General features: G+C 39.2%; 2 protein-coding genes, 1 non-coding gene and 1 pseudogene across 19 annotated transcripts in view; 1 reads left to right on the top strand and 3 right to left on the bottom strand.

Moving 5' to 3' along the window:
• Positions 1 to 33,842, bottom strand: part of RPGRIP1 (RPGR interacting protein 1) — a 42,667-nt gene extending 8,825 nt beyond the window's left edge. The window contains exons 1-20 of the mRNA XM_087815476.1: positions 33,745 to 33,842; positions 30,485 to 30,759; positions 29,154 to 29,253; positions 28,507 to 28,632; positions 26,372 to 26,477; positions 24,453 to 24,476; positions 23,195 to 23,341; positions 22,646 to 22,719; positions 20,747 to 20,892; positions 18,542 to 18,702; positions 17,945 to 18,088; positions 17,366 to 17,483; positions 14,619 to 15,068; positions 14,313 to 14,464; positions 13,532 to 13,874; positions 12,075 to 12,259; positions 11,567 to 11,770; positions 10,698 to 10,836; positions 9,061 to 9,158; positions 2,043 to 2,235 (exon numbers count right to left, since the gene is read on the bottom strand). Of these exons, the coding sequence (XP_087671602.1) occupies positions 2,043 to 2,235; positions 9,061 to 9,158; positions 10,698 to 10,836; positions 11,567 to 11,770; positions 12,075 to 12,259; positions 13,532 to 13,874; positions 14,313 to 14,464; positions 14,619 to 15,068; positions 17,366 to 17,483; positions 17,945 to 18,088; positions 18,542 to 18,702; positions 20,747 to 20,892; positions 22,646 to 22,719; positions 23,195 to 23,341; positions 24,453 to 24,476; positions 26,372 to 26,477; positions 28,507 to 28,632; positions 29,154 to 29,253; positions 30,485 to 30,759; positions 33,745 to 33,842 (3,283 nt within the window). The remainder of the gene's footprint in view (positions 1 to 2,042; positions 2,236 to 9,060; positions 9,159 to 10,697; positions 10,837 to 11,566; positions 11,771 to 12,074; positions 12,260 to 13,531; positions 13,875 to 14,312; positions 14,465 to 14,618; positions 15,069 to 17,365; positions 17,484 to 17,944; positions 18,089 to 18,541; positions 18,703 to 20,746; positions 20,893 to 22,645; positions 22,720 to 23,194; positions 23,342 to 24,452; positions 24,477 to 26,371; positions 26,478 to 28,506; positions 28,633 to 29,153; positions 29,254 to 30,484; positions 30,760 to 33,744) is intronic.
• Positions 10,220 to 10,368, bottom strand: LOC148094177 (small nucleolar RNA SNORA4). The gene has a single exon (XR_015716519.1). It is a non-coding gene; the product is annotated as a small nucleolar RNA SNORA4 (small nucleolar RNA).
• Positions 33,843 to 64,597: 30,755 nt separating the features above from the next.
• Positions 64,598 to 115,583, top strand: HNRNPC (heterogeneous nuclear ribonucleoprotein C). 17 transcript variants are annotated; one of them, XM_087822675.1, is made up of 12 exons: positions 64,598 to 64,747; positions 65,366 to 65,411; positions 69,089 to 69,253; positions 69,580 to 69,605; positions 70,212 to 70,309; positions 92,838 to 93,113; positions 96,742 to 96,856; positions 97,443 to 97,490; positions 113,562 to 113,749; positions 114,251 to 114,364; positions 114,555 to 114,736; positions 114,836 to 115,583. In XM_087822675.1, exons 6-12 carry the CDS (start codon positions 92,873 to 92,875, stop codon positions 114,917 to 114,919), a joined length of 972 nt encoding a protein of 323 aa, XP_087678801.1. In that variant the 5' UTR covers positions 64,598 to 64,747; positions 65,366 to 65,411; positions 69,089 to 69,253; positions 69,580 to 69,605; positions 70,212 to 70,309; positions 92,838 to 92,872; the 3' UTR covers positions 114,920 to 115,583. The 17 variants fall into 17 exon arrangements, with proteins under 17 accessions (XP_087678801.1, XP_016055072.1, XP_087678794.1 ...); XM_016199586.2 differs by lacking the exon at positions 69,089 to 69,253; XM_087822668.1 differs by lacking the exon at positions 70,212 to 70,309.
• LOC148094176 (protein mago nashi homolog pseudogene) lies at positions 111,322 to 111,669 on the bottom strand (annotated as a pseudogene).
• Positions 115,584 to 128,458: the final 12,875 nt, after the last annotated feature.

Genomic DNA, 128,458 nt, shown 5'->3' with positions numbered 1-128,458 from the left:
GGCTCAGCAGGGAGGCATCCTTCCTTTCGCCGGCAGCCGTTAGGACCAAGGAGTAACTGAGTAACTGAAAGGATGGCGGAAGGCAACGCAGGAGTCTGGACCTCTGATGGCATCATGGAGCCTCATCCCTGAACTGCCCACCTCTGAACACAAGTGAGAAATAAACTTCTATCTGGTATGTTATAAGGTGAGGATATACTTTTTAAAAAATAGTATAGAAAACAAGAAATAGCTCTTAGAAATTTAAGATATTCAGTCAGTGACTGGAAGATAAAATTAAGGAAATCTCCCAAAAATCTAAAGAAAGAAAATAGAAGTAGAATTATAGGAGGGAAATGATAAAATTAGAGGATCAATTTGGAAGACCCAAATTCTAAGACAATGAGCCCTGGCTGGTGTTCTCGGTGGTTAGTGGTTAGAGTGCTGGCCCGTGCACTGAAGTGTCTCAGGTTCGATTCCCAGTCACGGGCGCCTACCTGGGTTGCGGGTTTGAGCCCCGGCCCTGGCTGGGGCATGTGTGGAGGCCACCAATCGATGTGTCCCTCTCACACACACCCCCATCCCTCCCTTGGGAGAGGATTAACAAAAAAAATAGTTTTCTACTAAGAAAATGAGAAAATGTTAGAGATTAAATTATCAAAGAAATGCAATAATACCTCGCAGAACTAAAAGCTATTAATTTCCAGATTGAAAGAGCCCACAGAATGGCCAGAACAATTAAAGAAAGAATATGCACATTACTCTGAAATTTAAAACACTGGTAATAAAGAGAAAATGTTAAAATCTTCTGGGGAAGAAAGGGGTAGTTTTCATATACAGATTACACTCCTGGCCTGGATCTAGAGATCCATGGACCAACTGCTTTGAAATTCTGAATAAAAATGTTTTCAGCCCCGGCCATTGTGGCTCAGTGGGTTGGGCGTCAGCCGTGCATGGAAAAGGTCACCGGTTCGGGACTGGGGCTCTCTCCATAGTGGGAGCTGATCCATGTTTCACTCACATCAATGTTTCTCTCTTTCCCTCTCTCTCTAAAAATCAATTAGAAAATCTTTTTTAAAAAAAATGATTTCAATATAGATGTCTGTACTTGGTCTAATTATCAATTGAATATATAGGTAAAATAAAGAAATTTCAAGCACACCTGTTTCAAAATATTTACTTTTAAGGTACCCTTTCTTTAATAGCTACTGGAAAATATGATCGGTTAAAATAAAAAAGTAAATCAGACAGAGGATGACACAGAACACAAGAGACAGAAAATCTAGCATAGGAGAGAGTTAAATAAATTTCCGAATGGCAGCAGTGGCAATAGCTGAACTGCAGGCTAGACAGGAACAAGAGGATGAAGAGAATTCTTCAGGGGAAAAACAGATAAAATTATTTGACAGGTTTATTATTGGAATCTGGAAAGGCTGATGGTAGATGTGAAAAGAATTATAATAGGTATAAAAAAATAAAGCAAATGAAAAACTGAGGCAAGGGAAAAAAAAAAACAAGAAAGGAAATACAATCATGGTGTACTCATTGGCTCTGCAAGAATTAATATTTACGTATCTATAATAATAGATACAATTAAGATTGGATTAAATAAAAATTATGATCCAACTACATGGGAGGAAGAGAGCATGGGTGTGGTGTGAAAGAAATTTTATGTTCCAAGATAGAAAGTCAGCAGGTAATCTCTAAAGTTGGTGAATCAGGAAATTGCAATAGAAACATTACTCAGAAAGATGAAGTTAAATAACAAGAAATAACAGAAAAAGTGAAAAGTGATATGGTGGGCTGAGGGGTGACAGGAGGGGCAAGGTAGTGATTTTGGGGGAAGGGGTGGGCAAAGGACTGTTTATTTTTAATTCAAAACCTTCTTAAGCTTGTTTGATATTTTTAAACCACATGCATATACTTTTTTTTTTTGCATATACTATTTTGATAAATAAAAGAAAAAGGGTTAGCTCCACCCCATTAGAAGTCCGGAGCAGTGCTGACCCCTCGGTCTACACGTCTCCAGCCCCCCTCCCTGCCGGCCACAGCGGATGCCTCACCCTTGCTAAAGTGGAAGTGGATCTCTTCGCCTGCCCTCGGTTTCCTCAGGGATATTGGCGTTTCCGTCTCGGACAGGGGCAGATCATAGAACTTATATTCCACGTACACCTGCTTTATGTTCTCATCAGACATCACTTCAGCTTCTGAGAGGAAGGCCAGGCTGACAATTTCAATGCACATCTTCTCTGACTCCTGGCAAGAAAAAGACATTTATTTCCTATAGGTTAGTGATGCTCCAAGTATATAATCCACTTAATTAACACACTACTCTCTATCGATCACAGGCATACTACAGCCGAAGTATTACTGCTTGAGAAGCAATTTATAGGTAAAATTGGCACCAAGAGGCAACTTGACCGAATTGTCCCAGCTAACGTGTGGGGAATTTGTAATAAGAAGCCAGTCGTTCTATCCCCTAGTCCAGTGAATCACGTCTTCAGACAAGCCTTTCTCAGCCGTCTCCACACACAGAAAGAATCAAGAAACTTCCTGAGCAGATAGCTTTTCTTCAACTTTCTTGATGAAAACCAATCCAGCATTTTCCTGAGATTAGCCCCTAAGAAACCTATGGACTGATACTGGAGATTTAATAGCTGTTTAGCCACTACAGCAAAGAGCTGCCTGTCTGGGTTTGTTGTTGTTGTTGGTTTAGTGCTGGCTGGGGCTCCCTTATTATGATTACATCCCCGCTGCTGGGTGCATCTCACAGCTGAAGGCACTGCACCAGAGTTACGGTAAGGAGCATGATAGCCATTCGCCACATGTGGTTATTGAACACTTGAAATGTGACTAATCTGAATGGGGATTTGCTGTCACACAGGATTTTGAAGAATGCATGAAAAAAAAGAATGTAAGATACCTCAATATTTTTTTGTATTGATTTCATGTTGAAATAATACCTCGGATATTTAGGTTAAATAAAATATATTTTTTAATTTATATTTTTAAAATTTTTACTTGTTTCTTTTCACACTTTAATGTAGCCACCAGAAATATTTTAATTACATCTGTAACCCACATTATATTCTGTTGGAGAGCACGTCATAAACTGTAAGCTCCATGAGTTTTAGGACCTCAAGTCTGCTGCACTAACCTCTTTAGTGCGAGCATTTAGCATTCCCATTATTTGTTTCTTCTTCATGCGACCTAGATCTAAGTAATTTTCAAAATTACTTTTGACTCCTTCCCTTACAAACACTCTTATTTCATTAAAGCTAGGGGCTGACGCCCTGGCCAGGTGCTCAGTTGGTTAGAGCGTTGTCCCCATACGCCAAGGTTGCGGGTTCAATCCCTGGCCAGGGCGCATATGAAAATCCACCAATGAATGCGTAAGTAGTGGAACAACAAAGTGATGTTTCTCTCTCTCCCTTCCTCTCTCTCTCTCTCTAAAATCAATCAACAAAATTTTTTTTTTTTTTAAAGTTAGGAACTGAGAATATTGGGGGAATAGTGTTGGTAACACTATGAGAAAAAGACCACTATAGTGTGTGAGTACAAATTGGTATAATTGGGGGGATGATAATTTTATCATCCATGAAAATTTTAAGTGCACAATTCCTTTTAAAACCAGCAGTTCCACTCGTAGGAATCTATCCCACAAAAACATTTGCCAAATACACAAAGATACACGTGAATAAGGCTGTAACTGTGGCATTATCCCCCCCTTTTCCTCTTTTACTGTAGGTACCTGGTTGCACAGAAATGAAAGTGACAAGGTCTTGGTACAGTTGGTCTGTTTACAGATCAGAAGGCACATTTTGTAAACACTAGTTATGGTCATCAAATATTTGTTCCTCTCAAGGCTCATTTACAAAGTCTGGCTGTGGAATTTACTTTTTTTGCCCCCAGTTTTATGGAGGCATAATAATATATAACAGCCTGGCCGGGCGTGGCTCAGTGGTTGAGCGTCGGCCTAGGATCCAGGAGATCGGGGTTCGATTCCTGGTCGGGGCATGTGCCTGAGTTGCAGGTTCGATCCCCAGTCGGGGGCGTGCAGGAGGCAGCCGATCAATGACTCTCTCATCATTGATGTTTCTATCTCTCTCCCTCTCCCTTCCTCTCTCTGAAATCAATAAAGAAATATATTAAAAATAATAATAATAATATATAACATTCTCTTGGTTTTCTGTACCTCAAGTAAAGCAAACGCATTTCAGTGACAGGCCCTTGGCATATGCCATTCCCTCTGCCTGAGATGGTTTCCCCCCAGCTCTTCTTCCCTTCTCAGTCTTCAGAATTCAGTTCAAATGTCTCCTCCTCAGAGCGGCCTTTCCTCACCGTGGCTTTATCCAACTCAACCCCTCTCATTGCTATCGATTATTGTCACCCTATTTATTTTCTTCATAGTATTTAGAATCAGCAAGTATCTGGTTTATTTGTGCACTGATTTATATTTGTTTTCCCTCAGAATGTAAGATTCAAGAGGGAAGGGACCAGCCCTGGCCAGTGTGGCTCAGTTGGTTAGAGTGCCATCCTGTACACCAGAAGGAGGCGGGAGGCAACCAATTGATGGCTCTCTTTTGCATCGATGTCTCTCTCTCTCCTTTCCCTCTCTCAGATCAATTAAAAAAAAGAGGGAAGGGACCAGTTCCTCATCAATGTTTTATTCATCATTTTAGGTGCAGAGAGCCTGGCGAATACTAAGACAGGCGCCCGGCAATTACTTGTTGAAGGAGCACGCCACTCGCAGGGCTGCGGCGAGGACCTGGTGAGTTAATGGACATCCAGCACCGAGCACAGAGCTCAATCAGCGCTGCACACTGAGGTCTAAGCGAAAGGTCAGGTATTAATTTAATGGGGCACTGCTCAGCATTCAAGAGAAATTAAATAGAAAAACGAAATGTATCGACTTGGATAGACTACCAAACATTACTGACTGGAAAATGCACGTTTCAGAATAATACGCATAAAAAAAGAAAGTGGGGGAAACTGAGTGAAGGGCACATGGCACTGTCCTGTACATTTTTTGCAACTGTTTACATATCTATAATTATTTTAAAACAAAAAGTTAAAAAATATATATGCACAGTTTAATGTCATTTATTTGAAAGCAAAAAAGACAAATACAAAACAATATGAATGCTAAAGTTCTTCTTCTTAAGATCTGAAAAGATATTCCTCAAAATTCAAAACATTAGTTTCCTTGGGGGAGTGGAGGGAAGAGACAGCAGGGATTATAAGTAGTGGTCAAAAGAGATTTCGCTTTATCTGTAGTATTCTAGTTTTTTTTAAAAAAAAAAAGTATTCTTACCTTACTTGTGTAATTTAATAAAAAAATATTTTAATCTGTAAATAAACCTATAGCAAAGGACCAGAAACCTATAATTATATGCAGATTACATCAAGTTTATTCTGATAACAAAGGTGAGTTAGGAGGAAGATTAACATTTGAGCCAGTTACACATGAAGGCCTTATTCATTTTTATTAGGTAGAACCATATAAACACAATAGTCCACCTTTTTTTAATCTATAAAAATGATAATTTCATATGGTTTGTTGTGGACTAAATGTCTGTACCCCCCTCAGAAGTCATATATTAAAACCCTAGTCCTGCGCTGGCCGGCATGGCTCAGTAATGCCCACTCACCTAAGGGGTTTGGGTTTGATTCCCAGTTAAAGGCAGGTACCTGGGTTTCAGGTTCGATTCCCCTGCCCTGGTGGGAGCTCAAGAGGGAGGCAACCAATAGATGTGCCTCTCTCACCTCAGTGTTTCTCCCTCTCTCTTCTCTCTCTCTCTTCTCTCCCTCCTGCCTTCCACTCTCTCTAAAAATCAATGGAGCCTGGCCGGGCATGGCTCAGCGGTTGAACATCAACCTAGGATCCAGGCGATCTGGGTTCGATTCCCAGTCAGGGCACATGCCCTGTTGTGGGCTTGATCAATGACTCTCTCATCATTGTTGTTTCTATCTCTCTCTCCCTCTCCTTTCCTCTCTCTGAAATCAATAAAGATATATTAAAAAAAAAAAAAGTCAATGGGAAAAAATGTCCTCAGGTGAGGATTTAAAAAAACAACAAAACCACCCCTAATCCCAATGTGGTGGTATTTGGAGATGGAGCCTTTGGGAGGTAATTAGGTCATGAGGGTGGAGCCCTTATACATAGGATTAGTGCCCTTATGAGAAGAGGTCAGAGTTAGCTCACGCTGCCATGTGATGACACCATGACAAGCTGACAATCTGCAACCTGGAATAGGGTCCCTGCCAGAGTCTGACCACGCTGGCACCCTGATCTTGGACTTCCAGCCTTGAGAACTGCGTGAAATAAGTTGCTGTTGTTTATAAGCCACCCAGTCTCTGCTACTTCATTATAGCAGTCCAAATTGACTAAGATATGTTTCTGTATTTTAATTTGATCCAGAATCCTTTACATGAGCTAGTTCCATTATGTAATCTTATTGGGACTGAAGAGAAAAAAAAAGTATACAATTAGTAATATTAAATCACAGTAACCACTGTATATACTAACTCATTTGAACTTGCTGGCAGAAATCCTAAGAGCAGTTAGTTATGCAGCCAGCATTAATGACAGACAGACAGACAGTTCCCTTCAGCTTATTAGTTAAGGTGTGCTAGCTAATTTGGCTGGGGGGGAGGGGGGGCAGAGTTGCTAAAATTAATTAGCTAGCATATATAAGGGATCAGGACATCCTCCACACCTAAAATTAAGAGTATAAGAAAAAAGAATAAACTCTGAGGTTTTTTTATACCTACTACAACTAAAAGACTAACCTGAGGCCATAGAGCAAATGGAAATGATTGCTCCCTTCTCATTAGTAGCCGTTAAGAAGGGGAGAGAAAAGTTTTCTAAGGTCGACTCAGAGTGGAAGAGTGATCCCTGGGACTAAGAAAGGGACTTCATCTGGAGGAAACCACATTTGGAATGAGATAATTTCTTGGGGATTCTTAGAGAGAAGGTAAGTACAGGGGGCCTTTAGGAACCTTCTGCTGGTCCTGCACAAATCCTATGAACACAGGAACTGTCCTAATTCTGGACTCACAGAAAAGCTGTTTAAAATCCATATGTATTGGCATTGTTTCACTTTTTTAGAAGTATAAGGGAAAGGCATTTTGAAAGAGTCTTTTTAAAGTTGAACTGTTCAACCTATCCAATTAACCTGGCAGGCGGAAGAGAAATGACACCCCCGTTTCAATCCCCTCCCCTTGGGCCTAGTCCTGCTCTGTGAGGGTGACCACCAGATTATAAAAGCTTGACCTTGAGGACTAGAAAATTTCAGAGAGGATAGACTATTGCCATCATCATCATCATCACTATCATTTAGTGCTTAATTTGCCTCAGGCATTGTACTGAACTCTTACCACACACATTACCTTCTTTAAATCTTACCTCATCACTATCAGGTAGGCATACTTAATATTAGTGCTTTACAGATGAGGGAACAAAGCCTAATAGAGGTTAAATAACTCCGCCAACACTGCATAGATTGTAAGGAGCGGAGCCAGATCTGAACCACTGCGGCCTGAACCAAATCTCCATGCTCTTCAACGCCACGCTCTTTTGCCTCCTCTATTTCCCGGGCTGACCCCAGTCAGAAGAGGGACAGAGCTCAAGTATTGTACCTGGGCCTTCAACTCCTTCAATCTTTTATACCTAGCTGTTTTGAAATACAGTCATGATTGAGTACATATATGTCTGTGTTTTAAGTTTAATTTGATAATAATAACACTATCTTTTTGCTAAGTAGGCTCAGTTTTCATATGTAGCTCCTCAAGTAACATTTTTGGATACACAAAGACTTTCTAAAAGGAGATTTTATTCAGCAGCCTTTAATTTAGAGAAATATTTTTAATGCAATCTGTCTACCTCATAGTTCAAAAATTTGCTGCCCAGCTGGCTGCTTTGGGGTTGATCCGAGGTGGCGTGGCTTAGCAACCTTCACTGGGCCTCCAGCTCCTTCACTAACGAGCTCTATAAACTTGGACACATCAGTTAATCGCTTTCGCCTTTATGATCTCTAAGGTGTTACTGTCTAGCTCTAACATTCAGTGGCTCTGATGTGTCTTCTAAACATTTCTCAGACATTAATTACATAATATCTAAAAAAGATATGACAGATAAAAGTTCAATCAACGATAAACTTAACTACTCGCCATATTTACTTGTTTAAGTACCGCTTTTGAGCTGCTGCTCCCCACTCCAGTATCCTTCAGTTTCCCGCAAATCCTCAGGACAGGTTCTGACTTTCAAGTAGGAGTTTTCTGATCTCTACAAAATTTCCCTCTTCTGGATTCTTCCAAACCTTAGAGTTTATATCACATGATCTACCCACTTGATTCTAGGTCGCCTGTACTTTACTGTTTCTAATGAAGTTCACAGTCCTCAATTCAATTTTAATCTTTCATTCAGTCATTCATTCAACAAATATTTACCGAGCACCTACAAACATGCCAGGGAGCATTCCAGTGCCTTGAGAGAGTGATTGTTTTCTACCTCATTTATGACCCACAAGATTCTAATACAACGATTGTCGAATATACCTGTGGATATTTATTCATATATTTGTGTGAGTGTGTGTGTCCTCAATTAGTTCCAAAAGAGATTTGAAACTGAAATGTTTAATAAACAATTGTAATGACAGGTTTTAAAGGTTGGGTGGATAACTTCAGAAACTGAATGATCCCTCGGGGCCCTCCCAGGAAGAATCCCTTCCTCTCTTCCAGCTTCCACCTCCCCAGGGAAACCTGCTCTCTTTAGGGGGAGTTAAAGAAAGGGGCATCACCCAGGCTGGGGATGAATCGCAGGACACAGCGAAGGCAGGCAAGGCATCCAAACAGGAGAGAAGTGCCGAAGCAAGTCCTTGTTTACACCACATCGAGAAAATGGCCCTTTCACCATCAAGAGTTCTATTCATTCCCGATGGATATTTAACTAAATAACTTGAATTTCCCACCAGGTTCATTAAAACTAGATTTGAACTTCACATACATGGTCATTAAGCACACTAACTGTCATTATTTACAATATTGTCACACACTCAATAATCACCCCAGTGTACTTACTGCCTTAGGACATTTCTGAGATACGGGTGTCACTATGTCGTCACTGTCTGTAGTTTGTGCTTCACTGACTTCAGAAGCTTGTTCGTGGGGTTCTTCATCTGCTAAAGAAGATGCTGGAGTCACAGAATTGTCTCAGAGCACCCTGTCTAGCCCAAGAAAAGACCCAGTGCCTATATCCTCAATCTACTGTCTGGTCACTAGTTCTGGCTGAGTTTCGATGTTGGCTGAGTTAATTAAGAGTCAAATCTTCTTTTACAAAGATTCCCTTACTCTGAAGCTTGCCAAACATACAGGGTTCACTTGAAAAAATGGGGAAAAAAGGAAAGAAGGAAGGAAGGGAGGAAATTAGTTCGTTCATCCTTTGGTAAGAGCTGGAGAAAATGACCAAGCCAAGAAAAAGCAGAGCAATCAGGGTGTGGAAGATTGCATTTTCCAAAGACAGCCTCAAACAATATCTCCCATCCCACATGCTTTCTGCGCAATGTGACCTTGACACATTTTATTGGACATTTGAATTTCCTCTTTTTAGAGTGCCATTCAAATCTTTCGCTCATTTTCCTTTTCGGTTCTTTGTTTTTTTCTTATTGATTTGTAGGAGTTCTGTGTATTTTCTGAACTTGAGCCCTTTGATGGTTACATGTGTTACAAATGTCTTTTCCACTCTTGTAGATTGCCTATTTAACCTCTTACTTAACACAGTTCTTACTTATAAGGCAGTCAGCTTTATCAATGTTTTTCTTTATGATTAGTGCATTTTGTTTCTTATTAAAACTTTCCTGCCTGGCGGGCGTGGCTTGGCGGTTGAGCGTCGCCGGACCTAGGACCCAGGAATTGTCAGTTTGATTCCCGGTCAGGCCACGTGCCCAGGTTGCGGCCTCGATCCCCAGTAGGAGGCGTGCAGGAGGCAGCCGATCAATGACTCTCATCATTGATGTTTTTCTCTCTCCCCCTCTCCCTTCCTCTCTCTGAAATCAATAAAGATATATTTAAAACAAAACAAAACTTTCCTTATCCTAAATGATGAATAACTGTTATGAGTATTTGTGAACAAGTCTTCATGTGGAGAAGTGCTTTCTCTTGCATAGATACTTAAGAGGAGAATTGCTGGGTTGTAAACTACATGCTTAACTTTTTTTCTTTTTCTATTTTCTATGTAATGTATGTAGGCCACAAAATAGCGGTGAACTATATGTTTAGTGATACAGCTCACTGTGGAGTGTGTTCTTCTTTATTCTCCCAAATAGCCCAAGTTGGGAAAGGTTATTTAAAAAAACCAGCACACTGTAACGTAAAACTGAGCCTCGGTCCTTCAGTTCTAACTTCACACGAAAAGTTTGGCAATGGCCCGGCCAGGCGTGGCTCAGCGGTTGAGCGTCGACCTAGGATCCAGGCGATCAGGGTTCGATTCCCGGTCAGGGCACATGCCCGGGTTGCGGGCTCGATCAATGGCTCTCTCATCATTGATGTTTCTATCTCTCTCTCTCCCTCTCCTTTCCTCTCTCTGAAATCAATAGATATATTTAAAAAAAAAAAAAAAAGAAAGAAAAGTTTGTCAATGAAAATGAAGGAAGAAAGTAACTGTCTTGATAAAATAATTCAATGATTAATAGGAAAATCAGATTTTAAAAAGACAATACCATTTACAGGATGGAGGGCTTCGTTTTGTATCAGTGCTGAAGGGGATGATTTCATTTCCTCTTCCTTTTGCTGATCTTTTAAATCATCATCTATGGAGATGTTAAGCCCTGAGAACTTCCATTCAGTGTAGTTCACCTGCTAGAGAATATACACAACAAATGAAATTACATATGATATTATATAATTATTTAATAAAATTAATAATCACATAAAATTACACATTAATATATGTAACTAATACAATATAAATTATTATAACATAGTGTAACATATAATTGTGTAATCATATAATACATATTTATAATCTCATATATACATATTTTTAGGTGCTACATAGTAACTTTAACTCAGTTTCCTAGGAAGAAAAGGCAGTATTAAGCACATAGTAAGTGTTCAACAAGTACTTATTCTTTTTTAAAAAATATATTTTTTAAATTGATTTTTAGAGAGACAGAGGGAGAGAGAGATAGAGAAACATTGATGTGAGAGTGACACTGATCCATGCCCCTGACCGGGAATTAAACCTTTCGGTGCACGGGACAATGCCCAACCAACTGAGCACACCAGCCAGGGCAAAATTTATTCTTTAATTTATTGTGATTACAGTTGAGGTGGACTGGTTAAAACTGTAGTACTAAAGTTCTAAGCATAAATTCCAGATTACACAATCTGTTGAATTAAATTACATTAAAATGAACAGTCCAGAGATTTATTAAATTACTTGTGTTTGTGAAAACACATAGTAGCTACAAAAAGCCACGATTATTGCCTATCTTGTGTGTCTGCTTCTGTGTTTTCCCCTGAGAATAATGTATTTGGGGGATGCTACAACCAACCTTTTAGTTCTCCAGGGTTTCTAAGGCCTTACCTGTAGAGTAATTCCACTTAAGATGTTACGACTAAGATACTCCATTCTGTTCTTTCCTTGGATGCCTATTCTTTTGCCATGTTTTCTTCTTGAATAGCTTGCAACCTGGTGCTCCCTTTCCTTTCTTTCTCCCATCTGAGGAGGTTTCCTCTTAGTTGGATACAGGTCAGCTTCAATGGGAATCTCAGCAGATGCCACTTGGTCCTGAACAAAAGGATCAGAGAAAGCCTTGAAAGGTGATAGTTTAACAGCTGTGATTCTCAGGAAAGGAATTTGTAGGCTGACATTAGACTTTGTTTCTCTCCTGCCATAGAGCTGAGAGATGCCATCTCTCTCTTCTCCCCGCAATAAAACCCAGAGTTAGGCTCCATGAAAAAGCCTCATAGCACTATGAGGGGTGCTGACTAAGTCTGCAGAACACATGACATCCACGAAAGGAACTTTTCCCTTCCAATTTTAGTACTGTTTTCTTCAAATATGCTCCATAGGATTGGTGGACATCTGCTACCTGGGGAGGAAAGGAAGCCTTTTCCTCATCAGATGAGATCTCTAAATTGTCAGTGGCATCATTCTCCTCAGTCTGAGCTTCTGGTTTCAGGGAGCTCTCTGGAGGCAGATAACAAGACTTCCAATCCAGTTGTATCTGAACGGATCCATTGGGTTTCCCCTCAGGGTCAGTGAGGTTAAAATCACCTGAGAGACACACAGACATTAATAAGATCTGATCAGATGAAACAGGCAAGTGAGCATTTATCAGCACCTTGTCTATTCCCCCCATTTTTAAATTTTACCATATTCTGTTTGTAATTAACATTAATCAAATAATCATGATGATAATACACTCAGAAGTTAACATAGCATGATCTTGAATATTTATATTTCCATAGAATATTTACTTCTAATACTCCCTTAAAATATTTGTAGGGGAAGGTGCGTAGCTCCAGGTTTCAGGGAGGGATGGTCAAAGGATGTATGGCGAGGAATAGCTTGCTTGTCATCAGTCACCCAGTCAAAAAACAAGATCGCATTATTATTGCTATTACCAAATGCTTGCTATGCCTTAGGCACACCAAGAAAACCATTATCTACACTCAAGTGGTCCCTATTTCTAAAATAATAAAAGCCAAGAAAACATAAGCAAAATGGCTTCTCCCAAACGCCAGACTTCTGACTTGCAATGCTGATTAATTTAACAGATGACTCACATTGTCTCTCCTCTTTGGCAAAGGATGACTTGTGAGCAATAGCGTCAGTCTTATTTACTTACTTTTTTTAAAGCACTAGTGGTATTGGGAGGAGCAGGCCTCATACACCTCTCGGAACATTCAGATGCTTGTTAAACATGGTCGGTATGCTGGCTGTGCCCTTACCGCTTCCTAATGAGCACATGGGTACCCCTGCCTCACCCTTCCAGAGAGTTCACCCGTCCTGGGTGCACCCCACAACCTTGAGTATGAAAGTAAAGTAAGGTACTATGAAGTTAAGCTCCATATTGGGGCAGGAAATTTTCAAGAAATGTCCCTTCGTCGTGGTATGGCATGGAAATCTTGTTAATTTATGTCTAATGTTTAAAGGAAGTAAGAGAATTAAGGGGGGGTGTTAGGACACAGTTTATAACCTGATATCTAAGAAACAGGTGCTGAGAAACAATAGGCCGTAAGTAAAGGCAAATACTGGGAAGCACTACAGAACTGGAAACAGTTCATAGAGAGAGGTATGACTCCAGGTTGGTGGGTCTGCCCACTTGGGAATCTCGTTTTAGTTGTTGAAAAGAAGCAGATGGAGCCAGTGTTTCCGTGTCATTAGTGAGATTCTAAGCCTGCTTCGTGGCTCTTGACAATATTCTAAAACCCTTTCAGCAGGTTTTAAGAGAGACTGTTCCAAGCAAGTAATCAAAGAAAAGTAGAATTAGGATGGGGACACAAACTGGGCAGACCATAAAGATGCAGTAACTTGAACTCCCACCTTTAATGGATTTGTTTCGCGCAAGAGGCAGCAAGGGCACTTGGACTTTGCCAAGGTACGAGCCAGGCTCTGAGTCTTCATCATCGAAAACGTATATAGACTGGACCTCCCGTCTCAGATATTGATGCAGGTCAGAAGTCACAAGCACTGGAAATCGAGCCTGGTCTCTAAAGTAGGGATTGTTGCTGGCTGGAATGATGGCAGTGTCGTGGTCAGGAAAGGTGAAAAAGCGATACATGACGTACGGACTGGGTTGGGTCCCCAGCCATCGACTCTGGAGGCCACAGCATCTGGTGATTTCCACCCGCAGCTCGTTCTGATGCTTCCAAGTCTCTGATCTGGACTGGAGAGATGTTGGTCTTGGATGGAGGAAAAGGGCAACCTGAGAGAGTTGTAGGTGAAGCCTAGCACCCTTGATGTGCAAGAGCTATGACCTAGAGAACTGTCTCATCCTAACTAGGTCACAGAGAAGCCTAATGACTTTCACCTGCCTGCAAACTGGCGCTGGCAGATGGTTACCTGAGGGCCATGCTGGCACTCAGGCCTAGCTTAGAGAATGGAACAGAGAAGCTATTTGGTTCACAGCAGGGAGAGGTAGCTAGCTCCAAGGGCATGGTTTCATTTCAAATTCAGGCTTGACCAAGGGAAAAATCTGAACTAGTTGTGGTGTGACAGTTTTTCTCTTCCATTCACATTCGATGTGAGAATGGGAGAATGAGCTGCTCTCATGAGCTGCTTGGTGAGGCTCCTTTGAGATGCATGGACACATCCTGTTTCTCACCTCATCCTCCTGGGCTCTCCAGGCCCCAGGCACATTGGCTGACATGTAGGCCTGGGTTTTCTTTCCTTTATTGCTTGCCTGTAGGCTGGGTCTTATGGGGAAGTGCAGCCTCATCCAGTATTCTAGCACCCCAAAGTCCTCTCCGCCAGCTCCTGGGTAGCAGAAAGTATGAAAGGCATGGAGGATACAGATAACATGAAGATCAGGAATAAAGGCAGAGGAAATGGGAAAGCACCAGAAGAGCAAATATAGACTTTGGGAATTCTGCATTAGTCCCAGGAGCTGTGGGAAGCCAACAGCACTTACCAGTAAGTGTGGCAGAGCCATGGACTCTCTCTACAGTCTCCAGCACCCTGTCAAAGGAAATCCATCCAGCTGCAAGGGTGTGGTGGTCACTGGCTAAAGCCTGGTGAAGATCAAGCCGGGCTGAAGCCCCTTGAAGGTAGTGCAAGAAAAAGGAATCTGTCTCTACCACATACTGGGAGGTGAAGTCATAGAGTGGCTGTGGCCCCCCAGCTAGCGGGGTACAGTGGGTTTCAAAATCATAGAAGGAATAGGTGCAGAAAGTGGTAGGTTGAGTGTCTTCAGCCTGAGCCAGAGCGGCAGGTGTCAGGAAGGCCCGGTGGATGTGCAGCTCAAACAAATTCTCACTCTGATGCAGCAGAGAAGTGTCCACTTTACCATCATCTCTGTGGGCTGGCAGTGTTTTCAGACATGACATCTGTCGGGTACCATAAGCCACGTCTTTGAGCTGTTCTAGAGGGGAAAGAAAACTGCCCATCCATTAAAGAATAGGGAGCCCTTTCTTAGAACAAAGGAAGGTGGACAGAGGAGAAGAGAAATCATGGTGGAAGTCCAAGTTGTGATTATTTCAAGAAACCATGTGATTCACAAGGAAAAGCAGCAGAATGACAACCAGGAGCTTTGAATTCTGACAGCTAAATAATCCAATGTCTCCTTTAGAGATTAGGTTCAAAATGAGTGATTGGAAAGTAAACGCTAAGCTCAGGAAAACACTGGAGGCACAATTTCTTCTACGAATGATGTTTTGGCTTATAACAAGGTCTTGTGAATTATTGGTAATTCCATCAGAGAATTGCTAGAAACGGAAAATGTGAATATTTCCAAAAGTTGGGATATTGGCCAGGGAACGAATAGCAAATTATAGTCATGGTGTCTATTACGTCACATTGGGCCCCACCAAGCAATGATTCCCCTTCTCCAGCTAGATCAGTCACAAGAATCTTCATTTTGTTATAACTGAACTTCTCCCTGGCCAGTTTGCCTCAGCATTTAATGTTGGCCTGCAGACTGAAGGGTTCCGGGTTCGATTCCGGTCAAGGGCACATGCCTCAGTTATAGGCTCAATCCCTGGCCCCGACAGGGGCACGTGCAGGAAGCAACCAGTCGATGTGTTTCTCTCACATTGATCTTTCTCTTTCTCTCTCTCTCCCTCCTTCCTTTCCACTCTCTCTGAAAAGTAACAGAAAAAATATCCTCAGGTGAGGATTAAAAACAAAAATTTATTTCATCATAAGAAGGCAAAAAAATAAAAATCCACTTTAAGTTAAAGAATAATGACTTGAAAAGTGGACGAGAACCCTTATTGGAGAGAGGTTGAAAATATTGGCAATGGAATGCAAAGAAATGTAAGACAGTCTACCAAATCTGTGCATTACCTCCCACTCGGAAACTTTGATATCAGGGAGTATTTGAGTCTCCAGTGTGTCGATGGTGAAGTCCTATTTAAAGAGTTAAAGTAGTAGAATAAAAATATTTTGGTTACATTAGAACCTCTTCCTGCCCCAAATAAGTGGAATACAGAGATTGACATGGGTTTCTTAAATGATAGGATAGATAAAACTCAAAATAAATTTAAAATTTTGCATTACATGACACAAGGTTAACAATCTTAGCATACAAAAAAATTCTACAAATGAGTAAAATACTATGAAGAAATGATTAAGACCAGAAACGGGCAATTCTCAAAAGAAATAATGCGAATAACTGGTAAATATACAAAAAACTCTTTAGCCTTACCAGTAATGAAAGAACTATTAAGTTAAAGCAAATGAATCTTTAGAAGGAGATAAAGGTATTTGTCCTGCACTGTCCAGGGAGAAAACCCTGAATCTGAATGAAACACAGGAGAATTTCACTGCACAGGGGGATTTCCTTTGTTATGTAGCAGTAACCTTTTAACAGACTCACCCCGGCCTGATAATCATGCTCCAGAAAGTCCCACCTCCTTTCCCTCTAGTTCAGAGCTAAGTGTCCTGCTTACCGACTGTGCTTTCCAGAGACAGGGCTGCCCTGAACAGTGGTTTCAAATATTCTCATGGCATCAATGAAACAGCCATATCACAAAAATAACAAATGAACATTCTGGCTTGAATATCAGTCTTTGATGAATTTTGCTCGGTGTAAGTCGGGTCTCTCACCACCGAATGTAACAACACAGCCAGTATTCTTGACACGCAAGGCTGAGGCCAGATTCTAGTGATTTGGTAGTGATTGTACTAAATATAGGAAATACCACATTATGAAATTTGCAAAGTGTCCAGCCAGCTGCCCTGTTGTGCTGACATCCTCAAACTACAACAAAGAATTTAGAGACTTTTAAAGAGAAATCACATAAAAGGATGATGAGAGATAAGTGAGGACGTTCTCTTATCTCGCAAAACCTGCTGAGCAGGCCCAGGTTGAGGTCACAATCCTGAGCGAGGGAGTGTTTACGCCACCCCGAGGCCTGCGGTGATCTGCTCCCGTTCTCAAGATAGATTCAGCAGTTGCGGGGCCCTGTGGGAACTCTCCAGGGAAATCAGAGAAAGACGCTGACGTGGTGGAGCAAAAGAAGCCGCTAGCCACATATTAAAACAACGAAGACGGCAGGATAAAGAACAGGAGGGGTAAGCCATGCGCCAAGGACATGAGAAGTGGCCTCTAGGCGGGCGCACAGAGCAGCACAGACAGTAGCCATGCGACGGGTCCCAGGATGAAAACAAAATACTAAGACTTGCCGGATAGTGGAAGGCCATGGCTTCTCAATATACCTTCCAGTTGCTTGATACGATTGTTCTTGAGGTCTAGGAGTTTATTTAGCCTCTCCATTTTTTCTTTGTGATCTTTATTCTCGTTATTGGTTTTGGTCATCATTGCATCCAGCTCCTCCTGAAATAAAATAAGGTCTGAACTTTTCTATGTCAGTGGCCCGGGACTAAAGAACCTAAATACAAGCTGGTGGTTGCTGGGTAAAGGAGGCTCCACTATCTCCTTAGCGGGGCCAACGCGTCCACTAGAAAAAAACTTGGATTCCTCACAGACCCCTCCAGGACCAGCAGTGCTGTTAGTGCCACAGGGTAGGATTTTCCTGGGAATGGCGAAATTGAAACCCACAAGGTTCACACCTGCCATTTTCATTAGCTGGCCCCTTCACCGGCTTCTGTCGCCAAGGTGCCGGGGGGCCTGTGTGAGTCCTCAAGCTTTTCAAAGGATAGCACTTTCTGCGTTTGCACAGGACAGCATATCACCTCGCATCAGCCCTGGAAGCTCAGGTCTTGCTTCATTCCCAGTAAGTGGTTCCCATGAGCCTATTTTTATCTCTCCCCTTCCTGTTCCCTCTTTTCTTGCACCTGATAACACAGGTTGATTTTGCGCTGCAGAATAAGCATGTCTCTGGTCTTTTCTAGTTCCAGTATGGTCTCTGCATGCGATACTTGCAACTCACTTAACATCTGGGACAGTATCTTTTCTTCTTGGTTTTTTGGTTCACAGACCTATCGAGGGAAAAGCATAGGTAGAAGGGAGTATAAATATAATACAGTAAAAGCTATTCTCCATAAAGCGGTTGTTGGTAATAGTAAAGTAGCAGCAGCAGAATCTATTCCAAAATGTACGAGAGGACTTGTGCAAATTCACAAGTGCTCTCTCCCCTAGTTGCTCAGGCTCAGTAGCAGCAGTGAGAAGGTTATTCAGCCTCTAATGGCTGTTTACTCTTCAGCAGACCATCCCAAGTCCTCATCTGAGAAAGATTTTAAGTTTTTTGAACTGTAAAGGGTAGGGGGGACAATGTGTGGAGCTCATGGAGCTATCTCTATTCTCAGTCTTCTCATATGCTTCCATTACTGTCCTCAATCAGGACAAAATATTATTCAGTTAGTGTCGTAATCCCTTCATCCTTTCTAGGGACATTTTTTAGAGGGGGCTTGCTTGACTAAAGATGCACATACCTCTGTCTGAGCGGGCTCTTGGAATAGAGCTGGGTGCGTGTCTGGTTCAGCTTGCCTGTCAGGAGATTGGGAACTTGTGTCTTTATTTTGGAGGAGCTCTACTTCCTGCTTATGTTTCTGAAGCAGGTTGGTGACTTCAAGCTTCAGATCCTTGTTTTGAGCTGGGGGAAAAGTAATCAGAAAAGTTGAAACTTTTGTTAGTAACCCTGGTTAAAGATTGACCAAGTATAAATCAAATTTTCCCAGTAATGTTTAATTCATTTTATTAATTTGCCCTTGGAGATGCAATTCTCTCTTATTTCTACAAAGGAGTTCTAGCTTATTGGCCCAGTAAACTGAGTTGACCTTCAGACTCCAAAAACAAAACAAAAATACCTGCAGGACTGCCAAGTGGAAGGGAGAATAACAGCAAGGAACCGAACGGAGCCACCTCACGGACGGGGACAGTCCGCACTTTTTTGACAGCACCATCCAACGAGCATCTTAACAGCCTCTCTCCAACTCCACTCTGACTTCCATCTACTGATTCTCTGTGGCACCCACTCCACACCCACCCTAATAAGGAGCGAGGGTGGGCATCTGGGCATCTGTGTGTGTGTGTGGAGGGGTGTGTTTTAGGGAAGGAAGGCGAGCAGTGTTTAGTGTGATCATTCTATTATCATTCATTAAACAGGGGGCTAGATTAGGTTACTCTAAGGTCATTACAAGACTTCACTTGTACTTCATACGTACTACAAGGTCCTCGACATGTGCTCCTAGCTTAATCCTTTTATGGTTCCTGCCTCTATTTTTCTTTTTTAAGTTATTTCAATTATTTTTTATTTTTTTCAATTACAGTTTACATTTAATATTACTTTGTATTAGTTTCAGGTGTACAGCATAGTGTTTAGACAAACATATACTTTACAAAGTGTTCCCCCTGATATTTCTAGGACCCAACTAGCACCATATATAGTTATTACAATATTACTGGTTATAGTATTTCCTATGCTGTACTTTGCATCCCCACAACTGCCTCTATTTTTCTTGATGTCATATTTCTTTTCTTTCACTCTCCTATGTGAATATACTAAAGTATGATGAAACAGAAGTTTGATAAGACTAAATATCAAAGTCTAGGCAGCAAAAAGAAGTGAGGCAAAGGTCTTTTTATAGTATTTTTAAATCTTTGGGTCTTTTTTTCAAACTTTATATTTGTTTCACTCTTAGGATATTGTCTAATGATTAGTCAGTATAAACTAACATAGGTGTGCTGCAGTAACAAATATGTGCTACATCTCTGTGGCTTAACACAACAAAGTTAAAATCTGTGCTCAGGAAGTCCAGTATGGATCAAGAGGCTCTTTTCCATGTGAGTCTTGGGGATTAATCAGCTTTATTTATTTGGCTCTAATATTTTGACATGTGGCCTCCAATGCAGCTTATACCAAGTAAGCAACTGAAACAACTCAGCCAAAAGGACAGGCTGCTGGGCTGCCGCCCTGCCTGCCAATTCCCTCCTCAGCCAGGAAACGCAGAATATGCTGCTCTCGGCGTAGTGAGCCCCTAAAAACCTTTGGGATAACTATCTACTGTGATCCAAGAGTTAGGGTAGGGGAAATGGTAGTGGTAACCCAGAGCAGTAATTTGCTTCTCAATTTCAGGTATCAGATGCTTAAAAAAGGGCTCTCCATCACCTCTAAAATGATTAATAAGAATAAAAGGCAGAGAAACTTATTTTCAATACTTTCAATAAATAAAGTGAATGTTTAAAAACACAATAAAGAATTGCCTGGCTGGTGTGACTCAGTGGTTGAGCGTCGACCTATGAACCAGGAGATCACGGTTCAATTCTCGGTCAAGGCATATTCCCGGGTTGCAGCTCGATCCCCAGCAGGGGGCATGCAGGAGGCAGCTGATCAATGACTCTCATCATTGATGCTTCTGTCTCTCTCTCCCTCCCTCTCCCTTCCTCTGAAATCAATAAAAACATATTTTAAAAAAGGAACTGGCATCCTCTCAAATGGAAAGTCATTATGTAGAAAAAAGTGTAAGTATGAGGCAGGTGGTGTGCTTTCTGGATTGTAAACCTTATCTCACTGCCAGTGTTATTCTGGTTACCTGTGACCAAGTGAGGGGCTGGAGAAATGCTGGCCCAAATTCTCTTCTCCCTAACCAGATGGAGAGGATGCCTCATTTGAGACAGCTCTTCAAGATCGCACCTACCTGTCATTCTGGACAGCTGAAGTAAGACTTCTCTCTTCTCCTCCAGCTCAGCATCCAGCTGATCCTGCAACTGAGAGACTTTCTGCTGGAGCTGTTCTCCTACAAGCTCATTGCTCCAGTGAGGTGGATTACTACTGTCCAGCATGCTGAACACGGGAAGAAGAAAGGAGGGAGGGGGGCTTGTCAGATGGATACTCGAAGGTGTTTGATAAAATGACTTTATTACACAGTTTCAGCATCTCCTGGGCCTAGTTCATCACTCATTCCCCTACATGTTTTTTTCTGCCCCTGCTTTATCTGTAACTGTCATTTACCAACTGCCTTGGAACTTTGGGTCCTATTGAGTTCTTTAGCATCACTTCCGTTTAGGTCTCAAATAGCCCACTGAGCAAACAATCCAAGTCACACCTATTTCCCAAAGAACTTCCCCAGCATGATGGCTTTCTTTAGTAAGGAAACTGTGTACCAAGACATTCTCAGGCCTACTGGATTAGAAATGAGGAATGAAATATTCCTCTTTTGCTTATTCCATTCCTCTATCTACATCACCAATGGCTAGTTTAGAGAAAACTTGCCTTTGAACGAGATTGTCAGTGACTACACTGAAAGGCAGGAGCTAATAGTTTCAGTTTTTCAGTGGCTGTACCCTGCAAGCACCATGGATGTTGCTGTCAGGCAGACCCATTTTGAATGTAAAACACATGTGGGCAGCCCTTGATTGTTTACACAAGTGGAGTGATGTTAATAAACTATTATTTCTGCTTATGTCTTTTTTTCTCCTGTTTATCATTTTAATAAATGTAGTCTAAAAGCAACTTGCTTAGGCTAATAGTAAGAGTTCTTGGCACTTCCTGACCGTTCATCAGATGATGCTCCAAGAAGATAATGACGAAGGAAAGAGGCCAGTAGTGTCTGTAACAGGGAGTCTTGAAGTGGACACTACTTCATTTCCCTGAGTTGAAAAGCATCAGTTGTTCCTAGAATGCCCCCCTACAACTTCCCCAATCTCCCCTCTGCTGCTCTTCACTAAGTCAGAGGCACATTTCATTTTTTTAAAAATTCTAGGTATTTTAAAAAAAGTATGCCTTTACTGATTTCAGAGAGAGGAAGGGAGAGGGAGAGAAAGAGAGAGAAACATCAATGATGAGAGAGTCATTGATCAGCTGCCTCCTGCATGCCCCCTTCTCGGGATCGAGCCCGCAACCCGGGCATGTGCCCTGACCGGGAATTGAACTGCGATCTCCTGGGTCATAGGTCTCACAGGTTGATGCTCAACCACAGAGCCATGCCAGCCAGGCAAAAATTCTCGGTATTTTTAATTTCAAAGTTAATACATGAATATATGTGTGCTGTGAAAAATTAAAATAATGTGGAAGTATGTAGAATAAAAATGAAGGTGCCTCTTTGCCCTACTCCAATCCTTTTAGGTCAGAGTTAATATATTCTTTTGAAACTTGATTTTTCTTTTAATAATAGGTATACAGGTATACCTCATTTTTAATAGCTTCATCGTATTTTACTGTGGGAATGCAAAATTATTTAGTCAATCCCTATCAAAGAAAATTTGGGTGGTGTTAGTTATTTTTTACTATTATTAACAATGCAGTAATATTCTTATTATACTATGTCTTTGCATATATATAGTAAGATTTTTTTCATTTTGATTCCAAAAAATGGAATTGCTGGCACAAAAGATATACAAAGGTTTAACATTTTTATACATAGCGTCAAATTCCCTTCCAAAAAGACTGTATCGATTTATATTCTCACTAACAGTATTGAGTGCCAGTTTCCCCACATTCTCATCAACACTATGTATTATTTTTAAAATTGGGGAGGCACATTTCCATAATCATCTTTTATAAAAACAATGCTCTGGGACCCAAACTTGGTACTCACTTTTCTAAGAGTTTGTCGTAATTGTCATTCAGCAATTTTCGTTCTTTTTCCAAATCTTCAACTCTTTCCTGAAACTAAGAATGATGGTAGAGTGACTGAGATAAAATTTTAAAATCTACTACCTTACACAGATTTCCCTTTTCTGTTGCAGGGTGGAGCTTGGGTGGGAGGTTTTCTACATTCATCCCCCATGTCTCTGAGGGGCCACTCAACTAGAAAGACTTGAACCAATTAAAGGTAGAATAGAAGCTTTTCTTGGAATTAATGAAGATACTCTGAAGTAAATTATCATGGTGTCTGAGTTTCTACTGTTAGGGAAGCAGCAGAACACTATAAAAGAGCAAAGACTTTGGAGAACAGACATAAGTCTAAATCCCAGTTTTTCCCCTAATAGTATAATCTTGAGCAAATTATTTAACCACTTGGAGCCTCATGTTTCTCATTTGAAAAAATGAAATATCCATAGTGTTGCTAAGATACACTTTTTAACATCTCTAAAATTAGAACGTAACTTACAGTTAATGGTATCTTTCAATCATTACAATTTACCTCCTTCAGTGTTATCTGCAGAATGGACACGTCTTCCAGCTGGCTCTTCAAACTCACGGCCTTCTTGCTCTCCTCCTTCAGCTCTGCCCTCAGCTCGTTCACTTGGCCGAGGAGGGCATCATGGGCTGCGCTCAGGATTCCCTGATTCTGGGGCGGAAGGGAAGTTGCTCTGGGAATGGTCACACCTCTCACCAGGAGCACACTCAAGATACCAGCCACCCTAGCGCTCCCTAGTGGATGTCATGAAGAATGGCTTTGATTAAAGTGTGTTGTATTTGCACTGTCAATTGACGTCGTTTGTCACCCTAGCATTTCTCAGGAAATATTGCTTCCCTGTTAGTGAGGATTTCCCACTCTGAGAAACTGTAATTCATAATTGGAGCCTTAATTTTCCCAAGGTTCAAATTAAACCCTGGATCTACGTGAAGCGCCACCTTCCACGGTTGCCTTTACTTTCTTAGCTATTTGAATGGCTTTTATGATGATATACGGCTCCCTTGGCACACAGCGAAATGACTTGTTAACTCTAGAAGTTAACTGTGCATTTTCTGCACACCTTTGGCGAGGAGCCCTGCCTTAGTGACTCTTTTTAAAAAAATCCTCACCCAAGGATATTATTCCCACTGGTTTTCACAGAGAGTGGAAAGGAGAAAAAGAGAGAGAAACATCGACATGTGTCTCTCACATGGATTGGCTGCCTCCGGTATGTGCCCGGGGATCAAGCCTGCAACCGAGGTAAGTGCCCTTGGCTGGAATCGAACCTGGGACCTTTCGGTCTGTGGGCCAACACCTTAACCGCTGAGCAAAGCTGGCTAGGGCTGCCTTAGCGACTCTTAATCACATTCACCCAGCGTCACCTGCACCCCACTCACGGGGGAATAGAGCCAAATATTTAACAACACCAGAGAAGATTTGCAACAACTTTGTTACATCTCTCCATCTCACATGTGCTAGAAGAACACTCTTAGGAATTTCTGAGCCAATGCTACAATTCTCTCTAGCAATAGGTCGAAAAATACTATTCTAAATATTTCTCGACTCAGATCTCATATTTTAATTTTTATGAAAACGGTGCGATAAGTAGCTTCTGATAGTAGTAGTAGTATCATTTGTCTTAATAGAAATGCTATGACACAATCATTTTGATTTAGTTGGCTAAAGTTTGGTGTCCTGTTACTTGAAGGTGAAGCCAAATTTCTTTGGGTTTCATTACTCTGATTGATCAGAAACAGAGATTCAAGGAACCTTTATTAAGTACCTTCTGGAGCAGAGTTTCATATGCCTGAAAGAAAAAAGTATTATTCTAAGTATTATTCTATTGATATATCAACTTGATTTTTATTTTGATGTTTATAATACAAATGTTTAAATATTTATTTTAAAAACATTATTAAGAATTCCCATACATCAAGTCAATCTGAGTACCTGTTTACTGATTGCTCCTACCATTCCCCTGTGCTAGTTGCCAGGTAGTCTGTGAATGTAACAGACAGTGCCGTGTCTTTTAGAAAGGGGAAGGGGGAGGGGAAGGGGAAGGGGAAGGGGAAGGGGAAGGGGAAGGGGAAGGGTCATTTATTCACATTTGCCTTGCACTTGGTGAATTATCCAAGCAAAATGTTTATTTTCAAACTAGGCTCTTTCTGTTACTTAGCATGTGTCACAAGGTCTCTCTTCAGTTTTAGAAAAAGAAAAAACAATAATAACGGAACTAACAACACCTACTATTGGTTGAGCAGTTACTATGTGTTATGTTATTATGAGCTTCATTATAGGTTACATTATGATCATAATAATTGCTCCACATATATTATCTCATTTAATCCTTACAGCAAATCTGAGAGGTAGGTAGTATTTTCTAAACTTTAAAAGTCAGAAACCCAAAGCTCAGAGAGCTAAGTCGCTTGCTCAGACTCCAGAGTCTGTGCTATTGACCATCATATTTTACTACTAAGGGATTAAGAGAATGCAAACTTATTTTAGTATATGCATATGAAAGCATGACTAAAAGGTAAATTGCTAAAAAAAATAAATAAATTGTCAAACCCACATTTTAAAAATTGTGGATGATTAGTCACCATTTTAGCTCATCTCTACCACTACCACTGACATGGGTAAGGACATTAAATTTGGAATGTCTTTCTTCCTTTTTTCCTTTAATGCAATGAAAGAATAGATAGGTTTTTAAAAAATCTAATCCCACAAATACAGGTATCCCTCCTCTTTGAAAGTTCACATTCTCCACTTAGTTTTTATGAAAGAGCTACATCAGTACCAAAGAGGATTTTCACTCTGATGAAAAAAGGTGAAAAGCAAAAGTAGCATTCAGTGTTTGTTTTGCAATGAGCCTTGATGGAGGCAACATACACCCCGAGCACCGCAGCAGGAGTGGCACGGCCAGGCTCCTTCCTAGGACTGCACTCAGCATCTGAGCACCAAGCTGCCAGAGCCTGAACTGTGTCCGTGAGCAGCTGTACTTGATCTCAATTTATTTTGTGCATCCATTAGCAAGAGAGCTCGTAAGGGTGTCACACAGCATAAAACCGGACATAATTTCAACATTTTGATGGTAGTGAATAAAATACAGATATTGTGCTTGCATTGAACGTGCCCGCATCCACTATTTGTACTATTTACAGGCAGAGAGGAAGAATCTTTTTTTTTTTCTTCTGGTTTTTCTTTACTCTTTTTATTTTTATTTATTTTATTTTTTAAACATATCTCTATTGATTTCAGAGAGAGGAAAAGAGGGGGAGAGAGAGAGATAGAAACATCAATGATGAGAGAGTCATTGATCGACTGCCTAGCCCGCAACCTGGGCATGTGCCCTGACCAGGAATCGAACCCCGATCTGCTATTGGCTTCCTAACTTAATTACAGTCTGTTTGTGCCTCTTGGCTGGTACCTTAACCCCGACACAAATTAACCCCATTTAATTCCACCTTATCGGGCAGGGTTTGAGCCTTCTTCCTAATAGAGAGATAATGGGAAGTAGTGGAAAAAGAATGGACTCTGAGTTGCAAAGCTTGGATTTGAATATCACCTATAAGTTGTGTGGCCTTAGACAAGTAACTTAGTTTCTCTCAGTTGCAGTCTCCCATGTATAAAATGGAGACAACAATACTCAACTAATTGTCCCCCCACACACACAAAAAAGCACAGCTAATGATGGCAACTCACCTTTTGAACTTCTGTTAATTGTGCTTTGGTTGCTACCAATGTGGTATTCCTTTCATGTAAGAGCTTCTTAAGCCGAATCAGCTCTATGTTCTCTTTAATGGAAGCTCTAGAAAAAGAAGACAGCGCTAAAATATTCTGAGAATGGACAAAGTTAAGTACCTTTTCTTCCTGATTCTGCAAGAATAAGAATCTTTTCCTCTTGCTTCTTGCCTGCCTATCTCCCCAACAACACACCAGAAATAGGAAGTGTATCCACCCTCCCATAATAATCTCCTTTCTCCCATTTCCCCTCACAGCAGCTGAGATTTGAAAGACTACCAACATTAAATTCTGTGTTCTGAGAAAACATAACACGTATTTTTTAAAAGAGTTTTTATTGATTTTTAGAGAGCAAAGAAGGGAAAGGGAGAGAGAGAGAAAGACATCGATGTGAGAGCGAACTATCGATCAGCTGCCTCTTGCATACCACCCATCGGAGACCAAGCTCACAACCCAGTTATGTGCCCCGACTGGGAATCGAAATGGCAGCTTTTTGGTGCATGGGATGACGCCCAACCAACTGAGCTATACTGGCTAGGGCCAACATAGCAGCTATTTTTAAAATTATGGTGCTCACAGTTTCCCATAAACCTTGCAAAGACCTACTAAGTCTGAGCTCTGTTTCCTTAGAGAAACCAAAAAAGTGTGGCTATGGATGGGAGACACAAGGGAAGAGTATACTTTCTGAACCTAGGAGATCATGTTTTCTTTGTTGTTTGAAAAGTATTGGGAGGATCTGTGTTCACTAGACTCTATCTCAGGGATTCCCAGTCCTAGCTGCTAGTTAGAATCACCTGGAGAGATCTGTAAAATTATACTGCCTGTAGTACACCCCAAAATAACTAAAAGGGAAATAACTTGTTCCCTAAATGATGTGTTTTCCATTAAAGTTGAAAAGTTATCACCACACAAAAACCTGCACAGAGATGTTTACAGCAGTTTCATTCATAATTGCCAAAACTTGGAAGCAACCAAATTGTCCTTCAGAAAGCGAATGGATAAATAAATTGTGGTACATCCAGACATTGGAACGTTATTTGGTGCTAAAAAGAAATGAATGATCTATCAATGTCACCCCAATCAATTTAATAAAAATAATAATAATAAAGAAATGAACTATCAAGCAAGCCATGAAAAGACATGGAGGCAACTTCAATAGAAGCCAATCTGAAAAGGCTACTACTGCAGGTTTCCAACTATACAACATTCTGGAAAATGACAAAAATCATAGAGACAGTGAAAAGATCTGTGACATCAGGGGTAAGATGATAGGAAGGAAGGAAAAGGCAGAGCAAAGAGGATGTTTAGGGCAGTGAAACTACTCTGTATGATACTATAATAACATATGCATGTAATTATACATTTGTCCCATAGACGGTACAACACGAAGAGTGAACCCTAAGGCAAACTATGGGCTTCGGGTGATAGTGATACGTCCGCATAAGTTCATCCGTTATAACAAATGTACCGCTCTGGTGTGGATGTGGCCAGTGGGGAAGGCTGTGTGGAGGCCGCAGGGGGTTTATGGGAAATATTGGTACTTTCTGCTCAATCCTATTGTGAACCTAAAACTATTCTAAAAAATAAAGTCTATTTTTAAAAAGTTCTCCCGACCCGGCCGGGTGTGGCTCAGCAGTTGAGCGTCGACCTAGGAACCAGGTGATTGGGTTCGATTCCCGGTCAGGGCACATGCCTGGGTTGTGGGCTTGATCAATGACTTTCTCATCATTGATGCCTCTATCTCTCTCTCTCTCCCCCTCCTTCCCTCTCTCTGAAATAAATATATATTTAAAAAAAAAAAAAAAAAAAGTTCTCCTGGAACCGATGCACAGTAAGGGCTGACCACCCCTATCTGGTAATGAGGATGACGCAGTTTTCCTTCAATGAAGGGAAACAGCAAATCTTCTGTTATACATAAGCAGGCCCTTTAGGTTAATCCATTTAACTGACTTGGGACTCCAGGTCTACTTTTAAGATTGAATTTCATCTCAAGCATTCTCTTTTCTCTTTTCCTCTGAGATTGAGGAAAGGTACAAAATAAGAATCTCCTGCTTTTTCAGTTCACTACGGCTCAAGGCGTGGGAGGACACCCTTACCGAAGCTCTGCAGCCTTCTGAGCACACTCTGAAGAGCTCTGTTCAAAATCATCTTTGGACAATATTTTCTCAGGATACTTGGGTGATCCTCCCACTTGCATAGTGTTGTTGGTCATCTTGTGGGCACTGTTAGGCATGCATAAACCAATGAGTTTAGTCATAATTATGACTTTGCTGAAAGAAATGGTACTCTTAGAACTAGCAACATTAAACACTGAAAGAAGAAATAGAAACTTGTCACAGAGGTTGAGAACTGGGCTCACACATATATAAAAAGAAGTTAGAGGAGTTAGTAATCTTGGTATGTGTGGAAGATAATAGGACAAAATACAGCTTTTAAGTATCAAACAGACATGTAAATGAATTACAATTTAAGGGACAGGAATAAAAATATAAAGAGAAAAAGAAGGAATACCTTCAATTAAGCAAAGACCTTTATTTTCCTTTCCTTGGAAGAAAAGAGATGCTTATTTTCTATATTTTCCATTTTTAAGCAATGAAGTCAAAATTTGACCTAGGGTTGACCTTCATCGTCTCTTATTATGCTGGAAAGACTCAAAAATACCAACATTCACTTGTTCCCTAGATGACGTATTTTCCATTAAAGCTGAAATAGTAACCACGCAGGATAAATGAAAAGAACTCACAGTTCGCTGGGTTCACTGGGTATTTCTCCTCTGTTTTTTTCATTTGTTACATGCTCCTTGAATGTGGGAGGGGCCGTGTAGCTCAGCCTGCCTCTTGGCTCTGAAAGTTTAGACAAAGGGTGCAGACTCTGGCAACAGATTTCTCTAGAACACTAAGTTTTAGAACTTCAACACCAAGTGTTGGAAGTAGTAGAGAGCCTTGAGACTGGGGGAAATCTTTATATGACCACTGATTCCAGAGGACAGGTTCTCGGTCTTTTGCCCTTGCATAGATATGCAACTACAGATTTTTAAGTCAACAGGACTACAGACTCTCAAAGTAAGTGAGTATAAATGGGGAGAAGGTACAAGCTTGTCCAGGGCAGGGACTGTATATTTAACTTGAATGCATCTTTATTTCTAGTGCCTGGTATATAATTGGTACTCAATAACGCTTAAGTTAAACTGAACTGAAATTTAGATTATTTAGTTTTTCTACTTTTAACTGTTTTTATAATGACTTGATTGACTCAAGTAGGGAACTCGGAAATATAGAAGCATACTAAATAAAAATCTAACCGATTCCCCAAGGTAAAGGCACTCCATTTCCATGGATCTAAACCAGGGCTGAGTAGGCTAGGTGAAGGAAATTTACACACAAAATTTTACTTAATTCAATGTTGGGTTTCATAGTCAGAGACTCTAAGCCACTTGGAATACAAGAAGAGGAGCAATTGCAGCTCCTCACTCACAGCCTGACTTCTAGGCCTGGACTTCAGGAACGGGCTTTGGGAATCTCTGAACCTATGCAATTGTGTGCAAAGTTTTGTCTATGTGTTGTGCATTTTTATTGGGAGGAGGCCTGGCTTTGATCATGGTTTCAAAGGTATTCACTTCCCCCGAAAGGCTAAGATCCCCGGATTTAGAGGCACAGTCACTTGGCCCAGAGTCCCAAAGTCCCAGTAGAGGGACCTATCTTAAGGTCACTGCAGCTTACATCTGAGCAGGGCGTCAATGTTCTCTCTCTGTTTTCTAGGCCCCCTGCAGAAGTTGACCAGTAAGTTTCTGCTTCCGTTGTCTGATTCTCCTCTTAGCAGTATTTCAGGGTGAACTGAGAATTTTGAACCTGACATCCCACTCACGGGAAATTAAATTAAATTTTAAAACCACACACACACACACACACACACACACACACACACACACACACTCACTTTTTAGGGAGGTAGAAAGGAATGAGAACAAAAGAACAAAACGCGGTGGTGGGCTGAATAATGCAGTGAGACGGGAGACGTGGCTGGCACAGTAACCCGGCGCGGTGCCCTGGCCCTGCCCCGCCGCCCCGGCCTCACCCCTCCTGGGTTTCTCGGGCACTCGGGCGCCCGCGCTGTGCCGCGGCCTTCGTCCCACGTGGACCGCAGGCTGCGAGCGGCGGGCAACAGGGGGCCCGCCGCACTGGAGCTGCTGCTGCGGCCGGAGCATCAGGGGGCGCTGCTGCTTGGAGGGGCGCTGCCGCCACCCCGCGTCCGGCCGCCGCCTTCCTGGCTCCCAGAGCTGCCCCGGGGCTGCCGCCTCTGCCCTCAGGTCCCGGCCTGCAGCCGTCAGCCTCAGCAAGGCTGTCCTCATCCTACGGGCAAAACAGAGCTGGTGACAGGTGACTTCTTCTATGACAGTTATTGTCTACAGTTTATTTGGTGGCAAATACTCTGAATTAATCTCTGATATAAATTTATCTACTGTAGTCCATTACTTACACTTAATAATTTTATTTTCTTTTATTTTTATTTACTTTTAGTTTTTATTTTTAAATATATCTTTATTGATTTCAGAGAGAGGAAAGGAGAGGGAGAGAGAGAGATCGGCTGCCTCCTGCACGCCCCTGACGGGATGGAGCCCACAACCCGGGCATGTGGCCTGACCGGGAATCGAACCCCGATCGCCTGGATCCCAGGTCCACGCTCAACCGCTGAGGCACACCCGGCTGGGCAATAATTTTCTTTTCTAAAAAAATAAAATTATTTTTGGCCCCCAATACACTGTAACACTTGGAGGGCAGGGACATAGCTGTTCCATCTTTGTCCATTCTGTTGCAGTGATCACACACTCATCTTAGCAAAAAATGTTTGCACATTCCTCAATATACTTGTGTGTATATTTCTTTTTAAATTATATACACTTACTTCTGTACTAATAAATTATGGTCATTATAAAACATAAACAAAAATACTAATTTTTAAAGGGGAGATATTAAATATAAGTAAAAATTTTAATATTTACTTCTCCCATCCCAGTTGTCTGCACACCCCTGTATATGTGCCCAACTTTAAGGATTAGTCTTCTATAGTCCCTAGTACACACCTAACCTTGTCTATAGTGGATAGTCAACCACTATTTATTGTCTTCACCTAAAATCATGCTTTTTACTATTACCATTAGATTCCGTGGTCCCACTGCCTGCCAGTTCTGACATTTACTGACTATGTGGCCTTGGGCGTGTCATTAACCTTTAGTGCTCAGTTTCCTCATCTATGAATAGAGACAAAACTGTGCCTGCCTCATTAGATTGTTATGAAGATTAAATAAATTAATATATGTAAAGGATAGTGATAGTACATTGTAAGCACTATATGAGTTAGCTATTATTACTTATGTTTATATCCAGATAAAGAAATCAAAGCATAAAATAGCTAGGTAACTTGCTGGAAGCCAAAGAGGGGGGATAGAATCTAATTTAGTCACTTAATATCTATAATCTCAACTACTTTTTGGTTATCAACCAAGAAACAAGATTTTTTTGACCCCTGCAACCTTCTGACTCCAGATTCTTGAGTTCTCCACAATATAAAAGAATCTCCAGCTCTGAAGAGCCCTGGCTTACAGTGGGAGCCTGCAATCCTGTAGATTCTAAATGAAGCTCCAAACCACACTCGGGCACTATCAATGAGAAAGCAAAAAGCTGCTCTCGACATTGGGGAATTGGCCTGACATAGCTAGTCCTCCGTGATGAGGTTGGCCTGGTGCTCTCGGCTAGGCCATATTATTGTCTTGTTGGACATAATCTCACAGAGTAAACATCAGACAAAGCCATTTGAGACCAAGATAGAATGATACAAAAGAAGTCCACTGCATAATCTTGTCTAAACAGAGACAAAAAGCAAGGTCACTGTGCCACCACAAAATAACACATATCCTTCTCTCCTGGCTAATATGAGTGACTGCTGTTTCTTTACCTATTACAGACATAGCCTCACTCTAGTGTACCCTCCCTATAGATAAGATTTTCAAAATATCCAAAAGTAGAAGTATTCCTGCTTTCTGACAGCACCAAATCTGGAGCAAACTATTACCTTGGACCCTCCCCCAAATCACCCAACTGAAGCTCAAATCCTATAATAGGTTCTTTCTAACGCATCCTACTGAGGTACCTTTAGTTCCCCATGGTGTGCATTTTCTGTAGCTGCAATGAGCAATAAACCCAACTGCTCAACTGTAGGTGTGTTCCTGTTGGTCTTTGGCTGGAAGGCACTGACACCAGTACTTTCAAAATATGTCCTAGAGCTTGGTCCGTGTGGCTCTGTGGTTGGGCATCAACCTATGAACCAAGAGGTCATTGGTTCGATTCCCAGTCAGGGCACATGCCTGGGTTGGGGCTCGATCCCCAGTAGGAGGTGTATAGGAAGCAGCCGGTCGATGTTTCTCTCTCATCGATGTTTCTATCTATCCCTCTCCCTTCCTCTCTCTCTCTAAAAAAAATCAATAAAAACATTGGGAAGAAAAAGTCCTAGAGAGCCCGGCCGGGTGTGGCTCAGCGGTTAAGCGTTGACCTAGCATCCAAGCGATCAGGGTTCGATTCCCGGTCAGGGCACAGGCCCGGGTTGTGGGCTGCAGCCGATCAATGACTCTCTCATCATTGATGTTTCTATCTCTCTCTCTCCCTCTCCTTTCCTCTCTCTGAAATCAATAAAGATAAAAAAAAAAAAAGTCCTAGAGATAATCCCGGAATTTTCAGAACTCCCATTCTTTCTATCTGTGTATCTACCTATACCCCATCTCAGATTCCTTTCCTGGTCCCCACCCAAGAGGCACTTTTGAAAGCCAATAACCTAAAGTCATTGTATTTAGATTTTTAAGTTAAGAGCTTTCAACTCCCACTCACTGGCTGTAACTTAACCTCTCGTTTAGTTAATACATATAAAGGTCGTACAACATACCTCCATATAGTAAATGAACAATAAAATTTTTGGTTTCATTTTATAAATAAATAAAAAAAAGCTTCTCTTTCTTGCCCCTTCAGCCTTTGTTCCCCTGAGGTTTTGGGCATTCCCCCTGTCCCTATCCCCTCTATGGTGACCAGGGCAGGGGCCTGTCCAGGCTCTTGCTCTGTGAGTTGAAATAGCTCCTGGTGGTGCTTTGTGGCCTATGGCCACAGCCTGTTGATGTGTTTGACAAGAAAACCAAATAAAGAAATATTGCTTCCAAAAATTATTTTTGGAGTAAACCATTTTTGACATTTGAATTGTTTTCTTGTGTAGACAACTCAGGAAAATGTATTCTGTTTGGTTTAGCGTGGTGTAGATACAGCTTTTAAAGACTTAAGGAGAACTCTAGGCACCTTTTGATGTCATCCTGTTGCTTCCGAGAAAGCTCCTTCAGCGACATGTGCTCTTCACGAAGACGAAACAAACTGTCCTCTAATTCTTCCCGGCTCATCCTGCTCAAAGTTGGTTGAATTTTAATATTCTTACCTAAAGTCCCAGGAGAGGGTAAATGGAAATTATTTTCACATGTAATTTTAAAAACTCATCAGGTCTTTCATCACATTTTTTCCAGAGGGCTTAAATCTATCTTGAGTCAAGTATTTAAGAGGAAATGAAGAAATATATGAAATGTGTACTAATGGACCTCTTTATCATTTCATATCACTCCTGGGTGAGGGGTATCATTCATTCAACATCGTTCCAGCATGAGGTGTGACTCAACTTTCTGTCTAGAAAGTACATTCTCTTAAAAAATATCAAATAGGACTGTTAGTGTACTTAACGTTTCTGTTTCATTTGTTCTTCTATTTTTTTTTTTCCTTATTAGATAATTTGGACCTAGACAAGGATTGTGCCTACAATCATCTTTAAATCTCCCTTAAGGAAAAGGACAGGAACCTTTCTTAATTACTAAGAGTCATCTCATTTGCTTTTACGGTCTGGACAAACTGCCTCCTTGGGATAGAGCCTCTGCTTGGTCTAAGCAGAAGAAACTAGAGCACACTTTTCAGTGTGTGAGTGTTTACCAGCCCAGGGTCAGCTCCAGTCTCATGGGAACCATTCTACCACAGAGCTCAAAATACAGCTCCTTCTCTGGAAGAAAGAGAGCTCAGAACTTTAGTCTCAGAACCACCTTAGCCATTTCTAGCACCTCTCTGATCTATCCTTTGGAAACGATGACAAGTAAGTTTTTATAAACAACTTTATTGCAGTATACTTGACATGTAATACACTGAACATATTGAAAGGGTAAATTTGGATTAATTTTTATGTATGTATATAACTGTGAAACCATTACAATTAAGGTTCAAACATACACATCTATATCTATTTCTATATGCTGGAAACCATAAAGAGTGAAAGCACATTAGTGATTATTAGGGGCAGGGCATGGAGACAATGGGAATGTCAGCTATAGGGTTTTTTTACAGGGTAATTAAATGTTCTAAAATTAAATAGTGGGGATAAATGTACAACTTGGTGGGCATAGTAAAAATTATTGAATTGTACACATTTAAAGAGTAAATTGTATGGTACAAAAATTATATCCTAATAAAACAGTTATGTATAATATATGCATTGTATACAACATAAATTATATATGTATTATTATATAATCATGTTATTTTATATGTCATTATAACATGTTATTATATATAATTGACACATATAAATGAGGAAATAAAACATAAGGACCATTTGAAGAAGACTAAAGTGTATGCAAACAGATACCAGCTTAAGAAACAGAACGCTACTGCCCAGCTGGGCATGGCTCAGCAGTGAGCATTGACCTAGGATCCAGGAGATCAAGGTTCGATTCCCAGTCAGGGCACATGCCCGGGTTGCGGGCTCTATCCCCAATCAGGGGCGTGCAGGAGGCTGCCAATCAATGATGACATCATTGATGTTTTTATCTCTCTTTCCCTCTCCCTTCCTCTCTTTGAAATCAATAAAGATATATTTAAAAAAAAATACAACACAAAAACAAAACAAAATAGATCGCTACTAGTAGACTAACTCTCTCTGTAAGTTCTTCACCCATACTATTCCTTTTTCCCTTCAGAGTTAATTACCATATTGAATGTTGTATTGATAACTGCTTTATATTTTTTTATAAATCTGTAAATAAAATGAAATTAATTTATTATTTTATTGTATGAATATATATCAATGTATATTCATTGTTTGATCAACGGGCATTTATGTTGTTTCTATTTTTACTACTATAAATGATGCTGCTATGAACATTCTGGTATATGTCTCCTGGTACACATATGCAAAATTTTCTCCAAATTTTATACCCAGAAGTAAAGCTTCATGTTCAAGATATCTCACAATGACAGAGTGAGAGTTGTTTTAATTTTAAAAGGCATCCACCTGCCCTGGCCGGTGTAGCTCAGTTGGTTGAGCATCGTCCAGTGTACCCAAGGGTCCTGGGTTTGATTCCCACTCAGGGCACATGTCCAGGTTGCAGTTTCAATCCCCAGTTGGGGCAGGTGTGGGAGGCAACCAACCAATGTTTCTCCCTCTCTCTCTCTCTCTCCCTCCTTTTCTCTCTAAAATTGATACAAAACATATTCTCAGGTGAGTATTAAACTAAATAAATAAAAAGTAAGAAGCATCCATCCTCAAGCACTGTATTTACCTTTTGACGCTGGTACCATCAGAGGTATCGAATCCATGTCCCTAACAGGGTCTTTAATGTACTATCCACCGGAGATGTGATGTCATATCAGTTCTCAAGTTGTAAGAAATCCCAGAGGACACTGAAATAAAGAAACAAAAGTCCAGCAAATTACATGCAACTTTAGGATGCCTTCTGCAGGCTGTACTTAAGCAGTGGGAATTTCTCAACACTTTCATGATGGCATATGACACATCACAGTCTTTTTAGTCTTTTCAGTAGTGGCATGGAACCACTCTATACTAAAGACTAAGACCAAGCATTCAGTGATAATACAGTGCTTTTTAAAAATAAAATCAATTTTTTCTGATTATAGAATTGATGTATATCATCCTCTAAGTGTATGCTCAGCCTGGAAACCAATGGACACCCCCTTTCTCTGGGAAATGAACCTTGGACTTCCCCCATCCTCACTCCATTTACAGGGACTCAATTCCCAGTTTATGATCCAGTCCCCACAGTAATTGTTCTTTGGACCAGGGTAGACAACTGACTCAAGCTGGGTCAATCAAATTCTCTTTCTCAGGTGGTTGGGCATGGGACTAAGAATTAAATTAGCCTCTGTGGATGACTAGAACTATTATATAAACTTGGGAGTTCTAAGATAGTAATATTTGGCTTTGTAGCCTGACTAACTGGGGAAATTCTATCTGTAGACTCAACATTCTTTTTCTGGATTACAGTATCCAATCTCCTGGCTTTAAATGCTATGTATATATATATGCTGTTTCTTCCAAAATTTTTATCTCCAGGCCTGACCTTCAGATTTGTTGATCTTCCTGTCTTTTAAACATTTCCTCTTGCATGACTACTAGGTATATCAAACTCACCTGTCTCACACAGGAATTTTGATTTCTCTCAAATGTGATCTCCCAATCTTTCTCTCTTCATAAAGGGCATTATCATCCTACTAGTTCCCAAAGACTTGATTCCTCCCTTCTGTCATCCATTACCAAATCAACCAGGTACCTTTTTAAAAATATCACCTCGTCTCCACTGCTATCACTATAATTCAAGCCACCTGTGCCTCTCGCCTCAACTACCATGTTTTCCTTATGCTCTCCCTATCCCCGTCTCATCATTTCTCCCTGAAACATCCAGATTGGTCTTTATAAAACAACCAGGTCATAGCATTTCCTGCCTTAGATTCTCCAATGGCTTGCCTTTACATTTATTTCTATTTTCTTTTATTATTATTTTATTTTGCATAGGCAAAAGAAGGGCCATTAAAGCTTAGGAGAGAGAAGCAAGAAGAATGCGCCTGAGGGAAGGGAGTGGAAGAAGGCACAGGCTTGCCCCACAGAAAGAGCCTCCTTTAATTAACATTTAAATAAAATCTAAACCCCTTACTGGGGCCTGCAGAGCCCTCCACAATCTGACCTTCCTCCCGTTTCTCAGATCACTCCTTGTACCTCTCTTCTAGTTCACAACACTCTTTGGCCACTGGCCTCCTCTCTGCTCCCCCAACCACCAAGCTCCTTCTTGCTTCAGAGCCTTTGTACTTTGCTGGAATGCTCTTTCCTTGGTCTTTACAGGGCTGCTTCAGTCTCTCAGCATCTTTTCTTCTGCCAAGAGAACTTTCTCTGGCCTTCATAACTAAAGTGAGCACTTCCTCAATTTTACTCTGTCTTGCCACTCTATTTATTTCCCTTGTAACACTTACCATACTCAGAAACTACCTTCATTTTTTAAAGTATATTTTTTATTGGTTTTGAGAGAGAGGAAAAGAGAGAGAGAGAGAGACAGAGAGAGAGAAACATTGATGTGAGAGGGAAACATCGACCCGTTGCCTCCCGCACGCGCCCTGACTGGGTATCAAACTTGCAAACCAAGTATGTGTCCTGACCCAAAATTCAACCTCGACCTTTTGGTGCACAAGACTCTGCTCCAACCAACTGTGCCACACCGGCCAGGGCACCTGCATTTAGTCACACATGTTTATTGTCGGTCTCTCTCATTAAATATAAGGACTTTGGAGACAGAAAATTGGTTTATATTGTTTACCTCTATTTCCCAGTACCTGAACAGCTCCTAGAACATATTAGGCACCTAACAAATATATATTGAACACATAAATAGAAGAATAAATAAAAAAATCAGGAGAGAGAATGACAGTGAGTGGCTGAGATGAGTCAAAAAGTCCTAAAAGCTTTCTGTTGTTGTTTTGTTTTTTTGTTTTTTTAAAATATATCTTTATTGATTTCAGAGAGAGGAAAGGAGAGGGAGAGAGAGAGATAGAAACATCAATGATGAGAGAGTCATTGATCAAGCCCACAACTAGGCATGTGCCCTGACCAGGAATCGAACCCCGATCACCTGGATCCCAGGTCAACGCTCAACCGCTGAGCCACTCCCGGCTGGGCTCTGTTGTTGTTTTTAATATGTCTTTATTGATTTCAGAGAGAGGAAGAGAGAGGGAGAGAGATAGAAACATCAATGATGAGGGAGTCATCATTGATCAGATGTTTCCCCTGGGAATCGAACCGAGATATCCTGGATCGTAGGTCAATGCTCCACTGCGGAGCCATGCTGGCCAGACGAGCTTTCTGCTCTTGGTTTCAGTCTTTTCCAGGGCCTGTCTCTGCTCCTGTCCTTAGGTTCTGTAGGAGAGTCCTGTGTCTTGGACAACACACTCCCCCTTTTTTCTGAAGCTAGTTTGACTTGTGAACTGAGAAGCTTATTCACAAGCTTGTTTTGAACAAACAGAGAAACATAAAGAAGAAAGTAAATAGCACAATACAGAAATTCTATCACTGGGAGAGAACATTAACGTTTTGTTGATCTACTTTTCAGACAATTTAACTTAAACTGGGTCATTCATATCCTGTTCTGCAATGTTTCATTTTTTTAAACTACAGTAAAAAAAAAAAAAAGTGGAGAACCTCTTTCCAGTGACATAATTTTAAATGGGTCTGTACAGATTTCATAGCATGCCTATTTTAAGGAAGCTGAACAATCACCCAAAAGTTGATGTATTTTCACATTAGACAATAATCCTAGGATTAAAATAATAGAAGCAACCAAAGAAACCATTTCATTTTAAAGGAAATCTCACATTTAAGGTAGCTTTTGCAGTTTTGCTGTTACCCTGTCTTCCTAGCCTCCTTCTGCAGAGAAGTAACGTGAAAGAGAACAGAGAGGCGGCTGCATCATAAGCTTGGCTCTTTGTATCTGAAGCCATTTGCAAAAATGGAGCTGTAGTGGAAGAAGAAAAGCTGTAGTTCTTTAATATCTGGCCCCAGAGAAAATTGTTTTGGTTATAACCATTCCAAAATACAGCAGCAAAGCTGTAAAGCACTGTGGAGCTACTGAAAGGTACCACTGAAACTGAAGGCAAAGCTCTAAGAATGAAATGGGGGTGATAAGAATGTCAGAAAAGAAAACCCAGGAGAGACTGGCAGTGAAGGTGTGATGAAGAAACATCTAAAACCCAATGAAGTGACCGGGTTTAATCTCTCAGGAAAAAAGGAGTGGAGAATAGACGTAAGGAAAGAGGGTTTTTTCAGTTATTTTAACTCAATGGAATGAAAGACTAAAAGAATTCCCCTGCAGCCCTGGACAGGTAGCTCGGTTGGTTAGAGCATCGTCCCCATAAGCCAAGTTTGTGGGTTCGATCCCCGGTCAGGGCACATACAAGAAGCAACCAATGAATGCATCAATAATTGGAACAATAAATTGGTCTCTCTCTGTCTCCCCCTTCCTCTCTCTCTCCCTAAAATTAATTAAAAAAAAAAAAATCCCTCACAGTGATATTCTGAATCGCAGAGCACTGGGACAAGGGTAGGTGAGTGAGGGTGAAGGGTAACCGTTTACTAGTGATAGAGGCATTAAGCCAGCTTGATGACACCAGCAATAAAAATTATATAGCCTTACTCTGATTTTATACTCACCTCTGATTGCATTTAAAGAGTTTGAATTGTAAATAGTGGCTGAGATCAAGAGCCTAGGAAAAAGAAAAATATGGCTTCATATCATTCCTTGACTGTGTGACCAAGGGCAAGTTACTTAACCATCTGTTTAGTGTCCTTATCTATAAAGTAGGGAAAAAATACTCCCTTCATATAATAATGATGAGGATCAACTGAGATAATACCTATAAAAAGCTGGACATAATGTAAGCCCTAGCCCAGTAGCTCAGTTGGTTAGAGCATCATTTCAATACGTCAGCGTTGTGGTTTTAATCGCCAGTCAGAGCACATACAACAAACAACCAATAAATGCATCAATAATTGGAATACAAATCAATGTTTCTCTCTCTCTCTCTCTCTCTCTTTCCCCCTTTCTCTCTCTTTCCCTTCTCTCTCTCCAAAATCAATAATAATAATAAAAACTGAGGGGCTGGGTGGGGTTAGGCAAAGGGGGGCGGATATGGGGACATCTGTAATAGTATCAACAATATTAAAATAAAGTTTTTAAAAAAATTCTAAAGCCCTGGTCAGTGCGGCTCATCTGGTTGAAAGTTTGTCCCATGCACCAAACGGTCTCTGGTTCAATTCCCAGTCAGGGCACATACCCAGGTACTGGAGTCAACCGATCAAAGTTACTCCCTCACATCGATGTTTCCTCTCTCTCTTCCTCTCGCTTCCTCTCTCTCTCAAATCAGTAAAAAACATATACTCAAGTGAGGATTAAAACAATGAATAAAAAAATAAAAGCTGAGCATAATGCTTGGCACTTAATACAGGCTCCATATAGCTAAATGCTAGCTGTTTCTGTTGTTTCCACTGAACTACTCTCTGGCCAATTAATAATTCTATAATGTATTTATCAGTATAAGTTAATGATTCACATTATTATTATATACTGTATATTTTTGTTAATATGAGTCAGTTCTCTATAGCACTGATACATCATGTAGTCTCTTCACTAATCTATAGACTCTTTTGAAGATATTTTGTATATATAGTGCCCAACACAGTACATGGTACCTGCAGATATATAGTAATTTTTCAGCAGATGTAGTATTACAACATTGGATTGTGACAGAAGTTGTTTTGCTTTTTACAATTGGTTTTAATGATTTTACAAAGTTTTATATTAACCTTTCCACCCCCAACAGTGAGATGAGAGCCATAATGGTATAACAGATTTGAATAGGAGAGAGAAGGAGGGAAAATTTTTTTTTAATCAGGTGACAAATCTGCTTAAAGAAATGTCAGTAACATTTTTATTTATCTTCACCTGAGGATATTTTTTCCTTTGCTTTTCAGAGAGAGTGAAAGGGAGTGAGAGAGGGAGAAAAACATCGATGTGAAAGAAACACATGGATTGATTGCCTCCCACATGCACCCCGGGAACAAGCCCACAAACAAGGTACTGCCCTTGGCCAGAATTAAACCCAGGACCTTTCAGTCTGCGAGCCAACGCTCTAGCCACTGAGCCAAACCCCCTAGGGCTGTTAGTAGCATTTTAATAGGGTATAGGAAATAATGCTGCAAAAATATTCCTATCCTTTAAAAATTCAAGAGATAAGTAGGCCTGTGTGACAAAATATGGAAGTAAGGGTGGGGTTTGTTGTTTTTTATACCTTTATTGATTTCAGAGAGAGGAAGGGGAAGGAAGAGAAAGAGAGAGAGAGAGATAGAAACATGAGTAATGAGAGAGTGGTCATTGATTGGCTACCTCCTGCACGCCCACGACTGGGCATCGATGGAGCCTGCAACCCGGGCATCAAACTGCGATCTCCTAGGTCATAGGTCAATGCTCAACCGCTGAGCCACTCCCGGCTGCGCTAGAAGTAAGATTTTAACATTTCAATTTAATATGGATTAGGAACTCAAGTCTTCCTGTATAAGGAATTAACTTTAACAGTCCAATAAGTACTCAAGTCTTTGAAAAGGAGGCTCTCTTTGGGCTCCTTTGAGTTGAAGGTCTGGGGAAGAAGGCAACAAATTATGAAAAAATCTTTAAGGAAAAAAGTTTTCCATTGAGTTAGGGAATTCAGGAGGAGCTGATCTTATGTTCGAGGATAGAGGTAAATGAGATGTGAGCATTGAGAAAGAAACTTGGAACAGAGCTGAAGGAAAACTGTGGAGGAAAGTGGAGGCTCTGTAACTTCAGCGCCCCAGTGTGAAGGCCCAGAAAGGATGATAGGAGCTCCTGGGATTCGGGCTAAACGGAATCTGACAAATATTGCTGTGCATCCGTTTTGTTCAGTTGCTACAAGAAGGAAAACAGAGGCCTTGCTCTCAGGAAGTGAATAATTAAGAGGAAAAAGGAGAAAAGCACATGTTTAACTGTAAGGTAAAATATGTAAAGTCAATCAGAGAACAAAAAGTGAGAGAGGAAAGGAAGCCTGAGATTGACGTTCACTCGAAGGATCAGATGAAGCTTTATGGGGGGAGGGTTGCTGGAGTCCGGGAGGGATTTTGGCGGGTGGAGATAAAGAGCGTTCCATAGGGAGGGGACAGTTTGAGTAGAGTCAGGGGTGGGCAAAGAGCAGGGTGGTCTTGCACAATAGCAGGTAGTCATGACGAGTTTGAGAAAGAGCTGTGAGAATTTAAGTGCGTATTTTGAAAGACCTCGCATTTTAAATAGAGGTATTCTATTCATTCTGTCAAAATGGCCAGCAATTTATACATTTTGAGCACAAGAGCATTAAAGTTAGAGCTGCAGAAGAGCTTTAGGAAGATTCGTCTGCTATTAGTGAGTTAGAAAGACCGCAGAGAGGAGGAGTGGTAGGAGGGTTTTGCCGTGGTTCAGGCAAGAGGCTTTGAGCTGGGAAGGATAGTGGCTGGGGGGTGGCAGAGTGGGATGGCTCCCCGAGGCCCTGAGGAAGGAGAATCAAAAGACTTGACAATTAGTTGGATGTGGGATGGAATAAAGAGGGTGACAGGATTAAAGGTGACCTAGTGATGTTGTGCCTGATACCTGGGAGACTGGTGGTACAATACAAAAGGAATAAACTTATTTCCCTATTCTCAAAAACACCCCATGGAAAGAAATGGGAGACCATAAATATGTATTAAATATAAACTTACAGTTTTCTCTTCCTCCAGAGAGCTCTCTCTAATTCTTTCCTCTGACTTTTGCGGCGTCCTCTAATACTCTAGAATCCTCTTGTCTGCCTGGCTTGTTAAGAGAGGGGTTAATACAGTTCTGTTTAGTTCTTAAGATGTTAACTCTTTGTAGATCGGAGCTTAAAGGCTATGCTTTTTCCTTATGCATGTTGTAGTTGGAGAAAGAATTCTTAACATGCCAACTTCTTAACTAAAACTAAAGCTGAAAACATATTTGTTTCATGTGAGATTAATAAAAATTTGTTGATGTTGGGAGAATGATCTTTAAATCTCTTCCTGAAGAGTAACAACAGGGGGAGATTTTCTAGAGCCCTGAGAACTTTTTGAAGAGAACAAACCCTGCTCCACTGGTAGGATCAATGGGCCTGCTCAATCCACAGTGTGCCAGAACCCTCTCAAGTAAAAAAATGTATAGCTCCCATTTTACCATGACCATAGCTTTCAAACCAAACATTGAGATGAAATTATGCAACAACAGGAACTGATATTTGAAAATTAGAAGTTCTTTACAATTCTGCATGGCTAAGTCACTGCATTTACATTATATATTAAGTGGAACGTGGTTTCGATTGTTATATGAAATTCTCTCTTTTATGCACTTATCGTGTGCATTGGGAAAGCTCCCATTCTGGTTACCAACATGAAATGCAGGGATTCCCAGGAGGGTGAGCAAATATTTAATGAGCCCTGTATGACTTCCCTATATCCTATCAAATAATAAAATAAAATAAATTGAAATTGGAGGAGACTATTAGGAAGTATAGAAATCATCCAGAACACAAATTTGCCAGTAAAAATAGGAAAATTTTAACATAATATTTTCCCAAATCTAAGTGACAGAGTTATAAAAACTGGCCTTTTCTGCACCCAAGATTGCTTCTTGCCCAAGCTATTTCACAATGAATCTTGGGTGTTCTTTCCTTTATTGGATGATCTAAGCAGAGATAGAACTCGCCAAAAATTTGAAGTACACCAAGTTGGTATTTGGTAATCTTGCTCTCTCTTTTCTGAATCTCTGACTTTTCTTTATTTTTTAAACATTTTCTTTTACCCCTTTCAAGCAACCAGTTACTTCCTGTTTTTTCCCCCTTAACATCGTCATTACATCTTAGAGTGAATGTAGACCATTTCAAATTTTTTCACTAGGCTTAATGTATTTTATAGGGAAGCAAAATTTACCACACCAAAATGTGTCTCTCTGGCATGAGAATTATTTTATTTTTATAAGTTTTTTGTTTGTTTGTTTGTTTTTTGTTAGTCCTCACTTGAGGATATTTTTCCATTGCTTTTTCAGAGATAGGGAGGGAGGAAGGGAGGGAGGGAGGGAGGGAGGGAGGGAGGGAGGGAGGGAGGGAAACATCTGTGTAAGAGAGACACATAGATTGGCTGCCTCCTGAAGGTGCCCTGACCAGGGGCGGGGAGAACCTGCAACCCAGGTACATGCCCTTGACTGGGAATTGAACCTGCGACCCTTCCGTCCCTGGGTCCAACGCTCTAACCACTGAGAAAACTGGTCAGTGCTATTTTTATAGCTTTTAAAAACTGCTTTTATTGATTTCAGAGAGAGAGAAACATCAATGTGAGAAAGAAACATTGATTGGCTACCTCCCACATGCCCCCAGACCAGGGATCAAGTCTGCAACCTGGTCATGTGCCACGACCAGAATTGAACCAGTGACCTTTCGGTGCACAGGACAACACTCAACCAACGGAGCCACACAGGCCAGGCAAGAATTCTTTTATTTTTGAGAAACGATAGATAAAGAAGATGTGGTGCATACGCACAATGGGTATACTGCTCGGCCATAAGAAAAGATGAAATAATGTCGTTTGTGGCAACATGGATGGACCCTGAGAATACTATGCTAAGTTAAATAAGCAAGTTGGAAAAAGCTAAGAACCATATGATTTCACTCATAAGGTTACTGGGGAGATGAGGAGACCTCGGTTCTTGGCTTCTTGAGGGAAAGATTTCAACCAAGAGACAAAGCACAGAAAAGAAAGCAAGAATTTATTGGCCGCACCAAGAGTATACTTAGGACAGTGAAGCAGGGAAGAGCATAAGAGAGGTAACAGGAGAGCCCAGCTGGGCGGCTTTGGCTCACTGAGAAGTCAGAGAGAGAAGGGGGCCTTGGAGGCAGGTTCAAGGGGTAAGCTTGGGATGAGCTGCAGCAGCCCATTGCTCCCCTGGTTGCAAGTCTCGTGGGGTCCCCTGGAGGGAAGAAGGGGGAAGGAAATGGCGCTGGTGTGCTCCCCTAGTAAGGAGCGTGCACTGGCTCCTTTGTCCTGAGTGTATTTATTTATTTCTTGCAGGTGGAAATCTTAGGGAAGGTCTCAGAGGAGTGTCTCAATAGAATATTTATCAACTTTCCAGGTGTGCTCTCCAGGTCGTGGTCTCCACTGCTTGGTCAGTGCCAGGGCAGGGGATCATTAGTCAATGTAGCTGGCCCCCAGGCAGCCACTGTGCCACTTATCTGGTTTTACTGCTTTTCTGGGCCTGGAGCTGAAATTCAACTGAGGCCTAAATGTTATCTTTAGGGAGGAAATGCTCAGGGGGTCTAAACTGCATGACTAACAATATGAAAAGTCAAGGAGTTGAAACCACATGACTAACAATATGAAAAGTCAAGGAGTTGAAACCACATGACTAACAATATGAAAAGTCAGGGGATCCAAACTGCATGACCAGTGATATGATAAGGGAAGCAAGAATTGATAGGTTACCCTGAGGATGAGATCCTTGTTTTCCCAGTTTTTCCACTTGCTAGGCATCTGGGACTTTCTGCCCTGGTGAGTTTCTATACCTGGTCCATCATCCTTGCTCTGCTCATGTCTATCTAACTGCCTGTAACAATTACAAGGCAAGCAGATAAGTAAATAGCAGTTTGCAGCCATCTAGTAAATTCTATCTTCTCTAAACCAAGGACACAAGAGTAAACAGTTTGCACTTCTCCCCATCCAGAGGGTAAATGGTTTAAATCACCCCACTCAGAGAAAGAGCAGAAATCCAATTAGTGCCATTTGCCAACCACACTCAAGGACTGATGAAGTTAAGAGAACAAATCTCATTTTGGTACATCAGCATAAAGCTGATGAATATTCTATTGAAATCCTCTTCTGAGACCTTCCAGAAGCACCCAGCCTTTAAATTTCTGCAAAACTAAAGTGCCAACACACTCTCCCTCCTAGGAACATGCCTGTTCCTTTTCTCTCTCTGTCACCTTCTCCTTCCCCCACAGGCATGCATCTCCTAAACTCTAAGGGGCCCCACAAGGCTTGCAACCAGGGAACAAGGGGCAGTGGCAGTTTGTCCCAGGCAAACCCCCTGAACTTGTCCCCAAGGCCCCTTTTTTCTGACTTCTTAGTGAACCAAAGCAGACCAGCCCAGGCTTATTTCCCCACCTAGTTCCTCTCCTGTTATTCTAGGCCCTTCCTTGTTTCACTGCCCCCAGTTTTAATAAACATCCTCTAAAATTCACCTGGACTCATGTTGTGAAATTTTTCCCGTGCAAACTAAAGAACCCAGACACTACCAGCTGGCCCTAGGCAGACCCATTCAGGGCCAGGTCCCCTTTCCGGTAACAATATGTGGGATATAAAACTGAAACTCATGGACACAAACAGCAGTGTGGTGGTTGCCAGAAGGAAGGGGCTGGAAGGGGTGAAGGGGGCCTAATATATGGGGATGGAAGAAGATTTGACTTGGGTGGTGGGCACACAGTGCAATATACAAATCTTATGTCATAGAAGTCTACACCTGAAACCTATATGATCCTATTAACCAATGTTACCCCAATAAATTTAATAAAAAAAAAGAAAAGACTCAGGAAGAATCATTGACCTTCCCTCAAATTATATAAAAGAATTTAAGATAGGAGGCCTGTCCCAGGAAGAACTACCACCGTAGAAAACCACAGTATAAGATGAACCAGATATGGTAGGTAGGGAGGAACCTAGCAGGTCACTTTGCATCAAGGTCCTCTCTCTGACCCATTGTTTCTAGAGGGCCCAGCAAACATTTGTTTACTAAACATTAACTCTTTTCAACTCCCCATGAATTGCCTCATTTCACTTTTAAGTCCCAGACTTATCTCCTCCTTAATCCAGAATGACATACACACCTTATTTTGCCTTACTGTTTTAGAATTTTCATGCCTACGTGATTTTCCTCTGTATATGTATTAAAACATGATTTTTTCCTGTATTTTAATTATTCAGCTAGCCATAAGAACCAATATGGGAAGGAGGAGAATGTTCCCTGCCCCCACAACTTCTGAATGTGGGATGTAGGTTTTGTTCCATGTTAAAGGAATTTCAGTCGTTAATAAGGAGTTGGAGATATAACTTTTTTCAGATTACAAAAATAATACATGAATACGGTAGACATTGTGGAGGTTCAGAACGAGCCACCCCAAGATGTGCCTCAGTGGTACGCAGGTTACTTTGAGCTAAAGGCAACTTTAGCCATAGGCTAAAGAGAAACATTTGCCCCTCTATTTAACTACCTGGGGAAACTTGAATTAGGGACTTTACCCATAATAAGCTATTATCTGAGATTCTTTTGACTTGTATATAAGGCAGGAAAAACTTCTATTTACTAAAGGTCTGCTCTTTTTATCATCTGGAGTGACCTTGTGAAGCCTCCAAGGCACCTTACCTCATTCCTACCTCAGGATGTCTTAAGTACCCATGTTCACTTTCTATCTTTGAACCTCTCCTCCATGTGAGGTCTCTGACTCTCACGTATGCTATGTTCCCATACATATGTATGTATTATATTTGGTTATTTTCTCTTGCTAATCTGTCTCATGTTTATTTGATTATTAGACCAGCCAGTAGTACCTTGAAGGTAGAGGAAAGTGTTCCTCCCCTATAACATGAACAGAAAAATCAAAAGGAAATGAAATGTATTAGTAATTCTATGACCCAGAAATAACTACTGTTATCATTTTGGCTTGTGTATGCATATAAGCATACATAATATTTAAAATAAAAATAGAATCATTTATCTTACTTAAAATTTTTTATTAAAATTTTGTTTTAAATTGTGGTAAAATACAGAAAACTTAAACTTACTATTCTCAACTTAAGAAATATCCAAACCTGTAAGAATTTTTATGAGTTTATTTGAGCCAAACTGATGACAGTTACCCAGAAATAAAACCTCAACAAACTGAGAAAATGCTCAGAAAATGGCAGATTTAGCACTTATTTTATCCATTAGAATCAAAGGGCAAGCCTTAAGGGGGTTACGTGAAATTCACTGGTGGTAGATTAGGGAGTCGGGAGAAAGCAAAATGGGGAAATCTCTGGGATTGGATAAAAAGTAAAAAGGATAGATACATACTTCTTTTACATTTGTGAGTATGGAATAGTTAACAGTTAATAATTGATATGATAACAATAACAATGAGGGGATTTGTGACCTCCATCCTGGTGCTGTGGTTGTGCCCAGAGGGGTCTGGAATAAGGGAAATTACCTTGACACTCCAAAGGTGTGTTATGGTAGATGCAAAAGGACGACAGGCTCAATTAAGGTAAAGACTGACCTTTGTCAGGGAAGATTCTAACTTAGGATATGACTATCTGCTATGACTTGCTTTTAGCTAAGAAGTTTTAATTTCAGGCCATGTGAGCCAGGACATGTGAAATAGGGAAACTGAGATAGCTGAACAAACTGACAGAGCAATTTACAGCAAATATAGAAGGTCACCTCCCTGGAAATAATATCTGGGCCTCAGTTGTATTTCAGTTCCAGATCCAGAAAAGCAGCAAAACAGGGTGGGTGACACCAGGACCAGCCTCAATGACTAACAATCCCCTACCCTGACACTGACCAATCAGTGAAGACCACTGACCCTGAAGGAGTACACCTAGAAAACTGATGAATATTCTGTTAAAACCCTCCTCTGAGATCTCCCCTCTGATTCCCACCTGCAAGAGAGAAATGAAAACCTCAAGACAAAGAACCAAGTGGAGCTCTCTTTCCCAGGAGCAGGCCTGCGACTCCCTGCACTCCTACCTCCCCCCACAGGCTTGCAACTCCTCGACTCTAAGGGACTTTACAAGGCTTACACCAGGGCAGCAATGGGCAGCAGCAGTTAGTCCCAGACAAGCCGCCTGAACCGGTCCCCAAGCCCCCCTTTCCCTGACTCCTTAGTGAACCAAAGCAGACCAGCCTAGGCTCGTTTCCCCAGCCCTTTCTTGTCTCACTGTCCCCAGCTTTAATAAACATCCTCTAACATTCACCTGGACTCATGCTGTGAAATTTTTCCTGCATGAAGTCAAGAGCCCACACACTACCAGCTGGCCCTAGGCAGACCCGTTCAGGGCCAAGTCCCCTTTCCGATAACAATCCTATGTGGTTGCTTTAGGTCTCTGAGTTTGTAAGGCTGCCATTCAGGCCTCCCTTGAGCTTGTCAGGTTTAGTATGTGGCCCCTTTTTGGATCACAATATCTTAACCATGTGTGTGTGTGTGTGTGTGTGTGTGTGTGTGTGTGTGTGTGTGTGTGTGTGTGTGTGTGTGTGTGTGTGTGTGCGCGTGCGCGTGCACGCACTCAAGAACAAACGTTGGGGCTTGGCATTTTTTAATTAACATTTTCATCTCACATGGTTTACATCAATTTATAACAATCTACATAAGTTGAAACAGAACACAAATTAAAAAATATATCCTTAACAGCTTGTTAAAGTCAAATATTAATGCAGAGTCTCATCCTACCTGTATTGGGAAAAACCAGCAGCCCACAGTCATTGCCAGGAAGGACAGGCCTACAGGATTCCTATAGCCTGTCTGCTGGGCCCATTTGCACAGCCTGCCCTGCTGAGCACAGTGGCTGGGGCTGTCTTAGCTATTTAAAAAAAAAAAAAAATTATATCAGAGAGAGGAAGGAAGAGGGAAAGAGAGAAACATCAATCTACTTCTTTCTGCAGGCATCCTACTGGGGATCAAGCTTGCAACCCAAGCATTTTCCTTGACTGAGAACTGAACCGTGACCTCCTGGTTCATGGGATGAGGCCCAACCAATTGAGCCACACTGGCCAGGCTTAAACATTTTTAATGTACAGTTCAGTATTACATTACTGTGCAACCAATTTCCAGCACTTTCTCATCCTACGCTACTTCCCATCACCCCTCCCTCCAGCACCTGCCAATCACCATTCTACTTTTTATTTCTATGCATTAGACTACTCTAGATCACTTTTTTTTAAAGTCTATTTTTAACCAATGTAGATGAAAAAGGGGTCACATACTAAACCTGACAAGCTCAGGGGAGGCCTGTGTGGTGGCTTTAAGAGCTCAGAGACTGGGAGTAACTACGTAGGATGGCCTGAGCATAAAAATTCCTAACTAAAAGATTTCAAGGCAGGTAGCCACATCCTAGGCTTGTAGCTTCCTTGACAAAGGTCATTCTTTACCTTAAGTAAGACTGTTAACTGTCTTTTTGCATCTAAGGTAGCATACCTTTGGAAGGTTAGCATAATTTCCTTTTTTAGACCCCCTCAGGGCACACCCACCTCACCAGAGCTTGAGAACACAGAACCTCTCATTGTTATTTTATTTCCCCAAATACCATCTCTTAAGTGCTGTTGTTAATTTTTAACTATCTTGTACCTACCAATGTAAAAGAAGTATATCTTTTCTTTTTACTCTTTATCCAATCTCAGAGATTTCTTTGCCGGTGCTACCTAATCTACCACCAATGAATTTCATATAACTCCCCTTAGGGCTTCTCCTCTGATTCTTAATGTATAAAATAAACTGTAAAACTGCCATTTTCCAGAGCATTTTCTCAATCTGTTAAGATTTTTCTTCCTGGCAACTGTTGTCAGTTTGGCTCAAATTAATTCATAAAAATTCTCTACAGGTTTGGAAGTTTCTTACATGGACTCCAATATATAATAAAAAATGAACATTTTAAAGTATTATTAAATAATCTACTACATATTGTATTGTGTGTTCACCACCCCAAGTCTACCATATAATTTTAAATGGTTGCTTAATACTCTAGTGTATAAACATACCATAACTTATTTAATCAATTTTGATGGTCATTTAGGTTGTTTTACATTTTTTGCTATTATAACTACATTGAATTAAAAATTTTCACAGATAAATTCTTGGTCACATTCATAATTATTTTTCTAAGATGAATTACTAGAAGTAGAATTGTTAGTAAAAGAGAATGTCCATTTTTAAGGTTGGTGTTACTTATTTCCAAATTGTCCAACCAAATTACAAAAAGATCACACCAGTTTACATTCCAATCAGCAGTTTCTATTTTTTTCTCATCTTAACATCAGTACCATTTAAAAATTATATATCTATTTTACAGATAAAAATACTAATTCATTATCCTTTTAATTTGCATTTCTTTGTTATTTGCCTTGAACTTTAAAAATATTTATTATTGTATTTTTTTAAGAGTCCCTGTTGTGTTGGGGATATTAAATGTTTACATGTTTTCTATTTGGGTTGTTATATGTATTGTAAGTATTTTATTATTATGTTTATTTATTTGTTTATTAATCCTCACTCAAGGGTGTATTTTTCCATTGTTTTTCAGAGAGAGTAGAAGGGGGAGAGAGAGAGAGAGAGAGAGAAACATCGATGTGAGACACACATCAATTGGCCGCCTCCTGCATTCAGGATCAAGCCTGCAACCGAGGTATGTGCCCTTGATCGGGATCGAACCCTAGACCCTTCAGTTTGAGGGCCAACCTTCTAACCACTGAGCCAAACAGAATAGGGCTGTTGTAAGTTTTTTAAAACTTCATGAAGCCTTGGACAGTGTGGCTAGGTTGGTTGGAGCCTTGTCTTATACCACCAAAAGGTGGTGGGTTTGATCCCTGGTTGGGGCTGGTAGGGGAGACAACTGATCAATGTTATTTTTCTCTCTCTCTCCACTCTTCTCTCTAGAATCAATAAATTAAAAAACTGCATGGAAAAATTTTATATAATAGACCTGTGCTGTCCAAAACAGTAACCATTAGCCACATGTGGCTATTAAGCACTTGAAATGTAACTAGTGAAATTAAGGAATTGAATTCTTAACGTTATTATTTTTTTTTCATTTTTACTTGCAGTTTTAAAAAACAACTTTATTGAGGTATATTTTACTTACACCTAAGATGGGTATGAGTAAATAATTTAAAAAATATATATATTTTTATTGGTTTTTAGAGAGAGTGAATGGGAGAGGTGTAGAAACATCAATTGGCCACCTCCCGCATGTCCCCTACTGGGAATGGAGCCTGAAACCCAGGCCTGTGCAGGGATAGGGATGGAACTGGTGGCTTCTTGGTGCATGGTCTGACTGAGCCACACTAGCTGGGCAAAATACAGTGATCTTTTAGTAACTTTATTGACTAATGCAACCATCACCATAATTCAGTTTTCGGACATTTTTATCCCCAATTTTATTTGCTTTAAGTTTAAATTTGAAAGGGAATTGGGGGGAGAAGAGGGTAAAGGCAGGATAAATGGTGAGGGAAGGAGACTTGACTTTGGGTAGTGAACACACAATATGTAGATGATGTATTATAGAATTTATACTTTAAACCTATATAATTTTATTAACCAATGACATTCTAATAAATTTAATAAAAATTTAGAAAACAAAACCATTCTACCATTGCATTATAAAAAAATTTAAATTTGAAAACTGATACTTGATTCAGTTCTTGGAAACGTTTACTCACAGAACCTTAATAAGGCTTTCTCCTACTTTTCAGGACTTTTGCTTTTAGAAGGAAAGGGACTTTAATGGTCTCTCCTTGTTGCTTGAATCTGCCAAATGAAATGCGTGCTACCTTGTGATTTACCTTTCTTTGTGATATTACTGTCCCTAATTCTACATTTCTTTACATTCCCCAAATTTACCATTCTTTGACCCTTTGCTATACCAGAAAGAAATGGTAGTCACGTGAAAGGTAATTACTATATGTTGAGATTTTACATCTCGGCAATTGTCAGTTTGGATCTAATAAGCTCACAAAAATTCTTACAGGTTTGGATGTTTCTTATTGTGGACACTACTAAAAGTTTTCCTCCATCTTTTTCTTTGTCTCTTTGTTCCTCTTTTAATTTTCATCCTAGCAATGACCTCAATCTGGTTCCTTATAGGTTAAGCCTTCTTTAACACACTTGCCATCTGTTCTCTTGGCTCTGAAGCACAAGGTTTTAGCCTCTGGTAATTTTCCCATTGTGCTAAATCTTTGTACAGGTTACAAAGTGCTTTTCAGCTGACCAGACTTGCACTTCATAATTAGTGCTTATTTTACTATTATGGAAGAAATTGACCTTTTGAGCAAATATCTAAATGTTATAAAAATACTATGTAAACTGGCTCCGATCCTTTCAAATATGAAATTATATTTCATATAGTAATTACCTTTCATGTGACTGATCATTATACAATTTACCCAGGGACTTTTTAATACACAATTTTGGAGACTTGTCTTAATGCCTGAGAAACATTTCCAATAGAATAACTTACCTTTTGTATACTATCTATTCCACAACTGCACCCCAGACTACAGCCTTTTTGTCATCTCAATGTGTATTCAGAGACCTAAAACCTTGGAATTTACTCTCTTGCTCACTACCTCATGTCCAAAGAACCCTGACTACCATTCTGGCCTGACTAGCAACATGCCAGAGGAGGAAATGTCAGGGGAGGGTCTGAGCCGCACTAGCAGCAATATGAAAGGTCAGGGAGTCCTTTGACCTTATGAATGAGCGGTGATATGCTAGGCAAAGAACAGTTACCCTGGGGGCAAGGTTCTTGTTTTCCCAGTTTTGCCTCTTGCTAGCCACCTGGGGCTTTCCACCTTGATGACCTTCTATACCTGGCCCATTGTCCTTGCTCTGCTCATGTCTGTCTAACTGCCTACCACAGAAACCCCACATATACAAGAGAGTCAGAGACCTCACATGCAAGAGAGTTTCAGAAATAGAAATGGAACATGGGTATATAAGACATCCTGAGCTAGGGTTGAAGTAAGCTGCCTTGGGGCTTCAAGAGGTCATTGCAACCATATCACCCAGCAACCCCTCTCCTGGATATATACCCGAAAAACTTGAAAACATGTATTCAAAAAGATATAGACACCCTTATGTTTACTGCAGCATTATTCATGGTGGCCAAGACATGGAAACAACCAAAGTGTCCCTCGACAGAGGACTGGATATAGAAGATGTGGTGCATGTACATGATGGAATACTACTCAGCCATAAGAAAGGATGAAACACTGCCATTTGCAACAACATGGATGGGCTTTGAGAATATTACACTAAGTGAAATAAGTCAGTGAGAAAAAGCTAAGAACCATATGATTTCACTCATATGTGGGATATAAAACTGAAACTCACAGACACAGACAGCAGTGTGGTGGTTGCCACAGGGAAGGGGGTGGGGGGTGAAGGGGGTCTTGATATATGGTGATGGGAGAAGATATGAGCAATATACAGATCTTGTAACATAGAAACCCACACCTGAAACCTATATATTCGTATTAACCATTGGCACCTCAATAAATTTAATAAAGTATTTTAAAAAAAGGTCATTGGAGCCCTGCCAGTGTGGCTCAGTTGGTTAAGCATCATCCCATGCACTAGGAGGTTGTCGGTTCGATTCCCTATAAGGGCACATGCCCGGGTTTCAGGTTCAATCCCCAGTAGGGGGTGTGCAGGAGGCAGCTGATCACTGTTTCTCTCTCATCGATATTTCTATCTCTTCTTCTCTCCCTTCTTCTCTCTGAAATCAATTAAAAAACAAATACAAAAGGTCATTGCAGGCCCTGCTGGTGCGGCTCAGTGGTTGAGTGTCCACCCACGAACCAGGAGATCACGGTTCGATTCCACGTTAGGGCACATGCCCGGGTTTTGGGCTTGATCCCCAGTAGGGGCTTGCAGGAGGCAGCTGATCAATGACTCTCTCTCATCATTGATGTTTCTCTCTCTCCCTCTCTCTGAAATCAATAAAGACATATTAAGAAAAAAAACAAACATAAAAAAAAAAGTCATTGCAGATGATAAGAAGAGCAGAACTTTAGTAAATAGAAGTTTGCCCTGCCCTATAGGTAGGTCAAAAGAAGTTATCTCCGATAATCTCTAATTGGCAAGGCCTCTAATTTAAATTCTTCTAGGTAGTTCAGATGCAGGGGAGGGTTGGGCAGAAGTTTTTCTTCAGCCCATGGATAAAGTTGCCTTTAGCTCAAAACAATCTGCATACCACAGAGGCATATCTTGAAGTGACTCATTCTGGACCCCCACAGCACCTTGTATTTATATTTAGTAGCTCTTTTTTTTTTTTTTTTTAAATATATCTTTATTGATTTCAGGGAGAGGAAGAGAGAGGGAGAGAGAGATAGAAACATCAATGATGAGAGAGTCATTGATGGGCTGCCTCCTGCACACCCCCACTGGGGATCAAGCTTGCAACCTGGGCGTGTGCCCTGACCAGGAACCAAACCGAGATCTCCTGAATCCTAGGTCGATATTCAACTGCTGAGCCATGCCCAGCCGGTCTCTTTAGTAGCTCTTAATACAACATATTATAAACAATTAATGGAGTAATTGTACATTTAATACTTGACTCTGTTTTGAGGGTCAGAGGCCATGTCTATTTTGTTTACCTTTCTGTTCTTATGACATGGCCTAGTACTTGGTACAATGTTTATTATATAGCATGTGTCTCATAAATATTTGTTGAGTAACTGAGTAGGACTTTTCCACATAGGGAAATCTTATATTATTAATAACTTTGTAATGGTTATATGTACACACTCTAAAATCAGACCTCCTAGTGTCAGAATATTAGCTCCACTAGATGCGCCACCTTATGCAAATTACTTAACTTCACTGTCTTTTAGTTTCCGCATCTTTAAAATGGGGATAATAAAATTATCAAATGAACTAATGTATGTCAAACATACAAGTGCTTAACACGTGGTATCTGTTCAATGAAAGTCATCCATTACCTTTATTATTATTAATATGAGGTGGTCAATAATACTTAAAATCAAATATTATTCACCCTGGCCCTTGTGGCTCAGTTGGTTGGAGTATTGTCCCAAGCACCAAAGGGTCTCCAGTTCGATTCCTCAACAGGGCACATACCCAGGTTGCAGGTTCCATCCCTGGCCAGGGCATGTGTGGGAGGCAACCAAATGATGGATGTCTCTCTCTCACATCAGTGTCTCTCTCTCTCTCTTCCCCTCTCCTTTCCTCTCTCTAGAATCAATGAAATATATGTCCTTGGGTGAGGGTTAAAAGAAACACACAGAACAACCAAATACTACTCAACTCTAAAACCACTAAATGGATGTCATGAATCTGATGTTTTAAAAATTATTCTAATTTTTTTCAAGTTTTGTGGATAAAGATTTTTTTGCTTGTTTATATTTTAGTTTTTAAGCTCAGAATTTTGGTCATTGAGAAGAAAGATGAAGCTAATATTGTTGAAAGCTCTTATGCCTCATTGAAGGATATCAGTGTTCAGAGAAACTCTGGTAACATCTAGTCAAATTTAGCATTCACAGGTACAGTTATAGAGGCTCTGATTAGATCACTGTCTCCCAAACTATCAATTGATTGAAATACTTGCTACTTCCAGACAGGAGTTTACATATTCATTTAAAAGTCATTGAGATTGTTAAAAAACAAAATTCAACTGAGCAAATTCGAATATCTAATTGGCTTTGTGAAGCAATTCATAAATCAGGCAGCACATCCCACCTAACAACCAGAAGAGCTTATGGAGGGGTTGTACAAAATGGAATTTTGTTTTGTTTTGTTAATCCTTACTTGAGGATATTTTTTCATTGATTTTTAAAGAGTGGAAGGGAAGTAGGGGGGAGGAGGAGAAGGAGAGAGAGAGATAGGGAGAGGGAGAGAGAAAGAGAAACATCGATGTGGATGTGAGCAGAACATTGATCAGCTGCCTCATGCATGCCTCCCACCAGGGATTAAGCCTATAACCCAGGCATGGCTCCTGATTGGGAATTGAACCAACAACTTTTTGGTGCATAGGGCGATGCCCCAACCAACTGAGCCACAGGGGCCAGGGCAAAATGGGAGTTTCTATAGGAGGAAGTGTGGGGTAAGAAGGCTATTAATAAACCCTGAGGATATTTTTCCCATTGCTTTTCAGGGAGAGTAGAAGGGAGAAAGAGAGGAAGAGAGAGAGAGGGAGGGAGAGAGAGAAACATCAATATGAGAGAGACACATCAATTGGTTGCCTTCTGTATGCGCCCTGACCAGGGCTGGGGGTCGAGCCTGCAACCAAGGTACATGCCGAACTGCAATCTCCTGACTCCTAGGTCAATGCTCAACCATTGAGCCACGCCCGGTGGCTAGATCAAGCTTTAAATCTGAGTTTGATATCACGGGCTTTTAGCACAAGTGACACAATTTGGGGCCTGTGGTTTTCTCTTTAATAAGACATAATACTAAGAAAAAAAAAAGAGAGAGACATAATATTGAAAAACTAGAAACCACCTCAATGTCCAAAATTAGGGGATTGGTTTTCTTTTTCTTTTTTTGAATTGTCACCCAAAGATATGTTTAGAGAGTGAGAAGGATGGGGAGAGAGAGAGAGAAACATCGATTGGTTGCCTCAGGTACACTCCCCAACCAGGGACTAAACCAGCAACCTAGGAATGTACCCTGACCAGGAATCGAGCCCGCAACCTTTTGGTATACAAGATGATGCTCCAACCAACTGAGCCAACTAGCCAGAGCAAGAATTTTTTGTTGTTGTTGTTAATCCTCACTCATTCCATTTGATATTTTTTTAGAGAGAGTGAAAGGGAGGGAGGGAGAAAGAGAGAAACATCCATGTGAGAGAGACACATCAATTGGTTCCCTCCTGCAGGTGCCTACCCAGGCCAGGGATCAAACTTGCAACCTAGGTACATGCCCCTAAACCCAGAATTGAACCCTTCGATGTGTGGACCGACACTCCAACCACTGAGCAACACTGGCTAGGGCAGGAATTGAGAATTGGTTTTTAAAACATCAGGTTGTATCCATAGATTTTGATGCAGTGCTGTTGTTAATGTGGATGAGGTTGATCTTTACATATTGATATAGAGAAAAATGTACTGTATAACAGTAATGTGAAAAAACAGTTTATGGATTATGATAATATTTAGATAAAAATAAATCTCTAAGCACATTTTTTAAAAAATCTGTAAAAACCTATACCAAATGGTTAAGAATGGATGTTTTTGGTGGAGGACTCACATGGAAATTTGCACTTTTTTTATATTTTTCATTTTTACAATACTCAAATGTTAACAGAAAAAAAGTAGGGATATTTCTACTTGGGAAGCTTTAAAATAATGAGAGTAAGGGAAAAGAAAAAGCACTGGAAGCCTTGAGAAGATGTGTATGCTACTAAAGTGACCAATAATTTTATTAGCAGTATGTAATATCTGTTTTGGAAAACTTGTACTCTAGAAGCCAGATCATAAATAATCTACTCACTGGATTCTATGTTCCAAATTGTCCTACTATGATTTTACTTGCTGCCAAAGGCTTTTACAGTGAAAAGAGGAATGGGTATAATAAAATGCTATGTCAGATAGCTAGTCAAACAATCTATCAAATATTGTGATTCACACATACACCAAGCTCAAAGCCAGGTCCATAAATAAAAGAATTATAGAATAAAACAGTGCTATCTTGTTACAGGGCCAATAATGACTATGAAATGAGTTTAAGAAGGAGTGCAAAGCTTGAGGACTGGAACCATATTACATTCAGTTTTGTGATATTTAGATCAGTGTCTTGAGTATATAAAACACTTTAAGTTAAAACACTTAAAGCATAGGCCAACTGAGTAAGCAGTTGAGTGAATCATCATATATTCTTTTTATCAATATTCTTTTTATTAATTATTATTATTTTTTATAGAGAGAGGAAGGAAGAGAGAGAGAGAAACATCCACCGACCAGTTGTCTCCCATATTTGCCCCAACCGGGGATTGAACCCACAACCTGGGTATATGCCCTGACTGAGAATTGAAACCACAACCTTTTGGTGTACAGAACCACGCTCCAACTAACTGAGCCACACCAGCTGGGGCTTATTATATATTTTTAAAAATAATTAATTGGACTTGAGTTGGATTTTATCTTATTTTTATTTATTTATTTTTTAAAAATATATCCTTATTGATTTCAGAGAGAGGAAAGGAGAGGAAGAGAGAGAGATAGAAACATCAATGATGAGAAAGTCATTGATCGAGCCTGCAACCTGGGCATGTGCCCTGACCGGAAATCGAACCCTGATCGCCTGGATCCTAGGTCGATGCTCAACCGCTGAGCCACGCCCGACCAGGCTTGAGTTGGATTTTAAAGAATAGTTGGAGCTCTGGCCAGGTAGCTCAATTGGTTAGAGTGTCTTCCCAATATGCCAATGTGTGGGTTCAATCCCCGGCCAGGGCACATACAGGAAGCAACCAATGAATGCATAAATAAGTGGAGCAACAAATCCATGTTTATCTCTTTCCCTCTTTCTCTCTCTCTCTCAAAAATCAATAAATAAAAATTTAAAAAGAATAAAAAAGAATGGTTGGACTATGGGGAAAGAGAATAGCAACATGGCCTGTTGGAGTGAGGACTGCAGGGTTGCCTAAGAATAAGGTCTTATGGAGGAGATAACATTGATGTGTGATAGGGGCCAGTCAGGGAAGAGCTGTGAATAAGAAAGGCTGGAATAGGGAGCTATTTTAGGATTTTGGTATGGGAGTCACACAATAAAAATGGATACTGTCAGGTGATTAGCAGGATAGCAGTTTGCTGGATCAGCTTGGGGGAAAAACTCAATGTGGGAGAAACAGGATGCAGTAAATGAGTAAGGGTCTTCTAAGCAATATGTAATATTTTTATCATATTATTTTCCAGGTAGAATATGGTTGCCTATAGAAGATACCTTGCAAATGCTCAGAAAGGTCTCCAAATTACTGTAAAGAAGTATAAAGTAGTGCTGAGTAAATTAGAGAACTATGTGAAGTTTTTTTTTAAATTTATCTTTTTATTAATTTATTTTTATTGTTGAAAGTATTATAGATATTTCCCTTTGTTTCCCCACTGATCCCCTCCACCCCACATCCCCATCCTACAGGCCTTCACCACACTATTGTCTGTGTCCATAGGTTATGCATATATGTGTATAAATTCTTTGATTAATCACTCCCCACCCACTCCTCCACCCCTGCCTTCCCGCAGAGATTCATCAGTCTGTTCCATGCTTCTGTGTCTCTGGATCTATTTTGGTCCTCAGTCTATTTTGTTTATTAGATTCCACATATGAGTGAGATCATGTAAAATGGAATCAGGAAGAATCAGAAAACCTGAATAGGCTAATAACAACTGATGAAATCAAAGCAGTAATCGCCCGGCCGGGCGTGGCTCAGTGGTTAAGCATCGACCTAGGATCCAGGCGATCAGGGTTCGATTCCCGGTCAGGGCACATGCCGGAGCTGCAGGCTGCAGGGGATCAATGACTCTCTCATCAATGACTCTCTCATCAATGACTCTCTCATCAATGACTCTCTCATCATTGACGTTTCTAGCTCTCTCTCCCTCTCCTTTCCTCTCTCTGAAATCAATAAAGATATATTTAAAAAAAAGAAAAAAAAAAATCAAAGCAGTAATAAAAAAAACTCCCAGCAAACAAAAGCCCTGGTACCGATGGCTTCACAGGAGAGCTTTCTAATTCCTTAAGTTGTAGGGTTAGATAGTTTACTAAAAATTTTTCTTGCTTATGAGGTAGGCCTGCAGTGCTATGAACTTCCCTCCTAGGACTGCTTTCACTGTGTCCCATAGATTTGGGGTTATTGTGTGTTCATTTTTATTTGTTTCCAGGAAGTTTTTTATTTCTTTCTTGATCTTGGAACCCATTCATTGTTTAATAACATGTTACTTAGCCTCCATGTGTTTGAATGTTTTTGAGTGTTTTTACTGTAGTTGATTTCTAATTTCATGCCCTTGTGATCTGAGATGCTTGATATTTCAATCTTCTTGAACTTGTAGAGACTGGTTTTATGTCCTAACATGTGGTCTGTCTTTGAGAACTGCCCATGTGCACTTGAGAGGAATGTATATTCTGCAGCTTTGGGGTGAAATGTTCTATAAATATAAATTAAATCCATCTGATCTAGTGTGCCATTTAGAGTCACTGTTTCTGTGTTGACTTTTTGTCTAGAAGATCTATCCAGTGAAGTCAGTGGGGTGTTAAAGTCCATGACTATGACTGTATTGCTGTTGATCTCTCCCTTAAAGTCCTTAAGGTTATTATTGATAGGTCCTTATTTATTGCCATTTAAATTCTTTATGCCTATGTTTCTCTATTTCTTTGTGTGAAGTTTTAATGTAGTGCTTTGTCTGGATTTATCAGAGACCACCTCCACGCACTCCAGTGGAAGATGCTTATGACATCCTTGGATGATGGAGGAGGCAGAGGGAGAGAGGCAATGATGATTGAACTAGTAAAGTTCTACTTGACTTTAAGGAGTAAGGTAGATGACTAGATAGGCTGAGGGTACCAAGGGTTATAGATATTGAGAACCTGAATCAGAAAACCTGAATAGGCTAATAAAAACTGATGAAACTGAAGCAGTAATAAAAAAGCTCCCAGCAAACAAAAGCCCTGGTCCAGACAGCTTCACAGCGGATAAAGTAGATGACTAGATAGGCTGAGGGTACACAGGATTATAGATATTGATGACAACATTCAGCTAATAACTTAGGTAAAAAGTATACATGGTATTTCACAGCTGTTACTACTTTTCCTTTCTGTCCCTTCCTTTTCACAGGTGGCTGGGAATTGGAAGGAGGGAAGGTTGCAGGGAATACATTATTCCAGTAGTACTTCCAAGCTACATAGAGGCTTCTTCAAAGAGAATTACTTCTTGAATCAAAAATGAAAGTTTAGGCCCTGGCTGGTGTGGCTCAGTTTGTTGGGTGTAGTCCCATGCACAGAAGGGTTGCAGGTTTGATTCCCAGTCAGGGCACATGCCCAGGTTTCAGGTTTGGTCCCTGGTTGGGGTGGGTGCCAGAGACAACTGATTGATGTTTCTCTCTCATGTTGATCTCTCTCTCTCTCTCTCTCTCTGTCAAATCAATAAAAACATATTTAGGGAAAAAAAGAAAAAACAGCTGGCATCCATAGCATCTTCTCCAGGTGAGTGGTGCTGGGGAGGTATGTAGGACTCTATGTGGCCAGCCACACACACACTCACTCACACAAAACCAAAAATCTGCAAATGTTAGTTTTGCTTTGTTTTCTCTTTTGCCTAAGGTAAGGAGTTGCTGCTTTTTGTTTCCTTGCCTCTTGTCCCAATCCCTCTCCATTACTGGAGTCTGGCTCATGGCTTTCTTTCTAACTATACACAGTCACCCAGTAGAAGAATTCACCTTTAGAATTATAAGGGTGTTTAGAGTAGGCAGAGAGATCAAGATAACTTTCTACTTTCCATCTCATTCACCTAGGTTTACAGAGCCTTAAAACCAGGTAATTATGAATGTTTGTCATCAAATTGCTACTTAGCATTTTGACAGGTATTATGCTATTTTTTGCACTGGTTTTCTCATCCTTAGTAATTTCTACGTTATTTGACAGAGGGACTGGTTGTTAATTCTTCTTGTATCCTCCTTTTCCACCCCAATTGTCATAGGGGTGAACTCTTGAAAACATAAATAAGTAGGTCGTAACACAGATCATGCAGTAAACCTGGGCTACAATAAAGTGAGTGAAGTTTTGGATAAGTCAATAAAAGTGAAAAATTATATATAAACATAATTGTTTGAAAAAGATCATGCAGTAATACTGATTTCTGGTAAAATGAAAAGTAGTTTTCATTAACATTTTATGGACATATTTATTTATTTAATATTTTATTGATTTCAGAGAGAGGAAGGGAGAGGGAGAGAGAGATAGAAACATTAATTGATTGGCTGCCTCCTGCATGCACCTTGCTGGGGATGAAGCCCACAATCCAGGCATATGCCCTGACTGGGAATCGAACCATGATCTCCTGGATCATAGATCCACAGCTAAGCCATGCTGACCAGGCTTTTTAGACATTTTTATTCTATGAGAATAAATAAAAAAACATTTTGGTGTTTGTTGTTTGCTTAAGTCAAGAATTACACGAATTATATGTCAACCAAGCCTCACATCCTCTGGGTCCTTCTGAGTATGTGCTATATGAAATATATAATAAGGAAAAGACAGTCTACCAGTCAGTTCTGAGAAAATTGTAATTTCCCCTATAAATGAAAGTGAATGATTAGTTTAACACAAATTGCACTCTCTGTTTAAGACCCTGACAGGGTGATAAGGTCACAAGCAAGGAGAATACAGAGAGGAATAAGAAACTCTAAAAAACCTTATTATCCAGGAGGGGAGAAGCGATGAGTGTAAAGTTAACCATCAGTGCTATAAAGTACTTTTAAATGAGCTGTACTGTGGTTACTGAGCTGAGCTTTAAGCATGTTAAGGATGCTTTCCCTCTGATTACGTGTTCAAAGTTGACAATTTGGAAAATAAAGAAAAACACAAGAAAAAAAAGCGCATTTAATTTCCCCACCAGGAGAGAACTATTATTCTTTTAGTATCTTCTTTCTCACATGCCAGCATTTTAGACTTTTAGTTTTTGTAGTGGAGAGGAATAGAGAAGTTCGTCGGATTGGGTGCGAGATGGGTTGGATGAAGATGGGCTTAGCAGGCTAAGCGAAGTTGTCCAGGAGGGAGCTGCCATTCGAGTCTGGAACTGAGAAGGAATCTGAGGTTGGAAAAACTGCAAGGCTTATTAGTTTTCTACCCATGGCTGAGTCTTTTTTTTTTTTTTTTTAAGGGAAAGCAAAAAGTTTATTAAAGGAGAGGAGAGACAAGAGCTCTCGCTGCAGCGAGAGGGGTCCCGAACAGGCAGCCGACATGGCTGACTCTTCACTGTTGCCTCCTCGCCGAGAAAACTCTTTTCTTTATTCACACCAAACGCCGGAGGATTCACCGGGCGCTTCTCCTAATTCTAGGCCTGGGGCTGGGGCAGATCTTCCTGAACCGGCTGCCTACGGAAATCCCTCCCTCTCTCCCGCCCCTGCGCAGCGGGAATTCCAAGATATGGGCGGTCCTTCTATTAGGCGCTCTAAGGAACAGAGATAGGATACAGCGGCCGCCAATCAGACCTCCCGGATACCCGGATGTGAAGCGGTCCGCGATACAAAGGCGAGTTTCCACCCAGCGCTTCCTCAGGTATAGTGGCCAATAAACATTTCTCAGGAGATGAATGACAGGAAAAATAACCAGTTACAAACTAGTTTCGCTCACGCATGTGGAAATTCTTTTGCTTAGTCTAACCCACTGCTTTCTGTGATTGGACAGAATTGTGAAGGGCGGTAGAATTGTCTAATTAGAAGCGGGAGCGAGAAAAATTGCAGCCAATAGGAAGAATCCCAGTAGTGGGGCGGGGGCTAAGCCTTCGCCTCGGCGGCAGAGGAGACTCGGGGGCCATTTTGTGAAGAGACGAAGGCTGAGCGGTTGTGGCCGCGTTGCTGACCTCGAGCAGTAGTCCACTTCTCCACGTAGAACCCGGGAGTAGGAGATTCAGAATCGAATCTCTTCTCCCTTTTCCCTTCAGGTAAGTGGAGGAGACGGAAGTAGGGGAGGCGCTGGGTTCCTGGGTGAGCGCGAAGGGATGTGGGAGAGAAAATGAGGGAACCCTTTCCTCGGTAATTAGGCCCCCATTTATTCTCTTGCAGTGGGGGAATAGGTCTTATGCGGGAGAGAATTTTATAGGCCTCAGCCCTTGTGGAGATTTAACCTAGTGTCCTCTAGGCTACGATCAGTAGAGGAAATGTACTTTTTTCGTTCTCTTTCTATGTTAACGGCTGCTTTCCTTTCATTTTCTACCGCCATGAGGACTCCAAGAGGGATCACGAAAGGGAAGATCGAGATGCTCGTTAATGTAGTTGAAGTTAATACGATGCTGATGCCTCCGGTTAAATTTAAAAATTGGGCGGGGTTTGGGAGAAGATTACCAAGTAGACATCATACCGCATGTCTCTTAAATTCTGGAGCGTACCACAGGGCATAAGAATAATAAATATTATAACAATAGATAAAATATTTTATTGATTACTTTTCATTTTACTTCTCTGAGAAAATGGACCTCGAAGTATTTATTTTCAATTGGTTTTTAAAAGATTATAATCTCATATATTAACAGTAATAATTAAAGCTGACTTTTTATCTACAGGTTACAAATCACTTGAAATATATAAGTTAGTGGAACTTTCCTTGAGGTAGGTATTACTATCTTTCTTAGAAACGGAGGCATAAGAATGTTGGTTGCCAGGGTCATATTGAATCAGGAGCGGAACTAGTAAGAAATTTGACCACTGAATTAGTCAAGTGGTTTTACCTAGCTGTAGGAATACTAGGCACTAAAAGTACTGTGTTTGAATCTTTACAAGAACCTAATTACAGCAGTAACTGGAACTTCCCAAGCAGTACTTGGGAATAATATTTACAAGAATGATATTTGTTATTAATATAATGTCCTAAGATGATAAACTTAAAGTTTAATTTTCAGGATATTCTGGCATTAATTTTCCAGACCATCTAAACTGGCAATATTCATAACTAAGCAAGTATCAATGTGCCTACTATTTGCCAGGTTCTGAAACATTAACATTTTTTGCTAAGTTTATAAAAATTACAAAAAATTGCTCTTTTTTATCATCGTGTAAGATTTAGCTGATTTTAATTTTCATAATGTGTTAAATCTCACAAACTAACATGGCGGAAACCAATAGTGCAAGGTAAATTTATCCCTTAAGAAGCCTACTTGATAGGAAGTAAAAGTACTCTTATTCTAGATACCCAATGTATTTGTTGACGCTTCACCATTGTAGATGATGTAATAGGAATCAAAAGCATTCCCCCCCGTGTTTTTTTTTTTTAAGCCTAAACATTTATATTTATTACATGGGCTTAAGACTAATGTTTATTACTGCAGAATTGTTGTAAATGAGGTAAGGGCGGTGATTACCTAATTTAGGTAATATACCTTATAAAAGTAGTATTGGCAGATAAAGAGTAATGTCAGGAATTAATATTTAAGAATAGTAACTGATGAGTTGAAATTAGTTAAAGGGCACTTTACTTGCCTTGAGGTGTTAGATCAACATGTATCCAGGTAACCATTCCTTTGAGTTAATGTCCATCTGGAATGCTTTGGCCACAGAATTAATATCTGAACAATTCTAGATGTGCTTTCAAATAGGTAGTCATTAGCAACATTTGTATGTTGGCTAGAGAGGAAGGGTTTAAGTACGATGACTAAATTGCAGGTCTTCTGACCTTTCTGTTTCCCATGCTGATGCCACGTGAATGCTTGGTGGTGTCTGCTGTTTCTTCTGTAGAGAATTTAAGTATAGCTTATATTTGTAATTAGGTCTCTAGAGGGTTTCACATAGCATGTGACCTTGTTTTGGATGGAATTACTGTTAGTAACAAGCAAGGAATCAGCTCCAAAATAGCTAGTTATTCAAATCTTAAAGATTATTTTAACTGGTGAAATTGTGAGATGTTAACTGGGGAGTGGTAACAGTTGAAGAAATCTTGGCCTACGAGTTGAGAGAACTGGATTTTATTCCCCCCCAATGCTGGTTATTACCTGTGCCAGGAAAATGAGTAAAACTGTCTGAATTTCTGTTATATATATATATATATAACAAATGAGTTGTAGAAACAAAATTAAAATAGAAATCTAATCAGAAATTAAAATAGAAATTGCTAGATTTCTTATTTCTATAACATTTTTTTCTAGAAGGCTGGAAAAGATACAGAAATAGTTTTACTATTAAAAGTAAAAGCAGTTTTTGTATATCATTAATGTTAACTGCATTTAATAAAAGTATTTCAGTCTTTAAGTAATTTTCTTAGTAGTTGTCTTTGGGGACAACTTTATAAGTATTTGCTCATACTTAATAGGTATACTCATTCTCTTTGGGATCAGGGAAGATTATGGTTTTGTATATAATTAGATTTACTAGAGAATTGGTGAGAACCAGAACTATTAGATGTATCATAATTGCATGAATTTTCTAAGATAACTGGAAGTGTGGGGGTTAAAAAGGGAAAAAGGATTACTATAAGCTGGTTTTTAATTCCCTTGGTGTATTTACTATGATGGGTTATAATTTTCTTGGATTTATTTTATATAGTATCAGGAACACATACAAAGCCTTGGTGCTTAAACCTGCTGTCAGTACACTGGAAGGATAAGGTACTTTGTTTATAAAAATTTATCTTGAATTAACTAGGGGAATAAAGAAGTTCCTCATTAAAGTCTTCACAGTTCCTAAACATGAGCTGAAATCAGAATCAGCAAGAGGGCTAGTTAAAACATTGCTGGGCTCTCTAGCCCCTGAGTTTCTAATTAAGTCAGTCTGGAGTGGGCCCCGATAATTTGCATTTCTTGTAAGTGCCATGTGATACTAATTGTCAGACCTCCCTTTGAGAATACCCCTTTAGAAAGGATCCAAACCTCTCAGATTGTCCAAGTACAGTATAATCTGGGTACACTACTAATTACTAGTTGTTGGAATTACGAGCTAAAGTAGTTTGGTTTTTTTATGAACTCATCAATTTATAACATTTTGGGAAACATCTTAACTTCTTGACTTTGAAAGATAACTTTCTTTTTATATTAACTACTTTTTAAGTTTATGTCTTGTGACAAATGTGCGAAGGATTTTGTTTGTAGATGAGCCACCAAGTTACTTAACATATCCTGAAAATTTTAAGTACCAAGTTCAGGCTGTGACTCCAAGAAGAAATTGATGAGACATTCCAAACACTGACTCAAAGGAGATAACATTCAAAAGAATGTACATTTTTGTACAACTTTTTGTGTAGTTTGTACATTTGTACAACTTAACACATCAATCCAAGTATAAAAGTAACTTACATGTCATGCTTAAACTGGTCTGCTTTTTAAAAATTTACAATACCTGTTCTGTTGCTGTAGTCATATGGTTGACTCATGGAACACTTTCCAACTCGGCTTAAAATTTTTTAGTTTACTGACATTTGGAGATGAGAATAAAACCTCATGGCTGAATGTTGAAATGTGAATGCAACTAGTTCATTCTTCTGTACTCAAAAGATCTACAGTCTGATTGCAGATCTTGTTTTTGCTGATTAGACAGCCAGTCTGTCATGTATGTTATTTTTATATCAGATTCTTAGAATTCATTCTTAGAACTAGGTACATATACTAGTTAATAAATAGTGGGACCACAGAAACAAAAAATTTCTTAAGGATCATAGTTTATTCACCTATTTTATGACACTAAAAATTCGGTAGCCATAATCTTTTTTTCCTTCATCTTTGGTTTTTCATTCTGTTAGTGAGTAGAATAATGTGCTCCTTGTTTAAAGCATCTTTCCTTCTTATTATAGAACCTATCAGGTCTTGTGGTTTGTTCACTTACTGGTTTTGAGGATAAATGTTATCTCTTATGTATCTTCCTGGTAGACCATTCTCCTTCAGTCTATTACAGGAAAAACTACATGGACTTAAAATTTAAAAACCCATGAATTTGCTTACTTTCATTAATCTTCCTTCATCTTTGAGATTTGCTCACTTCTTTATCTCTGTTGGCTTGGTTTTTCTATATTTTCCTTGCCCAAACTGGTTATCAAGATGAATGTTTAAACTTAGACCTAGACCTTTTTTGAGACCCTTAAGGGAATACATGCACATATTTTGATATTCTAGTTACCTCCAGTTTAACAGTTGTGAAGACAGTCACTGATAGAAGTGATTGTATAGAGGTTCTCTCCATCCCAGTGAAACGTTATGCTTTACCAAAATGTGTTAGTTGCAATGGACAGATGTTTCTGTCTTGGGGGTTTAGGGCACAACATTTCTGAGGAACTCTGACTCAATCTGTCCCTTCTCCTTTCACAGGGCAGCAAGGCGAACCCCATCCCTACTCACTGGAGCTCAGCTTTGATTTTTAACCTCCCTTCCCTACCCTTCCAGAACACACACATTCCCATTCCAAAACTGATTTTATAAAAAACATTTTAAACATAATGATGCAACTTGGTGTGCACTACGGCAAATTTACAGGTGTTTTTTTTTTGTTTCCAAAAACGGGACTTGGATTTAAGATGTAATTTTTAAAATTTCTATTTCTATTTTTTCTGCAGCAGTTGGGTTAGAGGAGGAGGAGCCTTTTAGCCTCTCATAAACTGACCTCTCTACTTCCTCGTGTATTTTTAAGATTGATTGATAATGTGGAAAGGGCTTTGCTTGTCTGCTACTGAGAACTTGACCCTAGCGGTTTTTGTGGAAACTGCTTTTGGAAAGAGAAAAGAAATGAACTTTACTGACTTAACATTTTTGCACCTCCCGTTTTTCTAATCTGGGCTATTTTTATTTTTGTTTTTTTACAGTGAGATTTTTTTGATCTTCAGCTACAGTAAGTTATTCCAATTTTTTTTTACATTTTTCCTGACTTTCCGCTGATTTCCTTTTTATTGTTGTTACTAGTTACTATTATTTATTATTATTATTATACTTATGATGGTGATGATGATGATGATAATGACTGATGATTTTTAACCGGATTAAAATCGAGTTTTTCTGAATGTTCATAAGAATTTCTCCCTCCTCCTAATTGACTTTGGAGTTTTCCATCTTGGGAGAGAAACTGAAGGCATTAGCATTTTTAAGTGGATTGATCACATAAACCTTTTCTCTCCCAACCCCACCCTTGCCCTCATCCCCTCCCCCACGCTCGAAAGGATTTTACTGGCTGTTAAGTCTGTGACCTTATTTTTCCTGATCTTTAACTTAACTGTTTTAGAGCATCTCTGGACGTCTGTATTTTTAATTTTTTTATTTTTGTTTTTTTTATTTTTAATCTTTCATTTGTTAAATTTTTAAACTGTGCTGCAATAAAATGTGTGTGGTACTACTTAGCACCTATGATGGTGATGGCATTTTCCCAGAAAGCCATTTTCCTCCTGTTTCCCTTGAAATCCCATCCTGCTTTTCCTGTACACTACCCCTCACAAACCACAAGCTGCAGCAACATGGATGCCCAGCCTGGAGCAACGGCAGCCAGGATGACCTGGAGCCAGGGGGGCCTTCGGAACAGATGCACACCCTTCCTGGGTGATGGTAAGAGGTGTGAGGTCCACTAGTTTCGTTGTGAAGACTAGGAAATACACCAGTCTAAGTTTAGTTGATGAGGTGATGATAGCTTCTGGAAATGTTAGGGTTAATCCTTCTGTTGTATCTCAAGACATGTTTCCAAGGGAGGCCACATCAGTTTTTTGTAAACGAATGGAATTAGGAGTATCTAGTTAACTTGGGCTGACTGAGAATTTTGGATAGTTGAAAAAAGCAGCTGAAGTTTACATATACTTTAGAATGAAATGGCTTGTTTTATTTATTTATTTTTTTTAGAAAGAGGAGGAATATCAATTTGATCAAGTTGTTGTTCCACTTATGCATTCATTGGTTGCTTCTTGTATGTGATTGGGGATCGAAGTCCCTGCAACCTTGGCATATTGGGTGATTCTCCAACCAACTAACTGAGCTACCTGGCAGGGCCAAAATGACTTGTCTTAATGATTAGGAACAAAATGGTTCTTTTTCTTACTGTTGATAATTAGTGAAAATTTTCTATCATTTGGAGTAGTCTTCCTTGGGTTTGTGACAACAGTTTTGGGTTCTATTCTGTTTAGACTATTTTTATTAAAATTTAACATGAATCAAACCACAAGGTTGCTGTAATATTAAATGCTGTCTCACTGGAAGGTTTTTTTAAAAAGGATAGGAAGGTTTTTAGATCTTTTAATGGGAAATATCCAAATCGGAGAAGATGTAGGGTTGTCCTCTTTTTTCAATGATGACTTGTGTGGCAATCGATGTTGGGCAATAAAGTATGTTCCCAAGGGTGATAAGAAGGAATGAATCTGGTCTATTCACACGAATAATGCAGAAATAAGGATATAAATAGCCAAAGAGTTAAGAATTTTTATAACCTGTAGTATTTTACAACAGCTCGGTATTTTGATAACTAACAGATTTTGAGCTGGGGAAAAAAATTGATTTTTAAAGGCATATTCAGTGCTGTGGTACTAGAATAAATCACATTCTAGACCCCTTCTCTTTCTTGTACCGAAGAGGTAAAATTTGGTTAAAGTGAACACTGACGGCAGCCTTAAAGGAAAACAGAATGGAAACAAAGAAGTGTCCAGAGGTTATCTGGAAAAGGAATGGAAAATTTTCTTTTATAAGACCCAAGTTTTATTGCTCTCTATGAAATCTGTTACTGTGTTCTCTGTCGTGTGGCTGCTGTTCACTATAGGCTCAATTTAATTTATTCCTTAACTAATTTTACAAATCCATTATGGGTTATGTTCTTCTGGTTTTGAGGAAACAGGGTATAGTTCTTCTGGGACTCAGCCTAGGGAGGGAGACAGATGAGTGAGATTATGTAATGTGATTGAAGATAAGTACAGAACCTATAGAAGCACGCAAAAATGTGTACCTACTAAATAAGTGGTCAGGAAGTGCTTCTAAGAGAAAGCAGGCTGAAATGAATTTTAGAGAAGGCCAGATTATAAATATTTTAATGCTGTGCCAAGGAGTTTGTACTTTATCCAGAAACTAGTGGTGAGCTGTTGAAAGATTCTAAACTGGGGAGTGACGTTAGATTTTCCTTCTTAGAAATGTCATTTTGATAGTGTGGAAATGGCTTAGAGGAAAATAAGATTGGAAGTAGGTGATAAATAAGGAAGATATTAAACTACAAGGAAGAAGAATGACCTGACCTTGTCAAAAGCAGTGGTACTGGGATTAGAGAGGAGAGGTAAAGAGGATTTGGTGGTGGCTGTGATACAAAGAGAGGGATTTGGCTTGAACCCAGAACCCTAGGATTCTACTTTCTGGGATGAAGATAGATAGATAAACAAAAGGATTAGAGCTGAGAATAGGAGAAAGTTATTTAAACATTGATCATTTAGATGCTCCTGGAACATTCAAGTAGGAATATTTATTCATTAAACATTTTGAGTAGTGCTTATTCTGAAAATCACCATTAGGCATACAGAGATGAACAAAACATACTGTCCCCTGCCCTCTTGGGTATTAGAGACCATTGAGGAGAGACATAAAGTGGACAAATAGCATTTTCACATCTAGATCCATGAAGTGAAAGAACAGGGTGAGATAGCAGGGGGAACCAAATTTACAATGTGGAAGTGTCAGCGTCCTGCCAGTGAAGAGACCTTAATGGAACCCATGTTGAAATTGAGATCTGTACGTGGATTATCCTATCTGAAAGCAGATAATGGGGAAAACTAGGCCTCACAGCAAGAAATACTGCTGGAGAATAGTCACTGAGAATGCATAGGATAAGAGATGAAATTTGGGAAGTAGACAAGTATCAAACATACAGGTCCTTTTCGGGTCATGTTTAAGATTTAAATTATCTGTTGAAGGACTTCAGAGAATGGAGAGGTCTGATTCTTTTTCTGGAATTTCCTTCTGGCTGTTTTGTGGGGAATATTAGTAATGAGGACTGAGTGCAAGTAGGACAGTAAGCTATTAGAGTAGGTCATCTCTTGAATAAAGTAGGGATCCTAGGCCTGAGGCTACTTGCTCTGGTTTTTTGAATGATTTTCCTCTGCGTGTATTCGTGAGCAAATGTACTTAGTTTGAAGAGAATAGTTTAGTCAGGCTGTAGGTAGGACATCACTGGTTATTTCTCTAACTACCCTTGTTGGGACAGGCATGATATAATTGGTTTCCTGTTTGATAGGAAAAATGAAGTAGAACCTCAATTCCTTTCTTTTGGATGTAATTGGACGTTTTACCATATGTTCACCACTGTTAAAGTTCTTGTGTTAGCTTATTTAGTCTTTATCATAACCTTATGTTCAAGACACAGTTAAGGTGTTACAGTACCACTGCAGGAAAATTCAAGAATAGCCATTATTTTAGCAAGATTAAGCTTGCAATGGTGGGCAAACCAGATTGAGGATTTAAGTGTGCTCAAAAGCAAATATTTGGTGTGTTGATGCTTACAGGTTAAGACGCCCGATGAGAGGTTGATAGCACAACTTGACACCATTTCCTCCCCATCTACAAGACAGGTGCAGTGGCCTATCTGCTGCTCCTGCCTACCTCTTTTCAAAGCAACAGTAATGATAAAAGTAATGCAAATGATATAAAAGCTACTGGGTCTGAGTATCAACAGTATATCAGAAGTGTGCAAATATGGTAAAACTGCAGATGTGTCTTGAACATACTAGGTGTTCCTACCTCAAAGACTTTCTTTGGGATTTCCTTCTCCCAGACATTCATAAGATTAGATTGTCTAATTTAGGTTCTAACTCAAAAGTCATTTAGTGATCTTTTCTCTAACAGCCTTTTAAACTCTCCTCCCCACCCCCCACGTAAATACTCTAGCTCTTTCAAAAGCTCATCTGTTATAGAACTGTATTTTCTACCAAGTAAAGGCAGAGAGAAATATCTGGAAAGATACAAAACAACATTGACTACTACTGGGCAAGGGAGAGGGACTTAGGAAGGTGGAAAGAAACTTGCTCTGTGTGCTTAAAGACTGATTATTATAATGAGCAACACATTTTGCTTCTAATTAAAAAATTTATTGTAGCTATATTTGAACTCTTCTAGTACTGTGGGTATACATACCATAATAAAGTCTGTGTCATAGGGGTTTAGTAGCAGTTTTGGTAGTTAAGAAACAACCTTAAAGTAAGTGTGGCTGTGATAAATGAAGTTAGTCTAGAGAGCAGAGGCTGCTGTGCTGCCTGTGATGGGGCTATCATCAAAATTTGGATGAACTTTTTTTTAATATATTTTTATTGATTTCAGAGAGAGGAAGGGAAAGAGAGATAGAAACATCAATGATGAAAGTAATTGATGGGCTGCCTTCCTGCACTGCCCCTGCTAGGGATTGAGCCCCAACCCAGTCATGTGCCCTGACTGGAAATTGAACTGAGATCTCACAGGTCATAAGTCGATGCTCAATAGCTGAGCCACACCAGCCGGGCAAGAACTATCTTTTTTTTTTTTTAAATATATCTTTATTGATTTCAGAGAGAGGAAAGGAGAGGGGGAGAGAGAGAGATAGAAACATCAATAATGAGAGAGTTATTGATCGAGCCCGCAACCCGGGCATGTGCCCTGACCGGGAATCGAACCCTGATCTCCTGGATCCTAGGTTGACGCTCAACTGCTGAGCCACGCCAAGCTGGGCAAGAACTATCATTTTTTAAGAAGTCATATTCTCTGGCCATGCAGGGGAATGAGCATCGTCCCATGCTCCAACAGGTCACTGGTTTGATTCTCTGTTGGCACATGCCCGCGTTTTGACTTGATCCCCAGTGTAGGGGATGTGTAGGAGGCAGCTGATCGATCGATGTTTCTCATCTGTTTCTCTCCCTCCCTCAAAATCAATGAAAACATTTAAGAAATTATATTTTCCAGTGAAAACCGCATAGCTATTTTTTAAAAGAGGTAGTCATAACAGATTAGAAGGAATGTCTGATTTTTTTTCTTCCTACTCAATCTGATTTCCAGTTGTACCACTGTAAATCATCTTCCTGTTTCCCACTTAAATTAACCTATAGCTTTTCAGTTGATTTTAGAAGTGATGTAAGTCTGGGACAGTTAATTGAACCAGTCTTGGGCTTTTCTGGCTATTCCAGAGTAACATTTAGGAATACATTAGTAGAATACATGTAAAATGGAATTTTCTGTATTCTGCAAATGATGTAATGATTCATAGTGCACTGTCATTCCTTATATTAATCCTTTAAATATAGTCATCACCTATTTTTTATTTTGGTGTTACCTTTAAAAACTTTATGGCTAAAATTGGGATAGGGAAGTGTATTTTCCAAAGAAAAGTTTCCCCCTTAATTTCAGGTTTGTTGTCTTAAATTGGAATTATGCAGTTATTTGTCCTTTGTTTAAGTTGTGGTGTTATGGAAATTAAAAGGAAGACTAATCAAATGAGTTTAGATTGATGTGGGTTTTTAAGGTAAGGTACCCCATCTTTATTTTACCTTTAATCCAAATTAAACATGCATGTTCATATAATATTTAGAAAATGCAAACCAGCTCTAGCTGGTATGGCTCAGTTGATTGGGTGTCATCCCATGCAGCTGCAAGATTGCCTGTTCAATTCCTGGTTAGGGCATATTCCCATCCCCAGTAAGGAGCATGCAGGAAGCAACTGATTGATGTTTCTCACATTCATGTTTTTCTCTCTTCCTCTCCCTTCCTCTCTCAAAATCAATTAAAAAAAAACTTAAAAAAAGAAAATGCAAACCAGCCACAAAAAAGGGCATATGTTAACCAGCCAGAAATAAAAGTTTGTTGTGTGTTTTTTGTTTTGTTTGTTTTTTGCTTTTGATAAACGTCATGTTATACATTTAAGTAGCATGGTTTTTCTTTTAACGTAACATGAACATAAGATGTTAGTAAATAAGATTTCCTACTTAATACGGTAGTTTTCTTAACTAAAAGTCTATTGTTGGCTCCTTAGTGTTTCCCCCAAGTTTTCCCTTTTATAAACAGTGTCATAAAAAAATCTGAAGTCTTACAACAAAAATTTTATGAATAGCATTAATTAATTACTTTTTATAATTAATGCCTAGAAATATAATTGTTAAAGTGCATGCAGTTTTAAAAACTTTTCAACCTAGGTTGCTCTCTAAAAAGGTCCTAAGAGTTTATCTACTTACTAGTAGTGTGACTAATAATTTCTGGTTTTGTGACTTTCCTGGATGTTTTGCTTATTTTTGGGGGTTGGACACTGAATTTCAGTGTCTGTAGTGTTTGATAAGTATGAATTGAATAAGAATCTAATGCTTACAGATTTCCTAAGTGAAAAATTGCTACCGAGTTGAATATATTTCTTTGTATAGTTTTGAGATTCACATAATTTTTTTTTTAACCCTCACCCAAGGATATTTTTTCCATTGAATTATTTTATTTATTTAATATATCTTTATTGATTTCAGAGAGAGGAAGGGAGAGGGAGAGAGAGAGAAACATCAATGATGAGGGAGTCCTCATCGATCGGCTGCTTCCTTCACGCCCCGGACTGGGGATGATGCCCGCAATCCGGGCATGTGCCATGACTGGGAATCGAACCATGATCTCCTGATTATTCCTAGGTGGACACTCAACCGCTGAGCCATGCCTGGCCAGGCTTTTTTTTTTTTTTTTTTAAGAGTGGAGGGAGTTTGAGAGAGAGAGAGAAACATTGATTTGAGAGAGAGACATCAATTGGTTGCCTCCTGCACGTGCCCCAACAAGTGCCTGGGATCGAGCCTGCAACTGAGATTCATGCCTCTGCTGTAATCGAACTCATGACCCTCAGTCCTCTCGCCAATGCTCTAACCACTGAGTCAAACTGGACAGGGCTCACATGATTTTTATTCTCAGATATGTGTGTGCATATATTTGGTGCTCTCAATTTTATTGTGGAAAATTTTTAAACATACAGAAAAGAATTTGTCCATTTTTTAACAGTACTTGGGTAATACTATTTTATCTATACCTCCATCTACCCTTCTCTTACCCTCATCATTTTGAAGGAAATTCTTGATATATGTCACTAGTATTTTAATATGAATTTGTAAAATATAAGGACTTAAGAAAAAATCACAAAACATGTAATGAATACATTTTCAGACCCTAAAATACTATTCTGAGGACTCTGTAAGGCATTCCCAATTGGATTTTATTTCTATGGGTGTGGTAACAGGAAAAATGGTTTTTTGCTTTTATGTGTTTTCGCTTAGTCCTTTTGGAATTTAGGAAGTTTTGTTTATGAGATAAGTTTTTTAGAAATTGAAAGAGAGTCTTGGCATAGTTATCTTTATATTGGTTGATAAAATCAAGTTCAGGATAAAAGATGGGATTTAACTATATATGCATTTTACTGTTAAATTCTCAAGTTTGGGGTATAATCATGTTTGAGTGGCTAAGGTCTGAGTGATGGAAAATGTAGTAGCTTTAAGTTAGATTTCCTTATAAAAATTGTGCTGTACTGGTCCAAAATCTTTCATTCACAATTCAGAAATTTCAAAACATGGCAAGAAAGTTCTAAGTTTGACTGACTCATTTGGTGACAGAACCTGACCTCAGTTGACATGAGATTATTTATAGTCTGTGTTACATTTAGTGACTGCATATGAATTACTGTGGAAATATGTTTCCTTCCTCAGGTCTCAGTGGGGCATTATATAGCAAAAAAGCATAGTATTATTACCTTTGTAAAATCTGAAAAACCCTGATTTTCTGAACATGTCTCCAAGGAACCATGGTAGACCTTGAAAAGTATACTTCGTTGGAACTGAATGCTCAGTTTAAACAAGTTTAGTAATACAATTGAAACTTTCTACAAGATAAGGAAGTGAAGGATTGTGAATAAGTGTTGTTGACTGTTTTTTCCCCCAAATATAGTTTGTGCTCCAGCAGCAGAAGCATTATCCTCATCACCATCATCATCATCATCTGGAATCTTCATAGAGATAAAGAATTTCACGCTCTATGCTAGAACTATCATGAGCACATTTAAAGAGAAGCACTGGTCTACACCCTTTCTCCATTTTATGGCTTATTTAGGAATTACAAATTTTGGTGGACTTAATGGCAAGAGTGTTTTTGATGGTTGGATGAGAGGTAGTTGAGGATCACAGTGTAGCCACATTTTTTGTAAATTTAAAATAATACAATATAAAAAAACTTTTATGCAAATTTGAACTAATGACTTTCCCAGACTTACAGATAGAATTAAGAACTAAGTTATTTCAAACAGGCAGGCTGGATAAATGGTGATGCCTCTTAAGCTAGTAATTAGGAATATATGCCATCCTGAAATGTGTGTATTTTGTATGTTCTGTGCTCTTGGGCAGATCATATACCTGGTATAACGTGACCAATCTATAATTATTTCTTGGTGACAAATGATAGCTTAAAAGATTAACATTTTTATTGTTTACACGTTTTTACTGATTTCAGAGAGAGGAAGGGAGAGAGAAAAACATCAATGATGAGCCATTGATTGGCTGTCTCCTGCATGCCCCCTACTGGGCATTGAGTCAGCAACCCAGGCTTGTGCCCTGACCCAGAATTGAACCATGACCTCTTGGTTCACAGGTCAGCACTCAACCACTGAGCCTGGCTGGCCAGGCAAAAGATTCACATTTTTAAAAAAATTTGCAATTTAAGATATGTCTTTGACTGTAATAGTTACGTTATTGGAGGGGAGCTGGCCTCATCTCCCCTTGTTGCTGCTAAGGGTGAAGTTCTTGGGGTACTGCTGGAATAAGCATTTCCAGAGGCCTCCATAGGAAGATGAGATGGTAGAAAGCTTTATTTCCTTGGAATTACACCCCTGGGTTCCCAAAGTCCCATTTCTCTTAGTTCAGTCATAGAAGAATTGTAGCTGGGGATTCAGTAGAGCTAAAATCAGCCAGTGTCCAGAGTTTTTGTTTCATATTTGCATAGTCCAATACAGCATCAGGGTAGCTGCAGTCCAATAGTCTCATTTTGTGTGGGGGGTTCACATGACTGTGGGCCATAGGGGGGGATGCAAGAGAACCAAGAGAGCAGACTCCTATGTTGGGATTATGTATTCCCAAAAACTCCCAAGCTTGCAGCGGTCATGCCCATTCTGGCCAACCATCTCTGTCTCCAGGTGTGATTGACAGGCAGGTATGTCACCCCAACTGTACTAGGCATGCATCTACCTTCCCTTTTGTAGTACACCTTCCCCCTGGGGAGTGCAAAGTTGTAGCTTCCTGGTGAAGTTGCCCAAATGACATGCCTGTAATTGGCCTTTTCTTTCATCCTTTCCCATTGTTAACAACTAGCCAATTAACGGTATCAGTTATGACCATTTTTTTCCTTTCCCCCAACTTTTTAAAGAAAATATCTAAACATAGAAAACAGTATAATGAATTTTTATGTACCTTCTAGCTAAATTGCCATGTTTGTTTTTCCTTTTAATGTATTTTGCTGAATCGTTGAATGGAAATTGCTGATTTAAGACAAAGACCTCCTAAATTCTTAAGCGTGAATCTCTTAACATCTAAAGATACTACTCTTCCCTTGACCAGGAGTTTATACACTAGCCATTTTGTTACGCTCATTTACATAGGTTTTCAGTTACATTAGAAGTAGTAAGTCTGTATATTTTTTTGTTTGTTCATAATTTTTCTTTTTAAATCCTCACTCAAGGATATTTTCTCCATTGCTTTTCAGAAAGTGGAGGGGGGCGAGAGGAGAGAGAAACATTGATGTGACAGACAGACACCTACTGGTTGCCTCCCCCACAAGTCCCAACCAGGGCTGGGATCCAGCCTGCAACGAGGTATGCGCCCTTGGTCGGAATCAAACCCAGGACCCTTCAGTCCAAGGGCCAACACACCACTGAAACAAATCAGCTAGAGCTGTTCATAATTTTTGTAAATCAAATGTGACCTTTTAGTTCCCAGTCAAGATTTACTGATCTTACTGAAGTAATTTTGAAATGCTGATTTTAGTTTTTTTATGTTTCTAATGTTTGGTACTTAAATTCAGGAACCTCTCTTTTGCAAATGGTTTAAATGTTCTGAGAATAAATAGATGTTTGTTGATGGGGAGTTTTACTGTGTAGAAGCTGCTCTCCCTAAGAATATGATGGGTTCTAAGATGCTGGATGGTTTTTTTTCCTTAAGTCTGTTGTAACCCTCATAGAAATAGATGACTAACTTTAATAATGACACAGTTGATTGTGAAAGTTGAGACTGTAGAGAGATATATCTGTATTTGTTGGGACTTCCAATAAATGAAAAACCCCAAATTACTGCACACAATATTGAGTTAAAATTTCATTGCCCTGGAGATGTCGATTTCCTTGATTTTTATATAGTTCTGAATTGCTCTTGAAGAAGGGAAGTGTTCAACTTTTCTAACTTCTGTTCAGTAGTATATAGAAAAACTTTGCTGACTCGAGGCCAGGGGTGGGGAACGTCTGTGGGTGTCTATCCCCCTGGCTCCAGTCCTGGGGTTTGTGGGAAGCAACCAGTAGATGTGTCTCTCTCACATAGATGGTTCTCTCTCTGTCTCTCCCCATTCCATCCTGCGTGCCATATAGGTCTGGCCCTACCCAGGCAGCTGCAGGCAGGACTTGAAATTCAATAAATCTAGGAGGTGTTGTTTTCATAGCCTTTTTTTTTTTTTTTTTAAATATATCTTTATTGATTTCAGAGAGAGGAAAGGAGGGGGGAGAGAGAGAGACATCAATGATGAGAGAGTCATTGATCAAGCCCGCAACAGGGCATGTGCCCTGACCGGGAATCGAACCCCGATCGCCTGGATCCTAGGTCGATGCTCAACCACGGAGCCATGCCCGGCCGGGCTTCATAGCTAATTTTTAAGTTGATAATTTTGTATGGCCCTCGAATGATGTTACAAATATCCAAATGGCCCTTGGCAGAAAAGTTTCCCACCCCTACTCTAGGCCAAGCTGTATATCATAATCATTATATTCTAGGGTAGCATTAAGCTGTCTTTAAAGAATGAAAAAGTTATAAACTATTTTATTAAAGAGAAAATTCAGAAAAAGAGTATTTAAACCTCACAATTCTACCACATCCTGGATGTCTAACACTTGAGTATAATCATCTAGATAACCTATATATCGCATATGCTCTGTAACATCTTGAACACCTCTCAGTGCTAATGTCATTTAAAAATAATTTTTGCTGCTTGTACCCAGTTGGATTGATGTACTGAAATGTATTTAGCCAGCCTCATTGTCATGCACATTTTCTAATTTTTTACTATTAATATGTCCACATCCTTGTTTTTTTCAGATGAGTTCTCAAAAGTGTGATTATTGAGTTAAAGAGTACTCAGTCTTGGCCTTAGCCGGTTTTTCTCAGTGGTTAGAGTGTCAGCCCTCGGACTGAAGGATCTTGTGTTTGATTCTGGCCAAGGGGCACTTAACTCAGTTGCAGGCTCTATCCCCGGCTCCAGTCCTCGGGTGTGTGGGAGGCAACCAGTGGATGTGTGTGTCTCACATAGATGTTTCTTTCTCTCTGTCTCTCCCCATTCCCTCTCTTCTACTCTCTAAAAATCAATGGGGGAAAAAAATCCTTGAGTGAGGATTAACCAAAAAAAAAAGAATATGCACAGTTTTATTTCCTTTATAGTGATGTTGAATCTTTTAAATCTCCATAAACCTTTAGTATTTGTTAATCACCTGTTTTTGTTCTTGACCCAGTTTTTCTGGTAGGTACCAATAATAGTAAATGATGTAGTAGCAGCGGCAGCTGCAGCAGCAGTACTTGAGATGTGCCAGGCACCATGTCAGTGTTTTCTGTACCTTCATTTACACCTCATACCTATCCTATGAGACAAGTGATACTCATTTTACAGTTGAAGAATCTGGTGTTTTATGGGATTGGCTTTGCAAAGGGAAGTGCACACTCAAGTGGTTGAGCTTGAAAGTGAAACAGGTCTGTTTGACCCCAAAGCCTCTGAGCTCTTAATAATTAGGATGTATTTATGTATTATCATTTTTATATAGTAATAAGGACTTAAATTGTTCTGAACAACCATGTATTGAGACATCAGTTCTTTTTATTTATGGTATATTTTAGTGTGGGCATATTTTGTATTGTGTTCCATTTAGGAATCTCTCAAGGTTAGTCAGAGGTTTTTTTTCTTTTTAATATATCTTTGTAAATATATATTTTTGTAATAATGTGAAGAATTCTTTTAAAATTTCCTGATTTCAGAGAGGGGAATGGAGAGGGGACGAGAGAGAAACATCAGTGAGTGATTATCTGCTGTCTCCTGCACGGCCCCTGCTGGGGATTGAGCCTAAAACCTGGGCATGTGCCCTGACTGGGATTCAAACCAGGATCTCTTGGATCATAGGTCGATGCTCAACCACTAAGCCATGCTAGCTGGTCACATAATTGCTTTCTTAATCTATAAAAGGCCCCCTATTTTATATTTTGGGAGTTTTAGCCAGTCGTGCTGTATAATGCAAACTGTTTTCCTGTATATATATTCAAGTCAAATATTTTATCAAGAATATTTGCATAGGTGGTGTATATTTTTTATTTTCTCACATTATGAGGCATATGATCTCAGATTACTTGAAGTGGTGACCGACCTCCATAATATAGGTACATTTTCCTGTCTGTAATCAGTAATACTTTGAGACCATGTAATTTGTTTTCAATCCAGCAAACTTTCCCTTAGTAATTTTAGCATTGATATTGATATTTGGATCAGTTGTTGATGTAATCTTCACCATATATTTTTTTTAAAGTGGTATTTAAATTTTTTAAAATTTCAATATTAAAAACATTTTCATGTTTATGATTTCTTTTGGATTTTCTGCCTTTTTTCTGTTCATACTTTTGGGAACTGCTAAGTTTTGTCTTTAGGCTTTTTGTTTTTTGTTTATTTATTTACTTATTTATTTATTATTTAAATCCTCACTGGAGGACATGCTTGGGGAAGGGATATCGATGTGAAATGGGTGCCTTCCACACACACCCAAACTGGGGATGGAACCCGAAACTCAGGTATGTGCCTTGACCAGGAATTGAACCAGCAACCTTTCGGTGTATGGGACAACACTCCAACCAGCTGAGCCATGCTGGCCAGGGCTGTCTGTAGGTTTTGACATTTGCACGTGTAATTTCTTACATTTAAATGTTGATCAATCTGTAATTAATTTTGGTGTATAGAGTGAGATTGGCCCCCATTTTTTTTAGATGGCTACCTGCTACCATTTACTGAATTATTTCCTCATTAATATATTGAGTATTGTCTTAGTTTTAATTCTTAGAATTAGCAGTTACCATAGTTCATCTAAAAGTGGCAAACTTTTCCCTTGCCCAGAAAATGTGCTATAAATACTACCATGTGCTATTTTCTCATGCTAGTGGTCTTTTTATGTGATAGTCTGTTGTGATATGTTGTCTTGTTTTTCGTTTTTCTTTTTGTTTGTTTTTTGAGATCATGTCTCTGTTTTGATGAATAATAAGCTTTAGGGTTGAGCAAATTAAAGTACCCTGTTCTTTTTGTAGACACATGGGCAGTTCATTGTTCCCCTCTGAAGAAGCCAGAAAGAGTTGATGAATGCAGTAAAGATACATGGGGGAGAGAGAAAAAGGTGGGCCACATAGATAGAATAATATGAAAGTGTGCGAAAGGACACTAAAAGGGACGGGGCAAAATAGAGGAGTTCCTAAGTGTGTTAAAGGAAAACAACTGAGACCTCATGCTGCTGCTCTAAGTAGGTGGATAAATTATAGTATCCAAAGGTCACTGAGAAACTGTTGACAAGAAATTGTGAAAGATACTGTGAAATAGAAAATTCTTGGGCTCAAGATTTAGTCATCTTTTTAAAAATTACCAACTCATTGCTGCCATCTAGTGACACTGGTGTTTAAAATTCTTCAAAGAAAGATGGAAGTAGCATATTAGGTATATGGGAGTTGGATCTAATTTGAATTAAATGTAGACTCTAGATTTTAAGGGATAGTAATAAAATTACAAGGTAGAGTTCTGAATCTCCTACTCAAAGGTAAGTTACTATTTTTGTTCTCTAGTTTGTATGATTTGACATCTTAAGGCATACTTGGTGCCATCTTTGATTTCTTTTTGAACCAGCATATGTGATATAAGTACAGTGTGATTAGTCTATGTGAATAGGATAAGCAGGTAGAGTACTGGTTGAAATGCCCAGTAGAAATATTTTGTGGCTTGTTTCCTTATCCCCCACCCCAATACTTGCGCTAAATATGCCCAGATGATACTGAACACAGTCTGAGTGGTACTGTTTTGTCAGGTATTTATCTTCCATCCCCTCCATCACTTTCCCCTAAAGGTGGAGTTCTAGTGGCCATTACATAATAAAAGCGAGGGAGCTGAAGGCTTGATTCCAGTGATAAATTAAATTGGCCCAGCTCCCAGCATATTCCAGGACCCTTATAACTGTTTTGACCATTTGTACCTTGTATTTCTCATAGTTGTCAGATAACTCAACCTGCCTTTCCTACCTTGTTGTGTACCTCTTCCCAGTAGAATTTTCTTGACATTTAATGTGAACTTAGAGCAATGGGCCTGTGACAAAAGGGTTATGGGTTCGATTCCTTGTACTTGGGTTGCAGGTTTGCTCCCTGCATCTGGACGGGGCGAGTGCCAGAGGCAACCAGTTGATGTGTCTCTCGCATCAGTGTATGTTTCTCTTTCTCCCCCTCCCTCCTTCTTCCCTCCCTTCCTCATTCCACTCTCTCTAAAAAAGCAATGGGAAAAAACATTCTCTTGTTAGGATAAACACAAAAAAAGGGAAATGGGCTAGCTGTTACAAACATTTCCTTAATTTTTAGCAAACCAAAATAGCTTTGCCTCTCTTAAGAGGGCACTCAGGATAGCTTAAATTTTAGAATGAACATTTGGAAATATACAGTTTTCTTGCATACCAACCAGATTTTATTTATTTTTGGTTTTGTTTTTAGGATATGACTGGGTTGGTAGAAGTAGGAATCGACACATTTCTTTATCCACTAACCTTGTCCTTTACACTGCCACTAAAATCTCTTAATACTTTTATTGCTTTGGCATAAAGTATGTGGTGAAACAGTCACATAGATCCTTTGGTGTAATACGGCAGTAAAAGTCACTGGGTACTCCTGATTTTTACTTTTACTCTCCAGGTAAGACAGACCTTAGTAATCCTTTGATGATAAAAATCATGGAGCCCTGGCCAGTTTTGCTCTGTGTGTAGAGTGTTGGCCCGTGGACTAAAGGGTTGCAGGTTCCATTCTGGCTAAGGGCAAATACCTCGGTTGTAGACTCGCTCCCCTGCCTCTGTTGGACTGAGTGCAGGAGGCAACCAAGCGTTGTGTCCCTTTCACGTCATGTCAATGTTTCTGTCTTTCTCTCTCACCCCTTCCAGTCTCTGAAGAGCAATGGGAAGAAATACCCTTGGGAGAGGATTAAAAAAAAATATGAGGCCCTGGCTGGTTTGGCTTAGTGGTGGGAGTGTCAGCCTGTGGACCAAAAGGTCCTGGGTTCGATTCCAACCAAGGGTACGTACCTCGGTTGCAGGCTCAAATCCCTAACCCGGGTCGGGGTGTGCAGGAGGCAACCAATTGATGTGTCTCCCACATCAGTGTTTCTTTCTCTGTCTCTCTCCCTTCCATTCTCTCTGAAAAGCAAAGGAAAAAATATCTTCAGGTAAGGAAAAAAAATTGATGAGAATAAGAACCTGGGATGAAAACCAATACAGACATGCACATGCATTCATGCACTACAGACTTTAGTGCTTGCAACTCAGTAACTTCTGGGAACATATTCAGTCTTTTTCTTTCTATTATCTGTACCTTGGTAAAATTCTGTTCTGGAAACCATATCCACTTGACGTCCATGAGTGAATTAAACAGGATGCACAGTAAACGGGACATAATCTTTTCAGAAATCCTTTCCATATTGGTTTTACTCAAACCAATTTTAGGAAAGAAACATCATTTAGTTTTTTAATTCTATACTTTATTTACTTAGATCTTCTGTAGTAATCAATATTTAGTTTAAGAAACAACTAATTTGACTGTGGCCAGGTAGGTCAGTTGATTAGAGCGTCCTCATGATTTGTCAAGGTTGCAGGTTTGATCCCTAGTCAGGGGGCACACAAGTATCAACCTGTGAATGCATAATAAGTGGAACAACAAATCAGTGTTTCTCCCTCCCTCACCCTCCTTTCTAAAATCAATTTTAAAAATTAAAAGAAACAGTGGCACTGGATGGTGTGGCTCTGTTGATTGGGCCTCATCTAGTGTACTGAAATGTTGCCAGTTTTGATTCCCAGTGAGGGCACATGCCCTGTTTTGGGCTTGATCCCCAGTTAGGGGGTGTGCAGGAGGCAATCCACCTATGTCTCACTCTCACATTGATGTTTCTCTCCCTTTCTAAAAACCAATATTTTTTTTATAAAGAAACAATTTGTCTTAAGTTTAAAAAAGACACTGCTGAGAACACTTTGAAAGGCTATAACTAGACTCCTTTTATCTTTGAGGAATTATGGAGTATTTAGGATGTGCAAGAAACTTCTGATATTCAAAAGTGGGAGAAATAGGAATTTAAACTAGATCAATGGCCCTGCTGGGCATGGCTCAGTGGTTGAGCATCGACCTAGGATCCAGGACGATCGGGGTTCAATTCCCGGTCAGGGCACATGCCCGGGTTTCGTGCTCGATCCCCAATGACTTATCATTGATGTTTCTCTCTCCCCCTCCTTTCCTCTCTGAAGTCAATAAAGATGCGTTTAAAAAAAATAAACTAGATCAATGAACTGGACATTAGTTTCCATCAAGATACTGGACCGTCGATTATTAAAGTTAAAACTAATTCATGTAGATTAACACCACTTGGTTATTTAGCAGCATTATTAGGCTGTTAGTACATACATAGGGGCCATTGATGTTCTCAAAGTATTTGAATGGTTTCGTAAATCAAATTGCATATGGAGGAACACCACAATAGTTTAATCATATGTCTTGGAGAGTTTAATGGAAATTCATCCTGAGTGTAGAACTCTATAAGCCACAAGTGTTGGTGCCCTGCACACCCTGCTGGAGCCACCTGAAGCCACGACCAGCTCTCAGCTATTTAGACATGCGTTGACAGTAAAGACAGCGGAGCTGTAGCCAGAGTGCCATGGCCATGTGCTCATCCACCTGGCCTTACTCTGTGCGTCAGGCAAGCCATCAAGTGAGCAGTGGTACCTGTGGTGTATGCTGTTTTTTGATTAAACCTTTTATCATGATTTCCATATTTAAAATGACTTATAAATTTTCTAAAGACGGCAATTGCTGGTAATTAGAATATTGAGTTATTAAAAAAAATATATTTTTAAATGTCTTTATTGATTTCAGAGAGAGGAAGGGAGAGAGAGAAACATCAATGATGAGAGTCATTGATCAGCTGCCTCCTGCACGCCTCCCCCCACTGGGGAGCCCACAACCCAGGCTTGTGCCGTGACGAGGAATCAAAATGCGACCTTCCCTGGCCGGGTGTAGCTCAGCGGTTGAGCGTCAACTTAGGGCCATCAGGGTTCGGTTCCCGGTCAGGGCACATGCTCGGGTTGGGGGCTCGAGCCCTAGTTGGGGGCGTGCAGGAGGCAGCCGATCCGTGACTCTCATCATTGATGTTTCTCTCCCTCTCCTTTCCTCTCTCTGAAATCAGTAAAGATGTATTTAAAAAAAAAAAAAATGCGACCTGGATCATAGGTAGATGTTCGACTGCAGAGCCATGCTGGTGGGGCTTAAAAATCTATTTTTTTAAGAAATTCATGTAGAATGTAAATGCTATAGATCTATATAAAGTGAAAAGTAAAAATTGACCTATTCCTTCTGCAGTTTTCTTTTATACTTGAAATGGATGTATTTAAGACTGTTCCATTTAGGTTGGATTTTTAAGCTGTAAGATCTGTCTATCCCATTTTTTCCTTTCCTAGTACTCATTTGAAAAAGTTAGGAATTGACCTGTCCTATAAGGGTAGGTTATTACAAAGTGTAAACCTGGATAACCTATGGGGCAATCTAAAATACATTCATTTAGCCCAGCTGGGTGTAGCTCAGCGGTTGAGCATCAACCTAGGAACCAAGAGATCGTGATTTGATTCCTGATTGGGGCGCATGACTGGGTTGCGGGCTCTATCCCCAGTAGGGGGCGTTCAGGGGAGCAGCCGATCAATGACAACTCTCATCATTGATGTTTCTATCTCTCCCTTCCTCTCTCTGAAATCAATAAAAACATTTAAATAAAAAATAAAATAAAATATATTCATTTAGATCTGTTCCATTTCTGTTAGTCTATAAAAAAAAAAAAAAAAATAGCTGATGGCCCGGCTGATGTGCCTCAATGGTTGAGCATCGACCTATGAACCAGACGATCAGGTTTGATTCCAGGTAAGGGAACGTGCCCGGGTTTTGGGCTTGATCCCTAGTAGGGGGTGTGCATGAGGCAGCCAATCAATGATTCTTATTGATGTTTCTATCTCTAAGTAGCCCTCTCTTTCGGTCTCTGAAATCAACTAAAAAAATATATATTTAAAATAGCTAATGAATTATAAGACAAAAACCCTATTTTTGGAAAAAGTAGGACTTTGCCGGGAAGGTTTACACTTTGGAATGATTTTGTGACAGTCCAGAAATAAATGGCATAACATTTTTATTTTTAACTTTTTTTTTTTTTTTTTAATATATCTTTATTGATTTCAGAGAGAGGAAGGGAGAGGGAGAGAGAGATAGAAACATCAATGATGAGAAAATCATTGATCTACTGCAGCCCCAACCGGGGCATGTGCCCTGACAGGGAATTGAACCCTGATCGCCTGGATCCTAGGCCGATGGTCAACCGCTGAGCCATGCCCGGCTGGGCAGAAATGGCATAACATTTAAAGAAAGAAAATATGATCCAATGATTTTATACCCAGGAAACTCAAATGTAAAGATCACAGGCAGACTGGTAATAACATGCAAGAACTGAGGAACTATTCTTACAAGTTCGTTCTAGGTAAAATATTAGTGATAAGCTTTGAACATAATACCTGTAAAGTAGAATTTAAGCATTAATAGCATCACAAAAAGACTTTATAAAACAGGCTGGTTGGATGTGGCTCAGCGGTTGAGTATTGACCTAGGATCCAGGCCATCGGGGTTAAATTCCCAGTCAGGGCACATGCCTGGATTTGGGCTTGATCCCCATTCAGGGGTATGCAGGAGGCAGCCGATCAGTGACTACTCTCATTGATCTTTATATCTCTCTTTCCCTTCCTCCCTCTGAAATCAATAAAGATATATTTAAAAATAATTTCCCAAAGATCTAAAAATTTAAAAGAGTGTACAAAGCAGTCACACACGAGTGTAATCAAGCTTTTGGTCCCAGTTTACTATTTCAGGAAGTAGAGATGACAAGAATATTTGGAATTGTATTAAGAGTATGAAATTTCTGAAGAATCCGGACTGGGAATGGCAAGTCAATAGCCTTGGATTTGTCAACACATAAATTTTATTTTTTAATTTTAATTAAAAAATATATATCTTTATTGATTTCTGAGAAAGGAAAGGAGAGAGAGAGAAAGAAACATAAATGATGAGTTATTGATCGGTTGCCTCCTGTACGTCCCCCGACTGGAGATTGAGCCTGCAACTCGGGCATGTGCCCTTAACCAGGAATCAAACCCCCATCACCTGGATCCTAGGTCGATACTCAACCACTGAGCCACTCCCAGCTGGGCAACACATAAATTTTAATTTAAAGGGATGGAAGGGGAACTTAAAAAGAGCTTTTAAAAGACATCAAATTTGGGCCCTGGCTAGGTTGCTCAGTTTGTGTTTTGCACCAAGGTTGGGGATTTGGTCTCCAGTCAGTGCCCATAGGCAATCAACCAGTGAAAGTGTAAATAAGTGGAGAAACAAAACCAAAGTATCTCCCTCTCCCCCCTCTAAAAAAATAATTTGTTTTAATGGGTAAAACCATACTGTCTAGGGATACACATTTACTATAAAAGCAGGGGATTAACTAGAGTAGTAATTACTTTGGGGGGAGGGGAGAGAGAGTGATGATGCACGTGAAGCTTCTGTGTCAGTTTTGAGATTTTGTCGAGACTAAGCTACTCTAGCACCATCAAACCTTTTTACTCACTACTACTCGCTACTGTAGCAGGAGAAATACTCCCCATTTCATCTGTTTTTCTTAAAATTGGTTCTTTCCAGAAATACTAGCTGGGTATTTTGGGATTATTTAATTCCTAGGTCTTTTAGACTCCCATTTGCTACTTCCCCAGTATGTATGTTGGCTTGCCCTTACCAGCTTGCATTTTGAAAGTTTTGATTGGGATACCTTGACACCAAGTTTTGTTGTAAATACTGTTCATAGGTTTTTGGCTTTACCATCTGGTTGCTTTTATGCAACGATTCAGAACGATTCCAAAACTATGCTGTGCTGTTGGTTTCTTTCAGGAACCCCAGTTCTTTTCCAGTAATGTCTGTCCATTTAGGATTTTTACCGTTTTTCTCCCCTTAGCAATCAGAGCTAGGGTGAAGTGTGATCTGAGATCATTTGGCTATTTTAGATATTTTAAACAGTACCACTAGAATCACCTGTTCCCATTTGTCCCCTGAAGTAGCCCTGGTGCCTGGTACTTAGCAAATACTCAAGAAATGTTAAATGAAAAAATAATTTGTGGTAACTCCTGTTTGACTCCTTAAGAGGATGTGTTTCTAGGAGTGGGATTAATGGATCTTTGTGAGTTCATCTGTCCTTACTGTTACTCATATATTCATTAAATCCTTATAGTAAGTACGGATGTTGAAAGATACTCAATTCACGTTAGCCCAGCTTTTGAAACTGGGATCATTGTATTATTTTCATTAACATTTTCATGATTTTTTGTATCAGATTTAGAAACCACACATTATCAAAGAATGGGAAATAAAATCCTATCCTTAAGTTTAGAGATGACAACCACTGTTAGCACCTTTTTATTTGTACATCTGGGTATCTAATAGGGTTCCTTGAGGAACAAGCCGTAATACCCTAAGGTGACTTGCCACAGCACACTGGTGTGCCCCAAGAATTTTTAAAACATGCAATACCTATTTTGTCAGGGGTGCAGACGCCTTTTCCCTTAGATTCTCAAATTAAAAAATGATAATAGCTGTCCAGTGTGAATGAATCAAAATTACACTTATTTTTATTTTTTGGTTAGGTGGACAAAAAAATACATTTTTGGAGGTGCTGCAGAAATACAGTAATTAGTTTATATGTCCTATAAGATGAAAAGTTGAAAATTGCTGACGTAAGGCACTTTTTATATGTGATGAATTCTGTTCTATATGTAGCACCCTTTTGAAAAATGGAGGAAATCGTCATTTGAATCCATTTCTGCTGTGGTTCAAAGGAGTATTTTATGTGAAAGGGACGTGTATATATGAAAGGAACATAAATTTAATGTCTATTGTTTGGTGGTTTCAGCTCATGTTCAGTATGCTGGTGGCTCGTAGAACCACCCTTTCTCTTTAGTAGATTTTTTGTTTTTCCTTTGTTGTTATTAATCCTCACCCCTAAGTTATTTTTTCCATTGGAGGCAGGGAGTGGGAAAGGGCGGGGGGAGAGAAACATCGATTGTCTCCCGAACTCTCTCCAACCGGGACCAGGTATTGAACCTGCAACCCAGGTATGTGCCCATGACTGGGAATCGAACCTATGACCCTTTGGTGTGCACGCTGGTGCTCGAACCACTGAGCAACACTGTCTAGGACTAGGTTTATGTTTTAATTCTTGATATTCTAAGGATTTCTGGCACTCACACAGTTGAAAGGCTGTGGGTGATTCTCTGGCCACTGTTTGGTAAATTTTCATTGTTTAGTCTAGAAAAAGATGTTTATGTACTCTTGTATATATAAAGATGTAATTTAAGAAACAAAATAGAATAGATGGTGTCCTGAATTTCAGAAACTGTAGGAGGGAGAAGCCGTTGTTAAATCTTTAAAATCAGTACTGCTTGTGAAATGACTAGGTATTTTGTAGGTCAGAATTGAGGTCATGTATAAATGATGTATACTGCCTATTTTATTATGTGTGTGTATAGAAGACATTTTAACATAATCCATGAAGATTAGTTTGTCATTGGTTCTCTTTAGGATTGGAAAAATAACATTAGACACTGCTATCTTTAATCTAAAAAAAGAATGCCAAACATTAAGATTGAGTCTAACATACATAAAGATAATTTTTGTATTGAAATAGTCTGAGGAAGTTTTTATTCTCTTCCTTAGTTTCTGTGGTCTTTTGATTTCATGCAGTGTTTATCATCACCATCCAGTAGTATTAAATGTTCCAGCTATATTTTGTGGGGTACCACATAAGAGGGAAGTAAAGAGCCATCACCTTCTATAAAAATATTTTATACTTAAGATATTTGGCATATTGTAAGTCAGTTGAAGTACTTAGATATATTTATTTCCAGAATGAATGCATTGGTTCTGTTTATTGCCTTTGTATAATAAGGTCAATTATACTTGAAGAGCAGAGTCAGTTTTCCACATTAATCTAGCTAAAGAATGATTTCTTGACAGAATTTGGAGTTTTTGTATATCTTTGGGAGAATCAGTGAGACTCATTTTAGTAAAAGCAATGTGCAAAAATATGGATTTATTGATAGATGGCGAGCAGTGGCTAGGTTAGCATGACTGGGAAGGTGAAAAACGCGTTGAAATTGGTGGTAGAGAGTTTAGGGGTTCTAATTTGCTTGAGAACTTTAAAACAGAGGGTTCACTTAGAATTAAATGTTCAAGAATATTGTGTCGCCAATTGTCTATGAAGATTATTTTTTTCCCCTTGGGAAAAAAAAAATCTGTTGGAATAAACTAGAGAAGGGGAAATTGAATTTCTATAAGGATATATTCAGGTGCTCTAATCTGTGAATAGTAATAGACTTGCTGTTGTGAGATCCATGGAGGTTGACTGATAGTACACTCTAGGTAGTCATAGTGGTTTAAAATAAGAGTAGATAAAGTTTTATCAAGGAATATTTTGTATTTAGCATCTTTTCACCTGAATGCATTTTTTTCCCTTCCAGTTTCGGCTTTGTGAGGAACCTTATCATCAAAGACAATGGCCAGCAATGTTACCAACAAGACAGATCCTCGCTCCATGAACTCCCGCGTATTCATTGGGAATCTCAATACTCTTGTGGTCAAGAAATCTGATGTGGAGGCTATCTTCTCAAAGTATGGCAAAATTGTGGGTTGCTCTGTTCATAAGGGCTTTGCCTTCGTTCAATATGTTAATGAGAGAAATGCCCGGGCTGCGGTGGCAGGAGAGGATGGCAGGATGATTGCTGGCCAGGTTTTAGGTAAGATCTGGGTTGAATTAATTTTTTCATTTAATATGTAATTCAGATATGACAATTTTTCTGTTTTGTGTGATTTTTTGTGTGTGTTTTTCTCTATTTTAATAGTCTGAGATTTTCTGGGTGTTGTGATTGACTTCAGTGTAATAAAAATGCTAGGTTTATAGACATAAGCTAAATATGGATTTTTTTTTAATTAGGCCTTTTTGTGTAGTTGAGACTAGATAACCAACCCTCAGTTGGTAGTCTTGAGTAAGGTAGAGGAAGTAGGAATGATATTTCGTAAGTTAATAAATGGCTGTGCCTAGTGCCCGCCACAGTGGACAACTGGCGGAAGACAAGCTCATGGGCTGCAGAATCAGATTATTTGGCTCTGCACTGGGACTTCACACTGTTTGTGTTAGGCAGCTTACATAGCTTGACTGAGCCTTAAATTTCCTCATCTGTTAAAATGGAGATAATATTATATCAGTTTATTTTTATCTGAGGTAATAGTACTTGGGGGTGCCAAGAGAATTTAGATAAATTGAGAGGATGAATTGAGATGATTCATGAAAAGCTTCTAATAGAAGCATGTTATACTAGAGATGTCCTTAAATCTGTTTCTCCATCCCTTCCTTTCCCATTTAAAAAAATTTGTGACATTCAATTTGTTGGAGAAATCTTTAGTATTTTCCCACACGCTGAACTGATTGCTTCCTTGTGTCAGTTTTTTCCCTACTCGTATGATCTGGGGCAGTGCTAGTTCAATAAAAACAGAATGTGAGCCATGTATGTGAATTTTAAATTTGTAAATAGCTATATTCAAAAGAAGTTATTAAAAGGTGACATTAATTTTAATATATATATATTTTAGTATATATTTATTGATTTCAGAGAGAGGAAAGGAGAGGGAGAGAGAGAGATAGAAACATCAATGATGAGAGAGTCACTGATCTGCCACCTCCTGCACGACCCCGACTGGTGATCGCAACCCGGGCATGTTCCCTTACTGGGAATCGAACCCCGTTCGCCTGGATCCTAGGTTGATGCTCAACCGCTGAGCCACACCCGGCCAGGCTTAATAATATATTTTATTTAACCCAATATACCCCAAATATTGCCATTTCGGTATGTAATAATTTAAAAATATGGTTGGGGTATTTGACATTCTCTTTTCATCCCAAGTCTTTGAAGTCCATTGTGTATACATATTTAAAAAATACTTAAAAAATATCTGAATTCAGACAATACATTTTTTTTTAAAATTGATTTTAATTGATTTTAGAGGAGAGAAAGGAAGAGAGAGAGAAACATCGATTTTGTTGTTCCACTTGTTTATACATTGATTGGTTGCTTCATAGTGTATTACAGCAGATGGCCTAACACAGTTTTCCCATTATTGTTGATATTAAGAGAATTTATGGCTTCAAGTTTTATATGCTGATCTGTCTGTGATAAAGTTTGCCACCAGTATTTCACCTTATGATGGTTATTAATGATATGTCTTAGGTAATTCATTAGGGGTTACAAAAGAGTGGGTTTTCTAATTCCTTCTGCACTTGATAACTATAATCTTTCTAAACTGAACAACTTCTCATTAATATTTGATTTTTCTGAAGTACTATTCATATTGGAAAGGCAGGATAAATATTTTCAGATTTTGGTGCAATTAATTGACCCTCTAGTAACTTTTAAATATAGTCGTTGATTTATGAAATTCGTATGTTTTAAATAGGTGTGTTTTTAGTCCATTGCAAATCTTTTTTCCTTACTGACTTAGAGAGGGAGAGGAGAGAAAGAGAGAGAACATCCCTTTGTTCCACTTATTTATGCATTCATTGGTTGCTTCTTGTATGTGCCCTGACCAGAGGTGGTATCCTCAACCTTGGCATATTGGGACAACACTAACCAACTGAACTAGCTGGCCAGGGCCATAAATCATTGTTTTAGAGCTCAAAATATTTTCTTTAGCCAGTGGATCACCTTCCAGTTGGCCCTGTGTCATTGAGACCTTCCTAATGGATTAATGCACCAGAAGAAATTTCAAGTTGTCTGGTATATATCTTGACCTAAACCTGGAATTTGCTATTTTTGCCCAAGAGCCTTGGCTCCTTTTAACAGGAATTATTTCGAAACCACTTTTTGTATATCAAGTTTTTGTGCGTAGAATGTAGAATAGGGGGTTCTTAACTTTTTTAAGAAATGAAAACGTACAATTTTATGTGCACTTTGTGCCAGAGTTTTAAAATAACTATCCATATTTTTACTAAAATTTACTAAATGCAATTTTTTAAATACATATTCTGTTCTGGGTATTGACTCAGTACTATAGTTTAGAATCACTTGAAAGAATTATTAAGCCATGTAATCATAGTTTAGTTCTATTGTTTCTTTTTTTACATTTTAAAATTGCTTTTTAAAAATGTAATTCTGTCTTGCCCTGGCCAGTGTAGCTCAGTTGGTTGAGTGTTATGCCATGAACCGAGAGGTCCCTGATTGGATTCGAAGTCAGGGGACATGCCTGGGTTGTGGGTTCGAGCCCCAGTAGGGGGCATGCAGAGGGCAGACGATCGACATGCCTCTCATCAGTGTTTCTTCCCCCCTCACACTCTCCCTTCTCTCAAAATCAGTAGAAACATACATTTTTTAAAATTTAATTCTACCTTTAATGTTAAAACATTTATAGTCAGAACTGTAAAAGCAAGGTTGTTATACACATTAAAAATTAGAAATTAATTTAGTGAACCAAGAATTGAAAATTATCAATTGTCTATTTAGCAAATACACAACGTACTAAACAGCTGCTTTTTAATTATTCATTGAATGAACTGTTTTGGAGAGCTAGCCTTCACCCAATTGGTTTATGACACATTGTCTCTTGTTAATGAGGGAGCACATGAACTCTTGTTTTGGAGGCAGTGGGTCAACAGGGTAAGTAGTTAGCCATTGGAATAGGTTTTTTAAAACTAGTATATTTTCTCCTTTGCTCCTTTATTTCCCTTTTCTCACTGTGTGTTGATGTATGTGCATGTACAGGTTATTAAGCATCTCTGCATAGTATTTCTTAAGCATTTTTAAATGCAACTTTTTACAGCTGATTCTATTTGTAAGGAGAATTAAAATTTGCCTTTGTGGAAATTTAAGGGTACCATACATAGGTCAACTATATTCATGAACTGCCATATTAAATTTCCGGGGTCATTCACTCACTCCTAATATATTTGCACTAATTTAAAATGCACAGAATCATTACCAGAAAGGCAGTGCCTTTTCTCCTGTGATAATAATAACTGAGTGAACAGAATGGATGTTCTGAATGGTAAGAGTTTCATTGAAGTAGGAGTTGAGGGGGGAAGGTACCGAAGACAAACTTAATGTATTATAAATAATGAACACCTTTTTGGTACAGAACAGAGGACAAAGTAATGGAAGATTACATGCTATACTAGTCTTGTAAAATTTCCTGAGCCTTTTTATATTATAAGGAAAGGTGAGATACAGTATTAGACCTTTGTTGATTTATATGACTTCTGTACACTTTTAAAAGCTGTAATTTGAGATCCATGCCCACCCCTGATTTATATGACTATGTACACTTTTAAAATCCTAACAGAGTTGTCACTAAAATTTTTGGTTTTGTTTTTTTCAGATATTAATCTGGCCGCAGAGCCAAAAGTGAACCGAGGAAAAGCAGGTGTGAAACGATCTGCAGCGGAGATGTACGGGTCAGTACCAGAACACCCTTCTCCGTCCCCTCTACTCAGGTCCGGAACTTTATTATTTATAACTGCATTATGTCCATCAGTGGGCATCTTCTCTATCTGTTTTTCTGGATGTGGGAGGGTTAACTGTAGTATGTTTCATCTGTGTAAAAGTGTAGTGCTTTATTAATTTTTTGTTAACATACCTCCTTTTCACCCATTTCCCAGAGAATTACTAGAATTCCTTGACATTTTTACTATTAAAGAGTAGTTTGATATTTAGCATAAATTAAAATTCTTCAAGGGGAATTTAGCTCTAAGAACCTGGGGAATAAGAACGGGAAGATGGCCTAAGAATGTTTAGTTTACCGTTGTCATTTTTAGTGTTCTTATTTTAGCTATTATGTTGTATGTGGAAATTCTAGCAAACTTTCACCTAAATTTGCAATTTGTCCACTGCATGTTCAGTAGCCTAAGGTGCTTAAAATTTAGTGACGTTACTTGAATGATTGGGAGTTGTTCCATGCTAATCTGTTGGATCTGTTTGTTGTGGTTGGTTTGGTGTGGGTTTGGGTTTTTTCCCCCCATCAGCTATTGTGAATTGACATCAACAGCTCCAAATTAATACTTTTTGGTATTTCTTTTTCAGCTCCTCTTTTGACTTGGACTATGACTTTCAACGGGATTATTATGACAGGTATGTTAAACATGTTTTCTTTTGTCTATCTTGGTAAAAAGCCACCTAGTGAGAACCATTTTATTTTCTATTTTGTAGTAATGAACATTCCCTTTTGTAGTTATGAACAACACAAACATATTTTCAAACAAAGTCCCCTCTTTCTGCCAAAACAAAATGAAATATACCTTCCTGCAAATTGTCTGAGGTAGACTAGATAAGGTGACATTTGTGTTGATTTCAAAGAATCAGTTTATGTTTCTTGAGGGCATATTGGGACATGTCTATTATTTTTTGGACTAACGGGGTTTTTTTGGAACAGATAGTTTTCTTTTGTTTTAATTTATGTGTGAAATAAAAGGATTTACTGACTTACCTAATGATGAAATGGGACTTAAATAGCAGTTCCATGTTCCTATTAATTTTCCTATTGTATACTTGCCACTTGGCTTTGCCTTGTATGGGATTACAGCAAAACTAAAAAAAAATAAAATAAAAACGATTCCTAACCTTAACTATTCTATACTGACCTTTAAGCAAACCAACTAATGCAAAATAGATATAATTAGTATATATATAATGAATTAACAATACAAATTGCTTTAGAGGTTAACGTTAGAATGTTAACATTTATACTATAGATTGGGGATCATGGTGATATAGTTCTAAAAGGTAAGGGGGTTGGAATAATGATTATGATTTCTTCTTGTGCCTTCAGAACAGCATTAGTATTTGTTGGAGAGTCCTGAGAAATAAAATTGGAAGGTGTATGGGTAGGGATAGGTTATGATTGTACTTTTTAATTTTTTTAATTTTTATTTTGTTTTATTTTTTCCATCACTTTATCCCGTCTCTGCCCTCTTCCATCTCCCTCTTATAGGAATTAATTATTGGGGAGTGGCATGATAGACAAAAAGGATTGGCATTACATTGGCATTCTGATAACATTAATCTTCATGAATTATTAAGGAAACATTAGGTATATTTGGTTTGGTACTTTTTTTTTTTTTTTTTAAATATATCTTTATTGATTTCAGAGAGAGGAAAGGAGAGGGAGAGACAGAGATAGAAACATCAATGATGAGTCTGCCTCCTGCACGACCCCAGCTGGGGATCGAGCCTGAAATCCGGGCATGTGCCCTGACCGGGAATTGAACCCCGATCGCCTGGATCCTAGGTCGACGCTCAACCGCTGAGCCACGCCTGGCCGGGCTGGTTTGGTACTTTTTAAATTATGCATTATATGGAAGTATTTGAGCATACTCATACATTGAACTTGACAAGTCGGTGTAAGTTGTTCCTTTGTGTTTGAGAAATATCATGTAGATTATGGTAGCTAATAATTAAAAGGCCTAAGGAATAAGACTGGAAAAATTATTTGGATCTACGTTGTAAAAATCCTTGAATGCCATAACGTGTTCTCCTGCTCAATTACACTTGCAGGGCATGGGTATACACACTTTGAATAACTATTCATTCCAATTGGTTAAATCTGAAAAGAAGGAAACTTCAATTGAGCTGTCAGCTGTTAACAGTTTATATACATTTTTGGGGGACAGACAGCAAGGAATAGTGAAGAAATTTAGATGTTTGCAGAAATATCTTCAAATTCCTTACTACTGTTGTTTGTTACTAAAAATTGATGGCAACACACTGTTAGCCTCACTCTTCGGTTTTTAAAGAAGAGAATGCCTTTAGTTATTCTTTGATGTATTGCTTGATATTATAGCGTCAGTTAAAAGTAATGTCTTCCCTCTTCCATTCTAATCTCAGTCAGTATAAAAACTTCTGAAGACTAAATGGAGCAAGCAAGTAGTAGCTACTAAAGAGCTGATTCAAGTATTGTACTGAGGTCTGTGGTGGGAAAATGAACAGGCTTAGTAAAGAATGGGAAAATTACTTTGGCAAATGGTGTTTGTTTTCTCTGAGAAATCGTTCTGAAGATACTTTATTCGTAAGGTTAAGGTTTTTGTTATTATCCTCATTCGTAGTACAGTGATCATAAGTCAACTATGTTGGATTCTTTATTAAAAGAAGATGCAACCTGGCTGGTGTAGCTCTGTTGGTTGGGTGTCGTCCCATGCACCAAAATGTTGCTGGTTTAGTTCCCAGTCATGGCACATGCCGGGGTTGTAGGCTCATGTCCCAGTCCGAGGTGTGCAGAAGGCTGCTCGTCAGTGTCTCTCTCTCTCCCTCCCCCTTCCTCTCTTAAAAAATCAATTTAAAATCTTAACAAAGAAACAAAAACTGTGTCTCAGTTCACTTGGAGCGTCTTCCTGTACACTAAATGGTGGTGGGGTTTGAAAGGGCACATATCCAGGTTCTATTCCCAGATGGGGAATCGTTGGGAGGCAAGTGATTGATTTTTCTCTCACTCATTGATGTTTCTCCCTTCCTCTCTCTAAGATCAATTTTAAATAGAAGAAGAAGATGGGAAAATGATTGAAATGCGAAAAGCCGAGTCAGACTATAAATGAGGATTAAATCATTGTCTACTTAGTCACTTTAGTCCTTTAGTCATGCCTTTAACATGAAATTCACATGCTAAATATTTCAAGACAGATCTGGCATTACTTTAGATGATTTCTTTATTATTCAGCTTTCTGAGATCTTGAGGTCTAATAACTATTGTTATGGTTGGGGAGGCAGCTGATACGGAGCAGAGAAAAGAATGTATCAGGAATACAAGGACCTGCCACTTAGCAAAGAAGATCATGATCGAAGTCATACATGTAATGTTTTCTTATCCCTAAAATTGAAATAATGCTTACTAATATAGTTGCTATGAAGACTGAAGGAAACATGAAAGATAAGAAATTGTATTATAAAGGACCCAAAAATATTATTTACAATGAAGAATTCCTGACGATTTTAGAGCATGAGGATTCCTGTTTTTCAAACCCTCCACAGATTGTTATATGCTAATATTACTGAAAATTATACTTCTGAATTAGTATTTTATTTAACCCCATTAATACATACATTATTACTACTACACATTTTGTTGACACTAATTAGATATCAAAATGAAGGGAATCATGGACACCCCACCACTACTTCCCCAAAACTAACGCCTCTAGCATAACTAGGGTTCTTTATGTGTGACAACATTTTCAAACTAATGCATAGTAAAATGAAGAATGGTTGGTATTTGTATTCTAGACATCCTTTTTAATAGTTCAACTTTCCCCTCACTGTATTATGGAGCATTTAAATTCAACTATAGTATACAGGATAGGGCAAAAGTAGGTTTACAGTTGTGGTGATGTGAAACAGTTTATTCTTGTATTATTAATTACTGTGTTATTTTCCATACAAATAACTGTAAACCTACTTTTGCCCCTCCCTGTATAACAGAATAGTCTATCAATAAAAGATAAAGACTGCTTTTTATTAACAACCACAATACCATTTATACCTAAAATAATAAAATCCCTTAATCTTAGTTTTTCGCAGACTTGGTTTTGCTGGTTGTATTATGTATTGTTTAGCATGTTCTTCTGCCACCTGTATTTCCTATGAATTAGAAGATAGATTTGGAGGCTTGATCAAATTTGGGTTATTTACATATAGATATATATTATTATTTAAAAAATTTTTTTTGCCATGGTGGAATGGGGGAGAAGAGACCAGAATACTTCATAAAAGTTCTATGCCCTTTAAACATCATTAGCCTGAGGTGTGTTCTTTTAAGATTTTTTTTTTTTTAAAGAGAAGTGGTGGAGAGAGACAGAAACGTCAGTTGGTTGCGGTCTACACACACACACACACACTCACACTCACTCTCACCCTCTCACCACCACTGCCACACCAGGGATCAAGCCTGAAATCCGGGCATTTGCCCAGACCTGGAATCCAACCAGCAACCTTTTGGTGTACAGGATGATGCCCAAGCCAGCCACACTGGCCACTAGCTTGAGATTTGACGGAAACTTTAAGAATATAGGAATTGGGTGTATTGTAAGGAGAAACATAAATTTTAAGTATCAGAAAACAGGTTATTAATGATGTTTTGTTAGGAGAATTGCAGTTCTTTGTATTTTTGCTTGGATATTAATGGGTGTTAGTAATCAAGTCCCAAAGATTGTAAATATCTTTGAAACCGTAGGTGGTAATCAAACGATAAAACTTATCCGAATCACTTACTTTAATATGCTGTCTTCTGAGGAGACAACAGAGAATTGAATTCTCTGGCCTTAATGCTGCTTCCTGCACTCATTAAGGTTACTGATTTTCAGTGTGTGTGTGTGTGTGGGGGGGGGATTTAAGAACTGTTAACCTGCAATCATTAAAGATTACCTTAGTTTGGAAGTATTTTTAATGCAACTTGTTGCTACTGCCATCTTGTTTTTCTGGAGTTTTGGATTCTAGTTGTTCTTAAGGCCATTCCTGATGTTACAGGTGTGGAAAGTTGTTAGGAATTTAACAGAAATTGTCAGTGTATGTGAAACTACCATTTTAAATAGATTACTATCTTACACTTAGGTGCACTGTTAACGGTTTCAAATACACTATAAACTCTTACTCACACATAGTTCATACTTATTCCAAGATTTGGTAACATTTTTTGTGTGTGTGTCTGTGGTAGATATACAAGCCCAAAGTTGCCTTTTCTTTTAGGATGAATATTCATGGGGATCTATGTATAAAACTAGGGGAGTTGCATAAGTCACCCTTGTGTGCAAAACATTTGTTGATGTTGAAAGTCTAGTAAACATAGAAGGTCCTGACAACGACCCAGTTCCATTTTTGTCCTGTTTACAATCTTACTGCTTCTAGGAAAAAATTGTAGCAGTTCTTGCTAGGGGACTTCTTGATGAGCATTTCTTTTGAAATACTTTGCAGTGTGGTTTCTTTTGTCAGATTCTTAAGTTTCTTTAACTTATTTAAAATCTTTTCACATTAATTTTCATTCACTTTTGAAATTATCGATCACTAGAAGCAGTATAATATTATAGGCAATATAGTATTGGGTAAATATGCCAGCACACCATGGTTAGAAGGAGGAAGGAAATATATCAGCTCACAGATCAAATAAGACACATGTATGACAAGAATATAGTATACAGTGAAGAGAGTCCTGTGAAATTAATCGGCTGCTATGTGTCCTTTGTACGGGATTGTCTCATAGAAAGATAAATTGCATTGCCATTTGGGTAGCTATAAACTTCCTATAAAGATTCAAAGAGCCCCATTTAGTTTCACAAAGGGCTGTATTTGAATTTGCCTTTGGTAATAAGTAGGAGGCATTTAGAGAGATAGAGGATTTAGCTCTGATAAAGATTTAGAGTTATAAATATCTCTGTATTTAGGGAAGCAGTCAGCTGTAGTTGGAAAGAATGAAAGTTGTAAAGGGCTTTGTATGGCATATTAAAGAGTTGTGTCATGTAGGCAGATATCTTAGGAACAGCTGCATGGCTAGAAAAGAGAAACGAGGGGAAAAAGGTGTAAGTGGTTATTATAATTGGTGGAATGGAGACTGGTCTTGTGTGATTTGTTCTGTTAAAGTTATGCAAGTAGGTGCTTTGTGGAGAGCGAAGAGGCAAGTACAGCTGAGATTTTTCTCTTATGACTAGGATTGTGCCATTAAAGGTTACATGAAGGGAGATTAGGAAGTTCTGTTGTTGATTCTTACCCTATAGATCTTTTCCAGGAAGGTATACTGATCAAAAGTGGAGAAAAATAGTTTGTACAGTGGTGGGTGAGTTTCATTGAAATGTAAGATGGGTGAAAGGAGCTAACCATCATATATTCCTTAAGCTAATACTTGAGCTCTTATTTTGTTCTAGGCACACAAAGTTTTAGGCTTTGGATTAACTCAATCTTACTGGGGTTAGAGGAGTTACCATTTTGCGCTCCCCCTCCCCCTTTTCTTCCATTTTTCTAATATCCCTGAGCAGCGTTGGACCTGCTTGGAAAAGCACGTGATTCATAGAGCAAGAGGGTTCTTGGCTACTTGGAAAAGCTAAGAGATGCCACTTTAGCTGTCACCTAAGCGACATTTTAAATAAGGTGAAATTTTGTTTTGTTGGTTGTATCTTTCTTGTGTGAATCTGATGTGTTATAGTTACCAGGAGGATTTTAGATGAGGGCGTAGATTAGTACAAATACTCTTCAAAATAAACTTGGTTATTTTGTGGCTTGAATTTATTAATTTATTTTAATCCTCACCTGATAATATATTTTTCCACAGAGTGGAAGAGGTGTGGGGGAAGAGAGACAAACATTGATTGATTGCCTCTCTCTGGAGCCTGCAACTGAGGTTAATGCTCTTGGCCAGAATCGAACCCAGGACCCTTCAGTCCAGGGGGCACACTCCAACCACTGAGCAAACTGGCTAGGGCTGAACTTAAATTTTAGACAGTAATATATTCTTTATTTCACTTAGGGCTGTTTTCTTTTGTTTCCTGGGAGATATTTTTTTTTAAGGGTGAGCACATGAACTTGGACCAGAGAATCTACTATATTACTGAATTAAGTGGTGCTCTGGTTATTTTATTATCTAATTAAAAGGTAGCCTCTGCTATGTTAGGAAACTACTTCAGAACATTGCTTTTTCCAGAGAGACGTTATCAAGTTCATTTGATGTTATATTCTCCCCCCCCCCTTTTTATACTATATCTTTATTGATCTCAAAGAGAGGGAGGGAGACAGAAACATCAATGATGAGAGTCGTCATTGATTGGCTGCCTCCTGCACGCCTCCTACTGGGGATGGATCCCAAAACTCAGGCATGTGCCCTGACTGAGAATCAAACCTTGATCCCAGGTCAATGATCTACTGCTGAGCCATGCCCAGCTGGGTTCCCATGTTTTTAACTTACTTTGTTGAGATACAATTCACATACTATAAAATTGATTTTGTTTTAAATGTATTTTTATTGATATCAGGGAGAGGGAGATGGTATAAAATTTATTTTAAAGTATACAATTCAGTTTAGTATAGTCAGGGTTGTGCAGTCATGACCATGCTCTAATTTTAGAACATCTATCATCCCAATAATAAACACCTTACTAGCAATCATTCACTTATCTTCTTTCCCTAGGCCCAGCAACCACAAATCCCCCATCTATAGATTTGCCTATTGGACATTTACTATCAGTAGAATCACACAGTGTGTCTTTTGAGACTGAATTCTTCCGCTTAGAATACTATTTCATGGTTCAGCTATATTGTACCATGTATTCTTATTCATATTGCTGAATTTTCTATAGATTGGATAATACCACATTTTGTTCATTCATTAGTCCATGGACACTTGAAACATTTCCATATTTTGCATAATGCTGCTATGAACATTTGTATGCACTTTCTGTATGGGCATATGTTTCCATTTCTTCTGAGGTATATATCTAGGAGTAGAATTGCTGGGTCTTAGGATAATTCTGTGTTTAACCTGAGGAACTGCTATACTGTCTTCCACTGCAGTTGTACCATGTGTGAGGGTTCCAGTTTCTTCATTGCCGACGCTTGTTTTATTTTTTTATTTGTTTAAGCCATTCTAGTTTGAGGATTAGTATGCTGTTGTGGTTTTGATTTGTGTTTTCTTAAAAACTTGATATTGACCATACATGTGCTTATTGGCTATTTGTTTATCTTTGGAGAAATGTATTCAGGTATTTTTGCCCATTCTTATGGGGTTTTTGTTATCCTTGAGTTGTAAGGCTTCTTTATATATTCTGGATATAACTTTTTGGATACTATATCTGATTGACAGTTTTATTTTTTTTAATTTTTTTATATATTTTAAAATATATCTTTATTGATTTCAGAGAGGAAAGGAGAGGGAGAGAGAGAGATAGAAACATCAATGATGAGAGTCATTGGTTGAGCCCGCAACCTGGGCATGTGCCCTGACCGGGAATCGAACCCCGATCGCCTGGATCCCAGGTCGACGCTCAACCGCTGAGCCACACCTGGCCGGGCTGATTGACAGTTTTAAAGTCTGTTAACTGTTTTTTATATAAAAGTTTCGCCATTTTACTTCGGATCCTACGAGATGTGTAACTCAGTTTATACTAAGTACGTTGAGCCAGTTTGTAAGGATTATGGTTTTATTACAGACTGAAAAAAATAGTCTTCTAGGCTGTTTTTGGAAATTAAATAGAGGCAGTAGATAGGTGTCTGTGGAAGCAACAAACTAGAACACTGCTGTTCAATAGAACTTTCTGTGATGATGTAAATAGCTTATGTCTGTACTGTTGGTATGGTAGACATTATCGACATTTTGCTGTGTTTAGCACTTGAAATGTGGCTATTGTGCCTGAAGAACTGAATTTTCAATTTAATTTAGCCACATGTGGCTAATGACCACTCAGTTCTACAATACAGTCTATGGTGCAAAGTTAGTTTTACTGGGTTGAATGAATTTTTAATAATGTTCAGCATGAGAATTGTAATGACTACAGACTGCTCTTTGGCAAGAAATTAGAGAACCCAGATGGCAGTTTTGGAACTAAGCTGACGAATATTAAGAGTATCCAGGAAACTGTTATTTTATTATTTTTAAAATATGTTTTTATTGATTTCAGAGAGAGGAAGGGAGAGGTAGAGAGAGATAGAAACATCAGTGATGAGAATCATCAATCTGCTGCCTCCTGCACACCCCCTACTGGGAATCTAGTCTGCAACCTGGGCACGTGCACTGACTGGGAATTGAACCGTGACCTGGTTCATGGGTTGATAATCAAACACTGAGCCACACTGACTGGGCCTAAAGTAATTTTTTAGGGAAAGAGAAGGTACATTTTTGACAAATGGCTTAAGATCACACTTACAATAAGTGGGCATATGTGTAAAAAGAGTAGAGGGATGAATTGACAAATGTGGTTGGTAGTTTAATAGTCCAAGATCAAGAAATAAAACCTACTGAAGAGAATTTGACTTGTTCTAACAGTGATCAGTGTATTATTACGGTGAGATTAAAGGAGTTTAATAAGGGGCACAGATTATTTTTTTTTAATGACATAGTTTTCTATCCTCACCCAAGGATATATGTTCATTGGTTTGAGAGAGAGAGAGAGACATCGATGTGGGAAACATTGCTCGCCTGCCCCCTGCATGGGCCCTGACCGGGAATTGAACCCAGAACCTTTTTGATGTGTGGGACGATGCTCCAACCAACTGAGCCACCCAACCAGGGCAAGGGGAACAAATTATTATGCTACAAAAATACAGTAGCAGGAGAAACTCACCTATGGAAATATGTGTTTGTGATTTCCTCACAACAAGCATGACATGATAGTCTCAAATCACATCCATTATAGGCACATGGTCTGTTTTTAATTTTGTAATAAATTGCCTGAAAACAGATTCAGTTTTGTGTGGATTATTTATTTAACTTATTTTTTTCTGATTTTTCTTAGGGTAAAGCTCCTATTTAGTCCCTATACTAGATAAAAGGGAGACCAGTCCTCATCCCTTTACACCTGTAAGGATAGGTTGGTTGGGTTTGTTACATGTGGTTGATAATGTGATTTGTGATTAATTCTTTTCTAGAAGCCAGTTTAGGAAATCACTTATTTTCTCAAAATATTTGTTACGATGTTACTATGAGGCAGTGTTGTGTGCACCAGGGGTATTATAGTGGAAAAATAAACGGCCTAAGAGAAAATGGATGGGTTGGACACATCATATAGAGCATGTTAAGGTATTGCATATCTTTAGCTTTTACTCTGAATAAGATGGGAAGCTCTTGGAGAGTACTGAGCATAGGAGTGAGGCTCCTGTTTGTATTTTAACAAGATTACTCTGAGAATGGGTGGCCAGTGAAATTATCTAGGCAAACAATCATTTGGGGGAGAAACAATTGGAGTGGTGAGAAGTGGTTGAATTTTGATGTTAATGTAGATAGAGTTGCTTAAAGATCATTAGGAGGGCTAAGAAAGGAATCAAAGATATCACCAAAGTTTTGGCCTGAAAAGCTAGAGACTTGGAATGTACGAACACCGATGAGGGAAGAACATTGAAATGACTAGGGTGAGAAGTGAATTACTTACGGACATGTTAATTTAAGCTCCTTATTAGACATTTTTGAGAGATGTTAAGCAGGTAGTTGTTTCTGCTTATATATCAAAAAATACGTTACTAGATGAGTGCAGGTGGAAAAGAGAGATCCCTGGAACATGGCAACTTTAAAGGCCAGGGAGTTGAGGAATGAGCAGAGATGACTGAGAATGCCACAGAGAGAAAAGTTGGAGAAAACAGAGGCATGAAGTGTTCTGGAAGCTGCGTGCATATGTGTCAGAAGTGTAGAGGAATTAACTGACAAATGTGGTTGATAGAATAGGAAGATTTAGAAATGTTTGTTTGATTTAGCAATGTGGAAGGCATTGGTGACTTTGACAAGGGTAGGTTTTGGTAATGGGGGCTGCATAAACATTACAATCAGATTCAAGAGAAGAGAATAGAAAGAAGTTGGAGATAGCATAGGAGACTTTGTTATGTACCATACAATAAGATACATGCTTTCAGTGTACACAGCTTTGATGTGCATGGCCATGTACCTACTGGTACAGTTAAGATACAGGTAGTTTTATATATCCCCAAAATTCATGTTGTTGTCACACTTTTGTTCTAGTCAACTTCACCCTCTATCCCTTGGTAACCACAAACCTATATTCTCAGCTCTGTAAAAGAAATTTTATTGTAAATGAAATGAGAGAAGTGCTATAGTCTTCTGATGGCTTGATAAAATGGGAATATAGGAATGAGTGAACTTACACGTTCTTAACATACGGTCTGTAAACAATATTCTTCAAAAATACCATTTTATAATTTCAGCTTTTTTAAAAAATAAAAATTGGACCACGCTGTTTCTTAACATAGTCTTGGATCCAGTCTTGTTTCTAAAAGGATTGATCTGGTACTCAAAATAACCTGCATATTATCACCCAGAGATTATTTATGTATAGAAAGTTTTTCAGCTGAATTTTCAAATTATCTTTCTATGAAACATCTATTTCATGTTAATATAGCTTCCCAATGAATCCATCAAGACAAACCACTACATTTTCTTAAAGGTGCATGCAGCTTTTTATTTTTCAAAATTGCATGCACCTTAAAATAAGTACACGCTTAAATTTTTTTCCCTTTCACAAAAAGCTGTTGTAATTAAATCATTGGGGTAATTTTCAACCAAATATGACTTTGAATTTGCAAAAAATACCCCTCAGTACTAATATCAACAATTCTATCTGAAAGAAGATTGCAGAACTAATTGTAGATTGGCACCATTTGTTCTGCGTCTGCGGGGACTGTTGATTCCTACTCTTCAAGAAATGCATATAGTATTCCTGAACCTTGATCATTTTTCTTTGGGTAAGACTCTTAAACCTACAGAAGCAGTAGTAACCTCAGTTTCCATTTTTATTCTTTAGTTACAAAATTGTAATTTTTGTTTTTTATAAGTGTTTGAGCCAAACTGACAACATGTGGTGGGGAGGAAAGTCTTAAATGCTCCCTTTTAATAGTTAGGGCGTCCCTGTATATGTAATGATCCTGTGTATCATACTGGTTTATGAATATCATTAGCTAGTATTCTGCTCATGCAATATAACTGCCTAGATTCAGTCCACACAAGGCCAAAGATAGGTAAATAAAATTTGAAAGCCCTTTTCTACAAAATTATACAGAATAATGTTACGAAAAAGGTGTTGTCTGAAGGTTTGCTCTGAATGATATGTTCGGAAGCCTGTCATTGATGTAGGTTGTCACGGGTTGTAGCACACTAAACTTATAAAAACAGTTTTAGTAGCAGATCTTCACTCAGTTCTTTTGTTTAACTTAAAATCTTTAAGTGAATTTTTCGTGAGCTAGTGTCTGTCTATATATATAGTCGTGGTGGCTACAGAGTTTGAGGCAGGAATCTCATCAATTGGGGTTTTATTTAACTGTTAATTAGTGAAACTGGTTGGAAAAACCTGCTCTTTTGGCTCTTAAATTCATTAATTTTTTCAGTTGTGTCACATTGTTTCCCATGGTTCTCTCTGTATGTATTCTAGGGATTACATTTTACTTATATTTTATTCATTGGAATCTTGTTTATCTTCACTTTCTTAAAGTCATCTTTGGAATCTTACTTTGGATTTGTACACATTTTTCTCTGTACCTTGATAAATATAAAGCATGTTTCTCAAAAGTAAGCACATAGTGTTCTTTCTAGATTTGGTCCCGATTAGCTCAAATAGAGTGGCATATTCCTTTTATTTCCGGATCAGTGGTTTTTACTTTTATGAATGGGTACATTCACATAATTTTAGCATACAGTTGCAGGGATTCTCAGACATTCTAAAGTCCAAATATAGTAGCCTGTAAAATCAGTCTCTTTTCTGAGAAAATCAAAGGCAAGCAGGAATAAAATTAAAATGCATATGTAAACTAAATTTGAAAAATCAGTATTGTACAGGGAGGAAAATCACCTTACTAGACTGCTCTTGCCAATAAATTATTTCATGTTGTGGCTTTTATTTTTGTCGGCAACAATATCTGACAACTAGTTGGTTTCCTGAATTTACCTACTTGATAATTAATATACCTAAAATAGTTTTTAATTTCTCAAAAAAATTTTGGTTTTTTAATATACCTTTATTGATTTCATAGAGGGGAAAGGAGAGGGATAGGAAGATAGAAACATCAATGATGAGAGAGTCATTGATTGGCTGCCTCCTGCACGCCCCCGACTGGGGATTGATCCTGCAACCTGGGCATGTGCCCTGACTGGGAATCAAACCCCAATCACCTAGATCCTGGGTCAATGCTCAACCACTGAGCCACGCCCGGCCAGGCCCAAATTTTTTAATACAATAAACATCTTTGGTACATTAAATAAATGTACTGAGGATAATATAGGTTTTTGTTTTTTGTTTTAATTTTTTTTACTGATTTCAGAGAGAGGAAGGGGGGGAGAGAGAGAGAGATAGAGATAGATAGATCAGTGATGAGAGAAACATCAGTGATGAGAGAATCATCAGTGATGAGAGAGTGAGTCATCACTGATTGGCTGCCTCCTGCATGCCCCCGACTAGGGACTGAGTCTGCAACCCAGGCATGTGCCCTGACTGGGGAACCACAGTCTCCTGGATCCTAGGTCAGTGCTCAACCGCTGACCCATGCCCGGCCAGGTACTGATTGATTTTTTTTAAATATATATTTTTTCAAGAAGTAGAGCGTTTGACTCCCGTTTGTGTTCATTAGGTCATTTCACAGATTCAAAATTGCATCTTGTGCCTCATTTTTATTATGGCCGTTTACCTGGATTGGGTGAACTAGTATCCTTCAAAAGGAAATTCCAGTCTCATGAAGTGTAGGGATCCTGGAATGACGGCTAGATCATTGGCTTGGAGACTGGTACCAGTGAGAGTGAGTGGGTTGAGAGGTAGGTTAGATCTCCAAATCTAACAGGACTGGGGCATGCATTGTTTCATGCCCAAGATACAGATAACTAAATAAGTGTTATTTACCTCTGGGGGGAAAAAATGTTTTTATTGATTTCAAAGAGAGAGAGGGAGAGAAACATTGATCAGCTGCCTCCTGCACTCCCCCTACTGGGAAGGAGCCCAAAACCTGGTTATGTGCCCTGACTGGAAATCAATCCTGCAACCTCCTGGTGCATGGGAGGATGCTCAACCAGTAGAGCCACACCAGCCAGGCTACAAATTGTTTTTAAAGTGTCATACAAAGGAGAGTAGTTTCTTTTTTAAAAATAATAACTGTATTTTGTTATGTATTTATTGAAGACAATCATTTACAGTTTATAAAAAAAAAATTGGCCTGATAGACACAAAAATTTCCTGATAATGGTAATTAAAAACAGCGACTCCCACCCCTATTTGTGTCCACACCAATATTAAATCTAGACTGGTTTAATCTTGAAGTGTAATCCAATAAGACTGAAGACCAAACACTTCAGGTCCTGGACAAGATAATAAAATACTGATAAGCCTTCTGGGTCTTTGGATTGATTGACATCAATAAGGGAACCAATTTTTGATGTGAAAGAAATGTGTTCATCTCCAATGAGGATTTCAAGCTCCTGCCGGCCCACTGGGTCAGGAGGAGGCCACAAAGCATCATCCTTTTTGGTAATTTCACTGTCATCAATTATTCTCTTCAGTTCCTTCATCACACTTTTATGTACATAAGCCTCTTTTCTGATCATGACATCATTTTAGTAGTTGCTGTTGTTGGCATATCTCAATTTCCCATCTAGTCGTAACTCAGATTCCAGGAATTTGTGGACGGAGTTGCCCTTGTGACCCACATAGTAACGCAGATAAAAGTCATTCTCCATGGCTTGCAAAAGACCTCGGAGACTGAACTTTAATAGCAACAACACATACCAGGCTGTATGCACCCAACAGTTGGAGAGTAGTTTCTGAGCACCGATATTTTAGTTTCTGAATCATTATACTTAGTAAAATTTTGGTCCAAAAGAGGAAAAGCTCTGTAAGACAGTAGTGATAATTTGTTCATATTAATTCCCATAAATGGATTGAAACCAGCAAATAAATTAACAGCTCAGTTAATAATTGTCTACTGAGAAGAAATCATTGTAGAAGTGTCAAGGCCTTCTTGCTTTTGAATTATAAAATTTCTTATTCCCTGGGGCTCAAACCTAAAATTGTTCCTTATTGGAGCTTAAAATGACTTAATATGAAGGTTTCACTAACTTAACGTGTCATTGATTTCTTTGGCACATGGTAAATCACTTATTACTGTTTTTTAGTGGGAAAGTTTTGGGTTGGTCAGTGCTTAAAAACTGCTTACATGAAGATTATCAGCAAGTCAGTCCTGTCACAACCACTCCTAGGAAAAACTAAAATATGACCTTGTTAAAATAGGAAGGAAACATTTTTGATTGGGTTGAGCGGAAGAGAGAATTACCTATGATTCTCTGCCTGTAAAATTAGTGTTTTCACTACCAGGAGGATTGGGAACTATGTTATAAATTCAGAGAAGACTAGCCATTAATAAAATATATAAGGGAGATTCAATATCACATATATAATCTATAAAATTCAAAAGCCATTGAATGCATCGTATGTGTTCCTTTAAAACTTTTTGAAGTTAGGTAGAACAGCAGTTGGTGGATTGTTTTTTATAGAAGGCTTGGGCCTTGGAGTTAAGTTAGTTGCTAGAAAGGTAAAGAACTGGAGTTAGATTTCCCCTCATACTGGTGTGTCTTACCTTCTTGTGCTGCCACAGGCTTTTGCAAAAATAACATGGAATGTAGAGACTTTCTAGAACTGGTATACGTGTAAGAAGTTTTTGGTTGTATTTTGAATTTTCTCTTTACCAGATATACCAAGCCGTCACTTTGATGTATCTTTACAATCACTGGGATACTTATCAATGGAAGCAGCAGTTTAGTAACCATTGCTTTTTGAGAACTAAATGTGTGCTGGATAATGGTTTTAGACACTAGTGAATAATGAACAATATGGACAATATTCTTCGCTCCTTTGGAGCTCTTGAGTGAAGCTTATGCTTAAATGTTGTAGAATTGGTAATGGTATTTTATACCGAGCTAACACACATGAAATGGCTGTGGGGTTTTTTTGTAGACCAAAAATGGTTAATACTGGGAAGTTTATATGGTTCAACCTAGTAATCACTAACTAGCAGTGGTAATTTTATATGCACATGTGAGTACAAAGATCAGGAATTTAATGAACAATAAATACCTCTGTTTGCAGACTCAGTTAATTGAAGCCCTTTTTTGTGAATACTTTCTTTGGTGTATATGAATTATTTATTGTAGCATGCATATGAAAAGAATAAGGTCAGGATAAAGACGATTCACTGTAAAAAAAAAAAAAAAAAAAAAGTTTTATTAATACTACCATACCCGCAGTACAAAGGAACCTTTTATGTCTAGTACTTAAGGCCAATCAACCACATAACTTGATGTATTTGTATATCTGTAGTATTTTCTTGAAGAAAAGTAGTTGAAGTATTAAAAATATCAAAGAAGGAAAATTTTACTAGCCTGAAGTTAGCAAAAAAGAAATGATTTAGAGACAGTGGACATTAATTTATTATTTTATAAGGTCAGTGTTGCTTGGATCTTGCTGACTTAATTTAGTTGTGAAGGAATTCTCTTTTCCTCTTATTCAATAGGATGTACAGTTATCCAGCACGTGTTCCTCCTCCTCCTCCTATTGCTCGGGCTGTAGTGCCCTCGAAACGCCAACGTGTATCCGGAAATACATCACGAAGGGGCAAAAGTGGCTTCAATTCTAAGAGTGGACAGCGAGGATCTTCTTCCAAGTCTGGAAAGTGTATGTATTACAGCTTTGTGATATTTTTTGTGTGTTGAAATAGGGAAATTAATGTTGTTAATAATGTTCAGTTATTTTATAAATGCCTTTGCGTTATCAAAATAAAAGAGAAGATAGTGATTAAGGGACCAACTGTAGACTGTCTTCTATCCTTAAGACTCTGGTTAATTGAAGACTTTAGGGAATTGAATCACTTGTTAAATTTATGAAATACATAAGTCAGTAAAACTGTACAGAGAAAATGCTTTAAAAAAGAATTGAGTTCTTTAGCAGGCCTACAAAAGTCAAAATGCTACTGGTAAATAGAGTAAGCACATTAGATTCAGTTTTCCTTTACCAACTAAAAGATTGAAGGTCCCCGTTACGAGACGAGTTGATACTGATGCCATTTCTCCCCAGGGATCTGTTGGCAACTGGTGTATAGTATAGTTGGAATGTTTTTGATAACTTGTAGCTTCTAGTATATTTGATTCTCATCTAAGGTTTTGTTTATATTAAAAGTGAAAGGAGATGACCTTCAGGCCATTAAAAAGGAATTGACCCAGATAAAACAAAAAGTGGATTCTCTACTGGAAAGCCTGGAAAAAATTGAAAAGGAACAGAGCAAACAAGCAGGTAAATGATATTGCTGCTCTTTGGGTGGTTGAAATGTATATGTTGGAATAGTGGGATATATAGCAATTGAATATGAAAGTAGGTGTGTTTGCGTTGGGAAGGACATTTGTGGGAGGATATAGACTTATGCTGCAGTTAATTATTAGTGGGAATTTTCTACATCCTGTGGACATTAGTTGACCCTAGACAGACTTGTCTTTCTCATCCCCAGTAGAGATGAAGAATGATAAGTCCGAAGAGGAGCAGACCACCAGCTCCCTGAAGAAAGATGAGACTAATGTGAAGATGGAGTCTGAGGGGGGTGCAGATGACTCTGCTGAGGAGGGGGACCTACTGGATGATGATGATAATGAAGATCGGGGGGATGACCAGGTGAAAACCACGGGAAAGGAAAGAAAGAGGTGGTGGAGGGGGGATCAGGGACACATGGAGTGCCTCTAACTCCATCCTGTTTGTGTCTGTTTCTCGCAGCTGGAGTTGATCAAGGATGATGAAAAAGAGGCTGAGGAAGGAGAGGATGACAGAGACAGCGCCAATGGCGAGGATGACTCTTAAACACATAGTGGGGTTTAGAAATCTTGTCCCATTATTTCTTTACCTAGGCGCTTGTCTAAGATCAAAATTTTCACCAGATCCTCTCCCTAGTATCTTCAGCACATGCTCACTGTTCTCCCCATCTTGTCCCTCCCATGTTCATTAATTCATATTGCCCTGCGCCTAGTCCCATTTTCACTTCCTTTGACGCTCCTAGTAGTTAAGTCTTACCCTGTAATTTTTGCTTTTAATTTTGATACCTCTTTATGACTTAACAATAAAAAGGATGTATGGTTTTTATCAACTGTCTCCAAAATAATCTCTTGTTATGCAGGGAGTACAGTTCTTTTCATTCATATAAGTTCAGTAGTTGCTTCCCTAACTGCAAAGGCAATCTCATTAGTTGAGTAGCACTTGAGAGCAGTTTTGAGTTAGAGGTATGTGTGTTATACCCTACATAAGAATGCCATGTGGGGCTGTTCAACACAAATGTGACAATGTATTTTTGTGAATGAGAGTTGGCATGTCAAATGCATCTTCTAGGAAAATAATTAGTGTAATAATCTTAAGATTTGTTTTCTAAAGTCGATACTGTGGGTTATTTTTGTGAACAGCCTGATGTTTGGGACCCTTTTTTCTCAAAATAAACACATCCTTATTAAACCAGGAATTTGGAGGAAAAAAACCCTGGTTTTTTTATTTTTGTATTTTATATTTGTTTATTTCAAAGTCTTTGTTTTACAGCGGCTTCCACAAAACCCCTAGATTATACTAAATATATTTTTCTTTGAGTCGTAATCATTATGCATAACACACACTACTCAAATTATATTTCATTGGGGTGGGTGTTGCATTAAGGAGGCAAGTAACTTTGTGGAATGAAGAGTCTTGCAAAATTGCTTTTATATCCTAATGAAAAAAAAATTGAGAAATACACTAAGCTTTTTCATCAATGCTTGTGCAGATGGTGCCCTTTTTGAGATTTTTGTTGTTTGCTAAATTGTTTCATCCTTAAATAGAAGAGGCTCAAACATGTCAGGATTTTAGGGAAATTGAAATAACGAGAATGAAACTTATTTTTTTCCGTTTTGCCCTTTTAATTGCTATTTATAGCCCCAGTTATCTTCTGGATTATGAGTCTTTGCCTCACTGTTACTGAAAATAAAAAACTCTTTCCCAGGTAACTGAGAACATACAGTTATACGTTTGTCTTTCAAATAGTTCAGTTTAATCGAACTAATTTTTTAGGCCCCCCCCCCGCCATTACTTGCAGTGATTTTTAGGCTTATGGTACTCATTAACACCCAGACTTCTCAGGGGGATTTATTACACAGCTTCCAGATTTGTGATGCTTGCTGGTCCTGAAAGATTGAATATATGAATGTTTTTATATTTCAGTTTTCCTAGCAGAGCAGGACAAAAACATGGTTAGTTTGGACTATTACCCATGTAAACATTGGACTCCCTGACAAGCTGTTTTATAGCTTGCAGGAAAAGTCATGGGCAGAAGTCATGTCCTATTTATAAGGATCTCATAAGTCATTTTATATAACAGGTGACAAAGCAGAATAGAAAGAGGCTAAACTATGGAGTGAGTGGCCTTGGATCTGATATCCACAGTATAAAAGTAGATTTTGTGTTACGTGGTCAAAAATACTTCTACCTACCTTGTTTTCTAGTCATGTGTGATTTCATATGCTTTACAAACTCACTTTTGGCACATAATTATGACTAATGTGACTAAACTGGATGCTTAGAATGGGTCAAAGTTCTAAAATGCTAATACCTGTTTAAGATTATAATGTTAGCCATGGGTATTTAAAAGATACCAGACTAATTCGTCTAGGCTTGAAAGTGTCTATTTTTTAAAAAATATTTTTTTTATTGATTTTTAGACAGGAAGGGAGAGGGAAACATCGATGTGAGTGTAACGTTGGTGGGCTGCCTCCTGCACACCCCCTACGAGGGATCAAACCTACAATCCCCCATTGAATGGGATGTTGCCCAGCTAACTGAGCCACACTGGCTAGGGCTAAAGCATCTATTTTTTTTTTTTTTTTAAAATTTTTGTAGCATCTATTTCTAATTCCTTCTGAAACCAAATATTGAAAGAAACAGGAAATGTTCTTTTTTAATAGCTAGAGAAATGATCATTTACTTTTAGAAATCTACACACACACAGTTATTGATACAATACCAAAATGTGTCTAGGTTGTTTTGATGGGGAAGAATCATTTTACACTCTAAATCTCAGGCTACTGTGAATTAAATGTCTTCATAGTCAAAAAGAAGATTCCCAGTAGATTTCAGTTCAGATGTTACCCCAACATCTGAAGCCTGCAGAAATAGTAAGATTAGTGCCAGTCAGTGTGGGTTCTGAAACCTCCTACAGAGGAAACTAGGTGTAACAGAAAAAAATAGTGCAAGCGGGAGCAACAAGGTTATGGTAAATTGGAAAGGAGTAAACTGGAATCAAATGAGGATTGAGAATGTAATAGAAGAAAATTAGCCATCATTTGAGCCATATACAGTAACCATAAAATGTCAGAGGAATCTGTTAGACAATTTAGCAGCAAAACCCAGGGGTATGACAGGGAAAGTAAAACCACAGATGACAAACTAGACTTTCTAAGAACTCTGGTGATCAGGTAATGTTATGGAAATACTTGGGGAATAGGAAATAGCTGTATATTTAATGAGCTTGGTTGAAAGATGTACTTTGTTCTGAGAATGTATGGTCAGCCCGTGATACACTGATTTGCAGGAGAGAGCCAGGAAGCATCATTATTGACTGTGGCCTGGGGAAATGAAGGACTTAACCACATAAACATTCCTACTGACACTTGACCATTCTATTTAAAATATGATAAAAATTAAACTACACCAGCAATTTTCAACCTTTTTCATCTTGGCACACATAAACTAATTACTAAAATTCTGCGACACACCAAAAAGTGTATTTTTGCTGATCTGACAAAAATATAGGTATACTTTTAAAAAAATATGTGTTTTTATTTCATAAAGAGAAGGAGAGGTAGAGAGAGAAAAGAAACATCATGATGAGAGAATCATTGATCGGCTGCCTTCTGCATGCCCCCTACTGGGAATTGAGCCTGTAACTGGGCCCTGTGCCCTGACCAGGAATCAAACTGGGATCTGGTTCATGGGTTGACTCACTGAGCCACAGTGGCTGGGCAATAGGTAGATTTTTTATTCATTCACACGACAGCTATTGTGTTGGCTGTTGTCTTTTTTTTTAATCTTCACCTGAGGATATTTTTTTCCATTGCTTTTCAGAGAGAAGGAGAGAGAGAGAAACATTGATACGGTAGAGAAGACCACGTCAGTTGGTTGCCTCCCAAACACGTACCCCGACCAGGGCCACGGATTGGGCCTGCAACTGAGGTATGTGCCCTTGGCCAGAATCGAACCCAAGACCCTTCAATCAATCTGCAGTCCAATGCTCTAACTGCTGAGCCCAACTGGCCAGGGCTGTTGTCATTTTTTAATTTGACAATCTAAGGGAAAATAGGTCAGGGTCCCTGATTAAGTAGTCAGGTATTGCATGTTTTATTCTTTTGGCACACTGGTTGAAAAATCACTGAACTACACCAATGTCAAATGGGGTTTGAATTTCTGGACCCTAGTTCAGATCACATTGACCAAGAAAATGCATTTCAGTTGAATTTTAGAGGTATTAAAGGAAAAGCACCCTGATGAGGAAACCAATTAACAGTACAACACAGCTGTGTCAAATGCTGTTACAATGTAATATGCAGAGTGGGCTACTAAATAACTTGAAAAGTACCTCACAGAGAACAGGTATCATTTACACTATCACGTTCATTTGACTATTAAGGGGCACTGTTTCGGAGGAGTTTTAGTGTTTAGAGTTTGGCTTAAATTAAAAATTTGGTCATTTAAACTATAGAAAAAAGTCTGGGTATGTATTTATACCTGACTGCAATGAGAGAATTCCAAATGTTTAGAGAGGAGACTAAATTCGGGGTGTTTCAAAACCCCAAGTTCGGATTTTTGTTAAATCCTAATGAAATGAAGTAAACCAAGGAGAAGGCCTGAAAACAGTATGTCGTTATATTAGTAACTTTAATAAAACAGATTTTTAGCTATAATTATTACAAGTAGGACCCATTAAGAGAGTGTTGAGGTTAGTCCTGTTGTGCCCAGCCAATGTGGCTTAGTGGTTGAGCATCGACCACATGGATCAGGAAGTTACGGTTTGATTCCTAGTCAGACCACATGCCCAGGTTGTGGGCTCAATTCACCACAAGGGGTGTGCAGGAGGCAGCCAGCCAATGATTCTCATTGATGTTTCTATCTGTCCCTCTCCCTTCCTCTCTCAGAAATCAAAAACATTAAAAAAAAAAAATTTAAAGTTAGTGACCTAGGGTGGAACACTTCCCCACTGCTTAAATTTGAAGCACAAAATGTAATAGGAAGAAAGAAGGAATAGTATAATGGGGTGAGTGCCAAAAAAGCAAGGGAGTTAACATGAAGGAGTTGAAGGCATGGTGCTCTCCGTTCCAGTCCTGAGCATGCCAGGTTATTTTTCAAGGTCATGCAGAAATAGAGCCCGAGGGAAGTAAGATGTTCTAAAGGTCTGACAAATTTGCTCATGCAAAAAATAAACTTCCATGCCTTTCACAAACTTAAAAAAGTTGTAATTAGAATGGTTTTTAGTACTTACATTTAGTTGTCGAGCGCTTCTCAGCCTTGGTTGTACATTAAAATTACGAAGGGAGCTTTAAAATCCTGATGCCCAGCTGTGTGCTCCAGACAGTAAATCTCAGTCACTGGGACTCGGGCATCATTATTTTTCAGTTGCTGTAATTTCAATTTGCTACTGACGGGGAACCAATGCACCAAGAGTCAAAAAGTGCCCCTTCTGTCATAAAGGTAGAAGGGAAGGATTAGGATAAGACAGGACTTCCAGAGAGCTTGTCTCTGGGAGACTGCTAATAAAAAAGTAGAAGAATGCTCACATAATACATAATACATTGAGTGGGTTGAAACAAGTCCCTGCAATAAGAGAGGAAAGCATGGTGGTATGGTGGTGGGTTTTTTTCTTAAATCTGCTTTAACACAGTGAGTGTACCTGCATTGAAATCTGGCCAAACTATAGAAGGCATGTGGGTAGGGGTAAAGGTGAGAAAAAATAGTGTCAAGGGAGAGACAAAAATTCTTAATTTGATTGCCACACCACTCTTAAAACTACTGCACTGTCTAGTAGAATTTTCTGTAGTAATGGAAATGTTTCATAACGCATTGTCCAATACAGTAGCCCTGTGGCTAGTGTGACTGAGGAATTGGATTTAAAGTTGTATTTTTATTTTAAATTTGAATAGCCACGTGTATTATGTGACTATGTTATTAGATAGCATGCTAGAGAAGGCACATTACTAATTGAAAGTTATATGAACAAGTGTGACTGTTCCCAAGATCTTTTACGTGCCAAGTTCATTGAAAATAGCATACTTCTAGGACCTAGACCCTAACATTGAAGATTTCCCTAGTACGAGAACCTCTACAACTGCAGACCTAGTCCATTTCAGTCACACCTTCATTTAGTGATGCCTCTTGCAGGATACAATATATTTTAAGTGGGAACCCATCTTGTCAGGTAGGTGCCTGAAGCTCAAGGCAGATACTACCATTTATGATTTTATATGCTTGTAGCATGATGCTGGCTAAGCATTTAACATTTCACACACAATCCTGAGTCACACAGTCCTAAATCCTATTCCAGATGTATGGCAGTAGTAATTCCTATATTTCAGAGTTTCAGAGAGATTAAGTACCTTGTTTAAAGACCCATAGTTGGCCTAGCTGGTTTTGCTCAGTGGTTAGAGCGTCAGCTTGCAGACTGAAGGGTCCCGGGTTCGATTCCAGCCAAGGACTTGATCCCTGTATGGGAGGCAACTAGCTGATACGTGTCTCCCTCACATCGATGTTTCTCTCCCCTGAAAAGCAATGGGAGGAAAAAATCCTTGGGTAAGGATTAAAAAAAGCCCCACAGTTACTACATAGTAGAGCCAACATTTCAACTTATAATCAGACTTAACATCCATAGATTCTGGACTTTAGGAAGTGGTGTCTTTGAACCCACATCCTGAATTCTAGACAATGGCAGTAAGACTCCAGAATCCCAGCACCTCCTCTTTTTAAACTTCAAAAGATTCTCACCCCTTTTCTCTCCATTCTGCGCTAGAGTGGATCATAGACCTAACAGCTGCAAAAGCACATTGAAAGTTGTCCAGCTAAGAGTTGAAATGCTGTTTTATGCAACATGGTTGGGCTTTAGAAATGTAGCAAAATTTCAGAAAAAAGTCTCACCCATTTTCCTTAGTTCTTCCTGGGTCACCCAGAACTATTTTAAACCATCTCTTCTATCTGAAACAACATAAACTCTGCAAATACCATTTAAAAATCCCTCTTTGTCAGGAGAATACTCTGATTACACAACTTTGGCCCTGTACCTTGATGCCTTCATGGCCCGTTAGAAACAACTGGCAGTGTAATTGCAAGAATTCCCCAAAAAGGACTGGTTTTTATACCAAAAGGGTCAATGTGAAAGGGGTTCAATGATACAGATTGAGACGTTTGCAAACCCACACAAGCCATAATAATAAATTTCTGGTGTGAATTTGGGATGTAAATGAACGGGGGAAGGGGGATATCCTGAAAATCTACCTGTTCAATGACTCAAACTTCCACCCAGTTCCAGCTAGCTTAGTTCTTGGTTAACAGCTTTATTTTTTCCCCTCCAGACTTCAAAATCTTCCTATAGACCATAAAGTCTGCATTTTTTTTTACTTTTCTCCTTGCTCTAAAGGATACTTGTTCCAGAGGGGTATGAGATACTTAAAGGCCCCTCTTGGCCATACTGGGGGAAAGTACCTCAATCAAAGGGCTTGTGGTGGGGCCAGGTGGTCTGCTAAAGCCAAAGCCAACTGCCAGCCCAGCCTCACCCACAATATTTCTCTCCCTAGGAACCAGCCAAACCTGCCCTTTCCCAGAACTTTACATGAGCTTCCCACAAAAGCTGTTGTGTAGCAGCAGCTATGTCATTCTCAGCATCCCAGAAGCCATTGGAACAGCTGACTACAGAACTGCAGAAAATGCTGTGGTGGTCTGCTCTGTCCTTGCCAGGTTCCCCATCCTGGAATGACCCTCAGATTTTCCAGCTCGCGCTCTGCCTTGGGCAGACAGAGAAGCAGCCCTTTGTAGAATCTACTTCCCTGGGGGAAGTAGCGGTGTCCTTGTTTCTCACTGTTTCCCAACGCCTCTGGAGAGGGCCTAGGTGTTTGCTGTTAGTGTTTTTCTTTTTTAAATCCTCGCCCAAGGATATTTTTTCCATTGTTTTGCAAAGAGAGTGGGGAGGGAGGGAGGGAGGGAGGGAGGGAGGGAGGGAGGGAGGGAGAGACATCAATTGGTTTGTATGTGCCCTTGGCTGAAATCGAACCCTGGGCCCTTCAGTCTGAGGGATGAATCTCTAACTGCTGAGCAAAATCAGCTAGGTCTGTTGTTAGAGTTTTCATTCCCTCCTACCTGGGCATACATATAGGTCCCAACAACTACGTGGGCACATACCCTGGCCGTCAGCCTGTGGATCAGACATGGCAGCACTCCTGCAGTTTATGCTTGCTGGCCCTCTTAAGCACTCACTTGAGCGTAAGAATATCTTTCCTTCAAAATATTAATGCCCTCCCCCACAAGCAGAGTCCCTCACTTTGCCAAGGTGTCTGCAGTCTTCATGTAAATGACTTGGTTCATTTTTTCTAGATCTCTAGGCCTTGGAAAGCATCCTAGCTTTGGTGTGTCTGAGGAACCCTGTTTTAACTTCTCTCCCCAAGACGGCAGCCTCCTGCCTGCCCTCTGTACACTCGTTTTTCATTTTGCTGCCTTTGCAATGCCGTTTGGGTATTTTTTCCTTTACTGGTGATTTCATAGCCACGTCCCACCCCCTTTTTTGCAACTTTATGGCAATTTTCAATTCTGTTCTTCAGTAATTTTGTACTTAGCAGCTTCAGAATATCCCAGGCACAATTCAGTTGCAATGTGGCCACACCTCTTTTCCTAAGAAGAAATGTGCTAGTGAAACAAAAATAACAACCAAGGTAAATAAAATGCATTCTCCTGTATCTAGCGGATATAAACACATGAGTATATTTGCTTAGGTCAGAAATAAAGATGGCATGCCATATTTTATAGCTCTGGTTAAAGTTCATGTGCCTCCTAAATGTCTGTTCAACTGTTCTGTATCTCTTCATCTTGACTGCCACCATCCCAGTGCACGCCACCATCACCTTGCTCCTGGCTTACTGCAGTAGCCTCCTGTACACCCACATCCGCTGTGATCCCTTTCCAGACACTTCACACAATAGCCATAGTGACCTTTGTAAAACACATATAATTGTGGCTCTTCTCTGCCTAAAACCCTCCTGGCTTTACTTGCCCTTAAGATAGTGATAGAACTTTTTGACACCATTTACACAGCCATAAATGGCTCTCCTTGCCTATCTGTCCAGCCTCTAACATAGATTCTCCTTCACTTTCCCTGTCCCAGCCATAGTGGACTTTTCTTTGTCCCTCTTCCTCCCCATTCTCTCCCCCTCCACCTTTGCCCATTTGATTTCCTGATTAACTTCTGTTCATCCTTAGAGTTGAACTCATGTTGCTTCCTCCAGGAAGCCTACTACCCTGCCTCTCTTAAGTAGGTCAATAGGCTATCATAGAACCAGGAATCTTCTCTGTAGCACTAATTACAGTCACACTCATCAATTTGTATAATTATTTGATAAGTTTTTCTTACTAGAATAGAACTCAATAAACAGGAACAACATCTATTACTGCTCACCAGTATATCCCAAGTGCTTAACATAGTGCCTAAAACACAAATATATGTTGAACGAATGGGAGAGGGAAAGGAAGAAGTGGAGAAGTTTAGCCCTGAGGAGGCAGTCTTGGAAATAGGCAACAGGGATACCAAGCAAGGCTGAAGAAGCTGACTTTCGAAACACATCTGGAGGAGTGTTGTAATGCCTTGTGCCTGTCTCAAGGGGGTGCATTCTTACAGGTGAGTTTCAGGGGCCCTGCTTTTACTGTAATGTAATTTCACAGTCCTCCCAGTGTCAGCCTCCAACAAATCCCTCAATAATCAGTGTTGGAGACCAAGGGTGAGAGAGAAAAGGCATTATCCAAAAAGATGGATGTACCCATTGCAGTTCACCCTGTCTTTCAATACCTTTAAGTCCAATTTCCCTTAAAATCCCACTCTCCCCTTAGTGAGCAGCTTTAACTCTTTAATTTTTGAAGTTAAAGTGTACATATAATAAAATGCATATGCTTTAAGCAAGCATACAGCTTGATGAAGATTTACAAAGTGAACATGCTAGTTTAAAACACCATCCTGCTCAGGATAGGAAACATTACCAGCACCCAGAAACCTTCAGGCTCCCTCCAGTCGTTACCCCACTGGTAACTCATGCTCTGACTTCTGTCATCATAAGTTTTGGCTGTTTTGAGTTATATGTAGATGGAATAGTATTTTGTTGTTGGAAGTTTGGGCTCCCCCTGAGAGAGACAGTAGTTTATTTGGGGTATGGTTCCAGGGGACAGGAGTGAGGAAGTGAGAAAAGTGAGACAGTTAAGGAGGAAAAGCCAATATAAGGGTTTGTTATTTGAGATCAGGTACATGATGCTTCCCAGAATTGTCTGAAGGATGGGAGAACAGGAGACAATATTTATCTACTGGCTCCTGTTCCCTGTTGACTGGGGGATGCTCCAGGGAGGTTAACTTCCCCGCAATTCTGGGCTGTAACTGATCTCATGTAGACTCTGGCATGACTGAAAGACATTTGGATTATTTTCAGTTTGGGGTAATACTGCTATGAACATTCTTGTACATGTCTTTTGAGAGCACATATGTACACATGTCTGTTACATAACCAGATGGAATTGTTGGGTATTTGTATATTCAGCTTTAATAGATATTGCCAAACACTTTCTCAAAGTGACTGTACTAATGTATATTTTCACTAGCTGTAAATGAAATTTTAAGTTGCTCCACATCCTTCCCAGCATTTGGTATTGTCAGTCCTTTTAATTTTAGGTTTTTTAATGGGTGTGTAATGGTATCTCATTTGTGTTTATTTCCTTTTTGGTAAACATTTTATTGCAGCATAATTTACATATGGAAAAGTACATAAATCATGTGTACAGCTGTTAACCTTTCACACACTGAACACACAACAAGAGATCAAGAATTGGAAGATCACCAGCACTACCAAGTGCCATGATGTATGCCCTCTTCCTGCCACCGTACCACATGCCACCCACCTCTATTGTCCTGACACCACAGATTCTTTTGGCCTGCTTTTGAACTTCAAATAAATGGAATAATATATTATGTAGTTCTTATGTGTGTGACTTCTTTGTTTCAGCATTGTGTCTGTGCAGCTCACATTTGTCGCTGCATGTAGTCGTTTGCTCACTCAGACTGTTGTACAGTATTACGGGGTATAAATGTGCTGCAAGTTATTCAGTGAACAGGCATTTGGACTTCCCAATTTTAACTATTATGAATAAAGCTGCTATGAACATTCTGGAGCACATCTTTTTTTAAATATATGTATCTATTTCTGCTAGCTATAAATCTAAGAGCGACGCCCTGGCTGGTGGGGCTCGGTTGGTTGAGCGGCGTTCTGTGGACCGTAAGGCCCCGGTTCTGTTCCCAGGCGGGGCACAGGCGCGGGTGCGGGCCTGATCCCCGGCCCTTGACCCCTGGTCCGGGTGCGTGTGGGAGGCAGCCAACTGATGCTTCTCTCTCTCCCTCTCTTTCTAAAATCAATAAAAACATATTTTAAAGAAACAACTAAGAGTGAAATTACTGGGATACAGAGTATTACCCCACACCATGGCCTACCTGCTATTTTTTTCTCTTAATTTTAGCCATTCTGGTAGTGGTGTCACATTAAAAAAAACCTTCTTTGCTTTTTTAAAAATAAGTTTTTAAATGTTGGAATAATGTTAGATTTACAGTAAAGTTGCAAAGACAGCAGAAAGAGCTCCTTGCATCACCATCATTCAGTTTCCCCTAATGTTAACATTTTAATATTACCGTGGGACGCTTGTCAATACTGAGAAACTGGCCCTGGCCGGGGATCAGTTGGTTAGAGTGTCGTCCGGATACACCAGGGTTGTGGGTTTGATCCCCAGTCAGGGCACACACAAGAATCAACCAATGAATGCATACGTAAGTGGAACAACAAATCGATCTTTCTCTTTCTCCCTCTCTCACTCTAAAATCAACTAAGAAACAAAAAAGAAAGCAAAACAAAACCCCCCCTGAGAAACCAACACTGGTACATTACTATTAAACTCCAGACTTTATTTAGCTTCCACCTGTTCGTGTGTGTGTGTGTGTGTGTGTGTGTGTGTGTGTGTGTCGTCCTACACAATTTTCTCCATGTATAATTTCAATATACAGAACTGTTCCAGTGCCACAAAGGAACCCTTGTGCTATTATTGTCACACCATGTTCTCCATCCTCCCACTGCTGTCCCTAACTCCTGGAAACCACTAATCTGCTCTTCACTATAATTTTACCATTTCAAGAAGTTCTATAAATGGCATCATACAGTATGTAACCTCTTGAGAAGGGCTCTCCTCTACCCCCACAGCATAGTACAATGCCCTGGAATTCAAGTTGTTACATGTATCAGTGTTTGTTCCTTTTTGTTGCTGTGGATGTACCAGTTTGTTTACCCATTTATCTGCTGAAAGACATTTGGGATGTTTCCAGTTTGGGAACAAATAAAGCTTTCATGAATATTTCTGTATCCGTTTTTGTGAGCATAACTTTTCATTTCTCTGGGTGTGGGGCCTGGGTGTGCTCACCCATGAGTGTGGTGACTGGTGAGTAGTATATTACATATATGTTTAGTTTTACAAGAAGCTACCAAACTGTTTCTAAGTTGCTGAAATTATTTTACACTCCCACCAAAAATTTACAAGAAATCCATTTCTCCACATTCTTGCCAGGATTTGGGATTGTCACTAGTTTTTATTTTCACTTTTTCTAATAGGTATGTCATGTTTTGTTGTGTGTGTGTGTGTGTATGTGGTGGGGTTTTTTTTGTTTTTGTTTTGTTTTTGTTTTGCAGGTTTTGTTTGCTTGTTTGCATTTCCCTAATGGCTAATGATGTTGGTCATCCATGTGTCCTCTTTGGTGAAATGTCTGTTCATGACTTTTGTCCCTTTTGTACTTGGATTCTTTTTAAATTGTTGAACTTTGAGAGTTCTTTCTATATTCTAGACACAGGTCCTTTGTCAGGCGGTTTGCAAATGTTTTCTCCCAGTCATTTTATTCTTAACAGAGCCTTATGCAGGGCAAAAGTTTTTTAATTTGATGAAGTCCAATATATCATTGTTAAAAAGTTGATTGATTATGCTTTTAGTTTCATTTCTAAGAACTTTTCACCAAGCCCTAGGTCCTGATGATTTTCTCCTGTTTTTTCATTTTCACTTTAATTTTTTTATCAGATTTCTGGTCTAGACTGAGTTTTTTTTGTTGTTGTTTTTTAACCTATGGCTGTTCAATTTGCTCTACGACCATTTTTTGGGAAGACTAACCTTCCACTGAATGGCTTTGGCATTTTTGTCAAAAATCATTTGAGCAAACTTGTATGGGCTATTTCTGGGTTCTCTATTTTTTTCCATTAATCAATGTATTTATCCATCTGTCCATACCATGCTATTGTTAGCTGTAGCTATATAAAAAGTCTTAAAATTGGGTAGGATAATTCCTTTCACTTTATTCTTTTATTTTTTCAAACTTATTACAGTTTTATTTCCATATACATTTTAGAGTATGCTTGTCTATATGTGAAAGAATCTCACTTTAGTTATGATGGGAAACATATCAAATTTATAAATTAATTTGAGAAGAATTGACATCTTTACCATGTTGTATCCTCCAGCCCATGAACATGAGTGTCTTTCCATTTATTTTTGACCCTTTATTTCATCAATGCTTTGTAGTTTTGTTTTAACCCTTACCCGAGGATATTTTTTCCATTGCTTTTCAGAGAGAGAGAGAAAAACATTGATATGGGAGAGCCACGTCGATTGGTTGCCTCCGACACTCACCCCGACCAGGGCCGGGGATCGAGCCTGCAGCCGAGGTACATGCCCTTGGCTGGAATCGAACCTGGCACCCTTCAGTCTGAGGGCTGACGCTCTAACCACTGAGTGAAACAGCCTAGGGCAATGTTTTGTAGTTTTCAGCATACAGATTCTGTACAGGTTTTTCTAGATTTACACCTAAGTTTTTAGGAGCAATTGCAAGTGGTATTGCGTTTTAATTTCAGTTTCTACATGGCCATTTTCAGAATATAGGAATATAAATAAGGCTTTTTAATTTTTTTCAATTACAGTTTACATTCAATATTACTTTGTATTAGTTTCAGGTGTACAGCATAGTGGTGAGACAATTACTTTACAAAGTGATCCCCTTGATATTACTTTTCAGGCACCATA

Source organism: Miniopterus natalensis, chromosome 1 (genome assembly GCF_054644295.1).
Source record: "Miniopterus natalensis isolate mMinNat1 chromosome 1, mMinNat1.hap1, whole genome shotgun sequence".
Taxonomy (NCBI): domain Eukaryota; kingdom Metazoa; phylum Chordata; class Mammalia; order Chiroptera; family Miniopteridae; genus Miniopterus; species Miniopterus natalensis.
This window is presented reverse-complemented; position numbering and strand designations above follow the sequence as displayed.

Bases quoted from the DNA above. Each gene is read 5' to 3' on its own strand.
- HNRNPC (XM_016199591.2), top strand. From the start codon at position 92,873: ATGGCCAGCAATGTTACCAACAAGACAGATCCTCGCTCCATGAACTCC. The intron at 97,491-113,561 runs GTATGTTAAACA...TTAGTTGTGAAG, and splicing joins CAACGGGATTATTATGACAG to GAATTCTCTTTTCCTCTTAT. The intron at 113,750-114,250 runs GTATGTATTACA...TTATATTAAAAG, and splicing joins TTCTTCCAAGTCTGGAAAGT to TGAAAGGAGATGACCTTCAG.